The sequence below is a fragment of the Coregonus clupeaformis genome, chromosome 37 (genome assembly GCF_020615455.1).
Source record: "Coregonus clupeaformis isolate EN_2021a chromosome 37, ASM2061545v1, whole genome shotgun sequence".
Lineage (NCBI taxonomy): Eukaryota > Metazoa > Chordata > Actinopteri > Salmoniformes > Salmonidae > Coregonus > Coregonus clupeaformis.
The window spans coordinates 17,353,697-17,486,586 of NC_059228.1; the positions used below are offsets into that span (position 1 = coordinate 17,353,697).

The following is a 132,890-nucleotide window of genomic DNA, read 5'->3' on the forward strand; positions in this document are numbered from 1 at the left end:
TCTCTCGCACTCTCTCTCTCTCTCTGTCTCTCTCTCTCTCTCTGTCTCTCTCTCGCTCTCTCTCTCGCACTCTCTCTCCCTCAGGTTGAATGATAAACACGTGGTCTTTGGTCAGGTGAAGGATGGCATGGACGTAGTCTTCAAGATGGAATCCTTTGGTTGTCATGACGGTGGTGTGGTAAAGAAAATCGCCATCACGGACTGTGGGGAGATCAAGTAAAACACACGCAGACACACAGGTTGGAGAATGTCGCTATGGATAGAGACTGTTGGAAACGTCCGATTCTATTTGTTTATTTTAGCTCTTCTGTTTTCCTCACCCAATTAAAGAATGACAACCACAAATACACCAGCTGTCTCTCATACATGTAGTCTCATTGTCTTTGGACAATGTGTTCTCCCCTCACACACACACTTCCTTTATAGCATTTATACTGTCTGTAGAGTGATCTGTACGAACTCTCATGACAACTTCTCATGTTCATAGCCTGTGCTTTATACGTTCAAGAGTTGTTGTATGGTAGAGGTTTGGACTTTGGACTAGCTCAACACTGGTACTAACATACCTCTAAAATGGGTGCTTTTGATCCTAGATGTCACTGTAATATTTTTGTAAAGAAAATAATCTATAAACTATTTATGGCGTGTATGATGGACCTGACACCTTTAGAATGTATAAAATAATGTTGTACATTTACTGCCAAATAAATCTATGTTTTTAGATTTTACTCTGTTGCTCAGTTTCATAGCGTCCTCCGTGATGCCATCACTATTTATTCCTGCCTTTAAGACTTCCTGGTACGGATTCAATGTATTTTTTTAGACAGCCAGACCTCAACACAACTTCCTGTCCTTCAGAGCAGGATGTGACATCATACCTTTGGCTTCTATTTGTCCATGAATCCCCCCTATACTGGAATATCAACTGGTTCATCTCACTTGGCTAGGAACAAAGCTGTAAAGGTAAATTTACTAGAAGTAAGGTACACTTACTGGAATTGAGAGCTAAGATTTCTACAGTAGAAGTGCATTGACTATTTGTGCTTTGGCTGCAGAATTTAAGTCAACCGTATTAGTATACAGAAATCCAGTCAGTGAAGAATGCTACAATAACTAGTAGTGAATGAGCTATTAAGGTGTTCAGAATACAGATGCAACCTTTTATAAACTTTGTGTGGTGTCAAATATTTTCTCAACTAGTGGTGTAAAGTAACGTAAAGTACGACTTAAGTAGTTTATTTGGGTATCTGTACTTTACTATTTATATTTTGGACAACTTTTACTTTTATTCCACTACATTCCTAAAGGAAATAATGTACTTTTTACTCCCATACATTTTCCCTGATGGCAAAAGTACTTGTTACATTTCGAATGCTCAGGCAGGACAGCCATATGGTCCAATTCAAGCACCTGTCAATATAACGTGTTGGCATCCCTACTGCCTCTGATCTGGCGGGCTCACTAAACACACATACTGTATTTGTAAATGTCTGAGTGTGCCCCTGACTGTCCCTAAATTTAAAAAAACAGGAAATTCATGCCATCTGGTTTGCTTTATATAAGAAATTTGATGAATGACAATTGAGTACTTTTTCCACCACTACATTAAGCACATTTAAAACCAGATGCTTTTAGACTTTTACTCAAGTAGTATTTGACTGGGTGACTTTCACTTATACTTGAGTCATTTTCTATTAAGGTGTCTTTACATTTACTAAAGTATTACAATAGAGTACTTTTTCCACCACTGCCCAAAACCACATTTAGTTTTATGCACACCACCAACTTTCTTTTGTGTGGGTTCATACTATGGAAATAGGATGTCATCTTTCTATTTCTATTATTCTAGTTACTATAGTTCTATGATTCTAGTTACTATATTTCTATGATTGTAGTTACTATATTTCTATGATTGTAGTTACTATATTTCTATGGTTGTAGTTACTATATTTCTATGATTCTAGTTACTATATTTCTATGATTCTAGTTACTATATTTATATGATTGTAGTTACTATATTTCTATGATTCTAGTTACTATATTTCTATGATTCTAGTTACTATATTTCTATGATTGTAGTTACTATATTTCTATGGTTCTAGTTACTATATTTCTATGGTTCTAGTTACTATATTTCTATGATTCTAGTTACTATATTTCTATGATTGTAGTTACTATATTTCTATGATTGTAGTTACTATATTTCTATGATTGTAGTTACTATATTTCTATGATTGTAGTTACTATATTTCTATGATTGTAGTTACTATATTTCTATGATTGTAGTTACTATATTTCTATGATTGTAGTTACTATATTTGTATGGTTCTAGTTACTATATTTCTATGGTTCTAGTTACTATATTTCTATGATTCTAGTTACTATATTTCTATGGTTCTAGTTACTATATTTCTATGGTTCTAGTTACTATATTTCTATGGTTCTAGTTACTATATTTCTATGATTCTAGTTACTATATTTCTATGATTCTAGTTACTTTATTTCTATGATTCTAGTTACTTTATTTCTATGATTCTAGTTACTATATTTCTATGATTCTAGTTACTATATTTCTATGGTTCTAGTTACTATATTTCTATGATTCTAGTTACTATATTTCTATAATTCTAGTTACTATATTTTTATGATTCTAATTACTATATATCTATGATTCTATTTACTATATTTCTATGGTTCGGTTCTTCCCGCTATTGTAGAGCTGTTGTTTTTATTGTAAGCAGAACACGTCTCCCCTGGTGAAATGCAGTGAGAGTGGCCAGAGCAGAGCCTGAAAAACCAGAAACGATGTGTCTGGGTGGTGATGGAGCTTATTAAGCTAATACTTTATGAAAGTAAATAATGAACCGAATGTGAAAAAACTCCCCTGGCTCTTAAACAAAACCATATGCGCTCTGACCTTCCAACCATTTGTTTGAATTCTCCAATTACATTGTTGCCATAGAGACACTTTAGCCCCGGTTCTGTGTTTGAGATAGGGATGTTGTAACAAACTAGATATAATTTGGGTCCCCACCCTCTTGTGAAGTTTTAGCTATTTGGAATGTGTGTCCAAGCCTGTGCATGGAAACTTGACTTTGCAGACTATGTCCAGTGCTACCCTACTCATATACTCATGCGAAACAATAACATGTTTACAATCATTAAAAGCAATGAAGTTCTTCTTGTCACACACAAGTCTCCAACATAAACCCAAATGCAGGGGTGCAATTTTGGTTTAGAGGTAAGGGGGCCATTATTATTATTATTACTATTATTATTATTACTATTACCATTATTATTATTATTATTATTATTATCATTTTAACCAGTCAGATAAACACTCCAAACAGCCTATCCAACTGCTCGGAGGCATCCACATGGTCCTAAAGCACACCGTTGCCTCATTTTGTATCACATTCCAATGATAAAACTGGGGGGGGGGGGGGACAAAAATGCTATTTCAGAATGTGGGTGGGACATGTCCCCGTCCCCCGTCCCCAGTGAAAGTTGCGCCCCTGCCCAAATGTATAGTATATTTTGAAGCGAGCATGAATGTGTGCTCTGGTCTAGTCTGTAAGCTTAGTTAAAAAGCCTATCCACAGCTTTAGTAAAACTGTTTATTTTCTTATTTATTGTCTATTTGCTCATTTAGAGTACATGATTCACAGAAACAAAGTTTGGAGAAAAATGTTTTCTAAGTACAGAGATAGAAGCTTCATAACTTATATAACTTATACAAACGACATTGTAATAGTAAACATGTTTAAGTAAAAGTGTTGAAATAAACCAGTCACTTTCCCTACCTCTGTGGCTCTCCCTGGTCTTTCCAACACTAAGTTAGTCTGAACTAGAATATGACCTCCAGGACTTCTCAGAGTGACAACAGCTCCCTGAGGCATCTTCCTCCTTTCTCCATTACACAACCAGCGACCCTCCGTAGTGAAGACCTGGGTTAAAATATTATTTGAAATAATTTCAAATACTTTATCTGTGCTTTATTGAGCTTGCCTGGCTTAATGGACCAATCGATCCAAAACATCAAACCACACCCTTCTGGAACTTGAGGCAGGCTAGAGCAAACACTCAGTGTTTGAAGTGATTTCAAATAGTATCTGAGCCCCACCCTGAGCCCCACCCACCCTGAGCCTCACCCTGAGCCCCACCCACCCTGAGCCTCACCCTGATCCTCTGAGCCCCATCCACCCTGAGCCTCACCCTGAGCCCCACCCACCCTGAGCTCCACCCACCCTGAGCCTCACCCTGAGAGACCCCCCCCCAGTTCAGTAAATGGAATAGTACAAATTAAACAATGCACCAAAATAACACAATCCAGATGTTTCCAATTCAACATTTATTTTAGTCATCAAAACACCTAATAGTACTAAAGCACTAAAGTTGTTTTTGGTTTTCCTAACTAACAAATAAGGCACATTTCGGAATGCCGTTTCATGGACGTGATGCAACAGAAGTGTTATTTTCTGTTTCCACAACAACCATCCAGTCATCATCCTAACTCACTCACTCCAATCCGATTATAGCATTACAATCTCAAAATGTAACAGACATCAAAGAACATAAACATCAACGTCTAATTGACCACGTAAGTGTTAAAACGGCACATTCAGCCAGTATGTATTAATTGGTATACACTATCGGTCAATTATACATTTTTATGACTAGTAAAAATCTATTAGAAGTTGTTGAGAATGCTAAGAGACTAATGTGCATCCCAAATGGCACCCTATTTTCTACATAGTGCACTACTTTTGATCAGAGCCCTCTATAGGCTCTGGTCAAAAGTAGTGCACTATAAAGGGAGTAGGGTGCCATTTGGGACACATCCTATGTAGCCCACTACGTTACTGTGCTGAAATTAAATACATTGCACAAATTAATACTTATTTTTCCATTTAAAAGCAAAACACATGCACATGCAAACTCTACAATAGTATTTTGTCTCACACACGCTTAACAGAAGTAAGTTACACTCTCTGTACTAAACTATGAATTAAAAACATAACATTTCAGAGTAGTTCCTTGTAGCTGCTTTGAGCAAACTACAACTCACAGTTGAATGTGCATATACAGTGGCGAGTATCAGTCACTTAGATATAAAAAAAGATTTATTCTGCATGTTAACAGTATTATTGCGTAACCTAGTAAGATCTTAATCAATTATATAGAATTTGAATAACAAAACATTGGTAATTATGTCTGCCATTTTCATAATAATGTAATACTCGTAATAAAACATGAATGCATGCTACTCAAAGGACACAAATGGCAACTCATAGGCATATTAGTTAAAGCACTTGGGTTATTCAATACTGATGATAACATTTCTAACCACAAAACACATAAAATACAAAATGGCTTATAATTGAGTAATTGGTATTAATAATTATGTACCAACTTTTTTTAATAGTAATCTATGTAGACATCAATATTTCCTTCTTAGTGTAACTTTGTTGCGTATTTTATACAAAAAAGTGTTGTAAAAAATCTTTCCATAAATCTTTCTGTAGGATAAACCCCTCAGATTATTGTAAAACATTAACGAAAACTCAAAGCATTATTTGTCTCCCAGCAATATAGGCCCTTTTTCACATAGAAAGCTTCAAAATTGCATAACATTTCAGATCTAAGGTCCTTTAAGATGATGGCCATCTAATATATACATAAAACAGTCATTTGCTAAATATATTTTTATGGGAAAAATAACTATTGAGTTGTTTTCTTTAGCAAATTGCTTAGAAAAATGTAACATCTATAAAGTTTTTTCCAAAATACTCATCTTTCATAGAAAATAACAAATCCATACTGAAAAGGATCTAGAAAAGTCAAGTATATTTAAATTCAAGACAAAAAACACATCTGAAAAAGCATTTGTATACTGTATGTTTTAAATGCATAAACACAATGTATGAACTGCTTCCATTGGCATCTCAAACACATGGCTTCTTCTTCACAAACTTGTCTGGACGGAATCAGACTATCCTCCAAACATATCTCCACTGATTTTTTCCTCATATTCTTCAAGATATTTCTTATATTTTTTCATTATATTCCTTAAAAGTCAGAACACTCATAAGCCTACTGCATATCGATTTTGATCAGTATTAGCACTTTCGGTTTAGTTGGCTAATACCCAAACTAATGGAAACAGCTAATGGAAACATATACTGATACACTGCTGTTGTGAGGAGAATAAAGCCTAGACCAGAATACATGGTAATGTTCGGATAGCAGTAGTGTTCTGCTCTGTTGTAGTGAAAATATAGAATTGATCCCAAAGTTATGTGGGCAGAAAATAATAATCTGCTATGACCTGTAATCAATGAACGAAACCCCTCTGTATCAATACACGATTTACATCAAATATGATCAAATATTATTTCCTTCCAAGCCCCTTTTTGTTCAGATGATAATAATAAAATACCCATAGAATGGCTATGCTACATCTCCCAACCACTATATAGCCTAATATTTAATGAGAGGGTAGTGCGTACGGCCCAGTACATCACTGGGGCCAAGCTTCCTGCCATCCAGGACATCTATACCAGGCGGTGTCAGAGGAAGGCCCTAAAAATGGTCAAAGACTCCAGCCAGCCTAGTCATAGATTGTTCTCTCTGCTACCGCACGGCAAGCGGTACCAGAGCGCCAAGTCTAGGTCCAAAAGGCTTCTTAACAGCTTCTACCCCCAAGCCATAAGACTCCTGAACAGCTAATCATGGCTACCCAGACTATTTGCATTGCCCCCCCACCCCACCCCAACCCCCTCTTTTACGCTGCTGCTACTCTGTTTATTATTTATGCATAGTCACTTTAACTCTACCCACATGTACATATTACCTCAATTACCTCGACTAACCGGTGCCCCCGCACATTGACTCTGTACCGGTACCCCCCTGTATATATAGCCTCCCTACTGTTATTTTATTTTTCTGCTGCTCTTTAAGTATTTGCTATTTTTTATTATTTACTTATCTATTTTTTACTTAACACTTTTTTTATTTTCTTAAAAACTGCATTGTTGGTTAAGTAAGCATTTCATTGTAAGGTCTACACCTGTTGTATTCGGGGCATGTGGCAAATACAATTTGATTTGATTTGATTTAGGCTACTATCCTGTAACCTGGTTCAAGATCTGATTGTGCTGTGACAATGACTATAGGGGTTGGCAAGAAAGCACTAACAGATCTGGAACCAGGCTAACTATCCTTCACCTCCCCACATACATGTAACTGACACCAACTGAATGTGATGGTCCAAGTTGTAACAAACGATGCTTAATGTATTGTTCTGTATCCACACATTGTATGAAAGATTACAGACCAATAAGTCGTAAATAAGTCGTAAACAGACTATCTCAAAAAGAGAAAGGCCGGGATTCAATCCGATCGCGGGTTATAGGCATTGCAGTTTTTAAAGGCAATGTTCCCTCGTTCGCGGAGATCCCATTCACAGTAAACGCTGCATATGTTGGCTCAATCGGAAATGGCCTTAAAAAGCCACAAACCATATAACCCACGATTGTATTGAATCCCGGCCAAAGTTAAGAGAACGAGGATGAGGTCTACAGCTTTTAGTGCAAACCTCATTCACATTAGTGTACTGACTACAAAATAACATCGTTGTTGATTCCATGACAACAGACTAACTACAGTGTGTGTGATTTTTGCCATAGGCTTTAGTTACTGCGTCCAAACTCAACAAAATGGTGTCGAGGAAAACATTCAGTTCTCATTGCTAATGGGGTAATAGTATTGTTTTCCCATATGTATTCACATCTTGAACCGGCAACAGACTTGGCAAAACATTACTTAACAGTTACTTCTAGCCTTGAGTTAATTCCAGCTCCAAACTAACTTCAATTCTTCTCTTTATTTATTTTCCATCCAATTTTTCAAAATAATTATTCTCTTTTTACAAGGCACTAGTACTTTTCGAATAATATAAAATATACAACTATGAATTCAACCTTTATAGAGCCATTAAACACATTCTCAATATTGGAGAAGCCAATGTGTGTGATTTGAAAAATACACCTCTGCTTTGAAAAGTGGTAGCAAACTTCTCTTCAACTATACTCACAAAATAACAATGTTCCAAAAGTGTCAATAGCCTTCATTGCTAAGATACAACTATACCCACTGTTACAAAATGTTGGATCAAATATATTCTTCACTCTAGATCCTCCAACTATAAAGTTTAAAGTATAGGCCTATATCTTTGTAAACAGAGGTAATGGTTAGTTACCTCTCTTCTATTAAAGACATGATTTAATGTTTATATCATGATAGGAAGTGGTATCAAACACACAGAAACATAAACTTAATCCCATCACCACACTTACAAAACGTCCTCTGATAAAAGAAAAATGTCCATGTCTGTTACAAGACAACATTTCCACTTTTCCACTTATTTTTTCTTTACCAACCATTATAGCAATCTTACCTACTTCCCTCCATCTCTCTCTCCCCAGACATAATTTACTGCTGCCACCTGTTTGACACATTATGATGGGGTTAAACCCCTTGGAAAAATATATTAGTAAGATTCACTGTTATATTTCTAGGTCAAACTGTCTTAAAGTAGCATTACAAGATTGCAACAGCTCTATTGGTCAGCTGTGTGTCCTACAAAAGATTGGACAAATTTGCAAATACAATATGTATACTATAAAACCACTTTGAAATGTATAATGAGTACTTATCTATATACCAGATGAAATACCAGTTCTAATCAACTCTAATCAACTATTTCAATCTCCCGGCATCCTACACCAAATAGACTCGTTGTAAACGCCCGCCAGAAATACCAATGCTGAAGTTGAGTCCTTAATAAGAATATTGGTTGCAGGACGGAATTACTTTTCAAGAAACTCATTACAAAAATAAAATCATTGTTTGGAAGTAAACTGTCAAATTAGGTAGGGGAAAAAGACTACAGCATTGCCGATAGTTTGAACCTAACACTTAAGAGTCTAAATATGAAGGGGATATTGGCTAAGAAAAACTGGATATCCAGCCTTTATCATCACAGAAACTGCTGTTATTGCATAATTGCCTTTTGACAGACAAATGTTCAAATCTTGTCAATTTGTGAATCTCGATTAATACCTAAACACTACTTTCATTGCCGATGTAAACGCACAAAATGTTTAATACGAAACATCACGTTATTATCACTGTACTACACCTAAACGAAGAACGACTCAATCTCAACCTACAGTAGTTTCTAAAGACAAGTGGAAGCAGTTACACAATAATACTTTGATATACAAACATACACACATACATATAGTATACACATACATATAGTATACACATACATATAGTATACACATACATATAGTATACACATACATATATATATATGTCCCAGTTTAAATCAATAAAAAATTGCACAACAGACAAACAGACGACAAATAATAAATAAGCCACATGTAACATGTAAGCCAGGGATATATGGTGCAGTATCCCTCAGTTAATCAATCAATAATCAATTCATAATTCATTCACAGTTATTAATGTATAAGTTGACCTTTGACCCAGACATTGCCCCCGACATTGACCCCTTGACCCCGACTTGAGCCCGTGATGATAGAGGGGTTAGGCACCGCTGTTACATTAGCATCACTAGAAGGTCTGTTCTAATGCTCCCCACACACTTCACTTGGCAGGGAAAATGAAGGCAGAACTCTTCTGTAAACACAAAATCAACAGACTCCCAAAGTGAAGAAATAAAACCAAAGGGGTGGGCAATACTGTCAGTGACAACAATATCATATTATACACACATTGGATGTCGGTTACATGGTTTTCAGGCTAGGGTACACAAGGCCACAAGGCCCTGTCAGGGCTGAGGTTTATCCTAAGAACAGTTCTTCGATCAGTTTCTCCCACGCCCTTACCTCTAGGAAAAGGCCAGGAACTGTGCTTAGTGACAAACCTCAACAAAATAAGGTTTACCGGCTAATTCAGAGAGGTTAGGTGATGGGGGAGGGAGAGGGGAGGGAGAGGTGAGGAGAGAGGGGAGAAAGAGGGGATGGGGAGAGGTGATGGGGGAGGGAGAGGTGATGGGGGAGAAGGAGGTGATGGAGAGGGGAGGGAGAGGTGATGAGGGAGGGAGAGGTGATGGGGGAGGGAGAGGTGATGGAGAGGGGAGGGAGAGGTGATGAGGAGGGAGAGGGGAGGGAGAGGTGATGGGGAGGGAGATGGGAGGGAGGGAGAGGAGACAAGGGATAGAGAGTTAATGGGGTGTGAGAGGAGAAGGAGAGGTGATGGGGAGGGAGAGGGGAGGGAGGATCTAATAGACTATAGAACAAATAGAGGTTCTAAAATACTATAGAATACTATAGAACAGTTAGAGGATCTAGAAGACATATAGAAGACTATAGAACATATAGAGGTTTTAAAAGACTATGGGATATTATAGAGCAGATAGAGGACCTAAAAGACTATAGAACAGATAGAGGCTCTAGAGGACTATAGAACAGATAGAGGATCTAGAAGAGGGGAGGGAGAGGTGATGGGGAGGGAGAGGTGATGGGGAGAGGGGAGGGAGAGGTGATGGGGAGGGAGAGGTGATGGGGAGAGGGGAGGGAGAGGTGATGGGGGGGGGGGAAGAGAGGGAGGGGAGGAGTGAGGCAAGGGAGGCAGTATTGGTGGGGACAGTGAGGTTCCGCTCTTTCCAAGGAGGGGGAAGAGGCAAATGGGAAGGCAGTACTGGAGGGTTTCTAGGTTTCTCTCTGAGGGAGAAGGAGGAGGGGGACACGCGATGGTTCCTCTCTTTTTGCGGGAATTAGACAGTTGGGGTTATTAAGGTATTATTGCACTCGTCGGCAGTAGTAGCCCAGGACTTTGCATTTCTCACACAGGTGCTGAGGGTGCTCCTTACTCTGGTCTGAGACGTCCAGGCCATCAGGCTTCTCCAACGGACGCTAAAGGAGGGAGGAGGGATGGAAGGATGAGAGGGAAAGAGGAAGGGAGAGAGAGGGGGAGAGAGTTGGGGAGAGTGGGTAGAGAAAGAGGGATGAGAGAGAGGGAGGGTGGTAGAGAAAGAGAGGTGAGAGAGTCATCACATACAAATATACACACTAGAAAAAGTTTGTTATACAAAAGTGTTTGCTATGGTGATAACATGGCAGGGGGAACAGAGTTCATCTCAGTTCTAAAGTGGGTGCTAACCACACACTGCCAATTCAACACACACACACACACACATACCAAGCCTTCTATCTGCCAGCAGTTTGTTTGGGTACTACTCAGACCAGCTCTGTTGTATCCCAAATGCTCAATGATTTGGCCACAAGAGCTAACCCTGAATGTTTTCAGACCTAGAGTCAGTGTACTTTGTGTTATTGGTTTCAGACCTAGAGTCAGTGTACTTTGTGTTATTGGTTTCAGACCTAGAGTCAGTGTACTTTGTGTTATTGGTTTAAGACCTAGTCAGTGTACTTTGTGTTATTGGTTTCAGACCTAGAGTCAGTGTACTTTGTGTTATTGGTTTCAGAGCTGTGGCAAACAACCCTAACAGATCTCCCTCTCTCGCTCACACAATATAATTACAGAGTCTGCGTCCAGAATGGCACCCTGTTCCCTATGTAGTGCATTACTTTTAATCAGAGCCTTATGGGCGCCATTTGGGACATAAACTCTCTCTCTAACACGGCACACGGTATAATTACAGAAAGAGGTCCAAGGCACATGTTTACTGATACAAACCTGCATGAAAATACCAGCTACACCACTGAGAATAATCGGTTTCTTGGAAAGGCTATGAAGGACAACAGAGGGTATCATTCAGCACCAACGGTTTGTTGGATGTCAATCACATACATTACTCTGCAATCATTTACTTTCCCACCCATTGTTGTTAGAGTTTTTTTTATGATCCTGTTATTGTTTCAAGACAGAGGGTCTCAGACTGATTCTATAACTTGTCAAAACCAGAGCTCGTATTCATAAAGCATCTCTGATCTAAGGTTAGATCACAGTGATTAAGATTATATGGACAGAACGGACCTGATCCTAGATCAGCATTCCTACTCTGAGACACTTTATAAATACAGGCCCAGGTTGCCAAGGACCAGCGCAAGGAGGCAATGCAGCCAGCCTTCACCTTGACTGTCTGCCACTAGCTTTAAAGGCTAACTGATAATAACATGAAATACATATCAAACATACCCACAATGTTAGGTTTGGCTTCCAAAATATGATGTACAGTACTTGATAACTAAAAGTATATGTTTCGTAGGAGAAAGGATCTGGTAGTTAAACATCTTGGGTTTTGCACTGAATGACTGAATCGGTCCGGTTGGACTGTATCTTTATTTAATGGATAAAAATGTTTTTCATTCCAGAGACAGATTCTGTCCGGCCATAGATATCCTATCTTAAAGTCATGAAATATGAAAACTATAGAAGCAAATCTAGAAGACTATAGAATACTATAGAACAGATAGAGGATCTAGAACACTATAGAGCAGATAGAGGGTCTAGAAGACTATTGAACAAATAGAGGATCTAGAAAACTATAGAACTGATAGAGGATCTAAAAGACTATAGAACAGATAGAGGATCTAGAAGACTATAGAACTGATAGAGGATCTAAAAGACTATAGAACAGATAGAGGATCTAGAAGACTATTACATTTTACATTTATGTCATTTAGCGGACGCTCTTATCCAGAGCGACTTACAGTTAGTGAGTGCATACATTTTTCATACTGGCCCCCCGTGGGAATCGAACCCACAACCATGGCGTTGCAAGCGCCATGCTCTACCAACTGAGCTACACGGAACTATAATACATAGAGAGGTTTTAAAAGACTATGGAAAACTATAGAGCAGATAGAGAATCTAGAAGACTATAGAACAGATAGAGGTTCTAGAAGACTATAGAAGAATATATAAGACCTTGGAACTGATAGAGGATCTAGAAGACTATAGAACAGATAGAGGTTCTAGAAGACTATAGAACATATAGAGGATCTAGAAGACTATAGAACAGATAGAGGATCTAGAAGACTATATAACAGATAGAGGATCTAGAAGACTATAGAACAGATAGAGGCTCTAGAAGACTATAGAACATATAGAGGTTCTAGAAGACTATAGAACAGAGAGGATCTAGAAGACTATAGAACAGATAGAGGATCTAGACGACTATAGAACAGATAGAGGATCTAGAAGACTATAGAACAGATAGAGGCTCTAGAAGACTATAGAACAGATACAGGCTCTAGAAGACTATAGAACAGATACAGGCTCTAGAAGACTATAGAACAGATAGAGGCTCTAGAAGACTATAGAACAGATAGAGGATCTAGAAGACTATAGAAGACTATAGAATACTATAGAACAGATAGAGGATCTAGAAGGCTATAGAACAGATAGAAGCTCTAGAAGGCTATATAACAGATAGAGGATCTAGAAGACTATAGAACAGATAGAGGATCTAGAAGACTATAGAAGACTATAGAATACTATAGAACAGATAGAGGATCTAGAAGACTATAGAACAGATAGAGGTTCTAGAAGGCTATAGAACAGATAGAGGATCTAGAAGGCTATATAACAGATAGAGGATCTAGAAGACTATAGAAGACTATAGAATACTATAGAACACATAGAGGATCTAGAAGACTATAGAACAGATAGAGGATCTAGAAGGCTATAGAACAGATAGAGGATCTAGAAAACTATAGAACAGATAGAGGATCTAGAACACTATAGAACAGATAGAGGATCTAGAAGACTATAGAAGACTATATAATACTATAGAACAGATAGAGGATCTAGAAGACTATAGAACAGATAGAGGATCTAGAAGACTATAGAAGACTATAGAGCAGATAGAGGTTCTAGAAGACTATAGAACAGATAGAGGATCTAGAAGACTATTGAAGACTATAGAACAGATAGAGGATCTAGAAGACTATATAATAGATAGAGGATCTAGAAGACTATAGAGCAGATAGAGGGTCTAGAAGACTATAGAGCAGAAAGAGGATCTAGAACACTATAGAACATATAGAGGTTCTAGAAGACTATAGAACAGATAGAGGGTCTAGAACACTATATAACAGATAGAGGATATAGAAGACTATAGAACAGATAGAGGGTCTAGACGACTATAGAGCAGAAAGAGGATCTAGAACACTATAGAACATATGGAGGATCTAGAAGACTATAGAACAGATAGAGGGTCTAGAACACTATATAACAGATAGAGGATATAGAAGACTATAGAACAGATAGAGGATCTAGAAGGCTATAGAACAGATAGAGGCTCTAGGCTATATAACAGATAGAGGATCTAGAAGACTATAGAACAGATAGAGGATCTAGAACACTATAGAACAGATAGAGGATCTAGAAGACTATAGAACAGATAGAGGATCTAGAAGACTATAGAATACTATAGAAGACTATAGAATATTATAGAACAGATAGAGGCTCTAGAAGACTATAGAACAGATAGAGGATCTAGAAGACTATAGAAGACTATAGAGCAGATAGAGGTTCTAGAAGACTATAGAACAGATATAGGGTCTAGAAGACTATAGAATAGATAGAGAATCTAGAAGACTATAGAACAGATAGAGGTTCTAGAAGACTATAGAACAGATAGAGGATCTAGAAGACTATAGAACAGATAGAGGATCTAGAAGACTATAGAAGACTATAGAGGATATATGTGTAACTCATCTGTTATTGTTAATCTGATTGTTTCACTCTGATCTTGAGCTTGAACCTGTCACAGACTCGTGGGGCTAGAGAAAACGGTGGCATTGTATAATGATCTGCCCGGCATTAATGTAGTACAATATTTGATGCTATTGTGAAGGTCAGGACTCAGGTCAGGATAGTTCTTTACCTCATCACCTAACAGAAACTGTTGAGGACATGAAGACTTGCAGTTTAAAGCAAATCTGGGAATCAGATACCAATGTCGGGGGATAAGAAAAATACACAATGTATAATTCATTTCCCTCAGTCCTTTCTGTTAGAGCCAAGCTCTCTCTCTCTCTGTGTGTGTGTGTGTGTGTGTGTGTGTGTGTGTGTGTGTGTGTGTGTGTGTGTGTGTGTGTGTGTGTGTGTGTGTGTGTGTGTGTGTGTGTGTGTGTGTGTGTGTGTGTGTGTGTGTGTGTGTGTGTGTGTGTTGTACAGTACGTGGGGGTTAGCTGTCCATTCTCAAATGCTGACAGGGGGAAATATGTGAAGTGGGTGACATTGCAAATGTGTGGAATTTGCCTGCAAGTGTGGTACTAGCCACAACACCAAGCACACACACACACACACACAGAGAGAGAGAGAAAAGCGCATGCTTTTCCCACCAGCAAGTTCCATTGAACAGAGACTTTTCTCTGCCGTTTTGGTGAGAATAATCACTGTGACGGCTGCCCTTTCATGGTGACGTGATACTTTCGCATCATCCGTTTGATCTAAGGAAGTCGCCTGATATTACTTGAAGCTTTCTATCATTGACGCACAGTTAGTTATCTGTATGTCTATGCTGTTGTGACTGTAACCATAGCTACAGTATAGTATAACCTTCAATGGCATTGAAGAATGGATGAAGAGCCATGCAAAGTATAGCTGCATGTCCAAACCCAAAGCAACAAGCAACTCCTAGCCCCTAAGCCCTATCCCCTAGCCCCTAAGCCCTATCCCCTAGCCTCTAAGCCCTATCCCCTAGCCCCTAAGCCCTATCCCCTAGCCCCTATGGCCTATCCCCTAGCCCCTAGCCCCTAAGCCCTATCCGCTAGCCCCTAAGCCCTATCCCCTAGCCCCTAAGCCCTATCGCCTAGCCCCTAAGCCCTATCCCCTAGCCCCTAAGCCCTATCGCCTAGCCCCTAAGCCCTATCGCCTAGCCCCTAAGCCCCATCGCCTAGCCCCTAAGCCCTATCCCCTAGCCCCTAAGCCCTAGCCCCTATGGCCTATCCCCTAGCCCCTAAGCCCTATCCGCTAGCCCCTAAGCCCTATTCCCTAGCCCCTAAGCCCTATCGCCTAGCCCCTAAGCCCTATCCCCTAGCCCCTAAGCCCTATCCCCTAGCCCCTAAGCCCTATCCCCTAAGCCCTAGCCCCTAACCCCTATCCCCTAGCCCCTACGCCCTATCCCCTATGGCCTATCCCCTAGCTCCTAAGCCCTATCCCCTAGCCCCTAACCCCTATCCCCTAGCCCCTACGCCCTAGCCCCTAACCCCTATCCCCTAAGCCCTATCCCCTAAGCCCTAGCTCCTAAGCCCTATCCCCTAGCCCATATGCCCTATCCCCTATGGCCTATCCCCTAGCCCCTAAGCCCTATCCCTAGCCCCTATGGCCTATCCCCTAGCCCCTAAGCCCTATCCCCTAAGTCCTATCCCCTAGCCCCTATGGCCTATGCACTTGTGTAGATCAAAGAGGATTAGGAAGTTATACTATGTCATCATCCCAAATGAAACCCTATCCCCTATATAGTGCACTACTTTTGACCAGGGCCCATAGGGCTTTAGACAAAAGTAGTGCACTATAATCGTTTGTGAAATTGCTATCCAACCCTCTCAGATCTCAAAAAGTTCAAGAATTGTGGGTAGGGACTAGAGGTCGTTTTGACATAGGCCGATTATTCCAACTCTGGGCGGGAGTAACAGATAAATGGCCAATCATCACTATTGAGAAATACAATAGAATGTACTGTATACAGAGCCCAACAGCTGCTTTAAATTTTCCATCTTCTTGCACTCTTTGAACAATGGTTTTAAGGGGCAATCTGAGATTCAAGCAACAACAACAACAAAGTGGTCACCTTGCCACTTGGTGGGATGGGGCTGGAGAAATGCAATCCCAGGTTGCCCCTTTAATATCAGAGAGTGAAGGTGTAGCCTACTTGAGAAAAGGTATCTCTAAAAATGAAATGTTTGTGAGGCAGCTTTGAAGAGCTCAGCATGAGGACTAAACACTGTCTCTACTGTGGCTTTGAGGAAGGAACACCCGTCACTTTACAATTACTGATAGAGAGATGGCCAGGGTAGGTCTACGTCCCAAATGGTACTCTATTACCTATATAGTGCACTACTGTTGACCAGTGCCCAGTGCCACTATGTTGGGAATAGGGTGCCATTTGGTAACTAGAAGTTACATGTCATTTGTTGCGCTGGGGATAATAGACACTGAATTCTGTCAAAAGCAATTTTTTCCCTCAACTCAATAAGCAAAACATTTACACTTTTCCAAGTTAATTTAATTAAGGATTATTTCATGGCAGGGGGTCACATATTTGGACAATTACTTATAACATCTACACTGAACAAAAATATAAACACAATATGCAATAATTACAGTTCATAGTTACAGTTCATATAAGGAAATCAGTCAATTGAAATTAATTCATTAGGCCCTAATCTATGGATTTCACATGATTGGGAATACAGATATGCATCTGTCGGCCACAGATACCTTTAAAAAAAGGTAGGGGCGTGGATCAGAATACCAGTAAATATCTGGTGTGACCACCATTTGCGTCATGCAGCGTGACACATCTCCTTCGCATAGAGTTGATCAGGCCGTTGATTGTGGCCTGTGGAATGTTGTCCCACTCCTCTTCAATGGCTGTGCAAAGTTGCTGGATATTGGCGGGAACAAGCTGTCGTACACGTCGATCCAGAGCATCCCAAAAATGCTAAATGGGTGACATGTCTGGTGAGTATGCAGGCCATGGAAGAACTGGGACATTTTCAGCTTCTAGCAGATCCTTGCAAAATGGGGCCGTGCATTATCATGCTGAAACATGAGGTGATGGAGGCTGATGAATGGCACGACAATGGGCCTCAGGATCTTGTCACGGTATCTTTGTGCATTCAAATTGCCATCGATAAAATGCTATTGTCTTTGTTGTCCGTAACTTATGCCTGCCCATACCATAACCCCAACGCCACCATGGGGCAGTCTGTTCACAACGTTGACATCAGCAAACCACTTGCCCATACAACACCATACATGCTGTTTGCCATCTGCCCGGCACGGTTGAAACCAGGATTCAACCGTGAAGAGCACACTTCTCCAGCATGCCAGTGGACATCGAAGGTGAACATTTGCCCACTGAAGTCGGTTACGATGCCGAACTGCAGTCAGGTCAAGACCCTGGTGAGGACGACAAGCACGCAGATGAGCTTCCCTGAGACTGTTTCTGTTTGTGCAGAAATTCTTTGGTTGTGCAAACCCACAGTTTCATCAGCTGTCCGGGTGGCTGGTCCCAGACGATCCCGCAAGTGATGAAGCTGGATGTGGAGGTCCTGGGCTGGCGTGGTTACATGTGGTCTGCGGTTGTGAGGCCGGTTGGACGTACTGACAAATTCTCTAAAAGTCTATGGTAGAGAAATTAACATTAAATTCTCTGGCAACAACTCTGGTGGACATTCCTGCTGTCAGCATGCCAATTGCACGTTCCCTCAAAACTTGCAACATTTGTGGCATTGTGTTGTGTGACAAAACTGCACATTTTAGAGTGGACTTTTATTGTCCCCAGCTCAAGGTGCACCTGTGTAATTATCATACAATCATTTATTTCAGCTCATGAAACATGGGACGAACACTTTACATGTTGCATTTATATTTTTGTTGAGTATAGTTAAACCGTTTCTTGGAATTTATTGCTGTTGAGATGAATAGTTTTACAAGTGACAGAGCTCTATTCACAAAGTGTCTCAGAGTAGGATTGCTGATCTAGGATCAGGTCCCCCCTGTCCAAACAGATCTAAAATGCAAACTGATCCTAGATCAGCACTCTTACTCTGAATCACTCTTTATTTTACTCTATTTTAATCAGGCAAGTTGGGAACAGCCTAGAAACTGTAAGCAGCGACAGTTGTGTGCCAAATGGCACCCATTCCCTATATAGTGCACTACTTTTGACCAGAGCCCTAACTACTTTCGACTAAGTGGCCATAACACACCTCCTCAGTTTATATGCTTTCCCTTCCAAACCCTGACTACAGAGGTTGAGGTGGCGTAGCGTCAAACCATACTCTGAGTGTGGTGTAATAATGATTAAGAACACATTGCATATTTCTTCACAACATGCAAGGTCGTCTATCTACCTACCACTGAATGAAATAAATACTAAAAAGAAACCTTGAATCTCCTTTTTGAGTGCAGACCAGCTACACACATACACACACTGTCACGCCCTGGCCGTGAGAGGCCTGTTGTCTTTAGTTGGTTTGGTCAGGGCGTGAGTTTCTATGTTATATATTCTATGTTTACGTTCTAGTTAGTCTATTTCTATGTTGCAGTTCTAGGTTGTGTGTCTATGTCTGGCCGGGTATGATTCCCAATCAGAGGCAGCTGTCGCTCGTTGTCTCTGATTGGGGATCATACTTAAGTAGCCTGGTTGCCTACCTTAGTTGTGGGATCTTGTTCCTGTTAGGCTGGTGTGTGTTTAGCCTGAGGACGTCACGTTACGTTGTTTCTTGTTTTGTTTGTATGTTTATTGAGTTAATAAACATGTACGCTTTTCACGCTGCACCTTGGTCTGACCCGTCTCTCAACGATCGTGACACACACACACACACACACAGAGCTCACGAGCGCACACACACACATAAATGCAGACACAGAAACATGCACATGCTCATGCACATGCACAAACACATGCACACACACACGTTGTCCTACCTGCTTGTGTGGGTAGACGTTGATGTGGCACTTGATACATTCTTGTCCCATGTTGGCCCAGGAGTTGCCGCTCATCCACTTCCTCTTACACTTCGGACATTTGTACTCTCCGAAACACCTCTTCTTCCCCTGGTACGGAGTTAGACCCTCACCTTTAGGCCTTGCCTGGGATTACAAGACAGAGAGGTTTAGATGGTCGTTTTACCTACACTTCCGTTCAAAAGTTTGGGGTCACTTAGAAATGTCCTTGTTTTCGAAAGAAAAGCAATTTCTTTGTCCATTAAAATAACATCAAATTGATCAGAAATACAGTGTAGACATTGTTAATGTTGTAAATGGCTATTGTAGCTGGAAACGGCTGATTTTCTTATGGAATATCCACATAGGCGTACAGAGGCCCATTATCAGCAACCATCAGTGCTGTGTTCCAATGGCTCGTTGTGTTTGCTAATCCAAGTTTATCATTTTAAAAGGCTAATTGATTATTAGAAAACCCTTTTGCAATGATGTTAGCACAGCTGAAAACTGTTGTGCTGATTAAAGAAGCAATAAAACTGGCCTTCTTGAGACTAGTTGAATATCTGGAGCATCAGTAATTGTGGGTTCGATTACAGGCTCAAAATGGCCAGAAACAAATAACTTTCTTCTGAAACTTGTCAGTCTATTCTTGTTCTGAGAAATGAAGGCTATTCCATGCGAGAAATTGCCAAGAAACTGAAGATCTTGTACAACGCTGTGTACTACTCCCTTCACAGAACAGCGCAAACTGGCTCTAACCAGAATAGAAAGATAAGTGGGAGGCCCCGGTGCACAACTGAGCAAAAGGACAAATACATTAGTGTCTAGTTTGAGAAACAGACGCCTCACAGGTCCTCAACTGGCAGCTTCATTAAATAGTACCCGCAAAACACCAGCCTCAACGTCAACAGTGAAGAGGCGACTACGGCATGCTGACCTTCTAGGCAGAGTTGCAAAGAAAAAGCCATATCTCAGACTGCCCATCTTAATCTTTTCTTTTTATTGGCCAGTCTGAGATATGGCTTTTTCTTTGCAACTCTGCGTAGAAGGTCAGCATCCCGGAGTAGCTCCTGGTTTCTATTCTCCTCTTTCTAAGCCAGTTTGCATGTCATACAGTATTTTCCTATGCATATTGTAACACTGAATGAGTTGAGAAACTGAGACTGAGAGAGGAGAAGGCTTTTCGGCCTTCACACATGCACTCTGTCAAACACACACACACACACACACATACTCCGTCAGCCATGAAATAAGGCTCACGAGAGTGTGTGTGTGCGCTCATCATACTGAGTTCATACTGGCTGCGTCCCAAATGGCACTCTATTCTCTATCTAGTGCACTACTTTTGACCAGGGCCCATATGGCTTTGGACAAAAGTAGTGCACTATGTAGGGAATAAGGTGCCATTTGGGATGCAGTCCCATACCGGCAGTGCTTCATCTAGGCCAGGCCACTACAACAGCAACAAGGAGTAAAAGTTACATTTTCTTCCCCTAGTGTCGCAAATAAAAGAACGATTGATGTCATTGCGGGGATAAATCACCACACGTGCGTACGTGCTGCCAAAACTAACCAATTAGGGAGCTTGACTGGCATTGGCTAAACTCCCATTGGCTGACGGTTGATGCGTTTAGCTGATGTCACGTTAGAATCTGAACCCCACCCATCAGACGCAAATCACCCTGTACTACAACCTACTGTAGTCTAATAAAACAAACACTGCTCCTCAAGGATCCCTAAGAATGCACTTTTTTGTTCCAACCCAGCACTAGCACACCTGATTCAACTAGTCAACTAATCACCAAGCCCTTGATTAGTTGTTAATGAAGTGTGCTTAGTGCTGGGGTAGAACAGAAATGTGTAATCCTAATGGTCCAGGCAGAATACATTAGAGAATATACGTATCAACTTGAGTGGCGCAGTGGTCTAAGGCACTGCATCGCAGTGCTAACTGTGCCACTAGAGATCCTGGTTCGAATCCAGGCTCTGTCGCAGCTGGCCGCGACCGGGAGACTCATGGGCGGCGCACAATTTGTCCAGGGTAGGGGAGGGAATGGCCGGCAGGGATGTAGCTCAGTTGATAGAGCATGGCGTTTGCAACGCCAGGGTTGTGGGTTCGATTCCCACGGGGGGCCAGTATAAAAAGAAATATGTATTCACTAACTGTAAGTCGCTCTGGATAAGAGCGTCTGCTAAATGACTAAAATGTAATGTAACTTTAAATGATCTACTGTCATGAGCACTCTCTCTCCCTGGTAGCAACATTAATTGCATTCAATTATCTTCCACTCTGCTCACCTCCCTCTCTCTACTCAGCCTAACTAGCTCCACCTGCCCTGCTCTGCTCTTGTTACCTGGCCAGCTGCACTGCATTTCCCACTCACCATCCTCACCTTGCCTCACTCTGTTCTAATTACTCTGCCAGCTGAACTGCATTTCCCCACTACCTCTCCCAGTATATCAAGCCCTGGTTTTCAGCCAAGCCCTGTCAGATCGTCTTCAAACCCGGACCAGTAACCTGCCTGTCTGCGCTCTGACTCCTGTTTGTGATACCGATCCTTTCTTGACTGCCTCCTTGTTCTACTGCCCCGTCTATCCCAACCTGCCTTCTGGACCTCGACTACTCTCCGATCTTCAGCCCCTCCGGTAACTCGTTTCTGCCTTCTGTCTCTCACCACGATATTTGCCCAGCCCTGATCTGTACTTCTGCCTGCCATTCATATTGCTGTTGTGTGTGTGTGTTCCCCCAGGTCTCCGACCACCAGATGAGCGTGCCCAGACGTTTCACCACCCTCAGCCCGATACGCCGCTCCATCACTGGGGAACACACACACTAAGCACTTGGACTGGACACCCCCGGACATTTGGTGACCCCCGGAGCACAGGTACCCACAGGAGGACCCTGAAAGACCCCTGACACCCCTGGGACTCCTCTTCCCGCCTGTAACCTTGAATAAAGAACTCTGAATTTGAACTTGCGCTCTTGGGTCCTCTTCTGTTCGTGACAGAACGATCTGACCATCATGGACCCAGCGCACTCCCTGACCACGATGGAGGAAGAGCCAGAGAGGACTGCCCTACAGCGACTGGCAACGCTCTGAGGGAGACATAAATCGGATGGCTGGCGACATCGCTTCCCTTCTCCAGCTATTCAACCAGCAGCAACAACAGTTCCAACTGCAGCAACAACAGCTAGCCCAAGCCCTGCAACTACTCTCAAGCCCGGCTACTCCACCTGCACCCCCCTGGTCCTTTTGTTCCTGTACCACCGATACTCCTTCATCCCTCCGCTGGAGGTCCCAATGCTGCAGGCCCGGCAGTGCTGCCACCAGATCCCCACGCTCCTGAACCAAGGATTGGGAACCCGGAACGTTTTGATGGCAACCAGAAGCAAGTAAGACCATTCTTGAGCAGCTGCCGAATCCAGTTTGCACTACAGCCCAGGACTTTCTCAACAGAGGGAGCCAAGGTGGGGTATGTCATCACACATCTCACCGGTCGAGCTCGGTTGTGGGGAACGGCGGAATCGACCGGCAAACCCCAGCCTGTGCCTCCTTCAGTGCCTTTGAGGAGGAGATGTTAAAGGTCTTTGACCTAGGCTCGCCAACAGCCGAAGCGTCACAAGCTCTGCTCACCATCCGTCAGGGCAATCGGACAGTGGCAGACTTCTCCATTGACTTTCGTACCCTGGCCAGTCACAGCTCGTTTAACCCAGAGGCACTGGTGCAAGCCTTCCTCCATAGCCTGGCGGACTATATCAGGGACGAGCTTGTTTCCATGACCCGCCCTCAACGCTTGATGCCGCCATTGACCTTGCCGTTCGCATTGACCGCCGTATACAGACCCGGAGGAGGGAGAAGGGCCGTCTCAGTCAACCTGCCATCCGTACTCGGGTCGATACCGCTTCTGTCCAGCCCCTGCCTGTCAAGTCCCATAGCCAACTCAATCAGCCTGAGCCCATGGAGATTGGCCGTGCCTCTCTGACTCCCGAGGAGCGTCGGCGCCGTCTAAGCTCCAACCTTTGCCTCTACTGTGGTGGCGAGAATCACCGTGTCGCTACTTGTCCGGCAAAAGCCGCAGCTCACCAGGTGTAGGGGAGATCCGGGTGAGCTCAACAAGCCTTCAGTCTCCCTCCATCCGAAAGACCCTGCTTCATCTCCGCCTTCAGCTTTCTGACAAGACTCATACATTGGCCGCCCTTGTGGATTCCGGGCCGAAGCAAACATCATGGACCCTGAGCTTGCACAGCAACTGGGCGTGAACCATCATCAACTGACACAACCCATTCCTGCACGAGCCCTGGATGGGCATCATCTTGGCACTGTCACTCATATCTCCGCCCCTGTGACAATCCTGCTGTCAGGAAACCACCAGGAGTCCATCCAGTTTCACCTCCTACACTCACCTGGCCAACCACTCATTCTTGGATACCCGTGGCTCCGTCAGCACAACCCCCACATCGACTGGGAGACAGGAACAGTCCGTGAGTGGGGAAGGAGTTGTCACCAGACCTGTTTAAGGGGGGCCACCCTGCCCGTTCACCGGGAAGGATCTAGCGCTACCTCCGACATATCCAATGTTCCGGCCTGTTACCACAGCCTGAAAGAGGTGTTCAACAAATCCAAGGCGACATCTCTACCCCCACACAGACCCTATGACTGCGCGATTGATCTCCTGCCTGGCACAGCACCTCCCAAGGGTCGTCTGTATTCACTGTCAGCCCCGGAAAGAAAGGCCATGGAGGACTACATTAATGACTCTCTTGCCTCCGGGATAATTAGACCGTCGTCTTCCCCCGCAGGGAGCCGGGATTCTTCTTTGTCGGCAAGAAGGACGGTTCTCTTCGGCCCATGCATAGATTACCGGGGTCTGAACGACATCACGGTTAAGAATCGCTACCCACTGCCCTTACTTTCGTCTGCCTTCGAACTGCTGCAGGGAGCCACTGTATTCACTAAGCTGGACCTTCGCAATGCCTACCATCTGGTGCGGATGAGGGAGGGAGACGAATGGAAGACAGCGTTCAACACACCAACCGGCCACTATGAATATCTCGTCATGCCCTTCGGCCTCACCAATGCCCCAGCAGTTTTTCAAGCCCTAGTGAATGATATCCTCAGGGACATGCTAAATACGTTCGTATTTGTGTACCTTGACGATATTTTAATATTCTCAAAGACTCTGTCAGAACACACGCACCACGTCCGGTTGGTCCTGCGCCGCCTGCTGGAGAACTCTCTTTTCGTGAAGGCAGAGAAGTGCGAGTTCCATGCCAAGACCGTTTCATTCCTGGGGTATGTGGTGACCGAGGGCAGCATTCAGATGGATCTCACGAAGGTGTCGGCTGTCACTTCCTGGCCAGTTCCTGAGTCTCGGAAGAAGTTGCAACAGTTCCTGGGCTTTGCCAACTTTTATAGGAGATTCATCAGAAACTATAGCACAGTGGCTGCACCCCTCACGGCGCTAACCAGCACTAAACAACCGTACCAATGGACATCAGCTGCTGATAAGGCCTTCAATATCCTCAAGACATGTTTCACTTCTGCTCCCATCCTCCAGATGCCAGATGCAGCAAGGCAGTTTGTGGTGGAGGTAGATGCTTCGGACGTGGGAGTGGGTGCAGTGCTTTCTCAAAGAGCAGCTGAGGATGGCAAGATGCACCCCTGTGCCTTCTACTCCCGTCGGCTAACCCCTGCCGAATGCAACTACGACATTGGGAACCGCGAGCTGTTGGCTGTCAAGCTCGCCCTTGAAGAATGGCGGCACTGGTTAGAGGGGTCAAAGGAACCATTCGTAGTGTGGACAGACCACAAGAACCTGGAGTATATCCAAACAGCCAGGAGGCTGAACTCCCGTCAACAGCGGTGGTCTCTGTTCTTTACGCGCTTCAATCTCACGCTCTCCTACCGCCCGGGATCTCGCAACATCAAACCTGATGCACGACTCCAACACCATCATTAAGTTTGCCGACGACACAACAGTGGTAGGCCTGATCACCGACAACGATGAGACAGCCTATAGGGAGGAGGTCAGAGATCTGGCCGTGTGGTGCCAGGACAACAACCTCTCCCTCAACGTGACCAAGACAAAGGAGATGATTGTGGACTACAGGAAAAAAAAAGAGGACTGAGCACGCCCCCATTCTCATCGACGGGGCTGTAGTGGAACAGGTTGAGAGCTTCCAAGTTCCTTGGTGTCCACATCACCAACGAACTATCATGGTCCAAACACACCAAGACAGTCGTGAAGAGGGCACGACAAAGCCTATTCCCCCTCAGGAGACTAAAAAGATTTGGCATGGGTCCTCAGATCCTCAAAAAATTCTACAGCTGCACCATCGAGAGCATCCTGACTGGTTGCATCACCGCCTGGTATGGCAACTGCTTGGCCTCTGACCGCAAGGCACTACAGAGGGTAGTGCGTACGGCCCAGTACATCACTGGGGCAAAGCTCCCTGCCATCCAGGACCTCTATACCAGGCGGTGTCAGAGGAAGGCCCTCAAAATTGTCAAAGACTCCAGTCACCCTAGTCATAGACTGTTCTCTCTGCTACCGCACGGCAAGCGGTACCGGAGTGCCAAGTCTAGGTCCAAAAGACTTCTCAACAGCTTCTACCCCCCAAGCCATAAGACTCCTGAACAGCTAATCATGGCTACCCGGACTATTTGCACTGCCCCCCACCCCATCCCTTTTACGCTGCTGCTACTCTGTTAAGTATTTATGCATAGTCACTTTAACTCTACCCACATGTACATATTACCTCAACTAGCCGTGGTGCCCCCGCACATTGACTATGCAACGGTACCCCCTGTATATATAGCCTCCCTACTGTCACTTTATTCTATTGTATATATAGCCTCCCTACTGTCACTTTATTTTTTACTTCTGCTCTTTTTTTCTCAACACTTTTTTGTTGTTGTTTTATTCTTACTTTTTGTTTAAAATAAATGCACTGTTGGTTAAGGGCTGTAAGTAAGCATTTCACTGTAATGTCTGCACCTGTTGTATTCGGCGCATGTGACCAATAAAATTTGATTTGATTTGATTTGATTTGATCTTTCCCGGATGTTTCAGAAGGACGAGACCACCGCCATGACAGCTCCCATTCTTCCCAGCCACTTGGTCGTAGCGGCCCTCACCTGGGAGATCGAGAAGCAGGTCATGGAGGCTCTTCGGGACCAGCCAGGTCCAAGCACCAGCGCCCCCAACCGTCTGTTTGTTCCAGCAAATCTCAGGTCACCTGTGATTCAGTGGGGGGCACGAATCCCGTCTGGCCTGTCATCCCGGCATCACTCGCACCCTTCATCTGGTCCGCTAGCGGTTCTGGTGGCGGGGGATGAGACGGGATGTCCGAGAATTCATCCGAGCTTGTCCCACTTGTAACCGAAACAAGACTCCCAACCAGCCTCCTGCTGGGTTGCTGCAACCCTACTCATACCCAAGAGGCCCTGGTCCCACGTTTCACTGGACTTTGTTACGGGCCTTCCGCCCTCTGACGGACACACAGTCATCCTTACCATTGTTGACCGCTTTAGTAAGATGACCCACTTCGTGCCCCTTCCCAAACTACCCTCTGCTAAAGAGACCTCCCAGGTGGTCCTGGAACATGTGTTTCGTATCCATGGCCTACCCCAGGATATAGTGTCAGACCCGGGGGCCCGCAATTCTCAGCAACCTTTTGGAAGGAGTTCTGTCATCTCCTTGGGGCCACCGCCAGCCTATCGTCTGGATTCCACCCGCAGTCAAACGGCCAGACTGAACGCATGAACCAGGAGCTGGAGAAGGCACTGAGGTGTGTGGCTTCCCAAAATCCCCGGGCCTGGGCTCAACACCTGCTCTGGGTGGAATATGCCCATAATTCACTCACCAGTTCCTCCACCGGGCTCTCCCCCCTTTCAGTGTGTCTACGGGTATCAACCTCCACTGTTTGCCAGCCAGGAGGCGGATGCCACCTGTCCGTCTGCTCTTGCGTATGCCCGCCGCTGCCGCCGCACTTGGGCCCAGGCTCGCACTGTGCTCCTGAAGTCTGGAACCAGCTACGCCGTCGGTGCCAACCGACGGAGGACCCCAGCACCTACTTACCGGGTTGGTCAGAAGGTCTGGCTGTCTGCCCGGGATCTGCCGCTGCGGGTTGTATCACGAAAGCTGGCCCCTCGCTTCATTGGTCCTTTTCCTGTGCAGAAAGTCATCAGCCCAACGGCGGTCCGACTTCAGTTGCCCGCTTCCATGCGGGTCCACCCCACCTTCCACGTCTCCAAGGTCAAGCCGGTCCATGAAAGTCCCCTGGTCCCTGCAGCTCCGGCGCCACCTCCTCCGCGCCTCGTAGATGGCGGTCCTGTCTTCACCGTCCGGCGGCTGCTCCGCTCTAGGCGAAGGGGTAGGGGTCTCCAGTACCTCGTTGATTGGGAGGGATATGGTCCAGAGGAGAGGACCTGGATCCCGGCCAGGAGGATAGTGGACCGGACCCTTATCACTGACTTCCACCGACTACATCCTGATCAGCCTGCAATCCGTAGGGGCCGTCCAAGAGGGGTTCCTAGCCGTCCGGCCCGCCCTGCTCCTGTCTCAGTGCCTGTCCTGTCTCCCGACCGTGACCCTCCAGCTCCTTCTGAGGATGAGGAGATTCACTCGGACCGCTCGGAGGAGTTCTGACCCGCCGCCTGCTCCCCTCCACCCTCCCGGCATGATGTTGTTCTTGGGACTTCTGGGGCCGTCCCCTTGGAGGGGGGGTCCTGTCATGAGCACTCTCTCTCCCTGGTAGCAACATTAATTGCATTCAATTATCTTCCACTCTGCTCACCTCCCTCTCTCTACTCAGCCTAACTAGCTCCACCTGCCCTGCTCTGCTCTTGTTACCTGGCCAGCTGCACTGCATTTCCCACTCACCATCCTCACCTTGCCTCACTCTGTTCTAATTACTCTGCCAGCTGAACTGCATTTCCCCACTACCTCTCCCAGTATATCAAGCCCTGGTTTTCAGCCAAGCCCTGTCAGATCGTCTTCAAACCCGGACCAGTAACCTGCCTGTCTGCGCTCTGACTCCTGTTTGTGATACCGATCCTTTCTTGACTGCCTCCTTGTTCTACTGCCCCGTCTATCCCAACCTGCCTTCTGGACCTCGACTACTCTCCGATCTTCAGCCCCTCCGGTAACTCGTTTCTGCCTTCTGTCTCTCACCACGATATTTGCCCAGCCCTGATCTGTACTTCTGCCTGCCATTCATATTGCTGTTGTGTGTGTGTGTTCCCCCAGGTCTCCGACCACCAGATGAGCGTGCCCAGACGTTTCACCACCCTCAGCCCGATACGCCGCTCCATCACTGGGGAACACACACACTAAGCACTTGGACTGGACACCCCCGGACATTTGGTGACCCCCGGAGCACAGGTACCCACAGGAGGACCCTGAAAGACCCCTGACACCCCTGGGACTCCTCTTCCCGCCTGTAACCTTGAATAAAGAACTCTGAATTTGAACTTGCGCTCTTGGGTCCTCTTCTGTTCGTGACAATCTACTATCCATTTTAGTCTCATGACTTGTGTGTTGAGGCAGGAGGTAGGCTATTCTTCGTAACATTCATTAACAACTTGTACAACTCTGTACAGCGTGTATCAACCACAGGGAGGGCAATTTCATGGGTGCCAACTTTCCAAATGGTGTTGGAAAAACTGTGCTCTTTCTCCTGTTCAAGCTTATCGAGATCAAAATCGAACAGTCCTTTTCTTACACAGCGGAGGGAATCGCCCAAAGCTGGTCCCAGATTTCAGGGGGAGGGCGAGAATTCAGGGAGTAGAGATGGGTATAAGGAGGCGGAGAGGAGTGTAGGGTGGTGGAGAGGTGTGTGCATGCCTGCGTCCAAGCGTGTGTGCGTTTTCGTGTGTGTGTGGAGGAGTGTAGGGGGGTTGAGAGAGGTGTAGGATGTGTACCCTTGGTCCCGTCTGTCTGTTCGTCCAGTGTGAGTAATGAGAAGCCTAATCATCAGCATCTGGCCCAGTCTAAACCTACGCCAACGCCTTGCGTCATTGAGGACGAGCAGCCAAGGCCTCACTATGATAGGCTGTCACTGTCTACCAGCTCACTATGATAGGCTGTCACTGTCCAGCAGCTCACTATGATAGGCTGTCACTGTCCAGCAGCTCACTATGATAGGCTGTTACTGCCCAGCAGTTTAACAACAACATGACCTAACCACAGTCAACACAACATCTCCCCCTGTGATGGAGAGGGAGAGAGAGAGGGAGATGGAAGAAGGGAAGGAAGGAGGGAGGGACAGAAAGAGAGAGAGGGAGAGGGAGAGCGAAAAGGGAGGGAGAGTGAGTGAGAGATAGATAGAGAGAGAAAAGCTGGAAACAGTGACATGGCCTGGCTCTTAGACCAGCAGACAGTCCATACGCATGGAAGACGACGCGATGACGCAATCACAAAGCTATCATGATGACAACAATGTCATGGTAACACATTATTTGGCCAGTTCCCTTCCAGATTATCTATCTATGGGATGTTTTTTACTCCAGTAAACTGAGGCTGTCAGAGATTTTTAAAGAAATGTGTTAAATGTAATCTGTTACTTGCAATGCCTATTTTTACTGCTAGGGAGGCTGAAGATTCCTGGGGCCATATCAAACATCTCAGAGTAGCAGTGCTGATCATGTTTTCCCTGTCCATATTATCATTGTAATCTAAAAGGCAAAACTGAGCATGTATCAGCACTCCTAATTTGAGATGCTTTGTGAATACTCTGATCTCCTCTCCTGACCAGACCGTCACCAGTTATCTGTCAATGCTTCATGCAGTAGACTGATCCTCCTTCTAAACTTCATGCAGTAGACTGATCCTCCTTCTACTCTCCATGCAGTAGACTGATCCTCCTTCTACTCTCCATGCAGTAGACTGATCCTCCTTCTACTCTTCATGCAGTAGACTGATCCTCCTACTCTCCATGCAGTAGACTGATCCTCCTTCTACTCTCCATGCAGTAGACTGATCCTCCTTCTACTCTTCATGCAGTAGACTGATCCTCCTACTCTCCATGCAGTAGACTGATCCTCCTTCTACTCTCCATGCAGTAGCCTGATCCTCCTCCTACTCTCATGCAGTAGAATGATCCTCCTTATACTCTCCATGCAGTAGACTGATCCTCCTTCTACTCTCCATGCAGTAGACTGATCCTCCTTCTACTCTTCATGCAGTAGACTGATCCTCCTTCTACTCTCCATGCAGTAGACTGATCCTCCTTCTACTCTTCATGCAGTAGACTGATCCTCCTTCTACTCTCCATGCAGTAGACTGATCCTCATTCTACTCTTCATGCAGTAGACTGATCCTCCTTCTACTCTCCATGCAGTAGACTGATCCTCCTTCTACTCTTCATACAGTAGACTGATCCTCATTCTACTCTTCATGCAGTAGACTGATCCTCCTTCTACCCTTCATGCAGTAGACTGATCCTCCTTCTACTCTTCATGCAGTAGACTGATCCTCCTTCTACTCTCCATGCAGTAGACGGATCCTCCTTCTACTCTTCATGCAGTAGACTGATCCTCCTTCTACTCTCCATGCAGTAGACTGATCCTCCTTCTACTCTTCATACAGTAGACTGATCCTCATTCTACTCTTCATGCAGTAGACTGATCCTCCTTCTACTCTTCATGCAGTAGACTGATCCTCCTTCTACTCTCCATGCAGTAGACTGATCCTCCTTCTACTCTCCATGCAGTAGACTGATCCTCCTTCTACGCTTCATGCAGTAGACTGATCCTCCTTCTACTCTTCATGCAGTAGACTGATCCTCCTTATACTCTCCATGCAGAGCTGTAGCTCTAGCTCTGTCTCTATATCTGGCTATGTACTGCTATGTACTGCTTATGAATGCATTATGTAAGACTTATGAATGTGTTATGAGATCCATAGAATTCCCGCTCCTCATCAGTCCTTGGTGTCCATGCAGTAGAGTAGACTTCTACTATTTCTCAATGTAGCTCTGTCTCTGTAGCCCACTCTGTCTCTGTCTATCTCTGTCTCTGTCTCTCTCTGTCTCTGTCTCTCTCTGTCTCTGTCTCTGTCTCTCTCTGTCTCTCTCTCTGTCTCTCTCTCTTTCTGTCTCTCTCTGTCTCTGTAGCTCTGTCTCTGTAGCTCTGTCTCTGTAGCTCTGTATCTGTCTCTGTAGCTCTGTCTCTGTAGCTCTCTCTCTGTAGCTCTGTCTCTGTAGCCCACTCTGTCTCGGTATATCTCTGTGTCTGTCTATCTCTGTCTCTGTCTCTCTCTGTCTCTGTCACTGTCTCTGTCTATCTCTTTCTCTTTCTCATTCTCTGTCTCGCTCTCTGTCTGTCTGTCTCTCTCTCTCTGTGTCTCTCTCTTTCTGTCTCTCTCTGTCTCTGTAGCTCTGTCTCTGTAGCTCTGTATCTGTCTCTGTAGCTCTTTCTCTGTAGCGCTGTCTCTGTAGCTCTGTCTCTGTATCTGTCTCTGTATCTGTCTTTGTAGCTCTGTCTCTGTCTCTCTAGCTCTGTCTATGTAGCTCTGTCTCTGTAGCTCTGTCTCTGTCTCTCTAGCTCTGTCTCTCTAGCTCTGTCTCTGTAGCTCTGTCTCTGTCACTCTGTATCTGTCTCTGTCGCTCTGTATCTGTATCTGTCGCTCTGTATCTGTCTCTGTCGCTCTGTATCTGTCTTTGTAGCTCTGTCTCTGTCGCTCTGTCTCTGTCACTCTGTATCTGTAGCTCTGTATCTGTCTCTGTAGCTCTGTATCTGTCTTTGTAGCTCTGTCTCTGTCTCTGTCGCTCTGTCTCTGTAGCTCTGTCTCTGTAGCTCTGTCTCTGTCGCTCTGTATCTGTAGCTCTGTATCTGTCTCTGTAGCTCTGTATCTGTATTTGTAGCTCTGTCTCTGTCTCTGTCGCTCTGTCTCTGTAGCTCTGTCTCTGTAACTCTGTATCTGTCTCTGTAGCTCTGTCTCTGTCGCTCTGTATCTGTAGCTCTGTATCTGTCTGTGTAGCTCTGTATCTGTCTTTGTAGCTCTGTCTCTGTCTCTGTCGCTCTGTCTCTGTAGCTCTGTCTCAGTAACTCTGTATCTGTCTCTGTAGCTCTGTCTCTGTAGCTCTCTCTCTGTAGCTCTGTCTCTGTAGCCCACTCTGTCTCTGTATATCTCTGTGTCTGTCTATCGCTGTCTCTGTCTCTCTCTGTATCTGTCTCTGTCGCTCTGTATCTGTCTCTGTCGCTCTGTATCTGTCTTTGTAGCTCTGTCTCTGTCGCTCTGTCTCTGTCACTCTGTATCTGTAGCTCTGTATCTGTCTCTGTAGCTCTGTATCTGTCTTTGTAGCTCTGTCTCTGTCTCTGTCGCTCTGTCTCTGTAGCTCTGTCTCTGTAGCTCTGTCTCTGTAGCTCTGTCTCTGTCGCTCTGTATCTGTAGCTCTGTATCTGTCTCTGTAGCTCTGTATCTGTCTTTGTAGCTCTGTCTCTGTCTCTGTCGCTCTGTCTCTGTCGCTCTGTAGCTCTGTCTCTGTAGCTCTGTCTCTGTCGCTCTGTCTCTGTCGCTCTGTCTCTGTCTCTCTCTCTGTCTCTCTCTCTTTCTGTCTCTCTCTGTCTCTGTAGCTCTGTCTCGGTAGCTCTGTATCTGTCTCTGTAGCTCTGTCTCTGTAGCTCTCTCTCTGTAGCTATGTCTCTGTAGCCCACTCTGTCTCTGTATATCTCTGTGTCTGTCTATCTCTGTCTCTGTCTCTCTCTGTCTCTGTCACTGTCACTGTCACTGTCTCTGTCTATCTCTTTCTCTTTCTTTTTCTCTGTCTCGCTCTCTGTCTCTCTCTCTCTGTCTCTCTCTCTTTCTGTCTCTCTCTGTCTCTGTAGCTCTGTCTCTGTAGCTCTGTCTCTGTAGCTCTGTATCTGTCTCTGTAGCTCTGTCTCTGTAGCGCTGTCTCTGTAGCTCTGTCTCTGTAGCTCTGTCTCTGTCTCTGTAGCTCTGTCTCTGTAGCTCTGTCTCTGTAGCTCTGTCTCTGTATCTGTCTCTGTAGCTCTGTATCTGTCTTTGTAGCTCTGTCTCTGTAGCTCTGTATCTGTCTCTGTATCTGTCTTTAAGTCTCTGTCTCTCTAGCTCTGTCTCTCTAGCTCTGTCTCTGTAGCTCTGTCTCTGTCGCTCTGTATCTGTCTCTGTCGCTCTGTATCTGTATCTGTAGCTCTGTATCTGTCTCTGTAGCTCTGTATCTGTCTTTGTAGCTTTGTCTCTGTCTCTGTCTCTGTAGCTCTGTCTATGTAGCTCTGTCTCTGTAGCTCTGTCTCTGTCGCTCTGTATCTGTAGCTCTGTATCTGTCTCTGTAGCTCTGTATCTGTCTTTGTAGCTCTGTCTCTGTCTCTGTCGCTCTGTCTCTGTCGCTCTGTAGCTCTGTCTCTGTAGCTCTGTCTCTGTCGCTCTGTCTCTGTCTCTGTCGCTCTGTCTCTGTCGCTCTGTCGCTCTGTCTCTGTCGCTCTGTCTCTGTCGCTCTGTCTCTGTCGCTCTGTAGCTCTGTCTCTGTAGTTCTGTCTCTGTCACTCTGTATCTGTAGCTCTGTATCTGTCTCTGTAGCTCTGTATCTGTCTTTGTAGCTCTGTCTCTGTAGCTCTGTCTCTGTAGCTCTGTCTCTGTCGCTCTGTATCTGTAGCTCTGTAGCTCTGTATCTGTCTTTGTAGCTCTGTCTCTGTCTCTGTCGCTCTGTCTCTGTCGCTCTGTCTCTGTTGCTCTGTCTCTGTCGCTCTGTAGCTCTGTCTCTGTCGCTCTGTCTCTGTCGCTCTGTAGCTCTGTCTCTGTAGTTCTGTCTCTGTAGCTCTGTCTCTGTAGTTCTGTCTCTGTAGCTCTGTCTCTGTCTCTGGGCCAGCAGATGCACATGATACAGTGTTTACTGTAAAGACAGCCTGAGCTGGATTGGTTATGCTCTGACCACATTTCAGATCAACTCAAAACACCAGGAGAAAGGGTGAGGCAGGGACACATTGCCTGTTGTGCCAGACCAGCTATTATACAGAACTAGGGCTTGGAGTTATTCCTTGTCTGATCACATGATCAAGAAAACTCCTTGTTCTCCACAGGCAATGAGTGAAGAACCACAACCATATAAAAAGGTGTTTAAAAGTAGGACCAGGATTTTTCCCTGACCATGTGATAGAACTAGAGGCCAGAGTTGTTTTCCTCTTCAGATCACATGGTCAACATAAACTCCTCACACTTCCATACAATGACAAACACAAGTCACATTTTTTGTCGTGAATAACTGTCATATCGGAACGAAGTCTGCAGACCTCAGTAAGACCCCTGGGCCCTGTCTTTGCATTTACAATTACATTTTAGTCGTTTAGCAGACACTCTTATCCAGAGAGACTTACAGTTAGTGCATTCATTGCAAGATAGCTAGGTGGGACAACCACATATGACAGTCATAATAAGTACATTTTTCCTCAATAAAGTAGCTATCAGCTAATTCAGTGCTAGTAGGGGTGAAAATAAGTGCGAGGTGTTAGTTCACGAAAGGCAAGTGACTAATTCTTTATTTGAATTTTTTGGCAGTGCTGGTGTCAATCAACACAGTGGGAGGACGTCGTTAGTGTCTGTCTAAAACACCAAGCCTGTCACGGAGGTCTGAGACCACAGACGACCAGAGGTTTAGGTTGAGTCTCAAATGGCACCCTATTCCCTATATAGTGCACTACTTTTGACCAGGGCCCATAGTGCTCTGGTCAAAAGTAGTGCACTATGTAGGGAATAGGGTGCCATTTGGGATGCATACCATGCATTCCAGTGGTCACTTGAGAACACAAACACTAGGGGATGAATGTACTAAAAACATATTGTGTCAGTTAGATATGGGCCATATGAGGACCATGCCACTAGCGACAGTAGAGGACAGTCCTCTGATCTAGTTCTTATGGGTTTTAGCAGCAACAAAAAACAAGACAGCTGAGAGTAGGGACTTTGTGCATAATAATATGGGGTTTGCAAATTATCCAAAATAACTTAAAGATGTGTGTCTGTGCAGCAGATAATGTTTGTTTATGTCCCTGCCTCTGACCCTTGTGTGCAAAGATAAGGGTCAGAGTGTTTAGATGGAACAGACTGTGTGTGTGTGTGTGTGTGTGTGTGTGTGTGTGTGTGTGTGTGTGTGTGTGTGTGTGTGTGTGTGTGTGTGTGTGTGTGTGTGTGTGTGTGTGTGTGTGTGTGTGTGTGTGTCCACAGTGGAGGGAGTTTCACTACCAAACCAGTTGGCCATGCAGTCAGCTACATCCTGAGCACCACACCACAGCAGGCAGGGCTGTGACTCATCACAGACACACACATCCCCATTAGCACACATTCTTCAGGAACATACACACAGACACACACACACACATCCCGATTACCTTACACAGACAGGTTTTCATACACTCCCGAGACAGACTGGAAAGCCTCAGTGCAGTAACAGTTTCCTGCCCTGTACTCCTACTCACACTTCCTACACAGAGCCTTCCATAGACAGATCCCAGGACTAATGAAGAGAAATAAAAACATTGAGTTCCGACAGTAAAAAGTGGACTAGAGAGAGAAGGAGAGAGGGACAGCTAGAGACATAAACAGAGGGGTAAAGAAAGAGAAGGAGAGAGAAGGGTTGACATTGAGACAGTGAGAGAGATGTACAGTACAGTGAATTCCAAAAGTACATTTGTTCTTGTTTTGGCTCTGTACTCCAGCACTTTGGATTTGAAATGATACAATGAATATGAGGTGAATATAAAGTGCAGACTGTCAGCTTTAATTTGAGGGTATTTTCATCCATATCAGGTGAACCGTTTAGAAATTACAACACTTTTTGTACAGAGTCCCCCCATTTTAGGAGACCAAAAGTATTGGGACAAATTCACTTATGTGTATTAAAGTATTACAAAGTTAAGTATTTGGTCCCATATTCAAAGCACGTAATGACTACATCAAGCTTGTGACTCTACACATTTTTGGGATGCATTTGCTGTTTGTTTTGGTTGTGTTTCAGATTATTCTGTGCCCAATAGAAATGAATGGCCATGTTTTAGTCACTTTTATTGTACATAAGAATAGAATATGTTTTTTAAACACTTCTACATTAATGTGGATGCTACCATGACTATGGATAATCCTGAATGAATTGCGAATAACAATGAGAGAGAAAGTTAAAGACGCACAAATATCATATCCCCGCAAGACATGATAACCTCCCCTGTTATTGTAATGGTGAGAGGTTAGCATGTCTTGGTAGTATGCTAACCTCCCCTGTTATTGTAATGGTGAGAGGTTAGCATGTCTTGGGGGTATGCTAACCTACCTTGTTATTGTAATGGTGAGAGGTTAGCATGTCTTGGGGGTATGCTAACCTCCCCTGTTATTGTAATGGTGAGAGGTTAGCATGTCTTGGGGGTATGCTAACCTCCCCTGTTATTGTAATGGTGAGAGGTTAGCATGTTAGCATTCCCAATCAGAGGCAGCTGTAGCTCGTTGTCTCTGATTGGGGACAATACTTAGGCAGCCTGTTGGCTTTGTGGGATCTTGTTCCGTTTGGTTTGGTGTGTATAACCTAGGACTTCACGTATCGTTTGGTTTGTTGTTTTGTTCGTGAGTTGTGTACTACACGTAATAAAGTATGTACGCTTATCACGCTGCGCCTTGGTCCGAGTCTTCATCTGTCGACGATCGTGACACATGTCTTGGGTGTATGCTAACCTACGCTGTTATTGTAATGATGAGAGGTTAGCATGTCTTGGGGGTATGCTAACCTCCCCTGTTATTGTAATGGTGAGAGGTTAGCATGTCTTGGGTGTATGATATTTGTGCATCTGTAACTTTCTCACTGTAGATATAAAACACACTGCTTTCCCTCCATCTGTGTTCCCCAAGGATGGCCAGAGGAGGCCTGGGTTCTGCAGATGTATCAGCAGATCCCTACACACACACACACACACACACACACACACACGCACATGCACATGCACATGCACACACACACACACACACACAATAAGGGAAGAGGGGAGAGGAGGAGGGAGGAAATCAAAAGCAGATGGCCACCATAGGTGCAGAACACAAGAGAAACACTGAGATTCATCGTAAAAATCACTACTCTGCTTTGAATTTAGGAGAGAGAGAGAGAGATAGATAAAATAGCACTAACCAACCAACAACTGTAGCTGAGGCCAGAGAGAGAGAGAGAGAGAGAGAGAGAGAGAGAGAGAGAGAGAGAGAGAGAGAGAGAGAGAGAGAGAGAGAGAGAGAGAGAGAGAGAGAGAGAGAGAGAGAGAGAGAGAGAGAGAGAGAGAGAGAGAGAGAGAGAGAGAGAGAGAGAGAGATGATAAAATAGCACTAACCAACCACAGAGAGAGAGAGAGAGAGAGAGAGGTAATAAAATAGCGCTAACCAACCAACAACTGTAGCTGAGGCCACAAGTCGAGTGGATTGGAGTCATTGTGATGTGGAGGAATGTAGAATGTAGAATGACTTTCTTTTGGGGAGGCCTTTCACTGAGGCGGGTGAAGAGAAACATGTTGGAGCATCATTAATATTGTCTATAATTAGATTATAGGGAGAAAGAAATGACAACACCAGCCAATAGAACATAAAGATTGTATCTGGAGTTCTGCACATGAGAATGTTTTCACATCCACCTCAGTGTCAGGGTTTTTTCCAAACTATGTGACCCGACTAGGAAAAGCTAGGGCCCAGAGTTTGGCCTGAATCCTAGTGGTTAAATCAGGTGTGTTAGTGCTGGGCTAGAACAAAAATGTGCAGGAAAATGCATTGAAATGAGAAACATTGATTTAGATCACTCATTAAAAGCTATACTGATAGGGATGTTGAGAGATGCAATGAAATCATACTTTTTGGTTCAGATTAGCAAATTCAGCTCTCAACATTTTTACGGTTCAGATTGTATTTAGACAACTCTGACTTTCAAGTTCAAGTGTTATTGAGCTCTTCCTTAGAGGCTGAAGAGGTATCCAGACCAGGCATTGAACTCATGATACTCTGTAGTTGAAGAGGTATTGGGTGGTGCCGAGAGAGAGAGAGAGAGAGAGAGAGAGAGAGAGAGAGAGAGAGAGAGAGAGAGAGAGAGAGAGAGAGAGAGAGAGAGAGAGAGAGAGAGAGAGAGAGAGAGAGAGAGAGAGAGAGAGAGAGAGAGAGAGAGAGAGAGAGAGAGAGAGAGAGAGAGAGAGAGAGAGAGAGAGAGAGAGAGAGAGAGAGAGAGAGAGAGAGAGAATTCTCCTCCATTGAAAAGACGCCACTATAGAAACCCAGGCCAGACCACCACTCCCGAGACCTTCAGATCTCATATACACTATAACACGCTGATGGAAAAGGACTGTGGACATTTAGCTCTTTAAGCCTAACGTTTGAAAAGTATGGTAACCTATGAACATCTTCACAATGCCTTATTAGCACATTATAACACCTTTTACCAAATGTTCTAATTAATGTATTACTGTATTTTTTCAAAGGCCTCTAGCACCACCTCTGTCCCCAGTTCCTTTATATCTAGCTTGAGGTTGAAGAGTTGCCCCAAACCACAGATCTAGGATCCGATTACTAGACCTAATTCTAACCCTTCACTTTAGGGAAATTAGCTAATATCTGACCTTGGACCAGTGTTCCCTCGACCTAGAGAGGCTAGCTCTTGGTCCATACAGTGTAAGAATAAATAAAGGGATACAGAGAGAGACAAAGAGGAGAGCAAGAACTTCGAGGCTTCCGGGAAATGTGGGTAGTAGTAATTGCACGAAACCGCTTTTCTGGTCTCAATTTGGAAATATTGTTTTTGTTGGGAAATGCAACTCAGCCGTTAAGGCGGGTAATAAAAAAAGACCACCGAATATTTACAATTCTTCTGTCCCCAACAATAGAAAATTGGAAAATGTGGTTTAAAATAATATAAAGAATAGAACCCCCCCTCCAAACACCAACAGAAAGGAAACCAACTCACGATACAGTCTGTCCAATATCACTGATTAAAACACCAATGTCAAAATATGAAAAACGGGTAGGCCTATATAACTTCACTATTGTAATATTCATATGTGTTAACCTCTACGGTGTCCCTTATATGGGACGGTTGTTGCTCAGTATGCGATATGTGACTAGAATGGAGTTGTAAACAACAGCCAACTTTCCGGGATATAGACATGTCTTATATGGACAGAAAGATTAAATTCTTGTTAATCTAAATGCAGTGTCCAATTTACAGTAGCTATTACAGCTAAAAAATACCATGCTATTGTTTGAGGATAGTGCACAACAACAAAACACTTTTATCACGGCAACTGGTTTGGTACATTCATCTCTGAAGGTAAATAATGTACTTACATTCAGTAATCTTGCTCTGATTTGTCATCCTGAGGGTCCCAGAGATCAAATGTAGTGTAGTTTTGTTCGAAAAATCAATTTTTATATTTAAATGTAGGAACTGGGTTCTACAGTTTACCTCTAACTCCACACCCACCCCGCCCGGCCATCTAGATGTGTGAAGGTTAGCATCTTTTCTGTAGGGAAGCTAATGATCCATCATTTATGACGTTCCTGGGAGAGCAAACTTACAATTTGTATTACCATAGCATTTTTGTATGTTCTCTATAGTTATGTACTTGAAAACCGATTCGGCACATTTGGGAAAACTCCTGGCAGACTTGATACAAAATATTGTGAAGTGATGTAATTCTTCACTGGATCAGTCTGAAACTTTGCATACACACTGCTGCCATCTGGTGGACATCTAAATTACATCTAGAATCCTACATCACTGTCTGGCCTTTCTCTTGCATTTCAAAGATGATGCAACAATTTTTTTTATAGAAAACACTTTTTTTTGTTTGTATTATCTTTTACCAGATCTAATGTGTTATATTCTCCTACATTCATTTCACATTTCCACAAACTTCAAAGTGTTTCCTTTCAAATGATATCAAGAATATGCATATCCTTGCTTCAGGTCCTGAGCTACAGGCAGTTAGATTTGGGTATATCATTTTAGGCAAAAATTGAAAAAAAGGGTCCGATCCTTAAGAGCTTTTAACGTACTGAATTATCATTGGTTACATACTACTGTCATATCATATTGCGCTATGATTGGATTAGACCACCCAGGTCAGGAGGTCAGTGAAATTCATCATGGCTGGAGACACGAACAAGAACATGCCAGTTACTAGCCGGAAAAAAAATGTAACTTATTTTTATAGATAAGATGCTGTCGTACTGCATTTAGAATGCAAAACAAGACAACAATGCACTTCAGGCTTCAGCTATCTACATACAGATATGAGGATGTCATGGGATGCAAAGAGGTATTTGCTTCTTTGAGAGAGCACTGATGGCCGGAAGAGGAGTGTAAAAACGGATAAGGTAATAACACTGGTTCTTGTAAACTTTCAATACAAGGAGCAACTTGATAACTGTGTTTTTCATGTTCAGGTTAAAAGTAATAAAGTTGAATAATACAGAGTAATAAAGTTCATCTCTGTCTGAGGGCTCAGTAGAGAGTTAGCCAATCAGGACCCAGGGTCTGCAGATGTCCTTTCCTTCAGTCTCTCACAGAATGTCTCTGTCTGAGGGCTCAGTAGAGAGTTAGCCAATCAGGACGCAGGGTCTGCAGATGGCCTTTCCTTCAGTCCCTCACATAATGTCTCTGTCTGAGGGCTCAGTAGAGAGTTAGCCAATCAGGACCCAGGGTCTGCAGATGGCCTTTCCTTCAGTCTCTTACACACACAGAATGCCACTGTCCTCTCCTCAGCTGTGTAACCTTGGCCACAAAAACAGCCTTTTTTATTGGCTGTTTCCGGTGCCCTGGTTGATGGCCCAATCGCGTGCCAGAACCTCAGCCAGGTGCGTTCTGGGAGGTTATTAATCAATTCCACGATGCACTGCCAGATAAATGAGCCCAATGTTTCCCAAGTTCTCTCTCTCTTTCTGCTCTTTCTGCCCACTCTCTCTCTCACCTCCCCCTCTCTCCTCTCCCCCGTCTCTCTCTCCCCCTCCCCCTCCTCCTCTTCTGGTCCTTTGCGGGTGCAGCTGCCCCTTTTTAATGCATGTGAAGACAAGTAGTTCTGGCTGTAAGAGAGCGGAGAGGAACAGGTGTGCTGTGAGAGTGATAAATCTAGCCCCTCCACAACACAATGCTGTTCTGTTTTATCAAAACAATCCCCCCAGAATGGGGTTGGCTGGGGATGCAGAGACCCCCACACTATGGAACTGACTGGGCAGGCAGGCCAAGAGAGAGTACACAGGAGAGCGAGAGAGAGACCCCCACATTTACTACACTGGATCTGGGTGGGCAGGCCTAGAGACCCCCACCGATAGCACACCCAGACCCCGAGACCCCCACTGATAGCACACCCAGACCCTGACTAAGGAACAAACTGGGTGAATAGAGACACAGAGAGCGTTCAACACAAAGACATGGACGTGCTAACAAAAAGGCCTGGAATTGATCAACCTTATAATAAATCAATCAAACCAAGTGGAAACAATACATTGTATATTTTCTGTATCCAACGATTGCACATGGCTAATGATTACACATAGATATAATGTAGCGATGTTCATCCGTTTATTATATTATGGGATCGTGCTCAATTCTCCTCCACAAAAATATGACACCTTACATGGAGAAGACGTCTAAGGTGCATTTTCTTATGTAGAAAGAAACCTGGCCCTGGTCTGCACTGGTCATTTATAATCACCTTCTGAAATGCATTAGGGCTGTGTCCCAAATGGCTCCCAATTTCCTATATAGTGCACTACTTTTGGTCATAGGTCTCTGGATAAAAGTAGTACACTATATAGGGAATATGGTGCCATTTGGGACACAACATAGCTCAATGCAGCTCTCTCTTGACTCCTGAATGGTATTCTAGGGTTATTACAAAGAAAGCCATGTTTCCCATGTATTCCAGATAGCACTGGCCTAATTCCTGGCTGGCTGCTGGCTCAGACCCTGTACTGCTTGGATGCCACACGCACGCACGCACGCACGCACGCACGCACGCACGCACGCACACACACACACACACACACACACACACACACACACACACACACACACACACACACACACACACACACACACACACACACACACACACACACACACACACACACACACACAGGCGGGGATCAGAAGTCTCCCTGGCCTTGCTAGCATCTGGAAACCATCAGCATAAACAAAGGAACAGTGGAGTATCGCAGGCCCCTCTCAGTCTCCCTATTCCACAGGACATCACTCAGAGTGTGTGTGTGTGTGTGTTCTTGTGTGCGTATGTACGCCCGTAAATATGTGCATGTGTTGAATTACCTTCTAACACAGAGAGAGAGACCCCTCTTCCCTCCTCTCCTCCCCCTTTTTCTTCTTCTTCACAATCTGTATTTAGTTTGACCCACTAACAGAAAAATATAGATTACGTTACAAAAGAAACATCGATCCACTTCAGTCCTCTCTCTCTGAGTTTAGTCTCTCTGCTTTTGTTTGGCTACCTGATTAGTCGTAGCGCTCCTGATAAGACAGCTCATGACTGTAATGAGAGTTTAGCTAACGTGCTGGCATAAACGTGCTGGCATAAACGTGCTGGAATAAACATGCTGGCATATTAGTGTATTAACATATTAGCATGCTAACATAATTATAGTATAAGAGTGCTAAGCTAGTGCCACTATGGTGGGTTCTAAAAGGAAAACACAGGAATCTGGATGTGGTTTAAACCTGAGAACTGGTTCTTCTCAGTGAAACGTTAGCAAAGATCAAAGCATAAATCCAGTTGATCCTCCTTTAAAGACTGGACAGGAAGATATTTATTTTAGTAATAGTAGAACCTTTAATCATAATAGTTCCGTAGTAATAGTAGCCTAGAACTACTATGTGTGAGACCCAAATGGCACCCTATTCCCTATACAGTGCACTACCTTTGACCAGGACCCATACGGCTCTGGTCAAAAGTAGTGCACTATGTAGGTAATAGGGTGCCATTTGGGACAGAACGTATTAATCATGTGGTTTGTTTCTCTATCGCTGAGTGATACCCTTCAAAATGGTTATCGTTTTTCTTTTGTAACCTTGAATTTCACTCTTACATTCTACTACTAAGATTATAGTGGTAGAATTCTACACACATTTGAATAGGTTTTTACATGAGACAATGACATGTGGTTGTTGAATCAGCCTTTTTTAGTTCAATACATTCACTAAGTCGCTTTGCATAAAAGTGTATGCTAAACAACTAAAATATTATGTGAAATAGTTAAGAAAATAGAGCCAGAGTAAACCTGTACACCCTCAGGCATCTCTGAGGTGATAAAGGTGTGAATTACAAATCTAAAACCATTCACATTCCCATAGACTGAAGATCCACCACCAGTTCCCACCAGCATGTAGCCTACTGCTGCTGGGCAGAGACTTGCTCGGGCATTTCAAGTTCAGTGCTAGTCAAAGTTAGCATGTGATGGATTACTGACCAATATAGCCTCCAAATATAGATACAGCCCTGAAATAAGGATGACTATTATACATTCAACTGTATGGTATAATTTGTGTAGCTGAGGCAATGTATGTCTCTGTGTGTCTGATTATGTCTCCTGATGCTATGCGAGACTGAACCGACACAAAAGACGACTGAAAATGACTGTATGTAACCCTAAAGGTCATGCCAGTCCCACAACCTTCAACAAACACCAAGTCAACCCCTACACATAAATAGATATGGGGCAATTCATAAATATACAAAATATATACAGTGTATGCAGTGATGATTTGGCGCAGACGAGTGGCTTCTTATTCAGTACACAGGCAGCCTGCTGTAGCAGCTATGACATCATCTTTCTAAATATAAACAAACAATCAGTATCATCTGGATGTATGTAGGCGTACACACGTGCACACGCACACTTCCCAATTCACTCCCGTGTGCGACCTCGGAAACTTTACTTGAACAGTTCAATGCCATTACCGTAAATTGGAATGAATAAGCCAGTTGTCAAGGTGTTGTGCTTCATGATATTTGCAAGTGGAGGTTACATATTACATTTTGAGGTAGATTGGTGTTTCTTTGGCTACTAAACTTTCTAATCAATTTTAATGAAAAAATTATTGAAAGTATAAAATGGCTCAGTGATATCTATAGTTAGTTTGACATCATAACATTACATTTATTTGATGTTGACACACAATCCTTTGGTATTGTCATGTACGTTAAGAGACGGGTCGGACCAAGGTGCAGCGTAAAAGGCGTACATGTTTACTGGCTGCCTAAGTATGATCCCCAATCAGAGACAACGAGCGACAGCTGCCTCTGATTGGGAACCACACCCGGCCAAACATAGAAATACAAACCTAGAATATTCACACCCTGACCAAACTAGCTAGAGTTCTATAGGCCAGGGCGTGACAGGTATCTGTAATGCTCTCTAGGGACAGGCAAAGATCAGATGTCTGGAATACATACACACACACACACACACAAACTCACACACACACGCTCACTGTTGGGTAGGGCTTGCAAGTTAAGCATTTCACTGTACTTGTGCATGTGACAAATAAACCTTAACTTGAAACACACACACACACCACACACACTGCCATCGAGGGTCATCAAGTGATCCCCACCAAAGGGTGTGTATTTATGAAACGTGTGTGTCTGTGTGTGTGTGCGTGTGTGTATATGCGTCCTAGATTTCAGGAAACTTATTTTCAGAACAACAACCAAAACGACACAACACTGTCATAAAGGACATTTCTGTCATAAAGGACATTTCTGTCATAAAGAACATTTCTGTCATAAAGTAGATTTCTGTCATAAAGTACATTGCTGTCATAAAGTAGATTTCTGTCATAAAGTACATTGCTGTCATACAGTACATTGCTGTCATAAAGTACATTGCTGTCATAAACTACATTTCTGTCATAAAGTAGATTTCTGTCATAAAGTACATTGCTGTCATAAAGTACATTTCTGTCATAAAGGACATTTCTGTCATAAACTACATTTCTGTCATAAAGTACATTGCTGTCATAAAAAACATTTCTGTCATAAAGTACATTGCTGTCATAAAGGACATTTCTGTCATAAAGGACATTTCTGTCATAAAGTAGATTTCTGTCATAAAGTACATTTCTGTCATAAAGTACATTGCTGTCATAAAGTACATTTCTGTCATAAAGTACATTGCTGTCATAAAGTACATTTCTGTCATAAAGTACATTGCTGTCATAAAGTACATTGCTGTCATAAAGTACATTTCTGTCATTAAGTAGATTTCTGTCATAAAGTACATTGCTGTCATAAAGTACATTTCTGTCATAAAGTACATTTCTGTCATAAACTACATTTCTGTCATAAACTACATTTCTGTTATACAGTACATTGCTGTCATGAAGTACATTTCTGTCATAAAGTACATTGCTGTCATAAAGTACATTGCTGTCATAAAGTACATTTCTGTCATAAAGTACATTGCTGTCATAAAGTACATTTCTGTCATAAAGTACATTTCTGTCATAAAGTAGATTCCTGTCATAAAGTACATTGCTGTCATACAGTACATTGCTGTCATAAAGTACATTGCTGTCATAAAGTACATTGCTGTCATAAAGTACATTTCTGTCATAAAGTACATTGCTGTCATAAAGTACATCGCTGTCATAAAGTACATCGCTGCCATAAAGTACATTGATGTCATAAAGTACATTGCTGTCATAAAGTACATTGAAAGAGTAGGCTGACTGACACTTATTGACTACAACAATCAATGATCCCATTCATTTTCAGAAATCTGAATCTACAGATCAGAGTTATCATGAACGGAAAATAGATAGACTTACAGCACATTAAGTGCATACGTCTTAGTATATGTGACCCCAGCGGGAATCGAACCCACAACCCTGGCATTGCTAGAGCCACGTTCTTACCAACTGAGCAACACAGGACCACCACCAAAAATCCCAACCAATGACATGACGTTTACAATTAAGCAACCCTTAATCACTTTCCTAATGCAAGCCTAGTGACCAGTAAAAAGCTGGCATTACAGAGCGACTTTCAGGAGGCCATGTATAATAATATAGCCTACAGTACATGTCACTGGCTCTGTATGCGGCACCGTCCATATATGTGCACTATACTGTACTGTACTGTACTTAGTAAGGGATAATCAATGAGGGGCTATGTGTTCTATTGAAAATAATGAACGATGTGGAACGGGTGTTCCGCAACGCGCTAGCGGATCTGACCTTCCATGGAGTTGGATTATTTTCCAGAGAATGCATAGAGCCCCGAGTTGATTATCCCTTTTATACCATGGCTATAATTTAACACATTTGCCGCTAGAAATGTCTTCATTTACCAGTAGAAATGTGTTCAACATCTACTGAAGTAGCTAGCAAGTTTACTAGATAGCTACAGTAGTTGCCGTGGTAACCAAACAAACAGACTTGCTAGTTTAGCTAACCAAACCATCAGTCTTAGCTTGCTATTATGAAAATCTAATTTAACAATGCCAATAATGTTTTCAATTCGACTTTTGCTTTCAAAAGCAGCTCAAACATAGAACATGTAAGAATTAACTATAGCCATTGAATTCTACCATGCAAATATACTGTGCGTTATAGGGAAATAATGCACGCTCTAGAATGCCCTTCAAGCCAATAAGAAACGAGTATTCAACAATGCCATGGTATAATTAAGCAATAAGGCCCGGGGGTGTGTGGTATATGGCAAATATACCACGGCTAAGGGCTTTTCTTATGCATGACGCAACGCAGAGTGCCTGAACACAGACCTTAGTTGTGGTATATTGGCCATATATCACAAACCCCGAGGTGCTGGTTACCAACGTAATTAGAGCAGTAGAAATAAATGTTTTGTAATACCCGCGGTATACGGTCTGATATTCCACTGTATAATACTATATAAAGCTATTTTGTATGTAGTGTATCCACATAATTCTATTCTATTCTCATCTATAAGCCTATGGCTATTACACTGTATAGTCATTGATTTGGTATACCAATGCATTAAGTATGTTATCAGTTCTATGTAAGGTAGCCTCTGCTTAGTCCCCAGGATGTTCCGGTTTTCAGGGGAAACGGAAAGAGAGCCTGTGACGAGACTTCCACTTAACTCCTCCTCTACATTTACTGGATTGGTTGAACAGTGCAGAAGAGAACCTCCCCCAACCGTTTCTTTCTTATTTTCGTCAAGACCAGTATGTAGAGGATCTAGTTTCAGGCGTTTCTTTTACGCCTGCTATGTTAGGTTATATGTAATGTAAAGTGGGACCATTATGAATATCTCTACTACATAAATATTATTTATATGTAGTTTGGCAAGGCTGCCTTCAGTTAGTGTGTCCGTGTACAGTACAGTACAGTACAGTCCCCTGATATGGCAGACATGCATGGTATGACTTCCCTATTAGCTACTTATATCACTCACTCACACAATGCGTAGTCTGGACCTGTAGGCCTACCTCAGTGAACTGGGTCAACTTGCTATTCTGCCCCACAAAACAAATCTGACTTCTAAGCCTTTTTCTGTCTAGACAGACAGCAATTTCTGATACTCCATGATATATTCTGATCAACTGGCTTGTTCTTGTGTCAGGAAACTAAATACCACATTAATCAGATAATATGTGACCTGTTTCAGGAAGCTAGGCATATGTCGCACGTTACTACTTCACAGGAGAGGCATTTGAACATCTTTTTTCATACAGCAGAGGAGGCTGGTGGGAGAAGCTATAGGAGAACGGGCTCATTGTAATGGCTGGAATGGAATAAATGGAACAGTATCAAAAACATCAAACTTATGGAAACTACGTTTGACTCTGTTCCATTAATTCTATTCCAACCATTACAATGAGCCCGTCCTCCTATAGCTCCTCCCACCAGCCTCCTCTGTCATAGAGACATGTACTGTAATATCACTAATGAGACCTAGGTCCATTAGGTCCTATAAGGAACTGTCACATACATAAAGCAGCAAGAATATACCATAAAGAGACAGACACAAACGTTTGAGAGACAATTAAAAGAAATTACAACACAATATGTATTGCATTTATAGTGAGATTATCACATTTCCATGTCCATATATAGAGGAAGTGCCAGCCATAAAAATAACCAGCAGTGTAGAGGGAGTGCCAGCCATAGAAATACAAATAAATGTACAGACTCAGTGAGCATAGCCTTGCTATTGAGAGAGGCTGCCATAGGTAGACATGGCTCTTGAGAGATGACAGGCTATGTGCACACTGCCCACAAAAGGTGGAAACTGAGCTACACTTCCTAACCTCCTACCAAATGTATGACCACATTAGAGACACATATTTCCCACAGATCACACAGACCCACAAATAATTTTAAAACAAATCAAACATTGATAAACTCCCATATCTGTTAGGCAAGATTTGTGGTCCGTTGCCATGAGAAAAGTGCAACCAGTGGAGCAAAAACAACATTGTAAATACAACCTATATTTATCTGTTTATTTATTTTCCCTTTCATTCTTCCGCTACTTGCACATTGTTACAACACTGCATATAGCCAATAATATAACATTTGAAATGTCTATATCCTTTTAAAACTTTACTGAATGTAATATTTACTAATGTTTCCCTTGTTAATTTCCCTTTTGTTTATTGTCTTTTCCATTTGCTTTGGCAATGTAAACATATGTTTCCCATGCCAATAAAGCCCTTTGAATTGAATTGAATTGACATAACCAGCAGTGTAGAGGGAGTGCCAGCCATTGAAATACCCAGCAGTGTAGAGGGAGTGTCAGCCATAGAAATAACCAGCAGTTTAGAGGGAGTGACAGCCATTGAAATACCCAGCAGTGTAGAGGGAGTGCCAGCCATAGAAATAACCAGCAGTGTAGAGGGAGTGCCAGCCATAGAAATAGCCAGCAGTGTAGAGGGAGTGCCAGCCATAGCAATAACCAGCTGTGTAGAGGGAGTGCCAGCCATAGTAATAACCAGCAGTGTAAAGGGAGTGCCAGCCATAGAAAGAACCAGCAGTGTAGAGGGAGTGCCAGCCATAGTAATAACCAGCAGTGTAGAGGGAGTGCCAGCCATAGTAATAACCAGCAGTGTAGAGGGAGTGCCAGCCATATAAATAACCAGCAGTGTAGAGGGAGTGTCAGCCATTGAAATAACCAGCAGTGTAGAGGGAGTGCCAGCCATAGTAATAACCAGCAGTGTAGAGGGAGTGCCAGCCATAGTAATAACCAGCAGTGTAGAGGGAGTGCCAGCCATAGTAATAACCAGCAGTGTAGAGGGGAGTGCCAGCCATAGAAAGAACCAGCAGTGTAGAGGAGTGCCAGCCATAGTAATAACCAGCAGTGTAGAGGGAGTGCCAGCCATAGTAATAACCAGCAGTGTAGAGGGAGTGCCAGCCATATAAATAACCAGCAGTGTAGAGGGAGTGTCAGCCATTGAAATAACCAGCAGTGTAGAGGGAGTGCCAGCCATAGTAATAACCAGCAGTGTAGAGGGAGTGCCAGCCATAGTAATAACCAGCAGTGTAGAGGGAGTGCCAGCCATAGTAATAACCAGCAGTGTAGAGGGAGTGCCAGCCATAGAAATAGCCAGCAGTGTAGAGGGAGTGCCAGCCATAGTAATAACTAGCAGTGTAGAGGGAGTGCCAGCCATAGTAATAACCAGCAGTGTAGAGGTTGTGCCAGCCATAGAAATAACCAGCAGTGTAGAGGGAGTGCCAGCCATAGTAATAACTAGCAGTGTAGAGGGAGTGCCAGCCATAGTAATAACCAGCAGTGTAGAGGTTGTGCCAGCCATATAAATAACCAGCAGTGTAGAGGGAGTGCCAGCCATAGTAATAACCAGCAGTGTAGAGGGAGTGCCAGCCATAGTAATAACCAGCAGTGTAGAGGGAGTGCCAGCCATAGAAATAGCCAGCAGTGTAGAGGGAGTGCCAGCCATAGTAATAACTAGCAGTGTAGAGGGAGTGCCAGCCATAGTAATAACCAGCAGGGTAGAGGGAGTGCCAGCCATAGAAATAACCAGCAGTGTAGAGGGAGTGCCAGCCATAGTAATAACCAGCAGTGTAGAGGGAGTGCCAGCCATAGTAATCATCAGCAGTGTAGAGGGAGTGCCAGCCATAGAAATAGAATGACTAGTAATTGTATTTCTAAGGTGTCAGCAGCTGTGTGACAGAGGCAGTCTCGAGGCCAAATAGTTTTTGAACCCAGGTCTTGTGGCTGGACTAACACTTTGAAAGGAAAACGCTGTCTATCCATAACATTCAGCATCAAGTCTATCGATCATCAACCCGTCACTGTCCTCTCATCTTTACTGCAAGGCTCCCTCACTCTGACCTCTCTTTTCTCTCTCTCTCTCTCTCTCTCTCTCTCTCTCTCTCTCTCTCCCTCTCTCTCTCTCTCTCTCTCTCTCTCTCTCTCTCTCTCTCTCTCTCTCTCTCTCTCTCTCTCTCTCCCTCCTCTCTCTCTCTCTCTCTCTCTCTCCCCCTCCTCTCTCTCTCTCTCTCTCTCTCTCTCTCTCCTCCTCCTCTCTCTCTCTCTCTCTCTCTCTCGCTCTCTCTCTCCCCTCCTCCTCTCTCTCTCTCTCTCTCTCTCTCTCTCCTCTCTCTCTCTCTCTCTCTCTCTCTCTCTCCCTCCCCTCTCTCTCTCTCTCTCTCTCTCTCTCTCTCTCTCTCTCTCTCTCTCTCTCTCTCTCTCGCTCTTCTCTCGCTCTCTCTATATATATATATATATATATATATATATATATATACCATATATATACCACCAAGCTCAATACATATAAATATATAATATATATATATATATATATATATATATATATAAATAGCGCATATACTATAAAACCTACTGTCATAATATATATATATATATATATATATATATATAAATATTTATATATATATATATATCTTCTCTCGCTCTCTATCTCTCTCTCTCTCTTTGCTCTCTCTCTCTCCTCTCTCTCTCGCTCTTCTCTCGCTCTCTCTCTCTCTCTCTCTCTCTCTCTCTCTCTCTCTCTCTCTCTCTCTCTCTCTCTCTCTCTCTCTCTCTCTCTCTCTCTCTCCTCTCTCTCTCTCTCTCTCTCTCTCTCTCTCTCTCTCTCTCTTCTTCTTCTCAATTCAATTCAATTTCAATTTAAGGGCGTTATTGGCATGGGAAACATATGTTTCTGTGCTAGAGCCCCAGTCAGAGACAGAGCCCTCTGAGCTCTCTGAGCGACTGGAAGGAAGATCAAGGGTCATCCTGTCAAAACATTCCCAGAGTGCACTGCACCTCCCCTGCCGTCCCTACCCCCACACACACTGCTTCCTTGAACCTACCACACTCCTAGAGAGAAATCTATACTTTTATGTTTACTTTAACAATGTAAGTGCTCTAACTTTCTATATCAATAAAGTTTAATGAAGAATGTAAATCATGTGTATTACAGAAACTTAAAATATGTTACACATTGTGTTGATCACTCTAAACTAAATATGAACTTTAGTGATCTTACATTGCCCCATTACAGTTGTCTCCAGTTTCTGTGATAAGCCTTATCATGTTTACATTGAGACTCCTCTCTCTGTGTGTGTGTCACTGTCCTCTCCTCAATACTACAATACTCCCTCACTCTGACCTTTCTTTTTCTCTTTTGTTGCCCCTCTCTCTCTCTCTCTCTCTCTCTCTCTCTCTCTCCTCCCTCCTCTCTCTCTCTCTCTCTCTCTCTCTCTCTCTCTCTCTCTCTCTCTCTCCTCCCTCCCTCCCTCTCTCTCTCTCTCTCTCTCTCTCTCTCTCTCTCTCTCTCTCTCTCTCTCTCCCTCCTCTCTCTCTCTCTCTCTCCTCCCTCCTCTCTCTCTCTCTCTCTCTCTCTCTCTCTCTCTCTCTCTCTCTCTCTCTCTCAGTGCATGCTGGGAGTTTTTTGGAGTTTGAGTGTTTGGTGTGGAGGGCTTGTCCTAACTAATTTGTTTGTTTTCCTTCCTTGTTTTCTCTCTTCTATGGTGGAGGGTTAATGCACTGTTTGTTTTAGTGGTACCCATTGTTTTTATTTTTCAAAGTTAGAGAGGAAGAGGACAGAGGTTTAGTTTCCTGGGGTTTTGAACGGTGAGGTGTGAGCGATGGCTTCGCAGCCTAGCGCGGAGGAAACGCTGTCGTTACGGCATGGATTCAGGTGTGTTCCTGAGAATGGAATTAAGGTGGAGGAGGTTCTGCTCGCGGTCGGCGAACAGGTAGGAGCCGAATTTATACATTCAGCGTCCAGAATGAACAAAGCTGTGGTTGTGTTCATGAAAAGGGCACATTTGGTGGGTAGGCTCATTTCAAGCGGAATATTTGTAAGGGATGTGTTGGTGCCAATTTCTCCTCTTTCTACCCCTTCGACCAGGGTGGTAGTTGCAAATTTGCCTCCGTTTATTACGGATGATCAAATCAGGAAGGAGTTGAGTCGTTTTGGTAAGTTTGCTAGTGGTTTTCGTGTACTGTCGGCAGGTTTTCAGGCAGATGCCGTCAAGCACGTTGTTTCATTCCGGAGGCAAGTGTTCATGTTTCTGAACAACAATGAGCAACAGTTAAATGTGAACTTTAAAGTGAGGCATGGGGAGGGGCTCTACGCAGGTTTTGCCAGCACAGATAGTCTACGGTGCTTTGAGTGTGGGGATTTGGGGCATAAGAGCTTTGCGTGCCCACATAAAGGCCGTAGACAAGGTGAGGGTTCAAGCGCCAGTGGGGGAAATAGAGGTCAACGTGCAGGAGGCAATGAGACACAGGCAGCAGAGGCTGGGTCTAGTCATGCGACAGATGGTGGTGTAGTTAAGGCTGGGTCTAGTCATGCTATAGGTGGTGGTGTAGATGGGGCTGGGCCTAGTCATGCTATAGATGGTGGTGTAGATGGGGCTGGGTCTAGTCAGGCTATAGATGGTGGTGTAGATGGGGCTGGGCCTAGTCATGCTATAGATGGTGGTGTAGATGGGGCTGGGTCTAGTCGTGTGATGGATGGTGGTGTAGCTGAGGCTGGGTCTAGTCATGTTATGGAGTGTGGTGTAGATGAGGCTGCGCCTAGTCATGCTATAGATGGTGGTGTAGATGAGGCTGGGTCTAGTCATGCTATAGATGGTGGTGTAGATGAGGCTGGGTCTAGTCAGGTTATGTTAGTGGATGAGGAGAGTGTAGTGGGGAAGGGGAAGCGACTAGGAGGGGTGGAGGAGGGTGTCAAGCGGAAGAGGAAAAAGGGGGAGAAGAAAGGAGGTGGGAAGGCAGAGGCTAGTGTGATGAAAGACACCAAGGAACCTTTGCCTGGTGCGGGGGGGGAGGCCCCGACTAGAGAGGAAGGGCAGGTGGTCAGGTTGCCTGGTGCGGGGGGGGAGGCCCCGACTAGAGAGGAAGGACAGGTGGTCAGGATGGGAGATGGAGATGAGGAGGAGGAAGGTGAGTCTGAGGAAGTAGACGATGAGGAGGATTTCTTTTCAGACTCCTCCGCAAGGGGTCCAGAGCTGACAGCCAGTCAGTCAGAGGGGTCAAAGTACACAGTGAGGGAACTGTCAAGGTTCCTGAAGGAGACTAAGGGGAAAAAGGTTAATCTTGAGGCTTTTTTTGCGATCCGGGAAAGTTTGTAAGATCAGTGCAACATGCAATGAAAAATGAGGGGCATGGTGTCCTCTCACCCAGGAAACGGTTTAGGTTAAGGAAGTGGGTCACAACTGTGCGTAAAGGTCTACCTTCAGACACTGTCTAGATGAAAGTTTTCTTTCTGGCACTGGAGCTTTTTGAGCTTTGCTATTGGTCTCTTTCTTTGCTGGCTTTTCTCCCACTTCTTATGGAGACTCTTTGGGTAGGCTCGCTTAATATTAATGGCGCCAGAGATGCGGGAAAGAGGAGTGTGTTGGGTGAATATGTAAAACAAAAAAAAAGTACAAGTGTTGTTTCTGCAGGAGACGCATAGCGATGTGGTGAATGAAGTTGATTGGGGGCTCTGGTGGAAAGGGGCAAGTGTGCTGAGCCATGGAACAAATGTTAGTGCAGGGGTGGCAGTCCTTTTTGTACCGGGTCTGTCTGTAAAAATTTGCTCCTCAAAAGAGGTGTGTACAGGCAGACTGCTTGTAGTAAAGGCAGAAATTAACAACAGGGGTTTTGTCTTTATAAATGTGTATGCGCCCAACACAGGGAGAGAGAGGGGGCTTCTATTTGGGTGTCTTAGAAAGGAACTCTCACAGGTAGCGCCTGAGGAGACGCTGGTGGTCGGCGGGGACTGGAACTGTACGATGGATTTTACGAAAGACAGAAATGGGGAGGAGCCTCATTCAGGCTCAGTGGGGGTGTTAAGGGACATTATTAATCAATTTGACCTAGTTGATGTTTGGAGAACTAGACATCCCAACACAAGACAGTATACATGGGTGAAGGTCTTTGGGGCTAGGGTGAGTGCAGCCCGACTTGATCGATTATACATGTCCAGGAATCAGAGCAATAGGTTGTTGGGCGCTACCATTCTCCCGGTGGGTTTTTCGGATCATCACATAACCATGGCTCGGCTGTCTATTTCACCAGGGCCTCGGCAGGCATCCTATTGGAAGTTTAATGTAAAGCTCTTACAAGATGCCACTTTTTGCTCAGGTTTCCAGACTTTTTGGGAAAGGTGGGGGCAGCGAAGAGAGGAGTATGAGTCTCTGAGTCAATGGTGGGATGTGGGAAAAGTCCAAATTCGGCTTTTCTGCCAACAGTATACAGCTCTGTCATCCTCAGAGGCTAGGAGAGTATTGGGGGAACTCGAACGTACTATTAGTGAGATGGAGGTAGAGCTGGTGGGGCAAGGCAATGTAGGCCTCCAGGTTAATCTAGCTGAACTACGTAGGGACCTGGGCAGTTTTTTCCAGGTTAAAGCAAAGGGAGCACTTGTAAGAGCTAGGTTCTCCATGCCGTAGGAGATGGATGCTCCCAGCTCCTTCTTCTTTGGTTCTGGAAAGACGGAGCGGTGAAGCCAAGGGTATGCATTGTCTACGGCTTTCGGATGGGCAGGGTGACCTCTGTGGTGGGGGAGACGCGGGAGCGGACTGTGGAGTTTTATACAGAGTTGTATAAGGCAGAACTGTGTGATCCTATGTGTGGCTCAGGTTTTGTTTTGCAGAACTCCCTAAGCTCTTTCTGGCACAGAGGGATGAAATGGACATTCCCCTGTTGTCCCATAGACTGGCAGAGGCCATAACCCAGATGTCCCCGGCCGTGCACCGGGGGTCGATGGACTCCCAGTGGAGTTTTATAAAAAAATTCTGGGGAATAATTGGACTGGACTTCTTTCGCGTGTTGCGTGAATGCGTCGGGGTAGGAGAGTTGCCGATGAGCTGCCGTCGGGCGGCTCTGACTCTCCTGCCCAAAAAAGGGGACTTGTGTGAACTTAAGAACTGGAGGCCTGTGGCATTGCTCTGTGCGGACTACAAGATATTTGCCAAGGTCCTCGCTAACAGACTAAAGTCCCATCTGGACTCTATAGTACATAAGGACCAGACATATTGCATACCAGGACGCTTAATCACGGACAACTTGTTCTTAATCAGGGATATGTTGGACTTGTCGAGAAGTTCTAATGTGAACTTTGGTCTGGTCTCTTTAGATCAAGAGAAGGCCTTTGATAGAGTGGACCATGAGTATCTGTTTAATGTGATGTCTGTGTTTGGGTTTGGGGAAAGGTTTTTGGCCTATGTGAAGATGTTGTATGCTGGGGCATCATGTATGGTTAAGGTGGGAGGGGGCTCAGTAGGCCAGTCTGGGTTAGGCGGGGCATTAGACAAGGATGCCCTCTATCAGGGCAGTTATATACACTAGCCATTGAACCTTTTTTGGGCCTGCTACGCAGGAGACTGCAGGGAGTGTTCTGGACAGGCATAGCAGTGTCAGCGTATGCAGATGACGTTTCTGTGATGGTCAGGGATGGTCAGGATATGCAGGCACTGGAGAATAGTCTGAAGGTGTACGAGGGAGCTTCCTCAGCTAAGGTAAACTGGGGAAAGAGCAAAGCTCTGTTATGTGGGGCATGGGGGATAGGGTCCCTCCTCTGCTTCCAGGGGGTTGCAGTGGGGTTGTGAAGGGCTTAAAATATTGGGGGTGTACCTGGGCTCGGAGACGTGGGTCAGGAAGAACTGGGAGGGGCTGTCACAGGCAGTGGTGTCAAGACTGGCCAGGTGGAGGTGGCTCCTGTCCCAAGTGTCATATAGAGGGAGGGTGCTGATAATCAACAACCTGGTGGCATCTTCCCTGTGGCATAAACTGGCTGTCCTCAACCCCCTGCTGGGCTGCTCGCAGACCTGCAACGCAAGCTGGTGGATTTCTTCTGGTCGGGCCATCACTGGCTGAGGGCGGCAGTGTTGTATATGTCCGTAAATGAAGGAGGACAGGGCCTGGTGGAACTGGAGAGCAGGGTGGCTGCATTCCGACTAAAGGCGGCACAGAGACTGCTGTACCATACTGATGTCGGATGGAGGGAGCCAGCATGCGCGCTGCTGAGGAGAGCTGGCGGATTAGGGTTGGACCGGCAGCTATTCCTCATGAGGCTGGAGGGGCTGAGTACAGCAGGACTCTCTGATTTTTACTCTGCGGTGCTGAGGGCCTGGCAGCTACTAAGGCCCACACGAAAAGGGGGTGTGGAGCCTGGGCTGTGGGTGTGGGAGGAGCCTATCTTCCACAACCCAGTCATCCTTTTGAGATCGGTTCAGTCAGCCACCCTGAAGAGGCGACTGATGGCAGCGGGATTACTAAGGCTGGGTGACCTGCGACTGCTGGGAGAGGATGGATGGAAAACCCCAGAAGTCCTAGCAAAACAAACAGGACTAACGTCTCTTAGGCTGCTGGAGAGATTCCTGGGGGAAGTCCAGGAGGCACTGTCCGAGCCGGTAAGGGGGTGTTTGAGCAGCCAAAGGGGAGGGGCCACCAATGTTTCCGCCACTGTACGTGACGGCAGAGACTGGGGACTGGCAAGGGGGTCTGGAGGACTTGTTAGATTTTAACACTCCGAGCCTGGGCGAGTTTGAGGGGGTGGGAGGTAAAGCCCTCTACAACCTCTGCATTAAGGTAAGGAACATTAGGAGCCTAACAGGAGTGAAGGCACATCAGTGGCAGGGGGCATGTGGAGCGGAGAGTATGATTGGTTTTAGATGGAGGGGCTCTACAAACTCCCAGTACCAAAGAGGTCAGGGGACCTCCAGTGGAGGGTTTTACATGGAGCCCTGGCCACTAACAGCTGGTTAGCACGGGTTGAACCGGGAGTCAGACAGGGGTGTCCTTTCTGTGTCATGAGTGAAACTGTGATTCATGTGTTTTCTGTGTGCGCCAGGTTAATGCCTTTAATGTCTCAGTTGGAATGTCTGTGTGAGAGGTTGGGGGTGGTTTTTACTGTCGGGATGTTTATAATGGGGTACAGGTATTCAAATAAGGAAAAGGAAAAATGTGTGTTGTTGAATTTTCTGTTTGCTCAGTCAAAGTTAGCTATTTGGCTAACAAGGAGGAACAGGGTCAAAGGTGGGGGGATAACAGACCCTTTACTATTATTTAATGGGATGGTCTCTGCGCGCCTTAGGGTGGAATTTGAGTTTTATAAAATGATAAAAAGTGTGGAGATGTTTCAAGAAATATGGTGTGTTGGGGGGCTGTCTGTATAGCTGAGGAAGATTGTCTGGATATACGGTTGTAGAGTTGGTGAGGTTTGGGTTATTGTGATGTGTGGTGTTGTTTTTGTAACATGGGGTAGAGGAAAAGGTGAGTATGCAGTACAGGGGATATTGGTAATCTGTGTACTTTATTTTAAGGGGGGTGGGGTGGGGTTTTAATTAGATGAGGATGTACCATTAAAGAAAGACAAAAAGTCAAAAAAAAGTCTCTCTCTCTCTCTCTCTCTCTCTCTCCTCCCTCCTCTCTCTCTCTCTCTCTCCCTCTCTCTCTCTCTCTCTCTCTCTCTCTCTCTCTCTCTCTCTCTCTCTCTCTCTCTCTCTCTCAATTCAATTTCAATTTCAATTTAAGGGCTTTATGGCATGGGAAACGTATGTTAACATTGCCAAAGCAAGTGAAGTAGATAGTAAACAAAAGTGAAATAAACAATAAAAAAATTCACAGTAAACATTACACTCATTTCAAATGTCATTTTCTGTCTATATACAGTGTTGCAACGATGTGCAAATAGTTAAAGTACAAAAGGGAAAACAAATCAACATAAATATGGGTTGTATTTACAATGGTGTTTGTCTCTCTATCTCACTCTCTCTCTCTCTCTCGCTCTCTCTCTCTCTCAATTCAATTCAATTTCAATTTAAGGGCTTTATTGGCATGGGAAACGTATGTTAACGTTGCCAAAGCAAGTGAAGTAGATAGTAAACAAAAGTGAAATAATCAATAAATATTAACAGGAAACATTACACTCAGAAGTTCCAAAAGAATAAAGACATTTTCAAATGTCCTATTATGTCTATATACAGTGTTGTAACAATGTGATAATAGTTAAAGTACAAATGGTAAAATAAATCAACATAAATATGGGTTATATTTTCAATGGTGTTTGTTCTTCACTGGTTACCCGTTTATTGTGGCAACAGGTCACAAATCTTGCTGCTGTCTCTCTCTCTCTCTCTCTCTCTCTCTCTCTCTCTCTCTCTCTCTCTCGCTCTCTCTCAATTCAATTTAATTGAAGGGGTATATTGGCATGGGAAACATATGTTTCCATTGCCAAAGCAAGTGAAATAGATAATAAACAAAAGTGAAATAAACAATAAAACAATTAACAGTAAACATTACACTCATTTCAAATGTCATTTTATGTCTATATACAGTGTTGCAACGATGTGCAAATAGTTAAAGTACAAAAGGGAAAACAAATCAACATAAATATGGGTTGTATTTACAATGGTGTTTGTCTCTCTATCTCACTCTCTCTCTCTCTCGCTCTCTCTCTCTCTCAATTCAATTCAATTTCAATTTAAGGGCTTTATTGGCATGGGAAACGTATGTTAACATTGCCAAAGCAAGTGATGTAGATAGTAAACAAAAGTGAAATAAACAATAAATATTAACAGGAAACATTACACTCATTTCAAATGTAATATTATGTCTATATACAGTGTTGTAACAAAGTACAAATGGGAAAATAAATAAACATAAATATGGGTTGTATTTACAATGGTGTTTGTTCTTCACTGGTTGTCCTTTTCTTGTGGCAACAGGTCACACATCTTGCTGCTGTGATGGCACACTGTGGTATTTCACCCAGTAGATAAAGGAGTTTATTAAAATTGGGTTTTTGTTTTTGAATTCTTTGTGGATCTGTGTAATGAGGGAAATATGTGTCTCTAATATGGGCATACATTTGGCAGGAGGTTAGGAAGTGCAGCTCAGTTTCCACCTCATTTTGTGGCCAGCGTGCACATAGCCTGTCTTCTCTTGAGAGCCAGGTCTGCCTACGGCGGCCTTTCTCAATAGCAAGGCTATGCTCACTGAGTCTGTATATAGTCAAAGCTGTCCTTAATTTTGAGCCCTCTGAGCTCTCTGAGTGACTGGAAGGAAGATCAAGGGTCATCCTGTCAAAACATTCCCAGAGTGCATTGCACCTCCCCCGCCACCCCACCCCAACCGCTTCCCTGAACCTACCACACTTATAGAGAGAGATCTCTACTTTTATGTTAAGATTAAGATTAATTAATTAAGATCACTTTATTGGTCAATTTCTCACAAGGTCCAACCAAAATTTGACTTCCACTTTTAACCCAACCCCTCCGAAAAACACATACAGTTGAAGTCGGAAGTTTACATACACTTAGGTTGGAGTCATTAAAACTCGTTTTTCAACCACTCCACAAATGTCTTGTTAACAAACTATAGCTTTGGCAAGTCGGTTAGGACATTTACTTTGTGCATGACACAAGTAATTTTTCAACAATTGTTTACAGATTATTTCACTTATAATTCACTGTATCACAATTCCAGTGGGTCAGAAGTTTACATACACTAAGTTGACTGTGCCTTTAAACAGCTTGGAAAATTCCAGAAAATGATGTCATGGCTTTAGAAGCTTCTGATAGGCTAATTGACATAATTTGAGTCAATTGGAGGTGTACCTGTGGATGTATTTCAAGGCCTACCTTCAAACTCAGTGCCTCTTTGCTTGACATCATGGGAAAATCAAAAGAAATCAGCCAAGACCTCAGAAAAAAAATGGTAGACCTCCACAAGTCTGGTTCATCCCTGGGAGCAATTTCCAAATGCCTGAAGGTACCACGTTCATCTGTACAAACAATAGTATGCAAGTATATACACCATGGGACCACGCAGCCATCATACCGCTCAGGAAGGAGACGCGTTCTTTGGTGCGTAAAGTGCAAATCAATCCCAGAACAACAGCAAAGGACCTTGTGAAGATGCTGGAGGAAACAGGTACAAATGTATCTATATCCACAGTAAAACGAGTCCTATATCGTCATAACCTGAAAGGCTGCTCAGCAAGGAAGAAGCCACTGCTCCAAATCCGCCATAAAAAAGCCAGACTACGGTTTGCAACTGCACATGGGGACAAAGATCGTACTTTTTGAAGAAATGTTCTCTGGTCTGATTAAACAAAAATAGAACTGTTAGGCCATAATGACCATCGTTATGTTTGGAGGAAAAAGGGGGTTGCTTGCAAGCCGAAGAACACCATCCCAACCGTGAAGCATGGGGGTGGCAGCATCATGCTGTGGGGGTGCTTTGCTGCAGGAGGGACTGGTGCACTTCACAAAATAGATGGCATCATGAGGAAGGAAAATTATGTGGATATATTGAAGCAACATCTCAAGACATCAGTCAGGAAGTTAAAGCTTGGTCGCAAATGGGTCTTCCAAATGAACAATGACCCCAAGCATACTTCCAAAGTTGTGGCAAAATGGCTTAAGGACAACAAAGTAAAGGTATTGGAGTGGCCATCACAATGCCCTGACCTCAATCCTATAGAACATTTGTGGGCAGAACTGAAAAAGCATGTGCGAGCAAGGAGGCCTACAAACCTGACTCAGTTACACCAGCTCTGTCAGGAGGAATGGGCCAAAATTCACCCAACTTATTGTGGGAAGCTTGTGGAAGGCTACCCAAAACATTTGACCCAAGTTAAACAATTTAAAGGCAATGCTACCAAATACTAATTGAGTGTATGTAAACTTATGACCCACTGGGACATTATTATTCTGACATTTCACATTCTTAAAATAAAGTGGTGATCCTAACTGACCTAAGACAGGGAATTTTTACTAGGATTAAATGTCAGGAATTGTGAAAAACTGAGTTTAAATATATTTAGCTAAGGTGTATGTAAACTTCCGACTTCAACGGTACATACATACTGGGCGCCCGGGGAGCTGTTGTTTTGAGGGGTTAAGTGTCTTGCTGAAGGGCACAACAGCAGGCAATGGCACCTAGGATTTTGCTCTGGCTTTCCATAGTGAAAAAGTTTATCGAATTGAGAGAGAGAGAGAGAGATAAAGGAGAGAGGAAAAGGGGAAATGCAATCTGTTTTGAATTCAAACTACTTCTTCTACACTCCACTTCTTCTGCACTCCACTTCTTCTGCACTCCACTATACTTGTTGCAGGGGCACAGCTGGAAAGCAGAGGAAGAAATACATTGCATATGAACCCTGAATCTATATTAAAACCCTGACTCACACACACACACAAACACACAAACACACACACACACACAAACATCAATACTCTGTTGTTCCACTGAGTAGCAGAAAGCACCCTACTGAGTGAACTTATGGGCCATTGGGTTACGTCCCAAATGGCCCAAAGGCAGTGCACTAAGGGCCCATAGGGTTCTGGTCAAAAGTAGTGCACTATGTAGAGAATAGTGTACCATTTGGGACGCAGACAATATAGGTCGCCTCCTGACCTCTCTGTCTGGATATCCTACAGACACACAATAGGAGCCTTAATCACCACAAAACATTCCCATCTGTAGATCTCTGTGTGTGTGTGTGTGTGTGTGTGTGTGTGTGTGTGTGTGTGTGTGTGTGTGTGTGTGTGTGTGTGTGTGTGTGTGTGTGTGTGTGTGTGTGTGTGTGTGCCTGCGTGCCTGTGTGTATGTGTCACAGCTAGGGCCTTCTCCAATGGTGCCCATTCAGAGGCACAGCCTCACCCTCAATACAAAGCCTTCAGTGTCAGTCTCTGCTCCCTGACACCCACCACAGTACCAGGGCTGCTTCACTGTCTGTCTGTCTGTCTGAGAGAGAGATCACTGCCATTTATTCAGATGTGGTTAGGAGTCACTGTGAGGAGAGCGGAGAGATCAACCACTGCTCATCTCTCTGAAGGTCAGATAAATTTTTTTGAGAGTAAGCATGTAGTAAGTGTGTAGTAAGCGTGCAGTAAGTGTGTAGTAAGCGTTTAGTACATGTGTAGTAAGCATGTAGTAAGTGTGTAGTAAGCATGTAGTAAGTGTGTAGTAAGCGTGCAGTAAGTGTGTAGTAAGCGTTTAGTACATGTGTAGTAAGCATGTAGTAAGTGTGTAGTAAGCATGTAGTAAGTGTGTAGTAGGTGTAGTAATTGTGTAGTAGCTGTAGTAATTGTGTAGTAAGTGTGGAGTAAGCATGTAGTAAGTGTGTAGTAGGTGTGTAGTAAGTGTGTAGTAAGCATGTAGCAAGTGTGTAGTAAGTGCGTTGCCAATTTAAGTTCTACATTAAGTTCTACATTAAGATAAAGGCATTAAAGAGATAGTTCATCCCAAATAAAGGTTTGTCTGCAGTAAATCAACATATAGTAATGTTGTGATATATGCACATTGTCCCAGCTTTTACATAAGTAAAGTAGTCTAGTAATTTCAAGTAATGTGAAGTAATTTCAAGTAATGTTGTCACGGATTCTGCTGAGGCTGCTCCTCCTCCTTGCTCGGGCAGGCTTCGGCGTTCGTCGTCCCCGGAGTACTAGCTAAGAAGAAGGCGACTCAATTACCACCTCATCGACAGGGGGATTGTGCGATAGACCTCCAGTCCATCTCCTTCCTGGGACACCGGTTGTCTGCGTCAGGGGTGGAGATGGAGATTGACTGCGTTTCAGCCGTGCGTAATTGGCAGACTCCAACTACAGTAAAGGAGGTGCAGCGGTTTTTGGGTTTTGCCAATTACTACCGGAGGTTTATTCGGGGTTTTGGACAGGTAGCGGCTCCCATTACCTCCCTGCTAAAGGGGGGCCGGTGCGTTTGCAGTGGTCGGCTGAGGCGGACAGGGCGTTTAGTCATTTGAAGGACCTGTTCACCTCAGCTCCGGTGCTGGCACATCCGGATCCCTCTTTGGCGTTCCAAGTCGAGGTGGATGCGTCCGAGGCGGGGATCGGTGCTATACTGTCTCAGCGCTCGGGCACGCCTCCAAAATCTGCCCCTGTGCTTTCTATTCTAAGAAGCTCAGTCCGGCGGAGCGCAATTATGACGTGGGGGACAGGGAGCTGCTAGCTGTGGTCCAGGCCCTGAAGGTGTGGAGACATTGGCTTGAGGGGGCTAACCACCCTTTTCTCATTCTGACTGACCATCGTAACCTGGAGTACATCCGGGCAGCGAAGAGACTGAACCCTCGTCAGGCTAGGTGGGCCATGTTTCTGGCCCGGTTTGTCTTTAAGATCACGTATATCCCCGGGTCACAGAACGTTAAGGCAGACGCCCTGTCCCGACGATATGACACAGAGGAGAGGTCCATTGAGCCCACTCCTATACTACCGGAGTCTTGTCTCGTGGCACCGGTGGTGTGGGAGGTCGACACGGAAATCGAGCGGGCGTTACGTACCGACCCTTCTCCCCCAGAGTGTCCAGAGGGACGGAAGTACGTGCCGCTCGAGGTCCGTGACCGACTGATTTATTGGGCTCACACGTCACCCTCCTCTGGTCATCCTGGTATTGGTCGGACGGTGCACTGTCTTAGCGGGAAGTACTGGTGGCCCACCTTAGCTAAGGACGTGAGAGTTTACGTTTCTTCCTGCTCGGTGTGCGCCCAGTGTAAGGCGCCTAGACACCTGCCCAGGGGGAAGTTACAACCTCTCCCCGTTCCACAACGGCTGTGGTCTCATCTGTCGGTGGATTTTGTCACGGACCTTCCCCCCTCCCAGGGGAATACCACGATCTTGGTCGTTGTGGATCGGTTTTCTAAGGCCTGCCGTCTCATCCCTATGCCAGGTCTTCCTACAGCCCTACAAACGGCCGAAGCCCTGTTTACTCACGTTTTCCGGCACTACGGGGTGCCTGAGGATATAGTGTCTGATCGGGGTCCCCAGTTCACCTCTAGAGTGTGGAGGGCGTTTATGGAACGTTTGGGGGTCTCGATCAGCCTTACCTCGGGTTTTCACCCTGAGAGTAATGGGCAGGGGGAGAGAGTAAACCAAGATGTGGGTAGGTTTCTGAGGTCCTACTGCCAGGACCGGCAGGAGGAGTGGTCGGGGTATATTCCCTGGGCAGAGATAGCCCAAAACTCACTCCGCCACTCCTCCACTAATCTCACTCCTTTCCAGTGTGTGTTGGGCTATCAGCCGGCATCAGAGCCAGATCGAGGCTCCTGCGGTGGATGAATGGTTTCGGTGCTCGGAGGAGACATGGAACGCTGCGCACGTCCATCTGCAGCGGGCCATCAGACGGCAAAAAGGCGGCGCCCGATCGCCACCGCAGTGAGGGTCCGGTTTATGCACCGGGAGATCGGGTCTGGCTCTCGACCAGAAACCTGCCCCTTCACCTGCCCTGCCGGAAGCTGGGCCGGCGGTTTGTGGGGCCATTTAAAGTCCTGAGGAGATTGAACGAGGTATGTTATAGGTTACAGCTGCCTGTTAATTATCGCATTAACCCTCGTTCCATGTGTCTCTCCTCAGGCCGGTGATAGCTGGTCCACTCCAGGAGAATGAGGTACGAGAGGCCCCTCCGCCCCCACTAGACATCGAAGGGGCTCTGGCGTACTCAGTCCGTTCCATCGTGGATTCGAGGCGTCGGATGGGGGGTCTGCAGTATCTCGTGGAGTGGGAGGGGTACGGTCCGGAGGAACGGTGCTGGGTCCCTAGGAGGGACATCCTAGATCCCTCCCTGTTGACAGAGTTCCACCGGAGTCACCCAACTCGCCCTGCTCCGCGTCCTCCTGGCCGTCTCCGATGCCGGGGTCGGCGCACGGCTGGAGCCGCGCGTCAAGGGGGGGGTACTGTCACGGATTCTGCCGAGGCTGCTCCTCCTCCTTGCTCGGGCAGGCTTCGGCGTTCGTCGTCCTAGCTACTGCCGTTATCGGTGTTTGTTTAGTTTTGTCTGTATTGTTTACACCTGTTCGTCATTATGTTAATTGTTTCCCTTATAATTACCCCTGTCTCTCATCTGTACTTTGTGTGTGATTGTTTTCCCCTTCACGGTTGTCTATTTTGTGAGTGGGTTATTTCCTCCCTGCGTGGAGTTATTTTCTGTGTCCTTTTGGATCCTTTTCGTATTAAAAGTATGTATCCGAGAGTTCTGTGTCCTGCGCCTGACTTCGTTTACCGCATCTCACAGACAGTCGTGACAAATGTCAAGTAATTTCAAGTAATGTCAAGTAATGTCAAGTCAACACAACACAAGACCTGCGTGATTAGTTTAAAGTCAAGTCAATAAAAGTGTTAAGTAAAGTAAACCAAAATAAAGTAACATAAAGTACAGTAAATGTAAAGAGGTGCTATCAGTGACCTGTTCCTGCTCCTATTGACAGGACATCAGGTTGCTGTTATCACCTGACCCCTGACCTTCAACCTTGCCCTGTGACCCCTCCCTCTCCACACATGACCTGGAATGTTATTTTCTGTGTGTGTGAATATTCATCCTGTACATGTATTTTCTCTGGTATGCTAAGCCTATACATTAACACGCCACGGCCATGTCCAGAAAAACATCTGATGTTCTCTAGTCTTTCATCAGAGATCAATGATGTGGACTTGAAAAATACATTTACATTTTAGTTATTTAGCAGACGCTCTTATCCAGAGCGACTTACAGTTAGTGAGTGCATACATTTTCATACTGGCCCCCCGTGGGAAACGAACCCACAACCCTGGCGTTGCAAGCGCCATGCTCTACCAACTGAGCTACAGGGGACAAACATAAATGCTTATTTGACAATATATACAGTATATTTGGCTGTCAGTATGCAGAGCCTGCATAAACGCTCCATAGCGTGGTCTAAAGGATGTAGTCTAAATCAAGTTATTTGACAACACAACACAGACTTGCACATCTGTTACATGAGACTTCAGCTTCACTATGGTCAAAAAGTCATAGTCTAAAAAGTGCTGTTCCTATGTTAAGTGTCCTATTAGTGAAAGGTCTATTGTTTGCCTATGAATGTACAATACTATAACAAGATCCCCTGTTGATAACTTCATATTAGCCTACTATTAAATGGTAGGTTATTGAGAACACATTCTTCTTAAAAAAACACTAACAATATCAAATTCCTCTCCTTTGTGAAAACACAAGCAACAGAGAAATAGGTCTGTCTGAGGTCTGTGAACGAGAGAGAGAGAGAGAGAGAGAGAGAGAGAGAAAGAGGGAGAAAGAGAGAGAGAGAGAGAGAGAGAGAGAGAGGGGGGCATTTGTTTACTATCTACTTCACTTGCTTTGGCAATGTTAACATACGTTTCCCATGCCAATAAAGCCCTTAAATTGAATTGAATTGAATTGAGAGAGCGAGAGAGAGAGAGAGAGAGAGAGAGAGAGAGAGAGAGAGAGAGCGAGCGAGAGAGAGAGAGAAAGAGAGATAGCGAGAGAGAGAGCGAGAGAGAAAGAGAGAGAGTGAGATTGAGTGAGAGAAAGTGAGACAGAGCGAGAGAGACAAAAAGAGAGAGAGAGAGAGAGAGAGAGAGAGAGAGAGAGAGAGAGAGAGAGAAGAGAGAGAGAGACGGAAAGAGAGAGAGAGAGACAGAAAGAGAGAGAGAGAGACGGAAAGAGAGAGAGACGGAGAGAGACAGAAAAATAGAGCGAGAATGAGATATTGTGTATAAAGTCTCATAATAACACACACTAATAGAAAAACCTTGTTACATAAGGCTATAAGAGGAGGTAGTGGCCTACCTCTACCCTAATTTTTATTCCCCTATATTAACTCCTGCCCTCCCCACTGTTCTGTTACTGTAGGCTTAGGCTTGCAACCCAAATGGCACCCTATTCCCTATGGGACCTGGTTAAAAGTAGTGCACTATATAGGGAGTAGGGTACCATTTGGGACACAACCTAGTATAACGACTGAGAGCGGGCTTGGGATCGACTACAGTACAGTATATGAACGTTTCTATCCAAATAAAAGTTAATGGGAAAATTACTATCTTGGGTTAATACATAATTGCCTTTAAACATCCTCAGGATGTCTTTTGGGGAGAATACATTGCAGAACAGATTGAAGGGGATATATAGCCTCTGCTCTCTCTCAATAAGTCAGCTAAATACAGTTTACTCCAGATACATGCCATGGCTTGGGGTTGATGTGAGCATGAAAACTGAATCAGAGCACAGAGTGAGTGAAAAGTACATTTTGAGTATTTTCAGAGAACCAAACATAATTCACAATATGGTTAAGAAAGAGGCGAGGAAATAGGATGTGAGGAATCGCGGAAAGATTGAGATAGAGCCAGACTGTTAAGCAGCAACAAGTTTACCTGCCATTGTCCCCGTTTGATTAAATAAGAGCCCCCTACCACAGACAGAAGTGGGTCAGGAGTCATGGTTATGACAACAGGAAGTGGACAGATGGACTGTTGTCTTACAAAACCCAGAAGAATACTGGGAGGCACATGCCTGCACACATGCTTGCACACACGTGCACACGGACACACAGACACACACACACACACACACACACACACACACACACACACACACACACACACACACACACACACACACACACACACACACACACACACACACACACACACACGCAGAGGAAGAGTGGGATTCCTGTGCAGTGCCCAAACCAGCGGGAGCGAGGCAGGAAATCTGACTTTTATCATTCTTTTAACTTTGATTTCCTTTTGGAGGAAGTTGCTCTCATTGTGTGTGCTTTCTTGCTCTATCTCCTCTCAGGGTGTGTACCAAATGGCACACTAGTCCCTATATAGTGCACTCCTTTTGACCAGGGCCCATAGGGATCTGGTCAAAAGTAGTGCACTACAGATGTAGGATCTTAATTTGATCACTCTTTTGCTGCTGAGAATTCCAAACTTGTAATGTATTTGAGTTTTAAAAAGGCTTCTAAAGTTTGTAATTTCCACTTTGACATTTCAGACTTGATTTGCCCTAACGAAAAATGTATCAACCACTACAAAAACTCCATTAATTATAATCCACATAATAATTCAAATTTCCTGTTGCTGCAGGATCACTTTCCAGCTGTAGCAAAATGTCTCAAATTAAGATCCTACATCTGTATATAGGGAATAGGTGGGACAATGTTACATCCTATCCCCTGGCCTGTCAGCCAGACAGACAAACTCAATATGGCTTCACACCACCAGAATCAAACATCTCAAACTGCCACAGAAAATACAAGCGTTAAGTCTTCATGTCTCGCTCCAGTACTGTTGAGGAAGGCAGATTTAATGTTTACCTTCTGTCCATATCAAAACGTCTGTTCATATCAAAACTTCTGTCCAGAGACAGAGACATAGAGAGAGAGAAGAGAGAGACAGACAGACAGACAGACAGACAGACAGACAAAGACACAGAGATATCAAACGAGAGAGAGAGAGAGAGACAGAGAGAGAGAGACAGACAGACAGACAGAGAGAGAGAGAGAGAGAGAGACAGACAGACAGACAGACAGAGAGAGAGAGAGAGAGAGAGAGAGAGAGAGAGAGAGAGAGAGAGAGAGAGAGAGAGAGAGAGAGAGAGAGACAGAGAGAGAGACAGAGAGAGACAGAGAGAGATAATGAGATATTGTGAAAGAGGGATGGCCTGCTAAGCTCACTAAACAGCTGGCAGGAATACAAGGGAATGTAAACAGATGATTATATTTAAATACAGGTCAGTGAATCTGAGGAGAGGAGTATCTAAAAGGAGAACATTGACTGCGTCCCAAATGGCTCCCTATATAGTGGCCATAAGACTGGTCAAAAGTAGTGCGCTATGTAAGGAATATGGTGCCATTTGGAACGCAACCAATATAGCTCCCAGCGGTAAACATATAGTACAGTATGCAACTAGGATACAATCCTACAGGAATATCACTCTCAGATGCCTGGAGGGGGGTTGCAGTGAGATTAGTAAGCGAGCAGCCTCTAGTAAAGATGAGGTCAAGCGTATTGCCTGCCTTGTGAGTTGGAGGCAGGGACGGCCTGTTCAATAGGGCGATATGGGCGACGCACTGCCAAACGGGAAAAGGAAGGGATTTTTTTTCTAATCAATTATATCACGGCAACAGTAGTTATCAGTGTTGTAATCTATACGTCTGATCTGCCACAGTGCCACACTGCCACTAAATGTCGAATCAGGCTAAAGTCGTGCTTCAAATGGCTCCACCCCCTTTTGGGGGCGATTTCAGTCAGATTGAAAATCGCCCAGAACTTCTGTCATAGACTCCCATGTAAAATCTATTTTTTTCAAATTTCAGAGCCTTCAATACAATCTCAATGGGTGTCTGTGGGCTTGCACTTACGCGCTTCGTCACATGAACGTAACTAAGAAAAGAGAGGGTAGCAGCGTCAATCAATTCACTACTACTATCAACATGGCTAGACTTCAGTGCAACTCGGTTGTGTCTTTCAAAGAATTTCCTTTTTGTCGGCGAACAAATGAAGATAAATTGGCAACGAAACAATTAGGACCTCCCAGACCAAATTTAATAATTCAACAGGTTTCTACTAAAGGGGGAAGTCCTACACCCGAGGATTTTCCAAAAATTGGTATGAACGAAAAACCTGGCTAGCAGGCTGCGATGTAGCTAATGCAGTTTTCTGCTACCCCTGCTTACTCATTCACCCTGAAGGCGGCACGGCAGACAGCACCGCTTGGACAGCGACTGGTGTAACCGACATGCACCATCTTTCAGAAAAGATTAAGAAACATGAGCTGTCAAAGACCCACATGGATAGCTGTTTGAGAATTTCTGCTTTGGGGAGAGTGAATATTGCCACTCAACTGGATGAGGGATACAGGCTAGCTGTCCGCCGCCACAACGATGAGGTTAGCAAGAACCGCCATATCCTCAGCCGGCTAATCCAGTGTGTGAAGTTTTGCGGCGTGTTTGAGTTAGCTTTGCGAGGCAAAGATGAAACTGAGGGCTCCACCAACCCTGGTATTTTTCTTGGACTTGTCAACTTTGTGGCACAATTAGATGAGGTGTTTGATGACCATCTTAAAAATGCTAAAGTTTTCAAGGGCACATCAAAGACCATTCAAAACGAGCTACTGGAGTGTATGCTAGCGGTCACGAGGGAACATATTGTGGAGGAGGTGAAGTCTGCGAACTTCGTAGCTATCCAAGCTGACGAGACCACGGACGTTTCTACACAGACACAGTTGGTGCTTGTGCTGAGGTACATAGATAGCAAGCACAAAGTGCAGGAGCGATTTTTTGAGTTCCTTCCCATCTCGGAATCAACCTCAGTCTCAATCGCCAGTGTACTTTTGGAGAGACTGAACGGTCTTTTTGCCGATGACGAGAAAGTCAAACTCATTGCGCAAGCTTACGATGGAGCCAGTGTGATGAGGGGAGAGAAGGCTGGTGTGCAGAAAAAGGTGCGTGAGCATTTCAAGAATGCCCATTACGTGCATTGCTATGCGCATGAGCTGAATTTGATCATGCAGCAAGCTACTCTCGCATCAAAAAAGTGAACATTTTCTTTTCCGATCTGAGCGGGATTACAACTTTTTTTCCCGGTCACCCAAACGCACCAGCATTCTTGACCAGACTGTTGCACGAAGACTGCCCAGACCTTCATCCACACGGTGGAACTTCAACAGCAGAGTCGTGAACACTGTCTACGAGAATCGAGGCGACCTAATAGAATGTTTTGAAGCCATCCGGACGGGTTCATTGGGTTCATTTGACCAGGGCACAGTGAGAGAGGCATCTGGCTACGTGAGGATGCTGCATGATGAAGATTTTATTTTTTTCCTGCGGCTTTTTCACAAAATCATGCCCCCACGTCGACATTCTGTACCAGAAGCTACAGAAGAAGGACATCGATGCTGTCTTTATCAAAAGTGCCCTCGACAGCTTCACAAGCAGTGTGCAGGCCATAAGGTAAGATTAAACAATATCATTCGATCTTTCTCAAAGCAGAGCTTTATTTGAAAATGTATGCATGAAAGGAGACTGCATTTGTGTTTGAAATTACATTATTCTCATTATATATGGCCAGTGGTGTAATCTATTTTATTTTATATACTATGTGTACTGTGCAGTGGTGCTCATAAGTGTATGAACACATTCTAAAGTTGACTAAAAGAGGAATAAAAAATAAAAAAATAATCTTTTGGAAATTTATCTTAATGACTTAATTAAAAAAGTTGGAAAATCCAACCTTTATGGACACCAATTTTCTTTTCTTTTTATTCCTCTTTTTAGTCAACTTTAGCATGGGATCATAAGCTTATGAGCACCACTGTATACTGTGCTGAACATCCAGGCTATGTGAGACACAAAGGCTAACTTAAACACTAAAGACTTTATGCATCCCTGCCCATTTTAAGTGGAACTGAAGTATTTGTACTATACATCATGGATACATTGCATATACCTGTGCATCACATAGACAACAATACTGTACAAAGCCAACAAACACATTGGTCTGTTTGCCTTCAGGGACTCCCTCTCAACAGCAGCTGCAAGAAGCAACAGGAGCCAAAAGACCCAGAACAGCTTTGAGAGAAGAGGAGAAGCAGAGGCTGTCTGAAGAGGTCTGCAACACCATCCTGGATCACATCAAAGAAAGGTTCTCTTTCTCTGGCCACCTTGTGAGTGCTACCTTACTGCAAGCAGACATGTTTGAGAAGGTACTGCCATTCATTTCCTGATGAGGCTCTGAATGCCACTGTGAATGCATACCCCATGCTGAGCAAGGCAAAGCTCAAGACAGAACTATCTCTGATCTATGAGAATCCTGAATTCAAGGGAGGCTGTGGTGCACTGGCACTGTACCAGGTTCTCATGAGCTACAACCTCCAGGAGACGTTCTCTGAGACTGTGACTCTGTTGAACATCCTCATAACTACTCCCATGACAACAGCTGAAGCTGAGAGATGTTTCTCAACTTTGACACGAGTTAAGACATTCCTGCGAAATTCAATGGGCCAGGAACGTCTGAATGCACTGGCCATGCTTTCCATGGAGAGGGAACTAGTCCTCAGCATGCCTGATTTCAATGAGAAAGTCATTGAACGCTTTGCTGTATTGAAACAGAGAAGAGAACAGTTTCAGTACAAGTAATGTAGCCTCTCTCTCTCTTTGTCCCTCCCTCCCCTGTCTCTTTAACACACACACGCCCAAATCAGTTCACAGTTGATGTTGTTTAAAATAGTTATTTTTCATTTAAAAAAAAGTAAAACAAAAAAAATCTGTTCATGTTCATTTTTACAAATCTATACAATTGGCCAGAATATGGTTGTTCATATTTACAAATCTATACAATTGGCCAGAATATGGTTGTTCATTTTTACAAAGCCATACAGATAGCTGTGTTTACCTTTTCTAGAAATTACTTTCAAATTCTGTTTTCAAGCAAAATGTCTATCACTGTTCATTTTCACAAATCTATACAAGAGGGCAGAATATGGAAGTCTATAAAAATGTCTTATTACCAATAACTTGCATCAATGTTTTCAGTAGCCTCTATCAAAAGCTCCTGCTTGCTTGTTGTGAATTATGCTCAGGTGCACATATTTCCAATTCAACCATGAGGCAAAAAATGTGGTAAAAGCTCTTGTTGATCCTGCAATCTGAACAAATACCAAGATGCTGTATTTTCAGCTGATATTTCATTTGTTTATGGAAATGCATATTGTTTATGCAGTGTTGAGGAATGTGAAAGAACACCCTTGATTATTTTTACTGTGATAACTTATTTTGATTTTGTAAGCCAACACTTTTGAGATCAGTCAATAAATGCTTCTGGTATTGACTTATATGCTGCCCCTGTCTTCATGTTGTTGCTGGACATATCTTTTAAAAAATGTGTGTAGGTCACCTAAATCATCAGAAAAATTGCCCCCCCTGAGAATTTTTTCAGGAGCCGCCACTGGTTGGAGGGGATTGGGAAAGGGTGAGGTCAAAAGAGGCAAGGAGGGGAAAGAGAGAGTTGGAAAGAAATTAATCGAAGGCAGACGTCGGGAGATTGAAGTCGGCAAGTACGATATAGCTACGTCCCCTAGTGTGTTCCTCTATTGCCCATACATCATCATCGTAGGGCCCTGTGTTTTGCGCAATCATGGTGGCATAAGAGAATTACACCAAAAATGAAAGTAATTGTCTGAGGATGAAAGCCCAGGTAGGGGCGAGGAAATGGACGGACGCAACACTGTTACATTGATGCTGTTGACCCGGATCACTGGTTGCTGCGGAGAAAACCTGTGTGAAATGGCTAGCTAGTTAGCAGTGCACGCTAGTAGCATTTCAATTGGTGACGACACCCGCTCTGAGACCTTGAAGTAGTTGTTTCCCTTGCTTTGCAAGGACCGTGACTTTTGTGGAGCGATAGGTAACGACGCTTTGTGGGAGGCAGTTGTTGATGTGTTCAGAGGGTCCCTGGTTCGAGCCCAGGTTGGGGTGAGGAGAGGGACGGAAGCAATACTGTTACACACACAACATCAAATCTGCAGAATGAACCAGAACTGTGTTGATATATGAGGTTATGGTAATAGCAAAAGGTGCTGAGTTGGATTGAAACTACAGCCCAGGTTCAATTGAGACCTTTATGACTGAAACCACACACACACACGAATGCACGCTCACACACATGCATGTGCACACGCGCACATACACATATGTGCCACACACATGCTGACATGCACACACACACACGTTAGGGAAATGGGTGTGGCCGGACTAATTGTTTTCCAACAGTACAGCGCAGACTCAACGATTATGTCACAACACAGTAAAACACAAACTGCATATGCAATTACATATAATGTGTATTTGATGATGCAGGCCAGCTACCCACCTCTTCTATCCAGTCAATACAACAGCAAACAGAATCATTAAAACAAAACTGCTTACACAATCAGCACAGTAAGACTCAGAGAAAAATGACCACTTCCACTTTAGTTTTTGGACGGAGCTTTTGCTCCTTTGTCGAATGCCAGAAATCTGTAATTGAAGCATTTTCTAATTCAACGACCACGTTTTTCTAGTTAAGTTTACACAACCACTAGGAAGGAGTTCACCACTGTGCACAAACTACCCTGCCAGTAGTGACAGCATTGGAGTCTCACCAGAAGAAAACAAAACATTTTTATAGTTACACATTAAAGACAGTTTAAACAGCCATTTGCCTTCTAGTGTGACATAATGTGCCCAGTATCACTTCACAGTGGTATACACACACACACACACTCACACACACACACACAGACACACACACACACACACACACACACACACACACACACACACACACACACACACACACACACACACACACACACACACACACACACACACAGTAACATCAGCAGTCAGTAGGACCCTATGACAAATGGCTACCATCATCACTCCCATAACAGACAGAACAAAGGAATCTGAGGTGTGTGTGCATGTGTGCGTGCACAAGTTCAGGTCAAACCAGAGGTCAACATCTGGGGTGTGAAGAATAGCATTTAATGCTCAATGTGGTAACACTCCACATTAGGTTGAACAGATACCATGACGTTTGGAGACGTCTTCACCTGCATGGTAGTGACTTGGTCTTGAGAGGGTCAGCTTTATTAGCAAAAGTTACACAGACACCATGTAGGCTACTATTGCTGTGGAACCCAGGAAGAGTAGCTGCTGCATGAGCAACAGCTAATGGGGATCCTGATAAACTAAACCAAACCAAGAAACTAGGCCAGTCTGTATCTATCTAGCTCTGAATAGGATGAGAGTTGATCAGTGAGTCAAATATCAGAGAACAGAAAAGGAACAAGGCCAAGACGACCAGTGTTGATCAAAAAACACATGAAGCTCATTGATCCAACACACAGAGCTTTCTTTATCCATCAGGGATAATATGCCTTTTGTTCAAATAGTGATTATGGAACTGGAATGTGTGTATATATAGCTTCCGCTGTTGCTGTTTCCAGTGTTGGGGAAGCTACTATGAAAATATAGTTTACCAAGCCACCAATTACTTCACACTGGAAGAAGTTAAGCTACACCAAAGCTACCCTTAAGAAAAATATAGTTTACTTACAGTTGAAGTCGGAAGTTTACATACACCTTAGCCAAATACATTTAAAGTCAGTTTTTCACAATTCCTGACATTTAATCCTAGTAAGAATTCCCTGTCTTAGGTCAGTTAGGATCACCACTTTATTTTAAGAATGTGAAATGTCAGAATAATAGTAGAGAGAATGATTTATTTCAGCTTTTATTTCTTTCATCACATTCCCAGTGGGTCATTAGTTTACATACACTCAATTAGTATTTGGCTTTAAATTGTTAAACTTGGGTCAAATGTTTTGGGTAGCCTTCCACAAGCTTCCCACAATAAGTTGGGTGAATTTTGGCCCATTCCTCCTGACAGAGCTGGTGTAACTGAGTCAGGTTTGTAGGCCTCCTTGCTCGCACATGCTTTTTCAATTCTGCTCACAAATGTTCTATAGGATTGAGGTCAGGGCTTTGTGATGGCCACTCCAATACCTTTACTTTGTTGTCCTTAAGCCATTTTGCCACAACTTTGGAAGTATGCTTGGGGTCATTGTCCATTTGGAAGACCCATTTGCGACCAAGCTTTAACTTCCTGACTGATGTCTTGAGATGTTGCTTCAATATATCCACATAATTTTCCTTCCTCATGATGCCATCTACAGTATTTTGTGAAGTGCACTAGTCCCTCCTGCAGCAAAGCACCCCCACGCTTCACGGTTGGGATGGTGTTCTTCGGCTTGCAAGCCCCCCCCTTTTTCCTCTAAACATAACATTTACATTTTAGTAGACACTCTTATCCAGAGCGACTTGAGTGCATACATCATTTTTTAAAGTTTTCATACTGCCCCCCCTTGGGAATCGAACCCACAACCCTGGCGTTGCAAACGCCATGCTCTACCAACTGAGCTACATCCCTGCCAGCCATTCCCTTCCCTACCCTGGACGACGCTTGGCCAATTGTGCGCCGCCCCATGGGTCTCCCGGTCGCGGCCGGCTACAACAGAACCTGGATTCGAACCAGGATCTCTAGTGGCACAGCTAGCACTGCGATGCAGTGCAGTGCCTTAGACCACTGCGCCACTCGGGACATACATGGGGCAGCGCACATGTAACGATGGTCATTATGGCCAAACAGTTCTATTTTTGTTTCATCAGACCAGAGGACATTTCTCCAAAAAGTACGATCTTTGTCCCCATGTGCAGTTGCAAACTGTAGTCTGGCTTTTTTTATGGCAGTTTTGGAGCAGTGGCTTCTTCCTTGCTGAGCGGCCTTTCAGATTATGTCGATATAGGACTCGTTTTACTGTGGATATAGATACTTCTGTACCTGTTTCCTCCAGCATCTTCACAAGGTCCTTTGCTGTTGTTCTGGGATTGATTTGCACTTTTCACACCTAAGTACATTAATCTCTAGGAGACAGAACGTGTCTCCTTCCTGAGCGGTATGATGTCTGCGTGGTCCCATGGTGTTTATACTTGCGTACTATTGTTTGTACAGATGAACGAGGTACCTTCAGGCGTTTGGAAATTTCTCCCAAGGATTAACCAGACTTGTGGAGGTCTACAATTTTTTTTCTGAGGTCTTGGCTGATTTCTTTTGATTTTCCCATGATGTCAAGCAAAGAGGCACTGCGTTTGAAGGTAGGCCTTGAAATACATCCACAGGTATACCTCCAATTGACTCAAATGATGTCAATTAGCCTATCAGAAGCTTCTACAGCCATGACATCATTTTCTGGAATTTTCCAAGCTGTTTAAAGGCACAGTCAACTTAGTGTATGTAAACTTCTGACCCACTGGAATTGTGATACAGTGAATTATAAGTGAAATAATCTGTCTGTAAACAATTGTTGGAAAAATTACTTGTGTCATGCACAAAGTAGATGTCCTAACCGACTTGCCAAAACTATAGTTTGTTAACAAGAAATTTGTGGAGTGGTTGAAAAACAAGTTTTAATGACTCCAACCTAAGTGTATGTAAACTTCCGACTTCAACTGTAACTAAAGTTACTTTGAAAAAGTAGTTCACTACATCCAAGCTACTTTGTGATAAATTATCATATCTAAATCTGAAATGTCATAGAATACAAATTGCAAGACATATCCCTTTGGGGTCATTTGTTAATAGAATGTGTAATTTAGCCGATTAATCACAAAAACGATGTTTCAAGTGAGAACTAGACACGTCTGATGATGGAAAAGAAAGGAAATGATTGCCCATATTTTCTTTGCTTTTTGCAAAAATTGTAGTGTGTAGTTCCAGTAGTTAGCTACACAGCTACATGGCAAAAAAAAGTAATGAACTACTGAAACACTACCTCGATTTTAATTCAGTCAAACTACCACCAAGATACTGCAAAATGTAGCTAAATTACCACTTTAACTACATTCCCTAACACTGGCTGTTTAATACTTTATGACCAGCAGCATTAGCTGCCTCTGGAAAAAGCTGGAGAGAGAGATTGCTTGCGTTCCAAATGGCACCCTATTCCCTACATAGTGCACTCAGGTCAAAAGTAGTGGACTATACAGGGAATAGGGTGACGTTTGCAGAAAGAGATAGTGGTTGTTTACAGCAGATAACATAGCTCTGTGCTGGGGATAATGGATGACTTGGATGAGGTGAGCTTCAGTTGATGTATGTTCAGTGCTTACATCACGGAATGTTTTGAGACGTCCTCTCAGAGGCATCCTAAGAAGACAGAAAGCAGTAAAAGCCCAGCAAAGCTTTAAAACATTAGCATCAAAGTTATTCCAACCTGGGTTGAAGTCAATTCCATATAAATACAGTGGGGGAAAAAAGTATTTAGTCAGCCACCAATTGTGCAAGTTCTCCCACTTAAAAAGATGAGAGAGGCCTGTAATTTTCATCATAGGTACACGTCAACTATGACAGACAAATTGAGAATTATTTTTTCCAGAAAATCACATTGCAGGATTTTTAATGAATTTATTTGCAAATTATGGTGGAAAATAAGTATTTGGTCACCTACAAACAAGCACGATTTCTGGCTCTCACAGACCTGTAACTTCTTCTTCAAGAGGCTCCTCTGTCCTCCACTCGTTACCTGTATTAATGGCACCTGTTTGAACTTGTTATCAGTATAAAAGACACCTGTCCACAACCTCAAACAGTCACACTCCAAACTCCACTATGGCCAAGACCAAAGAGCTGTCAAAGGACACCAGAAACAAAATTGTAGACCTGCACCAGGCTGGGAAGACTGAATCTGCAATAGGTAAGCAGCTTGGTTTGAAGAAATCAACTGTGGGAGCAATTATTAGGAAATGGAAGACATACAAGACCACTGATAATCTCCCTCGATCTGGGGCTCCACGCAAGATCTCACCCTGTGGGGTCACAATGATCACAAGAACGGTGAGCAGAAATCCCAGAACCACATGGGGGGACCTAGTGAATGACCTGCAGAGAGCTGGGACCAAAGTAACAAAGCCTACCATCATTAACACACTACGCGGCCCGGGACTCAAATCCTGCCGTGCCAGACGTGTCCCCCTGCTTAAGCCAGTACATGTCCAGGCCCGTCTGAAGTTTGCTAGAGTGCATTTGGATGATCCAGAAGAGGATTGGGAGAATGTCATATGGTCAGATGAAACCAAAATATAACTTTTTGGTAAAAACTCAACTCATCGTGTTTGGAGGACAAAGAATGCTGAGTTGCATCCAAAGAACACCATACCTACTGTGAAGCATGGGGGTGGAAACATCATGCTTTTGGGCTGTTTTTCTGCAAAGGGACCAGGGCCGAATGATCCGTGTAAAGGAAAGAATGAATGGGGCCATGTATCGTGAGATTTTGAGTGAAAACCTCCTTCCATCAGCAAGGGCATTGAAGATGAAACGTGGCTGGGTCTTTCAGCATGACAATGATCCCAAACACACCGCCCGGGCAACGAAGGAGTGGCTTCGTAAGAAGCATTTCAAGGTCCTGGAGTGGCCTAGCCAGTCTCCAGATCTCAACCCCATAGAAAATCTTTGGAGGGAGTTGAAAGTCCGTGTTGCCCAGCAACAGCCCCAAAACATCACTGCTCTAGAGGAGATCTGCATGGAGGAATGGGCCAAACTACCAGCAACAGTGTGTGAAAACCTTACAGAAAAGACTTACAGAAAACGTTTGACCTGTGTCATTGCCAACAAAGGGTATATAACAAAGTATTGAGAAACTTTTGTTATTGACCAAATACTTATTTTCCACCATAATTTGCAAATAAATTCATAAAAAATCCTACAATGTGATTTTCAGGATTTTTTTTTCTCATTTTGTCTGTCATAGTTGACGTGTACCTATGATGAAAATTACAGGCCTCTCTCATCTTTTTAAGTGGGAGAACTTGCACAATTGGTGGCTGACTAAATACTTTTTTTCCCCACTGTATGTGAGAATCATTTAAATTAAATTCATCAGTTGAAAAGTCTGCATGGTAAATGATTTCAATTCATCAGTGGTGGAAAAAGTACCCAATTATCATACTTGAGTAAAAGTAACGATACCTTAATAGAAAATGACTCAAGTAAAAGTGAAAGTCACACAGTAAAATACTACTTGAGTAAAAGTCTTAAAGTATTAGGTTTTAAAAGTACTTAAGTGTGAAAAGTAAATGCAATTGCTAAAATATACAAAAGTAAAAGTATAAATCATTTAAAATTCCTTATATTAAGCAAATTTACGGATAGCCAGGGGCACACTCCAACACTTAAACATCATTTACGAATGAAACATGTGTGTTTAGTGAGGCCACCAGATCAGAGGCAGTAGGGATGACCAGGGATGTTCTCTTGATAAGTGCGTGAATTGGACAATTTTCTTGTCCTGCTAAGCATTCAAAATGGAACGAGTACTTTTGGGTTTCAGGGAAAATGTATGGAGTAAAAAGTACATTATTTTCTTTAGGAATGTAGTAAAGTTAAAGTAACAATTGTCAAAAATATAAATAGTAAAGTACAGATACCCCAAAAAACGACTTAAGTAGTACTTTAAAGTATTTTTTACTTAAGTACTTTACACAACTGCAATTCATCATTTCCTGAACTGACTGGATTCTAATGGAATTAACTCCAAACCCTGACACTAGCTGACCTCAAATACTACAAATGTGATGTCAACCATTTCACAGTTTACAGTAGCACTGCATTGCCCACATTTCCAAAACGTTTGCCCTCTCTGTCCAGCCGATCTAGATTCTAGAGTGCTGGTCATGAGAATAGAATGCTGGGTGTAGGAGTGGGCTGATGTCAGTGTGTAGAGCAGGGCAGCTTGAGGGCATTGGCCAGGGGAGGGGAGCGGGGGATAGGGGGAAGAGGGGAGATGGCCACTGGATGAGGGAGTGACTCAGTGACTCCCCACACACATTAAATTACAGCAAATATTCCATGTGTTAATCCCTGTACAGGGGGAAACATGGCGAGTGGACGTCAATCAATGGATCATTTTCATTAGGGAAACATCAGAGGCGGAGCAGGCGATTGAGGCCACCAAACAAATCATGAACGAAAGTGGAAGACTTTTAGGCTGTGCACCAGAGGGGGGCAGCCAGGCAGCCAGGCCCCAGTGAACAGGACATTCTGGTCAGAACTGGGGGAGCGACCTCATTCTCCAAATAAAAGCCTGTTTACATAACACCTCGGTCGCCCTATGACGGCAGGCGGAGAGGAAGAGGGAAGAGGAGAGGAGAGAGGAGAGCAGAGAGAGCTCCCAGAGGACCAGTCCTATGACACTGCCACCAGCGTTTCCTCTTTAGTCATGACAGAGAGGAGAGTAATATAATTGTACTACCACTACATACTAACCAGAGGAAAACAAAAACACATATATGCAGGTCCTGTGTGGCTCAGTTGATAGAGCATGGTGCTTGTAATGCCAGGGTTGTGGGTTCGATTCCCACTGGGGACCAGTACTAAAATGTATGCGTCTGCTAAATAACAAAAATGTAAATGCACAACACAGACAGCCCACCAACCACAGAAAGATCTATCACAGATCCCCTTCCTGTGTCTCTCTGCAGCTCCACTCAGCTGTTTCATTCTCTGTTTCCTATTGGAGCCCCCTCCCTCTCAACCACACCAACCAACCAGGACCCTGTTGATCCACACTAGGGCAGTCCTCTTTCGAGCAGGGGTAGTGGGGCTTTGGTTTCCACTCCTCAGTAACTACAGAGGACTGGGGGAGAGAAAGGTCCCTCTGGGAGAGACTACAACACTGTACCTAGGAGGATAGAGGGATGAAAGCAGTGGGGCTTTGCCCTTAACATCACAGACTAAGCTGGAAAGGACTGGGCACTATTACACGGAGTGATGGAGAGTACACTGTAAAAAAAGATCATGTTGTTTTTACAGTAACTTACTGGCAGCCAGTAAGTTACCATAAAAAAAGGTACAGTATGTTACCTTAATTTCCGTAGAAACTTTGGTTTAACAGAACATTACTGTAAAGGATCGCAAACCCAGCAAAGGGAGGCCTGTGAAGTCCTGTTCCTTAGGGACGCCCGCTTGAAAATCATCACACTCATTCAGACCTGGGTCAAATAAATACGTCTGTCCAATACTTTCAAATACTTGAGCTATGCTTGATTCATAGACATATCATTCAATTTAGTTTATCAAATTATGATTTAGTTCACTCGGTACAATGGAACTAATGGAGTAGTCCTCAAAGTTCAAACTACATTCTACATAAAGCACTCCTCAAATTCTTTCAAATACTTGACCTGCGCTTGATCTAGTTTTCCTGGTACAATGGAATGAACGGAATAGTCCCAAAAGTTCAATCGCCAAGCTAAATCAAGCTCAAATAATTTATAATACTTGGCCTGTACTTGATTTAGTTCACCTAGTACAATGGAATCAACGGAATAGTCCTCAAAGTGCAAACCCCAAGCTACTGTAAATCAAGCACCCCTCAAATAATTGAAAGTATTGGACATATGCATTGCACTGGCCCAGGTCTGCACTCGTTTGGAGTGTCTTCCATGTCTGTAATGTATGTGATGCAGGTGTGGTTGAAACACGCTGGAGATCTGGTGTTTTCTGTGTATCCGTTGGCAGTTTAACGAACAGTTGGGGAGCCCCGACAGATTCGCTGTATTTGAGTTACGCCCATGCGCACGTACGTACGCACACACTCGCACACACACACACACATTTCAGTTACACCCATGAAGTCTAGACTGGTTTCGTAGCAGTCTATTGTTGAGGGGGTTTGGTGGTAATAACATTTCCACTGACTCGCTAAACTGACCGGTTCAATGGTTTAAATACACAGTGATGACTATCAAGCACGGATTTACAACGTCAACACAATAAAAATACAAGGATTAGTGTTGATTCGGTCTTAACCAGCAAGCTCTACAAAAACACACACACACACACACACACGATAAACAGAGAGAGACAGAGAAAGAGAAAGAGCAAGAGAGAGAGAGAGAGGGAGAGCGAAAGAAGAAGATAATATCTGGCATCACCATGGGTTTATCTAACAACAACTTCTCATCTGGCATCACCATGGGTTTATCTAACAACAACCTATCATCCGGCATCACTATGGGCTTATCTAACAACCACCTATCATCTGGCATCTCCATGGGCTTATCTAACAACAACCTCTTATCTGGCATCACCATGGGTTTATCTAACAACAACCTCTCATCTGGCATCACTATGGGCTTATCTAACAACAACCTCTCATCTGGCATCACCATGGTCTTATCTAACAATAACCTCTCATCTGGCATCACCATGGGATTATCTAACAACAACCTCTCATCTGGCATCACTATGGGCTTATCTAACAACAAACTATCATATGGCATCACCATGGTCTTATCTAACAACAACCTCTCATATGGCATCACCATGGGCTTATCTAACAATAACCTCTTATCTGGCATCACCATGGGTTTATCTAACAACAACCTCTCATCTGGCATCACTATGGGCTTATCTAACAACAACCTCTTATCTGGCATCACCATGGGCTTATCTAACAATAACCTCTCCACACCAGAATTCTGAGAAAAACTGTGATTGTCCATGTTTCGAAATCAGATATTTCATTTTCAAACTTAAACTCAGACCATGAAGTTTGCTTTTACAAGGCGTCGTAAAAAGAGACAGAACGTTCCTCAAAGTGCCTGTATGTGAAAACCACAATAGTAATTTTGTGGTCCATAATCTCTCAGAATGCTATTTCAGTTGTGCTATTGTGACATGTTACGCCATCGCAGTGTGCATAATACAGCATGATATCAATAATGATGTACATTGATTCTCCTGTGTTTTAGGGTGCACATTTACTAGAAGTAGGCTATCATATAATGTGATCGTTTTGGTTACTACAAAACATAATGTGGTGTCTTCCATACATACATCATCCAATCAATAGGTGGGTAGATCCACAAAACTAGAATGTGTTTACAAGTCAAACTGCCAATGTGAGAGGTTCCAAGCACATTCTACTCATTCTATTTATATGGGTATATACGTCCCATCAGTACCATAGAGTCCTGTACTTATTCTGTTAAACAGAACAGAGCTCAGCTTGGACCCCATTGGTCACACTCTGGTACCCATGGGACCTCACAGCTGGAACTCGCTGCTGATTCGCCATGGTTATGCTCGTTTCCCTCACAGAAAGAAATGTATGTAGCCTACTGTGTTTGTTTAAAACAAATGAAATATCCTGGCTAATGATGAAATGAAATCTACTGATGATGAAAATGTGTTTCGTATACCGCTGGTTCCATACTCTCAGAGTGAAGTTTCCCCTAGGTACAGATCTAGGACCAGCTTCCCCTACCCCAATCCTAATTTTAACCATTAGTGGAGAAAATGCAAAACTGACCCAAGATCAGCAACTAGGGCCAACTTCACCCTACTACTCCTCCCTCATAGTGAAGTTCAGTAGTCCGTCCGTCTGCCCAATTAACACACTCATGACAACAGAGGACAGAGGCTTGTCTGTTTGACAACTAGGTCAGGGCACAGCCACACAGATGACACCGCTGCACAGCCATTGGCCAATTTCAAAGGGACATGATTGGCTGGAAATATGATCACTCTCGATGGCAGCCAGTAGCATTTTGAAATCGAAAGACACTGAACCAATAGAATTAGAGGTAGAACAAAAACAACATGAATGGATGGATGGATGGATGGATGGATGAATGAACGAACAAACAAACAAATAAAATAACAAATGAACATGTAAAAGAATAAGGACTGTCTCATCCCGTGTCCTACCTGGGGGCAGTCTTTGATGTAGTGGCCCTTGTTGAAGCATAGGTGGCACAGGTAGTTGGGCGGGGGTCTCTTACTTGGCTTGCGGGACTCTGAGGAGAGGGAGAGGTCGGAGAAGTGGTCCGTCAGGGAGTTGAGTCCATCAACGATGTTGTTGAGCGAGCCGTATGGCGAGACATTCTTATACACGCTGTTATTCAACGCCTGGAACAGGGAGAGATGAGAAAACACTGTTGGAATATTACGCAGGGAAAAAAACATGGCAAGAAATGTATAATAAAGGGGCAGATGACAATGAGCTGACGATGTCTTTCTTGTGGAAACTTAGTTCAAAGGTTGAAGTGCCGTCTGCTCTTCTTACTGTCTGCTGAAGGAATCTGAACTCCCTCAGTACTTTTGTGACAGAGCACCGAGTTTTATGGGTATTTTTTACAAGAAAAGCACCTGCAACTCCCCTCTATCATACTTACAGACTAGTTCGATAAATTATACCACTAATGAAACAATAACACATACAAAAACTGCTCTAGATTATTTCGCTTTTGCGATACTGTTGAGTTTAATCACCAATTTCCGTTGACTGTCCTACGCCTTTCGTACATTAAATTCAGCACATCTGGCGCTCGGCCCAGCTGTAGCTTATGAACTGGAAAAGTACTGAGGATGTTGAGAGAGAGAGAGAGAGAGAGAGAGAGAGAGAGAGAGAGAGAGAGAGAGAGAGAGAGAGAGAGGCATAGCCTGGTCCCATATCTGTTTGTGCTGTCTTATGTGACAATGGCTATATAGGAATTGGCAAGACACCACAAACAGATCTGGGACCAGGCTATTACGTTCCCAGTCTCACACAGGCCTGTGAAACAACAGCATCACTGTAAATACACAGTGATCTGTTTGAAGTATTACGGCCATGGGGATGGTTTGTGGCTCACTCTGAGAAGTCGTGCCAGTCAGTGTTGCGTGAGACTGGTACGATCCAGCATGTCTGCTAAATGCACTCTGAATATAAATGTTCCATGAGCAAGGTGAAAGGGGAAGGTCAGAATTACTTTAAAAACCCTTTTCATTCACTTCTTCCTCTATTTGAAAGACGATCAACAAAAAGGTGACAATAAATCAGGTAAGTTGGTTCAACCTCTGGTTGTGGTGAGGGACAGGGGTTTTCCCTGCATGTGACATGACCCTGGTAATAGGGCCCAACGTTTTTCTTAAGAAAAACTCCTGGTCCTAGTTACGATTACCTCTTCTATTCAATGTACACTGTATAGCCCTAACAGTCCACAGTTAAAACTGAGACATGGCAGAAATCCAAGCTATAGGCCAACACTGTCAGAGTTATGGAAAGTTACTGGAGTCTCTGTGAATGATATCGCTCTTTGGGAGACACAGCCATGCTTAGGGAACATATGTTATTGTTGATGTCTAATGTTGCATAGCGCTGAAATCTTACACTTGGCAATAGAGAGTGTAGCAGAGGTTGGTCCAAGTCTTTACCTAACCAGCCCTGGAGGCAGCTCAACTCAACTCTAACCAGCTCCAGCTCCTGTGTGTGTGTGTGTGTGTGTGTGTGTGTGTGTGTGTGTGTGTGTGTGTGTGTGTGTGCGTACGTGTTCATTTACTAGATTATACCCTGGATAAATCAAATATAAGCTTTTTTTCTGTTTTACATGGCTTTCCATCTGTCATTAATTTGATCCACTGGATCAAACCCTGCTATAGACTAGAGCAGGGATGATAAACCAAATATGATCGACACCGACCATACCAATCACTTATCACAGGCATTTTGCTGATATCGTTCATTACTAGAGAAATGTGAAGTTTGAAATGAAATAAGTTTGCTAATATGTGTGATTGTTAATGGACCAATTGATGGCTATAACAATCAAACTAGCAGTAGTAGTTTAAAGGGTAATTAAAAAAAACTCTGCTGCACATTAATGTTATAAATGTATAGTTCTACTTATCACATAAATTCAGGCAATTTATCGCAATATGGATTTTGTCCATATTGCCCAGCTTTACTATAGACTCATAGAATACTATAGATTGTGTACATTGCATACATTGCCTTGCAAAAGTATTAATCCCCCTTGGCGTTTTTCCTATTTCGTTGCATTACAACCTGTAATTTAAATGGATTTTTATTTGGATTTAATGTAATGAACATACACAAAATAGTCCAAATTGGTGAAGTGGAACTTGTTTCAAAAAATGCAAAAAAAATTAATAAGCCCCTAAATAAGATCTGGTGCAACGAATTACCTTCAGAAGTCATATAATTAGTTAAATAAAGTCCACCTGTGTGCAATCTAAGTGTCACATGATCTGTCACATGATCTCAGTATATATACACCTGTTCTGAAAGGCCCCAGAGTCTGCAACACCACTAAGCAATGGGCACCACCAAGCAAGCGGCACAATGAAGACCAAGGAGCTCTCCAAACAGGTCAGGGACAAAGTTGTGGAGAAGTACAGATCAGGGTTGGGTTATAAAAAAATATCTGAAACTTTGAACATCCCACGGAGCACCATTAAATCTATTATTAAAAAATTGAAAGAATATGGCACCACAACAAACCTGCCAAGAGAGGGCCGCCCACCAAAACTCACGGACCAGACAAGGAGGGCATTAATCAGAAAGGCAACAAAGAGACCAAAGATAACCCTGAAGGAGCTGCAAAGCTCCACAGCGGAGATTGGAGTATCTGTCCATAGGACCACTTTAAGCCATACACTCCCCAGAGCTGGGCTTTACGGAAGAGTGGCCAGAAAAAAGCCATTGCTTAAAGAAAAAAATAAGCAAACACGTTTGGTGTTCGCCAAAAGGCATGTGGGAGACTCCACAAACATATGGAAGAAGGTACTCTGGTCAGATGAGACTACAATTGAGCTTTTGGGCCATCAAGGAAAACGCTATGTCTGGCGCAAACCCAACACCTCTCATCACCCCAAGAACACCATCCCCACAGTGAAGCATGGTGGTGGCAGCATCATGCTGTGGGGATGTTTTTCATCGGCAGGGACTGGGAAACTGGTCAGAATTGAAGGAATGATGGATGGCGCTATATACAGGGAAATTCTTGAGGCAAACCTGTTTCAGTCTTCCAGAGATTTGAGACTGGGACGGAGGTTCACCTTCCAGCAGGACAATGACCCTAAGCATACTGCTAAAGCAACACTCGAAGTGGTTTAAGGGGAATCATTTAAATGTCTTGGAATGGCCTAGTCAAAGCCCAGACCTCAATCCAATTGAGAATCTGTAGTATGACTTAAAGATTGCTGGACACCAGCGGAACCCATCCAACTTGAAGGAGCTGGAGTAGTTTTGCCTTGAAGAATGGGCAAAAATCCCAGTGGCTAGATGTGCCAAGCTTATAGAGACATACCCCAAGAGATTTTCAGCTATAATTGCTGCAAAAGGTGGCTCTACAAAGTATTGACTGGGGGGGTGAATAGTTATGCACACTCAAGTTTTCTGTTTTTTTGTCTTATTTCTTGTTTGTTTCACAATACAAAATATTTAGCATCTTCAAAGTGGTAGGCATGTTGTGTAAATCAAATGATACACACCCCAATTTAATTCCAGGTTGTAAGGCAACAAAATAGGAAAAATGCCAAGGGGGTGAATACTTTCGCAAGCCACTGTATACAGCTTTCTGTGCCCTGATATCAAATCAAACCTTACTATCAAATCAGTGAAAGGTAAACCATACAGTACCTTAGCCACTATATACAGTCATCATGACCATAGAGCCCCTCTCTCACCCTAGGCTATAAATCCAGCTGTGTTCCCAAAGGAAACAGACTTCACAGACAACTGCTAATGGTGTGTGTATGTGTGTGCGTGCGTGTGTGCATGCGTGTGTACGTGTGTGTATGTGCATGCCTTCATGCATACATGCACACAAGTACACGTGTGTGTGGGTTTGTGTGTTTGGGCACATACATGCCTGTGAGTAGTTACATTCCCAAATAGCAACTCCAAAAAGAACTTATCATGCCTCATACACATCACACCATGAGGCAGTGAGGGGCAAAACTGTCCCCCTGTGAACCCCTAGTGGGGGTTGAGCTGCCCTTTAGTCCCTGGTCAAAAGTAGTGCACTATAAAAGGAATAGGGTGCCATTTGGGACACTCCTCATCTCCTCTGAGTAGGGTGAGCCGTTCCACCCTAGAGGAGGGAAACACCGCTGTTAGGTTGTGTCTCAAATGACATCCTATTCCCTATATAGTGCACTACTTTGAAACAGAGCTCATAGAAAGCAAGAACGATTTCGCACACAGCCATTGACTTCATTTAATCTGATGTACTCTATTTCTCCAATACAAATAGCTAAAGGGACAATCAGCAGTTGCTACATCCCTTTTTAGACATGATAAATTAATGATATGTACCCATTGATTCTTGAAGAATATTACTTATAAATGTCTCATGAGCTTAGTTCATGTCAAGGCTGAGGTGTATGTGGTGTGGGAGTCAGGCGCAGGACACCGAAGCTTAGTCCAACAAAGTTTACTTGTGAAACCACAAGGCAAAGATACAATGATCGGCCTCAAAACAAAACAGAGGCGAGCAATTACGCAACTATGCGTAAAACAATAAAACAACAAAACAGAGACAAATACGCAGCACAACGGACAGGCGAAAAACAACACACAACCTAACCAATACAAAACAGGCAACTTATAGAACACGTAATCAGACACAAACGGACACAGGTGTAATAGACAGACAAAAGCAATCAAACACGGGGCGGCAGGTAGCTTAGTGGGTAAGAGCGTTGTGCCAGTAACCGAAAGGTCGCTGGTTCTAATCCCCGAGCCGACTAGGTGAAAAAATTCTGTCGATGTGCCCTTGAGCAAGGCAGTTAACCCTAATTGCTCCTGTAAGTCGCTCTGGATAAGAGCGTCTGCTAAATGTAAATGTAAATAGAAACATTCAACGGTGGCAGCTAGTACTCCGGGGACGACGAACGCCCGAAGCCTGCCCGAACTAGGAGGAGGAGCAGCCTCGGCAGAATCCGTGACAGTTCAACTGTCGTACCCCATCAGAACCCAAAAGAGAAGCTTGTTTTACTCCTATGTTTATAATCGAAGTAAATCAAAACATGGTTAAAACTATCATTTTGATATCATGGATGGTCAGTCCTTGTATCCATATAGTTCTGTCTATGATTTGAGAGTGGTTTAATTTCTCCAGTCCCACCCCTCAGCTTTTTACCGAAACAGGGTCGGGGAATTTCTACTGCTCATTATCTCAATACTGGTGATTGCCGCTTTAAGTGATTAGAGTAGCCTACCACAGGCATGCAAGCAAGGAGATCAGGAGCAAAACTGTCTCTTGTGCAATATTCAATATTGAGCATCATCTTTAGCCTGGAATCCAGACCAGATTTGTGCCAATATTCCTTGACACTCTGTGGCATATTCCTTATGGAAAAACCACATGAATTTCACATGTGAGCACAAGTGAATTGTTCCAAAAACACATGTATTCATGTGATCACATTTGATCTTACAGTATGTGAAGTTAATGTGATAACATGTGACAACATGTAAGGCAATCCGTGATCACATGAAACTACACATGTGAAAAAGTGATCACATGAAGTGTTCTAAAAACACGTTTTCATATCATTTCACGTGAAATGTCATGTGAAATCATGTGATTTTCTGTAAGAGATGACAAAATAAATTGAAACACATATTTCAAATAGATGTAACAGAAATACTGCCCGTCTCTGTTCACAACCACTTCAACCTTCACTTCATTCTCCTCACATCAAAACCCCTTAATTAATTTCCAGATATCATTTTGATGAGACAATGTCACGTCATTGACGACAAAAACAAACACATTACTCATTCCAACAGATCAAGACTCAGGAGTGGGTTGTTGTACTTGGCGTTGCAGTGAGGTTGAGAAGAAAATGGCCAATCTGCTTAAACTGTTTCCAGACTGTGTGTGCGTCGTGTGTGCATGCGTGTGCCCACGTGCATGCATGTGTGTATGTGGGTGTGCGTGTTCATTCAGTTTTTGCAACACTACTCAAGGGGGGATCGTATGACATTACACAATGGATTTTAATGTATAAAGACCACACATGTTTCAGAGGCCTGGTTTATGTTAAATGGCTGCAAACGTCTCTATAGCTAGGCGGCAGGTAGTCTAGCGGTTAAGAGCGTTGGCCCAGTAACCAAAAAGTTGCTGGTTCGATATGCCCTTGAGCAAGGCACTTAACCCTAATTGCTCCTTTAAGTCACTCTGGATAAGAGCATCTGCTAAATGACACAAAAAAAACAAGGCCTGCAGTCACATATGGTCTGGACTATCAGTTACATTGATGCCCTGTAAATATTCATGACGACATAAATATAGAAGGTGTAAACAAGTCTTGTTTTCTGTTTTCACAACCTGATCTATTTGCAGGAGTCGGGGGAAATGTATCCTAGTAATGTAGTGTAAAGCAACTAGTCAAACCTGTAGGGTAGAAGCAGTGGCGATTTTAGCATGTACATCTCGGTGGGGCAAACAAAAACTAAAATGTGGGATGCATGTCAGCAAAGCCACTACACAACACAACACTAAACAATGCATTAATTAACCATGCAAATGGTGCCCACAAACTGTTAGGATATACATAAAGCTGTCCCAACAGCAGAGTCCCAACAGCAGTCCCAACATCTTACCATCGCTACACCTGGCTATCAGCTGAGCCTTGTCTGGCAGCGAAACAGTTAATTCAGCCTCATTTACTGCCTTTAAAAAAAACATAGCTGATATGGCTGACTTGCTTAAACAAATGTGGTTTCGAATGACAATTGAGATGTACAAACTATGACATATGGGGACGACAAGCGGATAAGAGGCAATCCGTAATTTCGATTAAGACATTAATGAGCGAGCTAGGACGGACGTAGTCAATCTAACTATTTGTTTAGCACTTTTGAAATGTACAGCGACAGAATTCAGAACATGGGCCGTTCTTACAGTGTTATCCCTGTACACCAAGTAAGAACCGTAGGATAAATAAAGGGGGCATATAAGCAGACAATGAAAGCTCGTACAATATTCGATGATTACATTTCTCTAAAACAGGTTATAGGCTACATGTGCACCACCAAGTCAGAACAGTAGGCGAAATTAAGAGGCGAAAATAGACCAAATTATTAGGGTGAGGCACATGGGCTACTAACAGCTTACTACACAACATACACTTAGTATTACTTTCTTAGCTAAGGTATATATATCTCCCTGGCATATTACATCATGTATGCAGCGGCATACAAGACATTTTTGGACTCACCTTGTTGTGCTGTGTTCACTTGAACAGGAAAGTGGTCCTTTGTGGGGAAATTTTGTCATCAAAGTCTGGCATTCTCTGGATTTATGATGCTTTCAAGACAACTGGGAACTCAGAAAAAAACAAGGTCGAATCATGATGACGTCATTGATCTTCAGGTCGTAGCTCTAGAAAGAGGCCCGAATTCCGGATTTACAATTCCAAGTTGGATGACCGTTCAAATTAAATTTTCCCAATCGGAGTTCCCAGTTGTCTTGAACTCACCGAAGTCAAGTTTTTCGCAGTTCCGAGTTAAAAATTGTTTTGAGCGCGGCACAAATCATGCTTCAATGACAGCATGGCCAATGTTGAATGTTTATCATTTTAAAACTCCACTGAATAGAAGGCTAGTGATTGCTTTGCAATGCTTGCAGTTAGCCACAGATTCCTTCTAAACCACTCATTGTTGAATTTGTGATTTCCAACTTGTTGTGTAATGTTTATGTCCAATGGCCGATGAGCACCGATACATTTTATCTATAATTTCTCTTCATTATTTCTCTTCATATGACAAGGATTAAAATGGATTTGCCAGTAGATTGTCGACTTGATTCATGATGATGACTGCTAGCTAAGATTTTGAAAGTATGATGTTGACATGATCAGTCCAATCAAAGCTACTGTAGATATAACGATATAACGCCTTCTTGGATGGGCACTTCTAATGTAACTCTATGGCAGCACCCAAGGGGCTTGAATTGTCTAGCTCTACTCTTAGACTTGGCGGTGACGTACTGTCCCCACGAGTGACAGAACACTGAGCTAATCACGGCGCAACTAGAGAACATTACCAACACCTACGCTCCGTATTTTCCGCTGTCTGCCCCACCACCACAGAAAGCACTGAGCTAGGCTGAAACACCTGCATTTTGTAGCTGCCTTACTCAAGAAAGCAAATGAGAGACCATATTTGTATGCAGCTTTTTTAACTAAATTATTATTATTTATTTTTTTTACATTGTTTGCAAACTGATATGTGACAAAATGCCAAAATAACATTCAAAACAGGCAAGCCCCCCCCAAAAAAAAGTTTAGATTTTTTTATTTCTAGCTTAAAATGTGGGGCTCAAAACAGGTGGGGCTCTGCCCTGAATTACGGGTCGCCACTGGGTAGAAGTAGCCCACTGGGAACACACTGGTTGAATAGACGTTGTTTCCATGTAATTTCAATGAAATTATGTTTAACCGACGTGGAATAGACATTGAATTGACATCTGTGCCCAGTGGGAGGTTACCCCAGTGTTGTAATACTCGAGACCGGTCAGCCTCGAGACCACATATCGAGTGTCTCGGTCTTGTCTGGGTGTCAGATACATTTTTACTCTGCCTTGACTCAGTCTCGGACAATGAGGACTCTTAATTTCTTCCCGAGACCAGCCAAGACCAGCAGAGTAAAAAACGGATAATTATCAGCTCCCATTCAGTCAGCGCATAAAATCATTTTGCCAGGCCAAATAGCCACACTCCTTTCATGACACAGTAATATCTTATTGCCTATTGAAAGCTGGGATTTCTTATTTACTTGTAACATTACTGTCCTTTACTTTCGTTGAAAAATATCCTCAAACTTTGTTGCGCTCGTCAGAATTTCCTTGATTCGCTGCTAGGGAAGAGTGGGGGAAATTGTTGCAGGCTCACTACCCACTGGGCAAAAAGTGGTTGAATCAACATTGTTTCCATGTCATTTCAACCCCAAAATTAAATGTGATGAAGTTGAATCAATGTGGAAAACAAATTGGATTTGCAAAAAGTCATCAACATAAGGGTATTTTGTCTTTTTTCACCCAACTTTTAACCTTAATCCAATGACAGCGTGACATTTTTGATTGATTTCATGTTGAATTCACGTTAGTTGACAACTGAACCAAATGTAAATCAATACTAGACATTGAACTGATGTCTGTGCCCAGTGGGTATTAGTAAGGGGAGACCAGGGGAAGTTGTAATATATTTAGTCTTTGTATCTATTAGAGACCTGTTTAGGTTAGTGATCATTTGTAGAGTGTCTCTCTATTTAACCTGTTTGGGTTAGTGATCATTTGTTGAGTGGCTCTCTATTTGCCCCTCAGCGTGCCTATTTTCACCATTCTGTATGTCTAAAGAATCCATAGGTTCTTCTGAAATATGAACACAAAAATACTGGACATATTTTACTCTTATTATGGTGGCAATTTGCCACAGTTTTTGAATTGGACTCACATTTTTCTGGTCTTGGTCTTGACCTGGTCTCGTACCCCTCGCCCCCCTCCCGGTCTTGGTATTGACTCTGTGTGTGTGTGTGTGTGTGTGTGTGTGTGTGTGTGTGTGTGTGTGTGTGTGTGTGTGTGTGTCCTAATGATAGGCTACATTATGTGCTCAAGGGACCAAAGAATCATGCCATTTCTTGTGAACTCAGATACAGCATTTTTACCAACCCCTTGCAATGAGAGGTTGAGGTTGCGTGTTCGAATCTCATCATGGAAGACTTTAGCATTTTAGCTAATTAGCAACTTTGCAACTACATACTACCTGTGAGCTACTTTGAAACTACTTAGCATGTTAGCTAACCCTTCCCCTAACCTTAACTCTTCAGCTATATTTTTCATAGCTGTCTATTTACCACCACAAACCAATGCTGGCATTAAGATTGCACTGAATGAGTTGTACAAGGCCATTAATCAACAGGAAAACGCTCATCCAGATGCAGCGCTCCTAGTGGCCGGGGACTTTAATGCAGGGAAACTTAAATCCGTTCTACCTAATTTCTACCAGCATGTCAAATGTGCAACCAGAGGGAAAAAAACTCTAGACCACCTTTACTCCACACACAGAGACGCATACAAAGCTCTCCCTCGCCCTCCATTTGGCAAATCTGACCATAACTCTATCCTCCTGATTCCTGCTTATAAGCAAAAACTGAAGCAGGAAGCACCAGTGATTCGGTTAATAAAAAAGTGGTCAGATGACGCAGATGCCAAGCTACAGGACTGTTTTGCTAGCACAGACTGGAACATGTTCGGGATTCTTCAGACAGCATTGAGGAGTACACCACATCAGTCACTGGCTTCATCAATAAGTGCATCGATGATGTCGTCCCCACAGTGACCGTACGTACATACCCCAACCAGAAGCCATGGATTACAGGCAACATCCGCACTGAGCTAAAGGGGTAGAGCTGCCGCTTTCAGAGAACGGGACTCTAACCCGGAAGCTTATAAGAAATCCCGCTATGACCTCCGACGAACCATCAAACAGGCAAAGAGTCAATACAGGTCTAAGATTGAATCATACTACACTGGCTCTGACGCTCGTCGGATGTGGCAGGGCTTGAAAACTATTACAGACTACAAAGGGAAGCACAGCCGCGAGCTGCCCAGTGACACAAGCCTACCAGACGAGCTAAACCACTTCTATGCTCGCTCGAGGCAAGCAACACTGAAGCATGCATGAGAGCACCAGCTGTTCCGGACGACTATGTGATCACGCTCTCCGTAGCCGATGTGAGTAAGACTTTTAAGCAAGTCAACATTCACAAGGCCGCTGGGCCAGACGGATTACCAGGGCGTGTACTCCGAGCATGTGCTGACCAACTGGCAAGTGTCTTCACTGACATTTTCAACATGTCCCTGACCGAGTCTGTAATACCAACATGTTTCAAGCAGACCACCATAGTCCCCGTGCCCAAGAACTCTAAGATAACCTGCCTAAATGACTACCGACCCGTGGCACTGACGTCTGTAGCCATGAAGTGCTTTGAAAGACTGGTCATGGCTCACATCAACAGCATAATCCCAGAAACCCTAGACCCACTCCAATTTGCATACCGCCCCAACAGATCCACAGATGATGCAATCTCTATCGCACTCCACACTGCCCTTTCCCACCTGGACAAGAGGAACACCTACGTGAGAATGCTATTCATTGACTACAGCTCAGCATTCAACACCATAGTGCCCTCTAAGCTCATCACTAAGCTAAGGATCCTGGGACTAAACACCTCCCTCTGCAACTGGATCCTGGACTTCCTGACGGGCCGCCCCCAGGTGGTAAGGGTAGGTAACAACACATCTGCCACACTGATCCTCAACACGGGGGCCCCTCAGGGGGTGCGTGCTCAGTCCCCTCCTGTACTCTCTCTGTTCACCCATGACTGCATGGCCAGGCACGACTCCAACACCATCATTAAGTTTGCCGACGACACAACAGTGGTAGGCCTGATCACCGACAACGATGAGACAGCCTATAGGGAGGAGGTCAGAGATCTGGCCGTGTGGTGCCAGGACAACAACCTCTCCCTCAACGTGACCAAGACAAAGGAGATGATTGTGGACTACAGGAAAAAAAGAGGACTGAGCACGCCCCCATTCTCATCGACGGGGCTGTAGTGGAACAGGTTGAGAGCTTCAAGTTCCTTGGTGTCCACATCACCAACGAACTATCATGGTCCAAGCACACCAAGACAGTCGTGGAAGAGGGCACGACAAAGCCTATTCCCCCTCAGGAGACTAAAAAGATTTGGCATGGGTCCTCAGATCCTCAAAAAATTCTACAGCTGCACCATCGAGAGCATCCTGACTGGTTGCATCACCGCCTGGTATGGCAACTGCTTGGCCTCTGACCGCAAGGCACTACAGAGGGTAGTGCGTACGGCCCAGTACATCACTGGGGCAAAGCTCCCTGCCATCCAAGACCTCTATACCAGGCGGTGTCAGAGGAAGGCCCTCAAAATTGTCAAAGACTCCAGCCACCCTAGTCATAGACTGTTCTCTCTGCTACCGCACGGCAAGCGGTACCGGAGTGCCAAGTCTAGGTCCAAAAGACTTCTCAACAGCTTCTACCCACAAGCCATAAGACTCCTGAACAGCTAATCATGGCTACCCGGACTATTTGCACTGCCCCCCCACCCCATCCTTTTACGCTGCTGCTACTCTGTTAGTATTTATGCATAGTCACTTTAACTCTACCCACATGTACATATTACCTCAACTACCTCAACTAGCCGGTGCCCCCGCACATTGACTCTGCACCGTTACCCCCTGTATATATAGCCTCCCTACTGTCACTTTATTTTACTTCTGCTCTTTGTTTTTCTCAACACTTTTTTTTTTTTTTTTTTTGTTGTTTTATTCTTACTTTTTTTGTTTAAAATAAACGCACTGTTGGTTAAGGGCTGTAAGTAAGCATTTCACTGTAATGTCTGCACTTGTTGTATTCGGCGCATGTGACCAATAAAATTTGATTTGATTTGATTTGATTTAACCTAACTCCTAACTTTAACCCTAACCCCTAGAGCTAACGTTAGCCAGCTAGCTAACGTTAGTGTTGGCCATCTAGCCACCTAGCTAACATTAGCCACAACAAATTGTAATTTGTAACATACCATATGTTTTGCAAATTCGTAAGATATTGTACTTTTTGCAAATTTGTAACATTATATTATAGGAATTGCAATTCATAACATATTGTACGAATTGTCATTCATAAAATATCATATGAAATGGATGATGGACATCCACAAATTAATACATACCATATGAAACGTAAGATATCATACTAAATGGAGTGTCTTCAATTTATGTACAGAATAATACAAAATGCTCTGAGACCGCGTTTAACCCGGAGACCTCTCAAGCTCATCAGCATGCAGACTAGGGTTGAATGGCGGGAACCCAGTTACTGAGATTTACCGAGATTTACTGCCCAAAACCACTCCCTTTTCCTGGGATAAATAACTGCGAGAAACCGGTAAATTATAATAAATTATTGATATGAACAGCATGAAGTGAAACGGAACTGTTAAATCATATGCTATGTCTAAATCTGGATTCTCTATGGCCTTCTCTCTGGTCACTGCATGATGAATCATCAACGCTCAGGGTGGGACTGACAGCCCATCTCAGTATGTAGACCTATAATCTCATCATGGTAACCTTTTTATTGTGACGTAGACATTAACTGCAGCATAGCTTATGCTACAGTAATATAAAGACACATCTTCATCTGGCTTTCGGGGGTCACCTTATTTTTTAATTGTAAAGATGTTTTATTATTTGTATTATTGCAGCGTTTTAAAACACTCATATCGTTGCTTTAAATCAGTGTATTAATGAGCACTTTCTCACAGTCTTTCTCTCTCTCCATCAATTCCATTCAAATTGCATCCAAAATAGATAATCCTGTTCAAGATTTATATATAGGCCTATATATAGATGTCCTAGCCTATCTCTTTCAGGTGATAAATTCAAATCAGTATTAGTCTTATATTTAGGTAATGAATGATGGGTTATGCATAATAAGCTTCTAACTAATAGCCTCTGTCTCTTGTGCAATACGCACGCACCTTTGTGCTCCACTGGCCTCTCGCAGTAAAAAAGGCTCCTTAGCTCTTGGAGTCCCATGCAGGAAAAGCTAGACTAGAATAGTTTGCTGGACATTATTTTGTTTAGCATTTCTTATACCAATAGACTATTCGAAGAGGGACATAAGCTCTTGTTTGCTTAATGTTAAATACAGCAGCCAATAGAACTCACAGGTAGTTTGAAAGAAGAGCGAACCCGCGATGGCGGTAGGATATAGCAGTTATTTATTCAGACCCATAACCATTCAATCATCGTTGAGAACTGAAAGCCTTCCGCATCTCATTCTAGTCCTATATTACTCAAGTATGTCATTAGAATGATGAAGGTAAGGACAACCAAACTTATTTCATTTAACTGTTGAAAGCGAGGAAGGAATGAAGCAACAATAGAGAGAGAAAGAGGAGGTAGGCTATAACATTAGGGGAAATATTATGAAAAATGTCAATCAAACTCGCTAGCTTATAATTGTAACTTTGTAGGCCGCATGTGCTGCACCAGAATCGCATGTTCTCTCACCGCTTTATCATGGTTTGAATGAGATGCGTAATTCCAGTCCATATAATACAGTATAATACAATACAGTACAGTAATACAGTTCACACTCAAAAAGATTAGCCTACTGGAGCTTGTTTCATTTATTTACCCAAGAGAGCATAGCTACATCTATGTGCTTTTATGTTTTTCTGTCGTGCATAATGTGCAGTAGCCTATATACTGTATCAGCCTATGTATTGGATGATAATGGCACAATCATTTGGGCTTTTTGGGGATGCACTCATTAAATGTCTTTAATGTAGGGCTCATAAAATGTATTTAATCAGGCTTATGTTGCGTCAGGCTTTAATTTTCGATCAAAGCTCTAGTCAAATCCAGACATAGGCCTATTTATAAGCTTTATAATGCTTTTGAATGTCACTTCCGGTTTTGGCGGGAAATACCGGGTTACCCGGGAGAAAAGTGATTTATTCTCGGGATGGAACATTTGTAAAATACTGGGAAAATATTCCATCCTAATGCAGACCCAAGACCCAGACGCATCACGCTCCTACATGTGACATGCTCGAGATTGGCCTTGCCTTTAAAACAGCCTAAACCGAGTCAGACAATTACAAAAAATATATATATATATACATATATATATATATATATATATATATATATATATATATATATATATATATATTTTCAAAATGCTAACTCAGCATTTCTAACACCTAATTGAAAGTCACAGATAACGTTACTGGATTAATTATACATCTTTGCCGAGTTTAAAACTATTACAGTCGTGTTTTACACTTAGAACTAGACCCGGTGCTTCTTGGCAGTTCATCCTGATTGCATAAAAAAAATTTTTTTACAGGCCTACTGTTTTTCTATTTATTTACTATAGGCACTAATCAATTAGGCCTACCTGCCATAGTCTAGTAATAATTCTGCCCAATATAAAACCAGTTATGCTTGTGCATGTTGAATTCTCCATGTTGCACTCAGAGCTGTTGCTAAATCAACTTTATTGTTGTTAGAATAGGCTATGGTGGAATCAGATATTGCCCTAATAGGTCTGAAAAGTTAATGAGCACGTCTTTATATTGTCCATATACGAAATATCCGGTTATATGTAGGCTACCAGAATACCCAATGTTGCACAAACTCCTTCAAACATTTTGCAAAACAGCGCTCGACATACGATGGGATGTACGCAAATACAAACAGATCGTAGCCTATATATGCTATTTAGATAACGTGGCAATAACATCATGGTAATATAATTCCATAATAGAGGGGGGGGGAATGACAGACAGAACGATCCGTCTCTAACCTCATTCCGCTGGAGCTGAAAAAAGTTGTTGAGATAGTTGGAGTTGAGGGACGAACTCAGGTCCGCCGCAGGAGTCTTGCAGTAGTTCAGCTCCGGGTGGGAAGAGTTGGGTTCGGGTCTAAAGGCGTCAAAAGCGCTGGTCTGGTGGGTGTCTTGCAAAGAGAGATAGACCCAATTCAGGAGCTGTGCAGGCTGGTACACTGAGGCACTGGTGTCTATGGCAGACATCAAGCTCATCTTTCAAATGGGTACACTCGCTCTTCCACCGCAACCTATGTTTTTGGATTGCTCTCAATTTCGGGAATCCTGCTCACTCTGTCGCTCACTCTCTCTTCCTAAACTTTAACGGATTCGCCGTTTTCTTTTCCCCACCCGGCCGTGGCTATCGTTTCTTGTTCCTCTTTCCGTAAGAACCCTATATCATCCTCGTGCTGGGAGCCTAGTCCCAGTTTTTACGCGGTTACGCAAAAGTCATTGCTCTAACATGTCAGTATAAAACGTTTTCAGCCGCTACTCACCGCCCGTTATCTCCCTTTATTTGCAGTGGGGCAGCCACACGGAGCCTCATTGGATATGCATCGCACACTGGGGTGCGTCATGACGCACGCCGGCGAATGAGGGTTTTAATTCACTAGGCTACACAAAACTGTTTTTTTCCTCGCTCTCTACCTTGAGAACTTGACTGCTCTCTACCTTGGTGACTTGATCGCGCTCTACCTTGGTGACTTGGATCGCTCTCTATCTTGGTGACTTGATCGCTCTCTACCTTGGTGACTTGATGCCTATTGAATCTCTGAGGGTTCACTGTTGACTTTTTATATTGGGAAAATATATATATATATTTTTAAATGTATCAAAATAATAAAGTTAGGTTTTTAATTTATGTTACTACTTCTTTAGGCCTACCTTTTCCTTCAGATGATTTGTTGCCTGGTTCCTTATTTCATTTTTAACCAGGAACTTCATTGGTTTATAGGCCTACTGATGAATATTAATTGACGCAAATGAGTTGCTGAGATTTTGTATGTGGCCTAGGCCTTTTCCACCCTAATCGCTTCGCACGCACACCTGCATGCACACCTGTACGCACAGACTGGAAGTAGTGGAAACGTGTGCGAGCAAAGCAAGAACATCCATATTTGATTTTGATTGGGGGGAGGGGACGGGGGACGGGAGGGACGGGACGAGACGGGACGGGGGGTTAACTTCTAAAAACGGGATTTAATAGTTTCTTGTCCATGGCTCAGTGATGTAAGGGAGCCTTTTTAATAAGAATTGTCTACCGACTATGGATATACATTCCAACGTGAAACACATTCTGCTAAACAGGTACAGTAATTTCAGTGTGAATTATTCAGAACACATTCGCTACGGAATGCGATTATACCTTGTTTTATTAATTAATGAAATAATTAATAACAGGTCTAAATTTGGCCAACATTCACCGAACAACCATATACATTACCTCTCCCATGTACACGCCTGGATTACCTATGCGGTCAAAAATAAAATGAGATTATTTAGAAACTGTGACAGATTAACATTGTTCTTAATAGCTGGTGTTGTGTCACTCCGATCACACTCACCCCAATTAGGCCTAATCCAAGGGAAGAAGGGGTAAACAAATGGTTGTGTTTATTCAGCTATAGACAGAGGTGAGATTCTGCCAACAATTTGCTCTCTATCCCCCATGCTTGTGTGCATGCCTTGGAACCAGTCGAGTGTTCTGAGCTAGAGTTCCACCCCAAGCAGTCCTATACACAATCATGTTCTGAACATATATTCCACACCACAGGCATACAGCTTTGTGTGGCTAGATGTATTTTTTTGTTACTGGCTGTCAATTACCCTGGTTGACTGTTCATCTAAGGCCTAACAGACTAGAGGAAATATCTGTGATCAAAAATAAACTGTTGAGTAGTACAATTGGAAGAAATTATTGGCCTACTGACATGATGGACTCACGGTGAGACTACAGTGGCACTTACGAGTTAAATTGATAATACAAAATGAGGATGAAGCTACTGTAAGTGATAACACAATATAATATAAGCACATTTTATAAAATAATTTGTGATAAATGAATAGCCAAAATAGTTAAAGGAAAACCAATAAATCCACACTGCTCTAAAGAGCTAGTCTTATGTTAATGCGTTGAATTTTCATTCATTGCGAAATTCCCCCTGACAACAGTTGCACATCCTCTCACTCCCTCTTGTGGCGTCACCGGGGATAAACTGCAGGTAGGAAAACAACATTTCCCCCTTTGGCCCTTATTTTTGAGCGGCAGAGGAGCTGTAAAGGAAAATACTGGATGATCGTAGTATAAGACAGGAAGACAAACCCATATAATTAGGAATTATAATACTAGAATTGACATGAATCTTCTTATGATGGTATAAAGGTCAGCCATTTTGGTCAGGGAGTTGGTCAACTATGGTTTGCCCCTGTTGTGAAAAGAGATTGTGTAAAATAAGGAATTTGAAGAGTTTATCTGCACTGTATGTTTGTCTAGCTAGCCAGACAGTTTTTCAAATTAACTGCCAATATGACAACATTCCATTCAAACAATGTAGTCAATCACAGCCATAAACTGGTTGAAATCAGTTGATGATAGGACTTAGACAAGTTGTAAATGCAATAAGTAGCCTACTGATATTGTATGATATAATAGCATTCACAACTTTCCAAGAAAACAAAAATGTAGACACTTACGGTCTGTTTACATATATTTTAGAGGTTATTTACACTGAAAATTTGTTTAAAAAAACCTATATAAACTGTATTTATAATTATATGACAATATTTTAGGTAGACAAGAATTCTATTACACAATTTGTGATATATCACATGCCTTACTTTTATTTTCCTGCATCAGTAAAATCAGGATTATGCCTCTAATGCCATTCATTCCAATTAGCCGGATTTGAATTTCTCCCTGACCAAGATGACTGCCATTTCCCACCCATTCTGAAACTTTGAGGGTTTATAACATAGCCTCTCTAGTAATTTAATAGGATCTCTATGAACAAATGTTGTTAGGCCTAGCTCACATATCTTTAGGGCTTTATTGTAATGGAGGAATCAAAGAATAATCGTAATCTTTCTTAATGAATCTGTAGGTTTATTAATTATGGCACATAAACCAATCTTGGACTCAAAGAGTAAGTTTATATGCAATCACACCCAAAGGTTACGAGTTCGAATCTCATCACAGACAACTTTAGCCTTTTAGCTAAGTAGCAACTTTTCAACTACTTACTACTTTTTTAGCTACTTTGCAACTACTTAGCAGGTTACCTAACCCTTCCCCTAACCTTAACCCTTTTAGCTAACCATTCCCCTAACCCTAACCTTAATCCTTTAACCTAACTCCTAAACTTAACCCTAACCCCTAACCCCTAACCCCTAGCCTTGCTAACCCAAACCCTATGTCACAACATATACAGTATATCTGCCTCCAATATGCTTCTGTCACACCTCTTAACCACCCCAGAAAGACCCCTCTATTATCTGTGTGTCCTTAATCTATCCTTAAAGTACTGTAGGCAGTCTGCTGTGCTTTCTGATTATCACTTCATTTGTGTTATATCTGCTGACCCTCTGCTCCAAAACCCTTTCCCCTTGGGTCACTTGTGTTTTCTTTGTTTTTTACAGCTCCATCTCTTTCTGACCCAGGCCATGAAATTAGCCAATGTGAAAATATGGAGAAGACAAAAACAGTTCTGTATTCATTTATTATGATAATGACATTTCCATGTTTGCTGCTGACTTCTTCCTTTAGTGTGTGTACCTCTGTGTTCAGATACTCCAGAACTCTATGTGGACCAACAGGAAGTGACTGGAGTAGAAGGAGGGAATGTCACTGTCCATTGTTACAATCATTAGAATCTACTTTTTTTTGTTTCTAGAGTAGCATCATTTTATGAATCCTGTTATGAGGTTGTAATGATTTTCCTCAGATGTGCTTGTCAATTGGAGGATTGCCGGAATCAGAAAGGAATAAGCAGGAAATTCGGAAATCTTTCAACCAGGATTTCTGGAAAACAAGGGAATATATTGACCATTTCTGGAATTGTGTAACCTTATGTAGAATACAGCTCAAAACCACAGATGTTGGGCAAACACAGATGTAGAATCTTAATTTGAGCCAGTTTGCTGTAGCATAAAAATTATCCTGCACCAACAAGAAATGTGAATTATTATGTGGATTATAATTAATTTACATTTTTGTAGGGGTTGATACATTTTTCGTAAGGGAAAATAAAGTCTGACATTTCAAAGTGGAAATTACAAACTTCAGAAGCATTTCTAAACCTCAAATACATTACAACAGGGTTCTTCAATTCCGGTCCTGGAGGGCCGAAACACTTCTGTTTTTTATTTCTACCTGGTAGTTAATTACTCACCTGGTGTCCCAGGTCTGAATTAGCCCCTGATTAGAAGGAGAGGATGAAAAACAGAGGTGTTTCGGCCCTCCAGGACCAGAATTGAAGAACCCTGCACTACAAGTTTTACATTTCCTGCATTGCAGGACAGTTCACCTGCAACAGGGTGATCAAACTGTGACCAACACCTACGACCACAGTTTGTTTCCTGGGTAGTGGATACAGACAATGTTTGTTGTTCATCTGTTCTATTATGTTGTAGTCTAATACTGTGTGGTCTTAAATGTGGGAGTTAATGTCTTGTAAAAATTTATTAGAACCACATTAAAGCTACAGTTTGGGATTTGGGAAGCTATTCAATGGTTATTTCAATTATTTATATTTATTTACCCATTGGTTTTTGAATAATATAACTTTTAAATGACTTTTAAGGTTAGCACAACTGTCTGTCTTTATCATAACCCAAAATATATGGTTTTATTACTCAATTACAAAAATGTAAATAAACAATGCATAGCTTAAAATCATGGTAACAACTACCTGTTGGATGTCATGGACTGTCCTTCCTTGCATCTAGAGCTCTGTCAAGGAATTTGAGAGCGGTTACATTTCCCAAACCCCATCCCTCAGCTCTATACCAAAATAAATGGCAGATGCTGTTTTGTAGTTTTTCCCAAAATGTAGCTTTAAGACTGTGTTGTGTTCTGAACCATGAACCACAAACCATGGTTTTGATCTGAGGGTCTATCTGTCGACTCCATCTCTGCAGTGTGAGCTGAGCATGAGTCTAGTACGAAGACCCTATGGCTAAATGAGGTGCATGACAACTCTGCATCCATTTATCGTTGTGTAATGATTACTATGTTCCAGCAGAGGGCAGCAGCTCAGCAATGACTAAGTTAAAACTAGTCCATATTCAGTATGTAAAAGTCTGTCTGCCATTGAGGGAGGCATGTTTACACCAACAGCAGCAGGAAGAGAGTTAGAAACAGTGATGTCTAAGTAGATAATAGGCAGCCAGCAATACAGTCATTCTCTTTGGTGTCTTGGTCCTTGACACATGTACACTCAGACACATACCCACACATGGCTCCTCATCTCTTACTGTCCCTCTCCCTTCCTCTCATCTTTTTCAGACTCTCAGGTAAGGGTCATTTGTTTCTATGAAGTGATTAAAGGGCCAATGCAGCCGTTTTTATCTCAATATGAAACAATTTCTGGGTAACAATTAAGTTCCTTACTGTGATTGTTTTCAGTTAAAATGGTCAAAAAGAAACAAAAATAGTTTCTTAGCGATGAGCAATTTCTCGTGTTTAGCAGATGCTTGTGTTTCTAGCTCCGACAGTGCAGTAATATCTAACAAGTAATATCTAACAATTTCATAACATATACCCAATACACACAAATCTAAGTAAAGCAATGGAATTAAGAATATATAAATAAATATATGGACGAGCAAAGTCAGAGTGGCATAGACTAAGATACAGTAGAATAGTATAGAATACAGTATATACATATTGTGATGTCACGAGAGGCTGTGTCCTGGAGGGACGTTACATCCCCCTGAGGTGGCTGCAACCCCAGACAGCTATGGCTCCATCTGCTGGTAGGGTCGGGAACTCCACCCCTCTATGGCCAATCTTCCCACGCAGCTGAAACAAATGAGGAGCTGATGAGCTGAAGGTTTGGGAAGGGAAGAGACACAGTCTCCAAGCTGGGCTCTCTGGAGGACAAGAGTGCTGCACGTCCACTTCCATGAGGAATATAAGGATTTGGAGATACTTACCTTTGGGAAATACTCACCTTGGGATATATGCACCTGTGGAAATACGTGAGAGACATTTGGAAGGACTTTTTGCTGGGTTGGCCACTAGCTGCAACGTGGACTACAGTAAGGCTGGGGGAAAAGTTATCTGAGCGAGTGAGAATTATGATTTTGGATGTGGAAGAGACATCCCGAACTGTTAACCCTTAAAGAGCCACAAGAGAACAGAATTTTGTTATATTTTCGTTAATTTCCCAAGACCTATAATAAAATCCTTGTTTTGTTTGAACCTTGTCTCCTTGCACTACTTGAGCAATCCCGCTGAAAGCTGTGTAGCCTCTCGTGACGTCACAGATGGTGGAGAATACGGGCACGCTCAAGCGTTAATAGTGCATGTCAGAGGAGGATACCGAAGGTTTGATCACCCAGTTTTCCAAGTTGGCCGTAGGCTCCCCGCCCGACTGAAATGGAGGACATATTGAAAGCCCTTGTTGCTGGCCAGCAAGCCCAGATGCAAGCAAACGTGGCTCTCTTGGAGGAGCAAAAGAAAGCCAACCTTCTGAAGGCAGAGGAATTGCAGTTGCAGAGACAGAGGGTGGTCCAAAATACCCGCCCAATAAAGGCAAGTGACTTTATATCTAAGATGGGAGCTACCGATGACATTGAGGCATACCTGCATGCATTTGAGGCCACGGCCACTAGGGAAGCCTGGCCCAAGCAACAGTGGGTTGGTCTGTTAGCCCCCTTTCTAACCGGGGAATCGCTGAATGCTGTCCGGGACCTGGGCCCTGACCAGGTTACTGACTATGATGCCCTGAAGTCTGAGATCCTCAGCAGATATGGACTCACAAAGTTTGGTATGGCCCAGCGCTTTCACAGTTGGACCTTCCAACCAGACCAACCTCCTCGGGCGCAGATGCATGAACTTGTCCGAATCGCAAGGAAATGGCTGGATCCGCAGAGGAATACAGCAGCGGCGGTGGTGGAGGCCGTTGTGGTGGATCGTTACCTACGCGCCCTGCCTTATGAGGCAAAACGGTTCATCAGTCAACAGGCCTTGACCACGGCTGATCTGACCGTGGAAGCTGTGGAAAAGTACCAGGCCACAGCGGAGATGCTGAATGCTTCCCGAAAAGACCCCAGGAGGGCGGCCCCACCACAAATGGGAAGAACCCGTCCAAAAGGACCCCAAGGTCTCGAACCCAGCCACGTCAGGACTTATCCCGGCTCCAGGGGGAGCCAGAAACCAGGCGGGTCCAAGAAGAGTACACCAGGAGGGGGGGAAACTCGACAGTGTTACCGGTGTGGGGGAGATGGGACATATCTCCTGGCAGTGTGGGAAACCAGCCGATGAACCTATGCCCACTGCGGAGTCCTCCAGCTCAGCACCCACACACCGTTTTGCCTCGCTCTTGGGAGTCGAGACGGCGGCCCAGATCGACCCCCCACCTGCCCGGTAACTGTGAATCACCATGATGTGGAGGCCTTACTGGATTCTGGTAGCCGGGCCACCCCTGGTGCGTGAGGGATTTGGTGGGCCCAACGTGTCTGACCCCGGGGAAAGTCCTCCCAGTTTCCTGTGTCCATGGGGACACCAGAGAATACCCCATTACTGAACTTACAATGACCAGCACACGGGGAACCATACACACGACGGCGGGGGTGGTTGATTCCCTCCCCGTCCCTGTCCTAATTGGACGAGACTGCCCAGCCTTTTACCCACTCTGGAGAGAGTCTCAGGAGAGGATAACCCGAGTACCTCGGAAACGGAGAGGCAAGACTCATCCTGGGAAGGCTCCGGTGCAATCCTCCGAGTTACTCACTCCCGCCCGGGCTCTGATAGGGATGGCAGGTGCCCAGACCGACACAGAGACGGAGCTACAGAATCTGGACAAAGAACTGTCTGGTCTGAAGGGGACCGCTGAGAGGTATCGTTTGTTAAAGCAACAGTTAGACATGAAGACAGAAGAGTTAGATATCCTCCAGGCTAAACTCCAACAGAGCTCCTTCCCTAAGCAACAGGAGGAGCTGGAGAGGCTGCGCAGGACCATCGAGGAGTGTGAGGAGACCCTGCGCAGGAGTAAGGAGGTCCAGAAGAAGGCAGAGGAGAAGTACAAGGTGTTGGAGAACAAGATGAAGAATGCGGAGGCAGAGAGAGAGAAGGAACTGAAAGCTGCTCAACAGAAGCTAAACTCTGCTAAAACCAAGGCTGATGCGTTCAGTAAGAAACTCAAGGAGAGACAACAGGAGGCTGAGTCCCTGGTCCTAGAGTTGGAGGAGTTGAAGAGAGAGCAGTCTGGCAAGCACCACGGCAATGCGGACGCCCTCTCCCGGCGTGATGCCTTCTTCGCTGCCTTTACCCGACGAGGACGTCGGTCCCGAGGAGGGGGGATGTGATGTCACGAGAGGCTGTGTCCTGGAGGGGACGTTACATCCCCCTGAGGTGGCTGCAACCCCAGACAGCTATGGCTCCATCTGCTGGTAGGGTCGGGAACTCCACCCCTCTATGGCCAATCTTCCCACGCAGCTGAAACAAATGAGGAGCTGATGAGCTGAAGGTTTGGGAAGGGAAGAGACACAGTCTCCAAGCTGGGCTCTCTGGAGGACAAGAGTGCTGCACGTCCACTTCCATGAGGAATATAAGGATTTGGAGATACTTACCTTTGGGAAATACTCACCTTGGGATATATGCACCTGTGGAAATACGTGAGAGACATTTGGAAGGACTTTTTGCTGGGTTGGCCACTAGCTGCAACGTGGACTACAGTAAGGCTGGGGAAAAGTTATCTGAGCGAGTGAGAATTATGATTTTGGATGTGGAAGAGACATCCCGAACTGTTAACCCTTAAAGAGCCACAAGAGAACAGAATTTTGTTATATTTTCGTTAATTTCCCAAGACCTATAATAAAATCCTTGTTTTGTTTGAACCTTGTCTCCTTGCACTACTTGAGCAATCCCGCTGAAAGCTGTGTAGCCTCTCGTGACGTCACAATATAGATATGTAAACATTATTAAAGTGACTAGTGTTCCATTTATTAAGGTGGAACTTTTCCGCGTTAAGGAGGAAATCGGCGCCTTTGCAGCCTGAATGGAGAATGTTTTAGGTACGAACCGGTCCACAGGGGATACGAGTGTATAGCCGACTGCATCCGTTCCCTTTGGACGGTAAGATGAAACAACTCAATATCGTCATCTGCCGGCCTTTGGGCTTCTGTTGCATCTGCAGATGCTGTGTCTGTATCTGTGAAGACAGGAGTCTCCATCACCATCCTATATTGCTCTGATCAGATATACTTAAACCATTTGAAATACTGGTGTAAAGGAGATCATTTTGATAGTTGCTCCTTTGTTGTACGCATTGACCATCCTAAGAACAGTGGTAAGGCCTCAATCGAATAAAAAGCATGAATAAAAAATAAACAAAATTAAATTAAAAAAGTAGATGTGCTGACTACCGGGCAATAAACTGTAAGCTATAAAAACAAAGAGAGTCGCACACTCCATATGTATAACCTCCCAGTCATTTATTGGGTAAAAAACCCCACCAACATTTCGGCATAACTGTGCCTTCTTCAGGGTAATGTCATAAATGCTTGAACCAGGTTATGTAGACAAAGTGCAATTAGTGCAATCAATGACAGTAGTGAGGGGTGTGTCGTAATTGCTAGGTTGATCAGAATTAATTGAGCGAAAGAATAGCCCACAGCATATTGAATAAATTATGCCATTGTTGTCATTAGCATTAGCATAACGTTAGCATCAACATACATTGTTTCATTTAATTTAATCTATATATTTAAATATTTCCAATTTCATAAATTTTTTTTGTTACATGTCATCTTTTTGTTCAACTTTAATCTCTGACATCAACCAGCAAACCATCACTGTGACCATGACTGATCTAGAGCCAGAGGACTCAGATATCAGATATCCTGATACAATGGTTCTACCTATCTGTCACTCCAGGTAAGATCCATGCAACTCTTACAACTCAGTAAAGCAGAATAGATAGTTCTCAGTAATGATGAGACAATCAGAAATAGCTTGCTTCCACAAACTACATGACTGGTGTTCTCATTTCATTTCCTGGTAACTGGTTCCTTTCCAGGTAACTGGTATCACTATTATTGTTCAAGCTGACCTGACCTGAGGAATGTTGGTGTATGTCTAATTTATGTTCTCTATCAATTGATGATAGTGATGATTCTGGAAGTAGTCAGTTGTTACAAAAACATTCAATAGAGGCTCCTGACTTCTTCCTTTGGTGTGTGTACCTCTGTGTTCAGGTACTCCATAACTCTATGTGGACCAACAGTAGGTGACTGGAGTAGACAGAGGGAGTGTCACTGTCAATTGTTGCCATAGTGCCACTAGAACTCTGAAGTGTTGCAGGGTGGGTATTCCTTGTGTGGCGGAGGGGTATCCTGGGACTTTAGATGGAACATCAGTGACATTATAGCAGACCACTGATGCTGCCGAAGGAAAAGTAGTGAAGGTAAGTTGACATAGGATTGAAAATTAACTGTTATTAAGACAATAGACAAAGATAATATTATTCTTATTTATAATATATAATATATTTATACAATATACTTAATATATAAATCCTATCAGTCGTTAACCAATGTAACCGTGCAAATACAACTAACATTTTTTATTTATTTTTGTCATTTAGCAGACACTTATCCAGAGGAACTTACCCTGGCATTACAAATGCCATGCTCTACCAACTGAGCCACACAGGATATGATTTATTTTACTTCATATTGCCGTGCAATATAGGGAAATAACGCACACTCAAATGTTTAGTTTATTTAGTAAACATTTTCTGAACTCTATTTTCTTAAAACGGCATTGTTGGTTAAGTGCTTGTAAGTAAGCATTTCACGGTAAGGTCTACACCTGCTGTATTCGGCGCATGTGACAAATAACATTTTATTTGAAATGATGCCCTTCAAGCCAATCAGAAATGAGTATTCAACAATGCCATGGTATAATAATAATATAATTTATATTACCCCAGGATTAATATCAGTAATAAACTGCTCCCTGTGGTTGAACCTAGCACACCTGTTATCAGCCTACCTGACAGACTCTGGGATACCACCTTTGAGAAACACAACATTAAGAAAAAGACATAGGGGCCCTGTTTACTTATTAGAGAATAGCCCTGCCTGAGACATGTAAGCCCAATTGTCACCCTCGGACTAAAACTATTGTTTAATAGTTAAAAAGAAATTTAAGGAGAATATTACAGTTTTTTCCCCCTTCACTTTGTTTTACAGGAAATGATCAGCACTCTTCACCAGTAGTGTGTTCTCCTACCCTTGTATATATGCCCAAATATAGGCAAAATATAATTTCAAAGTTGTTAGCTGAAGAGGTTTTTAAAGATGTTGTTCTGCCTATCCTTGTTTGATCCAACGTTGCACTCATAGTGTTTGTAATAATGTGTAGAGCTCTTGCTGAGTGAGAAACACTCCCGGCTGTATGCACATGTATGCCTCCCCACCGGAGATCAGGGTTCAATTCCTGACTCCACCCTTTCTCCTTCCTTTCCACTTACCCATCTCTTTCTACAACTTTCTAATTAAGTATACAATTTCTGAAACAAACCAGTGTTGCAAACCAGTGTCAATGCAATATACAAATATTTATTGAAAGTGAATACTGATGTAGCCTATAGTTTGAATGTGAAGTCACTTCAAATATTGTATATCAACCACAGAGACAAGAGATTGGCTACAGAACCTACAAGGTGCATGCAACACGTTCCACTGGAATTGGTTTATTACAGAAGCAATGCTAGAATTAGAAACATAGGCGTTCTGTACAACAGTTCTGAAGTCAGAAATATCATACCCTTGAAACAGTTTGCAACGTGTGTACAGTATGCAGCCCTAAACAATAAAACCTATGTAGTTAAGTGAATGTCTCAGTCATTGATCCAGCTCATTATTCTTCTGTGACTTCAGCAGGACCTCAGTCTTCTCCATTGGTAAGACAAAGATGGGATTTCTGGAGAGAGAAGGACATTTTCTTTTTATGTATGTTGTCACTACACACCTCATGTCACATTTGACTATATACCAGAGGTAGCACCACAGGTCCCACAGTGGTGTGGCCCTGTTATTTTTCCTGATCTGGTAACCTAACCAGAGGCGGCCGCTGGCACCTTAATTGGGGAGGACGGGCTCATTGTAATGGCTAGAATTCCATTCCATTCCATTTACATTATAATAATAATAATATGCCATTTAGCAGACGCTTTTATCCAAAGCAACTTACAGTCATGCGTACATACATTTTTGTGTATGGGTGGTCCCGGGGATCGAACCCACTACCTTGGCGTTACAAGCGCCGTGCTCTACCAGCTGAGCTACAGAGGACCACATGCAACTCTTACATTGGAATCTTGCACATTCCATTCCATTTACTCCATTCCAGCTATTTTTATGAGCCGTCCTCCCCTCAGCAGCCTCCTGTGAACCTACAGTATGATGTGATTAATCTGTTATAGAAAGGTTTAATATGGGCTATGATGGGACCAGAGTTTTTCTAATCAGGTCACATGGTTAAAAAAAAACTCCTGGCTTTGGGGAGGATGAAAACCCTATCAAACTGCAGCAACCTTGTACTTATTCATATTAATGATATTTGTTTAAAGGACTAGGGGGATTTCCTATACACAGAGAAAGCAACATGATTGGTGAAGGGGGAAGCTATATCCCAATATGGCGACCGGAGTATGGGCGAGTGGGTGTGTCGAAAGGAAAGCGGTGGGTGTGTGGAAAGGAGTGGGTGTGTGGAAAGCGCTCCGCTATAGGTTACCAGCGGTATTCAACTCTACGAGGTCTGGAGCCTGCTGGTTTTCTGTTCTACCTGATAATTAATTGCACCCACCTGGTGTCCAGGTCTAAATCAGTCCCTGATTAGAGGGGAACAATGAAAAAATGCTTCGATGTCCAGAGTTGAGTTTGAAGGGGTTAGATGGTTTTAATTGAGCTGTGTTTTTTTCTTCCGTTTCTTACCACGCAACTACCGTACATTGAGCTACTGTACCGCGAGAGTTTGGACTTCTGTTTTGAAGGACGCAGTCGTATTTCACTGTTAGTTTTAGACAAATATATATATACAAGTGATAATGCCCTCGAAGCCGGTGTTTGCAGGATATATTGGCACGGTTTGTCAGCCCTCGACTTAGTCTCGGGCCTAACAACACCCGTGCCAATATATCCAACAAACACCGGGATCTCAGGCATTATCACTTAACTATGCAATTGTAGGCCTAAACTATGTCTATAAGCTATTGTGTTTATTGATTAATTCCAGTTAATAATTTTGGATGGAAAAAGTGTAGGTAGCCTGGTCAGCCCAAGTTTTAATTTAAACCAAATTTGATCCAATTCACATTTTTTCACAAACAAATGGGCTATAAATACACAACATTACCTCTTCATTTACCCTGGCTAGAGGGACAGGGCCCATAGTAGGCTAGACTATGCAACTGCTGTTGTTAGTAGCCTACAGTTGATCAGACTGAAAAATATTATATTTTCCATGCAATACAACATGTCAGATCGCTAATGTTTAGGTGTAGGCTGATACATTTATGGAAGAGTTTTTGCTTGTGTCTGTCGGGAGTGATGTTATCACACTTGCTTAACAAATACAGGAGGAACGCGGAGAGCGCGCCTTGAGCTTTGTGGGTCGTGCCCGGCTCGCACGACCTGCAATTTCCGTGAATCTGATTGGTCAAGACATGCAAAGAGCCTGCAGCAGCACTTAGATGTGAAGGACAGAGAAATTGTGCAAGAGTTGACAAATCGGTCTAAAAAACAGCACTATGCCCATCTTTTTAACGCTTTGCGTCAATATATTTTATTAAACTAAATCAAACTGATTGAAAAGTGCTGTGGCATATCCCTTACAAAAAAAAGATTGCAGTTTTGAAACTGCAGTAAAAGTGCAGTAATTACTGCAGTAAAAAAACTGTGTTATTTTGGATGCAGTATTTGCAGCATACTGCAGTTATACTGCACTCTGACGGCAGTGTACTGCTGTTATACTGTACTCTGACTGCAAGGGATGCCGCCTTGTCACACGTTTTCCTGGCAGCCCTGGTAGACAGTGGTGTAAAGTAACTAATTAAAAATACTTTGAAGTACTAAAGTTTACTCCACTACATTCTTAAAGAAAATATGTACTTTTTACTCCCATACATCTTCCCCTAACACCCAAAAGTACTCGTTACATTTCACATGCCTGGCAGGACAGGAAAATTGTCAAATTCAAGCACTTATCATGAGAACATGTGGTCATCCCTACTGCCTCTGATCTGGCAGACTCACTAAACACAAATGCTTTGTTTGAAAATGATGTCTGAGTGATGGAGTGTTCACCTGGTTATCCGTAAATAAATCAAAAACAAGAAAATCGTGCCATCTGTTTTGCTTAATATAAGGAATTTGAAATGATTTATAGCAATTACATTTACTTTTGATACTTAAGTATATTTAAAACCAAACACTTTTAGGCTTTTACTCAAGTAGTATTTTACTGGGTGACTTTCACTTTTACTTGAGTCATTTTCTGTTAAGGTATCTTTACTTTTAGTCAAGTAGGACAATTGGGTATTTTTTCCACTACTGCTGGTATATACTGTAACAGCAGGTTACAAATTACACTGACAATCTTTGTGAAGTCGGCTGGGTTACCTTTTTTTTGTTTGTTCAATGTCCTCAATGGTCTCTGGCAGCCTTGCATTGTGGGTTTCTGGGAGAAGGAAGGCCACCAAACCAGACAGAATGGACACACAACAGATGATGACTTCAGGGAGGGGCTTCCATGTGTCCTCCAATAGGATGATGAGGGGTGCTATGGACACGCCCAACCGAGCCATGAAGTTACTGTAACCCAACCCATTTTGTCTGTTAGGGAGAAAATGTTGATAGTGAGACTCAGAAAACTCCTGCTGAGACTGAGGCTGTCCTAAAACAGGTATTTTGCCATCAATGGGACAACATGGTAAAATAAAGGTTACATTTATTTTATTTATGTTTGTTCTTTTTGTTATGCGGCCTGAGCAACTCTCACGGTGCCCCCGATGCACTGACTTTGCTGATAAATACTTTGTTGAGGGAAAATGTACTTGATACGATTGTGATGTGTTGTTGTCTCACCTAGCTATCTTAAGATGAATGCACTAATTGTCAGTCGCTCTGGCTAAGAGCGTCTGCTAAATGACTAAAATGTCAATGTAAAATGTTAAATAAAGCATGCTTCAGTTTGTGGAAATCAGTTCTAATCGTGTTTTACTGTGAAAATGCACTGGTAAATCTGACCTTACGACCGTAGGGTAGAGTTCAGCTGTATACAAGATGACAGTGGTGAAGGAGGCCTCTGATAGGCCTTTCCCAAGCACGGCCACGATGGTGCGAACGTGCCACTGACCTGAACAGAGGAACAAAACAACATATCCTGAGGATAAGACTGTCATCTCTCAAACAGTGAACGACAAAAGACAAAATAAACATCCCTGACTGTCCCATTTACCCCACATAATAATTTATGAATTCATTTTGGGTAACACTTTATTATAAACGTTCATTTAAAAACGATTTATACAATTTTTATATTTCTTTATTCATATAATTTATTTGCTTATAAGCATTATAAGTATTATAATTCATAATTAATTTACAACCATTCATTATCGTTTATAAAGCAATTATAATGGCCTATTTATGTAGTCACCTTTGGGCAGAAAGATGTTGATGGCGATGCAGGTTCCCGTTAGCAGAAGGGTGCCTGCCTGGCAGTGTTTCCGACCAATGGTATCGAGACAGAAGTAGATGATCATCTTGGCGGGCACCTCGATGGCAGAGTAGATAAAGTGGGTGAGGTAGACGTTCAGGCCAAACTCTGTAATGTTTAAACTGATCCCATAATATGTTGAGGCCACGCCATACCTGCGAGGAGAGGACACACTAAGGTCTGCATTGTGTTTGTCATAAGTTGCACCTCTGTCACTCGGTTGTCATGCCGTTGTTATGAACGGTCTCAAGCCGCCCTCTATAGCAGTGCCCTAAAGTGGTGATAAGCCCAGTCATTTTGGATGGAGGCTAATGACTGTTTAGTCTAAATTACACTATAGTGCCTGGAAATACCATGACATTGCTTAAGTAGTCGATAAGACCTGCATTATGTTTGTCTTGATATAGATAAAAGATAACTCATAGACACATAAGGACACTTTCTCGGAAACAGATTAATCAAGGGCTCTATCCAATCAGATCTGCTTTCGCCGACATCCGCATAGCAGAGGTGTCGGAGGTGGAACTGTGTTAGAGCTGTCATATCCACAAGCTGCTCCTGGCATTATACCTAAAGCGGACATCGCCATTGGCTGCATTAACAGAACTCCCATGCAGCCTTGTTTACAAGTTCAAACACTGGAATGTGAGATGTAGTCTACACCTCCATTAGGATGATATAAATCCTCATTATTTAGTTTTGTGATTTTTCAATTTGAGCATAATTATTTCTATATAGCCTACACTCTCTCGTTCTAATATTCTAACGCGAGTGAGGCGGGTGTGGCTTCGTGACAATGATCGTAAGAGCAGCTACTCACGATTTGACGGCTCCAACCCAGGTCCACCTTTGACACTGCCAAAACATCCGCTATGCGGGTGTGTGCTATCGCTGGTTAACACTTGATCTGATTGAATCTAGGCCTAAAACTAGTTCTGTATTAAAAAGCACTTTCAATGGAGATTCTTCATTGCTTTGTGTACTGTATGGACCGCAAACCAGTCTATACAGTACCGGTCCATACAGCCTCAAACCAGTCCATACAGTACCGGTCCATACAGCCCCAAACCAGTCCATACAGTACCACAAACCGGTCCATACAGTACCACAAACCGGTCCATACAGTACCACAAACCGGTCCATACAGTACCACAAACCGGTCCATACAGTACCACAAATCGGTCCATACAGTCCCAAACCGGTCCATACAGTACACACAAATAGACACAAAGCTGTGCAATGATTTGTGACAGATATGAGACCGGGGATACTCACCACACTATGCCTGTTAGTAGAGACAGATATGAGACCGGGGATACTCACCACACTATGCCTGTTATTAGAGCCAGATATGAGACCGGGGATACTCACCACACTATGCCTGTTAGTAGAGCCAGATATGAGACCGGGGATACTCACCACACTATGCCTGTTAGTAGAGCCAGTCTCCTCATCTTTGGGGTCCTCACCAGGTCCAGGTAGGAGTAGGTCTTGTTATGGTTGTCCACCACAACCACATCAGACAGGTGCTAAGCAGTATGCATGGGAGAGGGGCTCAGTTAGTTCCAGTGTGTTGCATTTATGGCTAGTGTATCCTCCACATATATATTTGTGCTTCAAACCTCTGCTCTTTCTAACACTTCATAACTGTAATAAAGCTGTATAGATGATTGCATGCCATGTACATTTTTGCATAAGAGTAATTATTAGCAGTAATCACTAGCAACTGAAAATGTTTGCATTTACCTCAAGTTTGATTTTGGACGTGAAGTCCTTTCTGTTGTTAAAACGAGCACATTTCTCCAGGTAAAGACGGGCTCCTTCCACTTCGCCGTTGGCTATGAGCCACCTGGCAGACTCAGGGAGCCACCTGCAGTGATGATGAACCATTATAATGGGTCAAAGCACAATAATAACCAGTTCCCCGCATACTGTAGTGAATTTGGAGTGTAGCCTCAAATCCTGACTCAGACTTGGGTTCCTGTGACTCGCAGTCCAACACTTTAACTGTTATGCCAAGAAGTGGTCCGACCGTCTTGATGAGGTCACTAAGGACCTTGTACTAAGGTCACTACAATACTGTAGTGAACTATATTTAAGCAATAAGGCCCGAGGGGGTGTGTCATATGGCCAATATACCACGGCTAAGGGCTGTTTTTAGGCACGATGCAATGCATATAACACAAACCGCCGAGGTGCCTTAATGCTATTATAAATTGGTTACAAATGTAATTAGAACAATACAAATAAAATGTTTCTCTTACCCGTGGTATACGGTCTCATATACCACGGCTTTCAGCCAATCAGCATTCAGGGCTCGAACCACTCAGTTTATATTATACAGTAGTATACTGTATGTGATGCAAAATGTTGAATGTGCATTATTCAGGTGAGTTCTTCTACACCATGGTGGTGGATGGGGCTGGTTACACAAATAAAGATATACATCTTGGTCTGCATCTTATACCATACTTTATCAAAAACATGTCAAATCCAGATATCCACAGATGTGTTTAGGATATGGTCCGGATATAGCCCAGTGTATTCTTACCACCAAGTGATGATAGCCAAGCCCAGGGGGGCGGAGACAGCTATCATTAGCATCCGCCAATCATTCACTTGATACGCAATGCCCGCTAGCATCATGTTGCCAAACGACCAGGCCATGCTGCCCGTTATACCTATTAACGCCCGGTGCTTAATGTCCACCCACTCGACACCTTGAAAGAAAGTAAATAGAGTTAAATAGTAAAATAGTAACAATATTATTGGGTTTCACATTACATGAAGTTTCTCTTATACGTGGTATTACTTTATATGAAGTTTCTCTTATACGTGGTATTACTTTATATGAAGTTTCTCTTATATGTGGTATTACTTTACATGAAGTTTCTCTTATACGTGGTATTACTTTACATGAAGTTTCTCTTATACGTGGTATTACTTTACATGAAGTTTCTCTTATACCTCCGTAACAACACTAACTACACTATTAAATACACTGTAATGTATTAACATGTTGTTAGGTTATACTTTCATAACTGATTTTAAATTGCATAGCAATGGAGTCTAACATTTTGTTAACAGTTCATATGAAAGCTATAGAGCTTAGCTTACTGAGAACGGTTGAGATGATGCTGATGCCTGTAAGTCCAAAGCCGGTAAAGAATCTCATCACTGCGAACATGGTATAGGAGTCAGAGAACGCGCTGGCAAATCCAAATACCATGGATATGGTATAGGACACCAATAGCATAGGCTTCCTCCCAAACCTGGAAAAGAGCATTCAAGAAAGACAGCCACTAATAATGAACTCAATTTAAAGAAAGAATGTAGATATCAGGTATTGGGGTAAAAGCACCTACTTGTCAGTGAGGGTACCAAATGCTATAGCTCCCATCATCACCCCAACAAAGAAAATGGTCGCTGTGGCTCTATTCATGCCTTTTCTGTCACAGACAAGGTCCCACTTTATAGAAAGAGGAGCAATGATAGTGAAAGTCAAGAAAACATGCATTCACAATTCCTATTATATGTACCAATGAAGCAGGATAATAATAATTATAGTATGTTACTTAAAGTGGGGACAATATCTAACCAGTGAAATTCTGATTTAATAAATGGACACAGAATTGCATGTAATGTGGCTATAACAATAAACCAGGGAATTTGAAAATAATTGACTAACTCTGATGGGTCTCATTTAAAACCTTTTTCTCTCTTAATGGTCTTACAGATATTTCAGTTTGGTTCTGTGTTGTGTTCATGGGTCAAGACACTGTATAATTTGCTCAAAGCCTTGGTTAATACAAAATGACATTAATCTGCTGGCCGTAGGTCGGGGGGCCGGAACATCATTATAATCATTAATGTACTGCAAATAGACCACAATTAAGACCAAACTGGCAAGAAGTCTACATTTCATTTGACAATATCATAATAATTTCATACCTTGTTTACACTGAGACAGGATCACACACTGTTTGTCTCTCTATTTAATCATGGGAATACTTGGGAATGGAATTGCCAAAGTAAAATACTGAATTCCTTATTTATTTTTTTGATTTTTTATTGATTTATTAAGAACACTTTTGGGGCCAACTAAAATTGCTTGCAGAACGAATTTGGTCAATGGGCCACCTATTGTCTTCCCCTGCATTATACCTTTTATTTTGTCCACCTTTGTCATTTGCTTTGGGCTTTGAACCGTTAGAATCAGCTATCCACCACTCAACTGATATCATTGGAAGTAAATTGATTATTTTACCTCTGTAGCCAGAGTGGATTTGAAGGTGCTGTTTTCATATGCCCATCCATTCTGACAGGGGACTGTAGCTAGGTCACTGTTATTGGAGTTGGACAGGAGGTGGAACTGGGGCTCTGGGAACATCTTACAGGAGCTTGGAGTCCCGTCTTCCTGTACTGGAACGCTGACAGTCAGTCTCTGCTCCTGGGTCAGATTCCCAAAGACGCTGCCATCATCCAGAGCGCTGAGATCACAGTGGTGAGAGGGCACGGCCGCTATGAAGTTATTCAGCAGGAAGTGACACGGTAGTATCACTCGAGGGATACAGAGCAGAGTGACGATCAACACCTGAAACCATCCACAGCCATCGGTCTCCTCTAGAATGTTTTCAAATTTCATCCTCAAGCTTGGGCAAGAGGGCGATCCTTTGCAATACGGCTAAAAGTGGAAGACAATCAATTTTATTTAAGTCATGCAGAATATTGTCACATACTCTACTGTGTTGTTTGTATGTTGTCTGCAATGTGGAAAATGTGAGTGAGCTAATGTAAAGAAGTAGGATCTTAATTTGGTCACCCTGTTCCAGGAGAAAAATTAAAAAGGCATCTGAAGTTTGTAATTTCCACTGAAAAATGTATCAACCCCTACAAAAATGTCCATTAACTAAAACTCTAAGCCTTTTTGGGTGTGTGTGTGTGTGTGTGTGTGTGTGTGTGTGTGTGGGGGGGGGTTCTACTAAGCTAAAATATGGAATTATTTTTAAGATGGTCATACCATGGATCATTTAGCTATTTTATTTAGAATTTTAGAAACAGATTAAATAACACATCCATGGCAAATAGCAAAAAAGTCAGCCAAAAAATTAATCATAAAGAATAAGGTGTTGAAGTGTCTGTCCTATATCTAGGAGATATAAGAAGGCTCAGGAAATATATTAGTTTTTTTGGACACATATTTAACCCCTTATTTTTGTTGGCACAAAACTACCTCCATACTTCCATTTGTTTGTATGGGTTACATTTATATGAGTCCCGTGACACTTGTGGGGTTCGTAGAGCAAAACTGAGAACACCATCATGTTTGTGAGAGTCTCCCATTTCCACAGTGGGGTCATATTAGTTTGTAACCCAAACGGTTCTGACGCTAAAGACAGAAGTTGGCACATCAGCTTCAGATGAGTCCCGTGGGGCTTATGGGGGTCATAGAGCAAAACCGTTTGGACGCTACATACGTTTTCGTGAGAAGACCGATTTTCGGGATGTCTCGGTCTGACAAACATTGGCCGACAAAGGACGCAGTCGTTGCAAAAAAACTTATATTTTTTGCTTAACCCTCCCGTTGTCCTAGGGTCAAAATGACCCGCCACTGTGTTGAACCAACTTTTTTTAATTTTTATATTTTTTGGATCATTTGTGAGAAGGAGGCAGTGATACTTTCTTTAAAGTCTCACTGCCTCTTTCTCACAAATGATCCCCAAAATATAAAAATTAAATAAAGTTGGTTCAACACAGTGGCGGGTCATTTTGACCCTAGGACAACGGGAGGGTTAAACTGATAGATTTTGATAGGGATTTATTTTATTATGTTACTTAGATTGACGCACGGATGCGTCAATAGACTCTTAAGGATTCTAATTATAATCCACATAATAATTCACATTTCCTGTTGCTGAGGATTATTTTCCTGCTGTAGCAAACTGGCTCAAATTAAGATCCTACATCTGTATTCATCCACAGCGCTTGAGAGGATTAAATCATTTATGACTTACTTAGTAGAGGTCTTGGGTCCAGAGAGGGTGGGCGAGAGACTCTTCTGGCCAGCACTTCCCTCTAGCAGTGAGACCACTGACAACTCTCCGCACAGGTCGTAGTCTTGAGTCCTAAGAGCTAGCCTGCCTTCTGATGCCCCCTCTACTGGCAACAAGTCCTTCTCAAGTAGAAGTAGCTAGGTCTCTAAATCCCCTTCTTTGAGGAAATACGTTCCCAGACCCCAGACAACCAAAATGGGAAACAAAGTTTATGCCACTGCCAGACTCAATCACACTCCCCCATCTCCCCACCTCCCGAACCCCTGTGCTGGGAGCAGAGTTCAGAAACTAGACTGTTGTGTTAGCTGACAGCTGGACCAGTGTGAGGCAAGCACATTGGCCAAGAGCTGAGCTGTTCTGATTAGAGAGGTGTGACAAACATTTTATAACATTATATAACATTGTTTATATTATATTTTGTTGTCACAAGATATTGGTACATTGATACACTGTTGACATTGTGCATAAGTCAATATGGTTCATTGTCCACACACCCAATGTTTTTCTTTTGAGTGTTTTCACATTCTTGTAATAAACATGCTGTGATACACAAAAAAGTTGGATCTGTATTCAGATCAAAGGTACTGACACCAAAGCCTCGTTTACACCTTGTGCTAACATATGAGTTATGTGATCTGATCAATATGATCCAATCACTATCTGATCAAGGTTTGTCACGTATTCACATTGTATTCAAATTTCTCTCTTATGCGTCCACTCTGTCGGCATTGTTACCAGATTATCTGGTGCCTCCTTGTATGCAAATTATTTAGGACTCCTGAACATCTAATCAAATGGCTACCCAGACTATTTGCATTGCCCCCCACCCCTCTTTTACGCTGCTGCTACTCTCTGTTTATTATCTATGCATAGTCACTTTAATAACTCTACCTACATGTACATATTACCTCAATTACCTCGACTAACCGGTGCCCCCACACATTAACTCGGTACCGGTACCCCCTGTATATAGCCTCGCTATTGTTATTTTTACTGCTGCTCTTTAATTATTTGTTACTTTATTTCGTATTATTTTATATTGTATTTTTGTGTGATTTTTTTGGGTATTCTTTCTTAAAAACGACATTGTTGGTTAAGGGCTTTCTACTACCATTCATAATTTCTAAACTATAAAGCTTGTTGTATCCCCATTCATTTCAATTGCGGAATGCAGGCTTCAACATTCTGAAATCACTGCCACAAGACTTTCAGAATGTTCAAACTAAAACATTTTGAGAGCTTAAAAACCCATTATATGGCTTATGATCATATAGTACTCACTCTAGGCTACTATACTAGCCCACTATAACCCACTATAATAACTCCACGACAACAAACCACCCCAAAATAGGTCACTATAACTAACACAAAGCCTATGAAAACCCTATTACTACCATTACTACTACTACCATTCCTACTGCCGTTACTACCACCACTATTAATACTATTTCACAACCATACATACTTCAAGACTAGCAAGCACACCACATTTACTTCAGTAAATGTCATTTTCTAGTTGACAGATATTCTTTCAAAATAATAAAAATGTATTTATTTTAAGATTATTACTGATGCCATAAGTCAATGGTGCTACATGTCAATGATTTTAGAGGCTGTGATGATTTAAAGGGTTTGACCATGCGGATATATATATAGATATACTGTATATCCTCAATTAAAATAATTCAATATACACTGAGTGTACAAAACGTTAAGAACACCTTCTTAATATTGAGTTGCAATTTTGAGTTGCATTGAGTTCCACAGGGATACTGGCCCATGTTGACTCCAGTGCTTCCCACAGTTGTGTCAAGTTGGCTAGATGTCCTTTGGGTTGTGGACCATTCTTGATACACACTAAATTTACATTTAAGTCATTTAGCAGACGCTCTTATCCAGAGCGACTTACAAATTGGTGCATTCAACTTAGGATAGCCAGTGGGACAACCACCCTTTTTTTTATGGGGGGTGGGGGAGGGGGGTTGGGGTAGAAGGATTACTGTTATAGAAACCGTGAGTGTGAAAAACCCAGCAGCTTTGCAGTTCTTGACCCAAACCGGTGCGCTTGGCACTTACTACCATACCCCATTCAAAGGCACTTAAATCTTTTGTCTTGCCCCTTCAACCTCTGAATGGCACACATACACAATCCATGTCTCTTGTCTCAAGGCTTAAAAATTATTCTGTAACCTATCTCCTCTCCTTCATCTACACTGATTGAAGTGGATTTAACAAGTGACATCAGTAAGGGATCATAGCGTTCTTAATGTTTTGTACACTCAATTGACAACATATTTATACAAATATATTAATATGTTTGATCTCAAGTACTGTGTGTATGTTAACTCTGCTCTTCTCAGGAAGCTTTGGGTCAATCTACATTTCTCAAGGTTGTCTTTGTCTCCATTGAATATGTTTGACTGTTTGAATGCACGTCAAGACCTACAGACCACGAAGTGATCATCTAACTGAAGTGAGGTTTCCATATTGACCAATGAGAATGTATGTGGTTCTGTACTAACCAATGATAATGTAGAGTACATGTTTATGTAAGTTGAAATAATACAGTATAAGAGATGTAAAACTCAGGTCTTGGTACGGTGTTAATTTGAACCCTTCAGTTGATGCATCATTAAAGAGGTTGAACCTGGAAGAACTGTCCGAGATTCCTTGAGTTGTATCCTCACTCCTTTACAAGTCTGACCTCGTTATTTGGTCAACAGTAGTTTACTGTTTGCTTTATTCAGTGAATTCGCTTGACATGCTCATGGACTATGGCATTGCTTCTTTGTGCCCATTGGCCTACTACAGGATCAATGCTGCTTTAGTTCCACAGTCAAGGAGACACAAATTATATGTTTGTCTTCAAAAGAGAACTTGTCTTTAGAAGATTAAAGGGGTCCTGTATTCTTGAGTTCTAAATGAAACAGCTGCACACACTCCTGTACTTAAAAGAAAATGGTTGGATGGATGTGTGCATTACTTTAGAACTAGCTATTTTATCAATCGTCTGAAGCACTGCCAAGGATTGGATTGATTGCTTGAACACCATGGTTACAGCCCTAAGCTCTTCATTAGCACCTCTTAGGGCAGAGGGCCCAAACTACATTCAGCCGCGGGCCGAACTTTTTTCACAACATAATTATAAATCATTTGTAGACCGCAAATTTAGCGCAAGAAGCCCAAACATAATTTGTATTTCACAAAAACATAATAATTTAAAACCTTTATTACATTTGGATAGGATCACGTCTCTCCATATATGCGTGGGAATACTTGGGAACAGATTTCCTAAATTAAAATCACTTTGAGCTGATTTCCTGGTGTTTCACAGTCTCTTTTGTCCAACAACGAATTACTTTCCCATCTATACAATTTTCTAGCGCTGAGTCTCTACTTTTAGCCAATGTAAAAAACACCATTTTAAATGTTGCTACATAAGACTGAATCGAGCCAGTCGGTCACATACAGTGGGGAGAACAAGTATTTGATACACTGCCGATTTTGCAGGTTTTCCTACTTACAAAGCATGTAGAGGTCTGTAATTGTTATCATAGGTACACTTCAACTGTGAGAGACGGAATCTAAAACAAAAATCCAGAAAATCACATTGTATGATTTTTAAGTAATTAATTTGCATTTTATTGCATGACATAAGTATTTGATACATCAGAAAAGCAGAACTTAATATTTGGTACAGAAACCATTGTTTGCAATTACAGAGATCATACGTTTCCTGTAGGTCTTGACCAGGTTTGCACACACCGCAGCAGGGATTTTGGCCCACTCCTCCATACAGAACTTCTCCAGATCCTTCAGGTTTCGGGGCTGTCGCTGGGCAATACAGACTTTCAGCTCCCTCCAAAGATTTTCTATTGGGTTCAGGTCTGGAGACTGGCTAGGCCACTCCAGGACCTTGAGATGCTTCTTACGGAGCCACTCCTTAGTTGCCCTGGCTGTGTGTTTCGGGTCATTGTCATGCTGGAAGACCCAGCCACGACCCATCTTCAATGCTCTTACTGAGGGAAGGAGGTTGTTGGGCAAGATCTCGCGATACATGGCCCCATCCATCCTCCCCTCAATACGGTGCAGTCGTCCTGTCTCCTTTGCAGAAAAGAATCCCCAAAGACTGATGTTTCCACCTCTATGCTTCACGGTTGGGATGGTGTTCTTGGGGTTGTACTCGTCCTTCTTCTTCCTCCAAACACGGCGAGTGAAGTTTAGACCAAAAAGCTCTATTTTTGTCTCATCAGACCACATGACCTTCATCCATTCCTCCTCTGGATCATCCAGATGGTCATTGGCAAACTTCAGACGGGCGTGGACATGCGCTGGCTTGAGCAGGGGGACCTTGCGTGCGCTGCAGGATTTTAATTCATGACGGCGTAGTGTGTTACTAATGGTTTTCTTTGAGACTGTGGTCCCAGCTCTCTTCAGGTGATTGACCAGGTCCTGCCGTGTAGTTCTGGGCTGATCCCTCACCTTCCTGATGATCATTGATGCCCCACGAGGTGAGATCTTGCATGGAGCCCCAGACCGAGGGTGATTGACCGTCATCTTGAACTTCTTCCATTTTCTAATAATTGCGCCAACAGTTGTTGCCTTCTCACCAAGCTGCTTGCCTATTGTCCTGTAGCCCATCCCAGCCTTGTACATGTCTACAATTTTATCCCTGATGTCCTTACACAGCTCTCTGGTCTGGGCCATTGTGGAGAGGTTGGAGTCTGTTTGATTGAGTGTGTGGACAGGTGTCTTTTATACAGGTAACGTGTTCAAACAGGTGCAGTTAATACAGGTAATGAGTGGAGAACAGGAGGACTTCTTAAAGAAAAACTAACAGGTCTGTGAGAGCCGGAATTCTTACTGGTTGGTAGGTGATCAAATACTTATGTCATGCAATAAAATGCAAATTAATTACTTAAAAATCATACAATGTGATTTTCTGGATTTTTGTTTTAGATTCCGTCTCTCACAGTTGAAGTGTACCTATGATAAAAATTACAGACCTCTACATGCTTTGTAAGTAGGAAAACCTGCAAAATCGGCAGTGTATCAAATACTTGTTCTCCCCACTGTATGTAATATATCTGTAATAGATATGTACTGTACTGAACTGTACTGTAGACTTTGTACAAGCGTCTCCGGGTTTGCTATTTTAATCTCAAATCCTTTGGAAATGGGTAACGGAGGACACTAATGTGCCACTCACTTTTCCCCGAAAGAGAAGCAAGGCAGGAAAGCAAGGAAGGGCAGTGGGGCACACTGGCTACGGTTTAATTTAATCTTGTGCAATCAAATCAAAATCATAGAATATCGATGTACAGTCAGGTCCAAAATGAATGGCACCCATGACAAAGATGAGCAAAAAAGACAGCATTAAATTAATAATACAAATACTGATCTACAGTATGTTGTATGCAAAAAAAAGAAAAGGAAATTATATAATTGTATACTAATACAGTACAATTGTTCAGAAAAAAATGATTTTGTATATGTCAACATAATGCAAAAAATGCAACATGTTGGTGAGCTAAACAAAGATAAATATTCAAACCAAGTCAATGGTCAATCCCAACATGAATGAAGCAGGTCTTTATTGTTGATCATCAGTGATCAAGTGGATAACTTGTCAGCAAGCTAGTTCATATAATAAGCAGTTAATTGGATAATGATTTAATTCATGAAACACATTCATGCAAAGTCCATCCTGGATTGGGCAGATTTATAGTCCACAGAGAAGTAAACATGTGGATGGAGGACAGAAAACAGAATGTACCCATAACAGAATAATATCTTTGCTCCCTCTTCCTACCATCACATTATGAATTCATTGATAAAGTACATGTACAACAGTCAACGCTTTAGATTGGATCCTTTATCTTGACATTATTAAAAATGTAAGTACATGTAGTTCGTAATACCGTTGATTGGTTAGCATTTCGTCGCATTTCAATTTACATTTAGTTACAGTATGAATGCTGTAGTTTGTCATCGCTGCAAGTATTATTTTCTGATTACTTTTCATATTACGTTCCATCTCACTCACCAAACAATCTTTTGAATCATGTCAAATTAAACACAGATATTTAACACCACACTAATTTAAACACATTTTTGTTAGTTTGAATGCAGCAGTATTATTAGAGCTTGAGGAGGTCTCATCCAACAATTTGACACTTCTGAAAAAGAAAGTTAACGAAACAAATGCAATTACAATTTTTTTTCTAAACACTTCTTTGATTTATCAAATAAAAATAAAGATTACCTTTTGTCTCAAGAAGTTATTATATTATGTACAATACACTATTATGGAACACCAGAAACAAGTATATTTCAAGGCATGCCATATTTCTTAGAAGTGCTGATTGGTACAAAAGTAAAATAGATGGACCAATTAAAACCAAACTTTTATTAGTGTGAGCCAATGAAATTGCTCATATTAAACTGTGAATGATTGACATCACATAGCAGCTCTACCTGAGTGCATGTCTCACTAAATTGCTCAAGCCATTTTGGGGTGACGTCAGAAAGTTGTTGGGGTATTGTATGAAGCAAAATAAATGTATTTGAAAACGTATTGTACTAGCGTAGATGTAAGTTGTATTATCCTTGTCATTTGATGAGAGAAATTATGATTTCAGTAAGGTAAAATGGTAACATATTATACGTGAAGCACAGACTAACATAGTAACATTTAAAGTGCAAAAGAAATCATATTCTACAGTGATGTTTTTAATATGTAAGTAGGGACATGTATGTTCAGAATTATAGGTCTTTGTAACTGGTCAAAATGAAAGGAATTAGCAACATTTCGGAAATGGGAATGATTGATGACTGATGAGTTTACACCTGAAGTAAACATTATATGAAACTGTATAACTAGCACCCCCTCCTCATGTGTATAAGTTGTAAGGGATTTTTCAAAATTTTCGAAACTGGGACCCGGAGGAAAATGGGGGGGTTATGCTTTTTCAATTTATGTCAGGGGGAGGCTTGAGTATTTAAAAAAAATCTAGTCCAGTGGAGGGTCGATTAAATATCATATTGCTCAGTGTTTGAGAAGTTGTTGCTTATTACATCTCAATGTGTGCCCGATGCTGCCCCTAATCCCTGATTCTCTGCTGGGTGCGCAATATCAAGTGCTCCTAGTGTGGTCTCAATCAAATGATCCATAGTCTATACTATAGGCTATAGGCCTAGGCTATACGAAGAGCATGCTCGGAGAAGCACAGGGCAAAGTTATATTTCAAAGAAAATGTACTTCCCGAGTATTTGCGCTGCTGGGATGGTGTATATAAAACTAGGCTACACAGCATTACACACTTCAATGGATAAGCAATCATGAGCTCTGGCCTGCCCTGCTCTTGCTGATGTAAATCATTTTGTGCTGCCTAACCAATGACTGTGCTGTGTATGGTGGCACTTCAGGAGATGAGTGAAAGGCTTCTTCCGCAAATATTTTTTTGTTAAAAAAAATGCAATACCTGTGCTATGGGACAAGGCCTATTGATGTCCTGTTCAGTTTGAGAGGGAGAGCGTGGCGATGAGAAGGAGGACCGGAGGTAAGCTTGCTGTTGCTTTAATTGATTTTAATGAAAACAATATGTTTCGCTGCCCATAATGAAGATATTTATCAGAGTTATTGACCTCACAATAAGCCTGATTCTAGTAATTTACATAACCTACATTACTATGAAGCAGCAGCCACAGAGACGGACAGCACATGACTGCTGAAAGTAGGATAATTTGAGAAAGCTTAATTCATTTAGTCTTCATTTTCATTTGACTTTAGGCTACTAACAACAAGAGGGCTTTGTGTTGGAGACGATTTCTTCATATACAAGAAATAAGAGCTAGGCCTTCCTGTTTGACAGAGGTAGGCCTTCCTGTTTGAGATAGGGTGCAGGCCAGGCAGCAGGCTGTTAGCCATCCTGCCAGCTTGGTGGAGTCTGCCCCTAGCACAAGTCAGTGCAGTCAGCTCAGTTTTCCCTATTGAGACTGTGTCTGTGCCTCGATCTAGGTCCGGCAAAACTAAACATGGCGATGTTCGCCTTAGCAATCTCACTGGAATAAAGACCTCCTCCATCCCTGTCATTATTGAAAGAGATTGTGATACCTCGTCTCAAAATAAGAGTACTTGTTAGATCCCTCACTTCCAAGGCAGTCATAGTCAATTAACTAATCACTGATCATAAACTTGATGTGATTGGCCTGACTGAAACGTGGCTCAAGCCTGATGAATTTACTGCGTTAAATGAGGCCTCTCCTCCTCGTTACAATAGTGACCATATCCCCACGCATCCCGCAAAGGCTGAGATGTTGCTAACATCAATTTGCTGTCATAAACCTTCCGGCTCTAAACCTTCTGGCTCTAAACTACTGTAAGAGCTACTTCCTGTGCTTGGCCATCCTATGTTGAACATAATAAACGGCTACCTATCCTCTGGATGTGTACCAAACTCACTAAAATTGGCAGTATTAAAGCCTCTCCTTAAAAAGCCTTGAGCCATCTGTCCTCGTGCTCCTAGAACTTAGTGCCGCTTTTGACACCATCAATCACCACATTCTTTTGGAGAGATTGGAAACCCTAATTGGTCTACACAGACAAGTTTTTGCATGGTTTAGATCTTATCTGTCGACAATACAGTATATCAGTATATCAGTCTCTGTGGATGGTAAATCAAAGGTAAGTTTGGGTGTTCCCCAAGGTTCTGTTTTAGGACCACTATTGTTTTCACAATAGATTCTACCTCTTGGTGATGTAATTCGGAAACACAATGTCAACATTCACTGCTATGTAGACGACACAACTGTACATTTTGATGAAACATGGTGAAGCCCCAAAATTGCCTACCCTGTAAGCTTGTGTTTCAGACATAAGGAAGTGGATCGCGGCAAATGTTTTACTTTTAAACTCGGAGAAAAGAGAGATGCTAGTTCTAGGTCCCAAGAAACAAAGAGATCTGCTGTTTGCTCTGACAATTAATCTTGATGGTTGAACAGTCATTTCAAATAACACTGTGAAGGACATCAGTGTTACTCTGGTCCCTTATCTCTCTTTTGACGAACATATACAAATATATTTCAAGAGCAGTTTTTTTCCATCTTCATAACATTGCAAAAATCGTAAACGTTTTGAACAAAAATTATGCAGAAAAGCTCATCCTGCTCTTGTCACTTCAAGATTAGACTACTGCGATGCTCTTTTCTCCGGCTACTCGGATAAAGCACTAAATAAACTTACTGTTTATTTATAAATTAAGTTACTGCTAAATACGGCTGCTAGAATCTTGACTAGAACCAAAACATTTGATCATATTACTCCAGTGCTAGCCTCTCTTACTGTTAAGGCTAGGGTTGATTTTAAGGTTTTACTGCTAACCTACAAAGCATTACATGGGCTTGCTCCTACCTATCTCTCCGATTTGGTCCTGCTGTACATACCTACACGTACGCTATGGTCACAAGATGGAGGCCTCCTTATTGTTCCTAGAATTTCTAAGCAAACAGCTGAAGGCAGGGCTTTTTCCTATGGAGCTCAATATTTATGGAATGGTCTTCCGATCCATGTGAGAGACGCAGAATCGGTCTTTGACCTCTTCAGTAGGCCCTATGATTGAGTTTATTCTGGCCCAGGTGTGCGAAGGTGAACGGCAAGGCACTGGAGTGACGAACCACCCTTGCTGTCTCTGACTGGCCGGCTCCCCTCGCTCCACTGGGATTCTCTGCCTCTGTCCCTATTACGGGGGCTGAGTCACTGGCTTGCTAGTGCTCTCCCATACCATCCCTAGGAGGGGTGCATCATGTCGTGCCAGGCTTTTTTCCCCGCTATACTCGACTTGAGTGGGTTGAGTGACTGACGTGATCTTCCTGTCCGGTTTTGCGCCCCCTCGGGCTCGTGCTGTGGGGGAGATCTTTGTGGGCTATACTCTGCCTTGTCTCAGGGTAGTACGTTGGTGGTCTGTTGATATCCTTCTGGTGGTGTGGGGGCTGTGCTTTGGCAAAGTTGGTGGGGTTATATCCTGCCTGGTTGACCCTGTCCGGGGGTATTGTAGGACGGGGCCACAGTGTCCCCCGACCCCCCCTGTCTCAGTCTTCAGTATCTATGCTGCAATAGTCTATGTGCTGGGGGGCTAGGGTCAGTTTG

The 132,890-nt window shown here is 43.1% G+C and overlaps 3 protein-coding genes across 4 annotated transcripts in view; 1 reads left to right on the plus strand and 2 right to left on the minus strand.

Moving 5' to 3' along the window:
• ppifa (peptidylprolyl isomerase Fa) overlaps positions 1-728 on the plus strand; it is a 4,811-nt gene extending 4,083 nt beyond the window's left edge. Inside the window, exon 6 of the mRNA XM_041866808.2 lies at positions 85-728. Coding sequence (XP_041722742.2) covers positions 85-220 — 136 coding nt within the window. The 3' untranslated portion in view covers positions 221-728. The remainder of the gene's footprint in view (positions 1-84) is intronic.
• Positions 729-10,645: 9,917 nt separating this feature from the next.
• Positions 10,646-101,269, minus strand: zcchc24 (zinc finger, CCHC domain containing 24). Its single transcript, XM_041866863.1, has 4 exons — positions 100,721-101,269; positions 85,223-85,423; positions 19,666-19,830; positions 10,646-10,946 (listed from the first exon to the last, which is right to left on the minus strand). Exons 1-4 carry the CDS (start codon positions 100,955-100,957, stop codon positions 10,833-10,835), a joined length of 717 nt encoding a protein of 238 aa, XP_041722797.1. The 5' UTR covers positions 100,958-101,269; the 3' UTR covers positions 10,646-10,832.
• An 11,237-nt stretch (positions 101,270-112,506) lies between these two features.
• LOC121553717 (solute carrier family 22 member 7) lies at positions 112,507-123,045 on the minus strand. Of its 2 annotated transcripts, none has more exons than XM_041867045.2 (11): positions 122,705-123,045; positions 120,958-121,374; positions 120,056-120,159; positions 119,808-119,962; positions 119,242-119,410; positions 118,437-118,560; positions 118,110-118,219; positions 116,631-116,845; positions 116,219-116,327; positions 115,592-115,804; positions 112,507-112,892 (listed from the first exon to the last, which is right to left on the minus strand). In XM_041867045.2, the coding sequence occupies exons 2-11, from the start codon at positions 121,333-121,335 to the stop codon at positions 112,814-112,816; spliced, it is 1,656 nt and encodes a 551-aa protein (XP_041722979.1). In that variant the 5' UTR covers positions 121,336-121,374; positions 122,705-123,045; the 3' UTR covers positions 112,507-112,813. The 2 variants fall into 2 exon arrangements, with proteins under 2 accessions (XP_041722979.1, XP_041722980.1); XM_041867046.2 differs by having other exon boundaries at positions 120,958-121,112; positions 122,705-123,041.
• Between the last annotated feature and the right edge of the window lie 9,845 nt (positions 123,046-132,890).

Coding starts and splice junctions, on each gene's coding strand:
- zcchc24 (XM_041866863.1), bottom strand. CDS start 100,957: ATGAGCTTGATGTCTGCCATAGACACCAGTGCCTCAGTGTACCAGCCT. Junction 85,424..100,720: donor TTCAGCTCCAGCGGAATGAG/GTTAGAGACGGA, acceptor TCCCTGTTCCAG/GCGTTGAATAACAGCGTGTA. Junction 19,831..85,222: donor ACATCAAAGACTGCCCCCAG/GTAGGACACGGG, acceptor TTGTAATCCCAG/GCAAGGCCTAAAGGTGAGGG.
- LOC121553717 (XM_041867045.2), bottom strand. CDS start 121,335: ATGAAATTTGAAAACATTCTAGAGGAGACCGATGGCTGTGGATGGTTT. Junction 118,561..119,241: donor TTGGCTATCATCACTTGGTG/GTAAGAATACAC, acceptor TCATCACTGCAG/GTGGCTCCCTGAGTCTGCCA. Junction 116,846..118,109: donor CTACTAACAGGCATAGTGTG/GTGAGTATCCCC, acceptor CTCTCCTCGCAG/GTATGGCGTGGCCTCAACAT.